At 37.8% G+C, this 144,179-nt stretch overlaps 2 protein-coding genes across 3 annotated transcripts; one reads left to right on the forward strand and one right to left on the reverse strand.

Moving 5' to 3' along the window:
- Positions 1 to 57,685: 57,685 nt before the first annotated feature.
- GALNT5 (polypeptide N-acetylgalactosaminyltransferase 5) lies at positions 57,686 to 94,531 on the forward strand. Of its 2 annotated transcripts, none has more exons than XM_004276793.1 (10): positions 57,686 to 59,624; positions 72,072 to 72,238; positions 73,822 to 73,941; positions 79,086 to 79,221; positions 79,840 to 79,959; positions 81,402 to 81,519; positions 82,521 to 82,844; positions 87,774 to 87,854; positions 90,639 to 90,800; positions 94,333 to 94,531. In XM_004276793.1, the coding sequence occupies exons 1-10, from the start codon at positions 58,174 to 58,176 to the stop codon at positions 94,471 to 94,473; spliced, it is 2,820 nt and encodes a 939-aa protein (XP_004276841.1). In that variant the 5' UTR covers positions 57,686 to 58,173; the 3' UTR covers positions 94,474 to 94,531. The 2 variants fall into 2 exon arrangements, with proteins under 2 accessions (XP_004276841.1, XP_033255904.1); XM_033400013.2 differs by lacking the exon at positions 57,686 to 59,624 and adding an exon at positions 66,397 to 66,439 and having other exon boundaries at positions 72,071 to 72,238.
- Positions 94,532 to 100,511: 5,980 nt separating this feature from the next.
- On the reverse strand, positions 100,512 to 107,682 carry ERMN (ermin). The gene is made up of 3 exons (XM_004276792.3): positions 107,209 to 107,682; positions 106,464 to 106,556; positions 100,512 to 103,592 (listed from the first exon to the last, which is right to left on the reverse strand). Exons 1-3 carry the CDS (start codon positions 107,447 to 107,449, stop codon positions 103,069 to 103,071), a joined length of 858 nt encoding a protein of 285 aa, XP_004276840.1. The 5' UTR covers positions 107,450 to 107,682; the 3' UTR covers positions 100,512 to 103,068.
- Positions 107,683 to 144,179: the final 36,497 nt, after the last annotated feature.

Raw genomic sequence — 144,179 nt, forward strand, 5'->3', positions numbered from 1 at the left:
CCACCAGAAATGTGTAAGCCTTACAGCCCAGGTTCCAATGATCAAATTCTGAAATCAACCCCATGGTTTGCAGAATTCTCTTGCCACTCACACTGACTCAGCCACCTTCAAAAGTTGAAACAGTCAATTGTAGTAGAAGACTGCACCATGTTTTTCTTCCCTCCTTACTGTTCCCTTAATCCTGTTTTTTAAGCTGCTACCTTGGAGGTACATCTACAATTTCAAGTTCATGGAAAAGAAGTAAATTTCACTTTATATATAACTTTATTAAAAATAACTTTCCTATGAAACGGGGGGTGTGAAAGAAGATTTTGTACTATAGTCATACTAGAACAAAGATCTTAACCTTTCGTAAGACCAAAGGCAAACAGGTACATTGTCCAGGGAAGAGAGCCTATAGTTTTCATAAAATTCTGAAGAGTATCCATCATATATTTTTTTAATGTTAAGAATTAATAATTAAAAAAAAAACATTTCCACATGCCAAAAAGAAAAGACCTATGAAATGATATTTGGACGTGGAAGGCAATGTATATCGGCCGAAGTTATAGGTAATGTTTAAAAAGAGATCATGTACAACATGGGGAATATAGCCAATATTTTATAATAACTATAAATGGGGTATAGCCTTTAAAAATTGTTAATCACTATATTGTACACCTGTAACTTACATAATATTGTAGAGCAACTATACTTCAATTAAAAAAAGAGAGATCGTCATTCAGCACTAACTTATATTTTAGTCAGTGATCTGTCTCAGTTAAAATATCTAAAAATACCAATTGGAGAAACAAGCATACATTTCCATTCTCGTTTTTTCTTCTTTTTTTTAGAGAAAGTATTTATTGGTTTATGACCAATTTATGCATTACTTGATTTATATATATTTATAAATATTTGTCAGTAAATTATACAATATTTATCCCTCACTAGGGGTTAAGTCATTCTCAACTAACCTAATTTTTTAAAAAATTTTAAATTTTATATTGGAGTATAGTTGATTAACAATGTTGTGTTAGTTTCAGGTGTACAGCAAAGTGATTCAGTTATACATAGGTATGTATCTATTCTTTTTCAAATTCTTTTCCCATTTTGGTTATTACAGAATATTGAGCAGAGTTCCCTGTGCTATACAGTAGGTCCTTGTTGGTTATCTATTTTAAATATAGCAATGCATACACTCTCACTCTTTTTTTTTTTTTTTTTTTTTTGCTGTACGTGGGCCTCTCACTGTTGTGGCCTCTCCCGTTGCGGAGCACAGGCTCCAGACGCGCAGGCTCAGCGGCCATGGCTCACGGGTCCAGCCACTCCGTGGCATGTGGGATCTTCCCAGACCGGGGCACGAACCCGTGTCCTCTGCATCGGCAGGCAGACTCTCAACCACTGTGCCACCAGGGAAGCCCACATTCCCAGTCTTGATTGTATATTTCTTTTTGAAAAGTTATCTAAAGGAGAAGAATTTTGGACATATGTGATTTACATAGAAGCTACAACTAATGGCTTTGACTGATCATCTTATTATATTATTTTTAAAATTCCTACATACATGAACAAGGATGTAAGTGTATCCTTTAGTTGTAGGAATTATAAAAATTAAAAGTTCCAAGGTAGTTGTTTCAGAACACTGAGGCTTGGGGAACTATTTTCTTTTTCTACTTTTGTCTTAAGCTCACTCATGAATCTTAGGAAAATGTTTTAGTCCTTTTAGCTCCATTTTTTCCCATAAAGTCACAATAAACCTTTTGTAAATTATTTACTTTTAAATCTATTCAGAGAAAAATTTTAATCTCTATTACTACTCAAGATATTCTATTTACCACCTTACAAGTACCCCATCAGGAAATGCAAATTACTTTCAATATTATCTTAAGGACTGCTAAGTTAAGTCAAAGAATAAATCAGCAAGTCACACAATATATGTCTTATAGGAAGATATAAAATAATTTTTAATTATATTTTTGTTGTAGTAACAAATCCATTAATGTTCTCTGTTAGAATAAGGTAACATTTGGCAAAAGTGATGCACAAACCCCAGGGTGGTGTTCAAGACAGTCAATTAAGTTTGGAAAGAAAACAACTAACCTTGTATTTATTTTTACATTTTCTTTCTTATCATGCTCTTTGTTACCTCTATTTTGTGTATATGATAGAATATAAGGAGAATTACACTGTTTTATAATGTACTAGATACTAATTTTTACTAGTACTAGTTTTTAATATATTATGTTAATATCACTACTACTACATAATTACTAAATTGTTAATATAATATACATTATATTTATACTATAATATCAAATTTATAGTATAGTTCTATATTCATATCTATTAAATATATATATATATATGCACAGTTTGTAAATGCATGCTCAGAAGGTCTATTACTGATGGGGTAAATGACTGAAATCAATTTGGAGACCACTGGTGCTGTAATGTGATGCCTAAGGATTCATTCAACACACAAGTAAAAGTCTACATGTAGAGAACCACATTGGGTGAGGATAATGGTTATTGCCATCACTGTTGACACCTGTGAAGTGGAATTTTAACAAAGCATATTGCAGGATGATTAACAGAGAGGATTATGCTGGTTAGCATATGGGGGTTGGGGGAGACGTTTCTTTGAAAAGAGCACGGAACACTTGATTGTGTCTGGCTGAGAAGCAAAATAGCAGGGCTGTGTGCACATCTCCCAGTACCTTGTTGGCCTGCCTCTCTGGGAAGTCTATGATTAAGAACCACAAGTTTCCAGTGAACAAGGTAAAATGGATTGGAACTGGGATTGGGAAGCAAGCATGAAGACACTATACATATTCAGTGCAGTGCCTATAGTTCCAGAATAAGAAGGCAACAAAAAACCCACTGTGACACACCAGTGAGATCTCCATGACACTTATTTGCTGCACGCTGACCTTGAAAATGGAGACTTGAAAGCCACTGCACCTTGTTCCCATCTCAGGTTTTTTTCAAAAAATAAATCAGAGAAATGACTAAAAAACAAACAAAATATTATGTTGATGAAACTACAATATGATATGTAAGTTATTTTTGAGATGAAATAGAATGAAAATTCTAAGTTCTGCCTTAGATGGCTAGGAAGTGACAAGTTTTAGCTGCAGAAGGTAAATCATCTTGTGAACACATCTGAGAAACAACTTAACAGCCAAATACTTTTAGAGTTGCCCTAGATTCTAACAGAACATAGCAGAGGAAGAAGGCATCTGCAAAGGACTTGGCGTTCCACGGCAGATAGGCACTGCTTGAATCCCGGTACTACCTGACCCATGTTTGTGTTATTGTAGTAATGTTCCAAAACTACGGCATTCCAAAAGGGGACAGAAATAATAATGCCCAAGAACAATCTGAAACATAAATATGGCTCAATTTTTAGAAAATATCAGATGTAGAAATTAAGAGTTCTTTAGCTTTCTTCAACTTCCTGGAATTTTTAAAACTCTGAATGTTTGTTGGTGAGTCAGTCCACACACTCCTCCTCATCTACCCACCCCCATGCTCCCTAGGATGCTTTGCGGCTCTCTCTGATGCACGGTGACACCCCAGTAGATGTTTCCTGCTTCCCTTCATGTTTTTTCTCTCTCTTTCAGCTGTCATTCCTTCTCAGTTTATCATTATCATCGATAAAGCCTAGAGGTAGCTTGTCTGCCATAAATACTTATCTGATAAAGAAGGGAAAAAGCCTTTTGGAACATGACTAGGTGGCCTGTCTTGTCCTTTATTTGCCTGGGGAAATGTGAGAATTTGTAATCCCTACTGCTAGAGATTTCTGGTCATTTTGAAGCACCATTAAAATGATTATCAAAGCTTTAAATTCAGCAATGAAACACATGATTCTCTTAATGACAAGGTCAACTTAATGGGTGTCTGTCCTAAGTGAAATATTGCTCGTAACTTGCATCCCCCAATGCAGTTTAACATAAAATAAGTTGCAGATTTAAAAAAGGCAGTGTATGGAAAATGAAGCTGAATTATACACCTCCAAATCTGAGTTTTCTAGCAGAGATTACAGGAAAACATAACTAATCAACAATCTCTATCAATTAAACATATTTTAATTAGTCCTGTGCTAGTAGGCAAATCTGCTTCATATCATTTCCAGCCCCGTCTTTTAGGGAAGACTTGTTTAAAATATGTTAACTTGATTTCTCATTTATTTCCATTATCAGTAAGGTGTTATGACCTTGTACTTCATTTACTTGTTCCCTATGTCCTTGCCTAGAAAGAATCACAGATAATTTTCAAGTCTTGTGATTATATTGACTGATAAAAATGTTAATCGGTTACCAAATTCTCAGTCCAATCAATGTATTTAGTGCCAACTTACAGATTTGCAATATATTTGTACCTAGTCTTAATTATTTTCCAATATTCACTGGGCTAGGAAGTTTTTAAATCGCCTAAGGTAAAACCACATTGCCACCTACTCTGTTTCTAAAAATTGTAAATACATGGCACAGTGGAAGCCCTCCCTCCATGACCTCAGGGAAACTGAATTAAACAGCACTTGGCACTGAGCATTCAACGAGTATAATCATTATGGTGGTCCCCGAGCCAATCCCAGTAATGCACAACCCTCAGTATGCAGTATTAAGGAACAGCAAGGATGGCAAGCATCCCATTGAAGAATTAATTAGCGGACCTCCTGGACTCATCAGATTGGTAAATAATTATCCTCTGACAAACTTCGTCAGATTTTAGAAGAAATTGCAGTTTGAATTGATGTCAGTGGTCCCAATTCATTATATAAAAGCTACCAGAGGCTATATTTTTACAGAGGACTTGAAGGATGCCCCAGTGGGTGGTTAACCATCAATGTCCTGCTCTCCTGCCTGTAGGCAACCCCAGCCATCCTGACTTCCCCATCTTACCCCCAAACTCTTGGGCCAGCTTTTTCTTTATTTCGACCTGAATCCTGGTACCACGCTTATGTGCCCAAGTGTTGGATTGATTCAAGATACTGACCTGTCTTTTCAGCATGATTTTAATCCTGTCTGCAGCTTCAAATGCAAGGACAGCTTCTTATCATCTCTCCCCATCCCTGACACAGGAAGAGGTTTCACAGATGTTGACTGTCATTTTCCTTTGGCACTATTAACGTTGGTCAGGTGATGATGCTTGAGAACTGGGTGACTGATAGTTGGTTAATCTACCTAAGTTAGAGCTGTGTGGGAAGGACTATCTGGACATGTTCCCTCCTCCATGCTTTAAATTGGAACAAGAAATGCAATTTAATACCTTCTGAGATAGTAGGCATCCTTAAGTCATACAAACCAGGAACTGGGCCATTTGAAGTAACTTAAGGGAGAAAAAAAAAAGGCAACTACAGTTATAACAGATTTTGATTTAAGAAAAAAAAACATTAAAAATGCAGTAAGGTTGGTTGCTTTTTTAGCTCACACTGGAACATGATGGATTTTAGACCTGTAGCAGTTGAGGCTCTGGGTGGTCCCATGCTTAGGATCACTCTCTCACCCTCAGATCAAAACACCTCATATGGTCTTGAGGAGAAGGTATGTTTGTACCTACCCATACAAATATAATGTTAATATATTTGACAGCATGCAGATCTTCCCTTCTCAATTTTGACAGGACAATGGGTGTAGAAGACTTGGAAGAAGAAAGTCATCTGAATTATTTTTCCCTCAGCAATGTGTGCCAAGTAATTCTTTTGTCCCCTCAAGGAGCTAGGCAAGGAAGCATCTGTCTCATTGACATGTTGACCTAAGTAATTCATGCACTTCAGGCATTACTAACCTGAGACGGAGGCAGATCACAAGTCAAGTTTCCTTTACTAACATCTGCCCCAAACACCCCCTTTTCACTGACAGGAGTGTTCTGATGGTTCAATCTTCTCTTAGGAGTAAGGTATTCAGGAAAGAATGTCACTCAAGATGGTGATAATCACCGGGAGGTAAGGTAATCCCTGAGTCGGGAACTGAAACTGTGTCTTCTCCTCCTTCACTTTTACGTTACTAAGGACTCTTTGCTACTACACAGGACCTACATGCTTCGATACAATTTTAATTGTATCTAATTAAAAACCCGTCTCAACCCTCCACCCTGGGGAACAGGTAAATCGGTTGCTTAGTAGAGGCTGTATTTAACCACAGGTCAAACGAAATTGTCCTGGAGACTTTGGGAGATTTTAAGTAGCTGCTTAAAACGAGGAGCCGGGCTTCCCTGGTGGCGCAGTGGTTGAGAGTCAGCCTGCCGATGCAGGAGACGCGGATTCGTGCCCCGGTTCGGGAAGATCCCACATGCCGCGGAGCGGCTGGGCCCGTGAGCCATGGCCGCTGAGCCTGCGCGTCCGGAGCCTGTGCTCCTCACTTGCCTGCCCTCTGCTTCCCTCTCCTTCAACCCAAACCCCACTCACACACAAAGGCTTGAAAGAAATTAGGTAGGTAAGAGGCTATCAATTTAGTGAAATTTTTATTTCAAAATATAAAATAATACTTCTCGAATGGAAAAAAAAGACTATGCTTCGCAGAGTTGGCATTCATTTTTCTGCACTGCCAGTGGGACCAGGCAAAAATCTGGTCAGGTGGAACCAGAACCTTTTAAATCTTTTGAAGTTGAAATTTGAAGTTAAGTTGCAAGCATGGTTCTGGGTAAAGACTCTGAATTGTTTTTACAATGATAACTTGTTTCCTGAAAGCTTCATGAAAAAATTGGGATGTAATATCTCCAAAAATCTTGCCAGGCAGGTAGATGATGATTCTTTTCTCCAAAATAACTTGCTATAGTGGCTTACATTTTAAATGGCAAGATATAGTAAAACTATGAGCTATTTGATCTTTATGAAAATCTCTTAAGGCAGGAAAGTCTAAAAGAGGGTTAGCAGATTAAAAAAACAAGCGAGCACAGTGTTTGACAAAAAGATAAATAAGTCATCACAGGAAGGTTTTTGTTGACGGGACAACGGTTAGATAATCAAGAGATGGTATACAAATAATGTCTTTTTTCTGCTAACAGGTTGAATAAAGGATATTTATGGGCTCTTCAACTCCCAGATCTTAAGATGCCCATGACTGTCATGGGTAAGAAATAAACTCAGTTTGGTACAAGCTAAGAAGTCCTTTTAGAATTAAAAAAGCCAAAGAAGAATGGAACAATGGAACTGTGGCATCCATACACACACACAAAAAAGGAAGCACCTTGGATATGAAGCACAACAAGTTTATACTTAGAGGACTCTCTCTTTTTACCTTCTGGCTTTAGAACCCAAACACATTAAGAGAACCACATAATAAGACTAGCATAGACTCCTGTTTCGGCATCTTAATAAATAGGTCTATGGTATGTTGGGGATTATATGATAATACAGAGATGTTGGGTACATGGAGGACTTTCCTCAGCTGTGAACAGAAGTGACAAACACACTCTGAGTACAACTCTGTTTAAAAACAGATAAAATGGATTGTCCCTATGGATTAAAAAAATTTTTTTTCATTTTCACCCTCATATTAACATTTCTTACCCAAGGCTGTAGTGAGGAGTGTTTTTTGGAAATAATAACAAGTGCTTTGAACTCTAATGATTCTTATAAAATTAAAGTCTTTTGTCAACCATTTTAAGGATGTTTTTGTGTTCTCAATGGAAATACAGAGTACAAAAGCACCATCTTGTGGCTAAAAGCAAAAAATACTTCAACACAAGCCAATTTGAGTCACAAATTTTTTTTCACACATATTTTTTATGAAATATTTGTCAAGTTTAATTTTAATCACTTGGTAACTTTCTCTAAAGCAGATGGCTAACTGAATACAATTTAGAATTGAATGTATCTTTAATACATTTGTATACAGATATGATTCAAGATTACAAATCCTCAGTATGTGATAACCATATGAGATTGAAATTCCTTAGTCAAATTTGAAACAAAAATAGAATTTAGTTTTAATAAACAGAAAATCTAGTCTTTGTGTTTTATTAATGAAACTTTTCCTATTGATCATTTTAACTTAGAAGTATAGTCAGTTGTTTGTCCAGTAGGAAGTAGCAATTGTTCTCACAGAATTACTATAAATAAAATTAATTTTTTAAAATGTTAGCATTTGTATATGGCAAATTTCATTCACAGGGAGAAGAAGAGTGATGAGGCAAGACTGATTCAAGTGGCAATAGATATGCTGACTGAATTTGACAGGATATGAGGTGCAAAACCAGAGGATAGTTTTCTCTTTTAGCAATACTAAATATCATGTCTTCTTATATATTGCAATTTCATTACTATTTTATCATTGCTCCCACTTTAGAACTGGAATAACCAAAGTACAGAGAGGTCAAGTAAACTGTCCAAGTTCACAGCACCAGGAAAAATCAGGAACAGAATTTGAAACAAGACCTCAGGATCCCCCTCCTTATTTTTCTAGTGGTTCCCAAACCCCAGTCCTCAGGTATAGCTTGACTGGATGCACCAGAATCACCAGGAATGTGTTTCCAATCCCTGGAAATTCTGATTTAATAGATTGGCTCTGAAGTCCAAGTCTAAAAAATTCCCTGTGATTCTAGTGAGAAAAAACAGCTTATTTAAGCTAAAAATAACAGGCAAGGTAATGAAGCAAAGAAGGACAAAATTGAACATCAGTGAATTCTCTTCATTTTAGCTATAAGTCTTAGACTATCTCAATTCATAATGCCACTTCAAAATCTACCAAAAAACACACCTATTTAAAAAACTTTTCTGGATAATTTCAACTATTCTTGTCAATTACTCCTTTACTACATAGACATGCCTTAAAGTAACATCAACAACTACCATCTATGTAGAAGATATTACGCTGGGTATTCTGGGTATTTTATCACCTTTAAATAATAATGAAATATACAATAATCTTTACTGTAAATCCCATATAGCCAACTGCTTCTCATAGAATGCTTTCGCTGATTTTTGTCCATCTCTTTATCTATAGCCAACCTATGGTTGCAAGCGAGAAACAAGTGTAGTCCATGAATGTAAGCTGATAATTTTGTTTAGATTACTGAGTAAGATAAAAGTGAAAACAAAAGAAGACTTCATTCATTCAGCAATGAGTGAGTGACTATTTCGCCGAATTGGATAACTGTTTTCAAATACTAGGAGACTATTTCCTCGGTTTTTTGTGCTATTCACAATGTAACAGTTACAAACATGACACACTTTTAGATTTAATCCATAATATAAAATTCACCATCACTTTCTTAAATCTAGAAATCAACAAAACAATAAATTAACCCCTGATTTATATGGTCAGCAGTTTGTGCACAGTATATACTATTATATATAATATTATTTCTACCCTATAAATATCATTGACAAAAATAACTTCAAAAGCATATGTAATACTAAGATGTAACAAAATAATTAGGAGGTCTTGAGTTTTGTATATATATTACCTTTGATTTTAACATAATTTATTTAATTGAAAATTTATACAATTTAATTTTTAATAATGACAATGTTTAATAATCAGATTTCCAAATTCCTGAAAATTTAGCAATTGGATCTTGCAAGCCAATGTGAGTAGGCTCCAGCACACCTCTAATTATTCACATTTTATAGATGAGGAAACTAAGTAATCCAAGTGTAATTTATCCTATGTCTTAAATTAAATAAGACACAGGTCATGATTCAAACTCAGATCTCTTCAATTCCAGGTTGCATTCTTGCCCAGTCTCTGAACTAACTACCTATCTACCCTGCCCATCTGTACAATAATTATCAGCTCTTGCTTATACTGATATATTGCTTTAAAATATTTTTCAAACATTTTTATGTGTGAAGTTTTATTCTTGTAATTTGAATTTTGTGTATTTTCTTCTAAAATCTCCCATAAAATCTGATATACTTTTTGGCATAAGTACATTCTCAAGATTTTGTTACCTGACAAAACAAAAGTAAATTAACTTAAAGCTAGCTGTTGTCGTATTTCAAGCCAGCCTTTAGAAATTAACTTAAAGTTAGCTTTCGGTCTAATACAGAATACCATTTTCTTTTGAGAAGCACTCTGATTCTAGAATTCTTTTTTTGAGTTATGTATTAACTGTTTTTCTTAAAGAGCAAGAAGCTTAAGGAATCTAGAACAGAAGTCACTTATCAAAAAAAAAAAAGTCCTATCATCACAAAATTCATCCCAACAATGAGAGACATAAATAGTAAGAAAGAGAATTTTTTAAAAACAGTGACGTAAAAGAGAATTCAATTTTTTCTCAGTTGAAGAGAACTTAATTTAAGTCAAATTTTCCTAAAGTCCATATAAATTTTAAATTTAGTAAAATTTTCAGTAAAGAGCATTTAATTAAGCCTTGCTCATATAACTTTACTTCTTCCTTTCTCACTTATATGAAATGGAAAATATAAACTTTCTGAATGGTAAATATAAAATTTTTTCTGCACTTTTAACTCATTGTGGAAAGTTATCTTAGTAAATATATTGTAAATTTGAATTTAAAAATTAATGTTAGCAGCTACTTTGAAGGAAACCAACCCAAAGTTATTCTTATCATTGTTTGATGGATAACAAAAGGAAATAAATAATTGCACACCAGTATAACCAGATGGATTATTTGAACTGTAATTTGATTATGTCTTCCCCTTAAGATTAGAAATAATAAATAATGGCTAAATATTGAAGTGAAGAATGATCCTAAATATTAGAAGATTAGGTTGTATATAATATTAGGTGAGGAACACTTAAAGTTTTCCCACCCACTGTTTAAAAATATCCCCAGTTATCACATCTACCATGGCTCCCTAAATTCCTATATTTCTCTTTCAGATATTTCAAAAAGACAACACATTCAAACCAAGTTGTTATCACTCATTAACATCTCAACAGAAATTACATTGTCACATTAGCTAGTCACTTTGAAGAAACTACTGAGGAAAATCAAGTTGTGAAGTAATTGGAGTAAAGAAAATGAAAGTCTATAAAGTTAGACATATGGAAAATTTCCATCACCTATGAAAGGCCACAGTGAGGGGAGATGGTGGCCTAGAAGAATGATAAGGCGTCCAAACAGAAAAAGGGCAACACTGAAACAGTGTTAAATTGCCAAGATACATAAGTTTGTAGAAATTTTGTTTCCTTGGGAAGAAAGAGATAATAAAAGGAAATAAAATTTTTGGTCTTTTATAGTTTTTAATTTATTCAAATAAGTAAAATTCCATTCATTCATAACCCAATTGCTTAAACTTTTATTATTCAGCTAGAGGTTATTTTTTATTTTTCTTAATTTTTGTTTTGTTAAACAAATCAAAGCAATTGTAATTATAAAGAAGTAGGTAAAACATTCCATCTGTTTTTTAAAGCAGTGGAATGGGAATCAGAAATTAATTTTAGTTTCAGCTTAGCCATTAGCTACACCTGATCGCAAGAGATAAGCTCCTTAGCCCCTCTGAGTTTATCCCAATAAAATAAAGATTTTAGACTAAATGAACTCCAAGATACATGCTTGTTCTTCTCTCCTACCCTTCTGGGTTATCATAAGTAAATCCCAGGCATAATTTCATTTCCTTCGCAAATACTTCATCATATGCTTCTAAAAAACAAAGGCTTTTTTTTTTTATACCTAATCACAATGTGATTGTCACAAAAAAGTTCTCAACATTGTCAAATAGCCAGTTAACATGTAAATCTCCCCTATTGTCAGATAATTTGCTTATAGTTGATTTTTTTCTGAATTGAAATTCAATCAAGGACCACTGATTGCAATAACTATTAAGTTTTTTAAAATCTATTTTCCCCTCTATCTTTTCTCTATTGCTTTTTCCCCCCATGTACTTAATAAAGAAGCAGAGTTTTTGTCAGTATAATTTTCCATACTCTGGCTTTTGTTAATGGCATCCTCTTGGTGTCACCTAGCACATTTCTCTATCTCTTCTTGTATGAGCTGGTAGTAAGAGCTTGAGACTTGATAAGAATAATGTTCAATATTTTGGCAAGACTACCTCACAGGTGTTGATGTGTACTTCCTATTGCACATACTGTTTTCTCTGTTAAGACTGATAAGGGTGTCAACCTGATTCATCCATTTAAATATTCCCATCAGCTTTCACCTGATCTAGCAAACTTCAATAATCATTCCCCAGGTAAATTATTTTATTAGGGATAGGAAAATGACGATATTCTGATTTTATTATTTTTCTATTTATTAATTAGAATCCTCCCTTCAAGAAGAACCTTCCAAATTTTGTTTTCTGATCCAGCTTCCAAGGAGCTTAGAAGTCACCACTGCATCCTATCAACAAGTTAAAAAAAAAAGCAAAACAGACTGAAAAAGTCAACAACTCTTCTTAGATCTATTAGAGAAGTGAGGTCACAGGGCAAACCTCTGTCCCTAAATGCAAAACTATAAAACTCCTGTTAGATAACATGAGAGAAAACCTAGATGACCTTGGGTATGACAATGAGGTTTTAGATACAACACCAAAGGCACAGTTCAAGAAAGAAAGAGTTGGTAAACTGGACTTCATTAAAATTAAACACTGCTGCTCTGTAAAAGACAACATCAAGAGAATGATTAAACAAACTACAGACTGGAAGGAAATATTTACAAAGCACATATCTGATGAAGGACTGTTATACAAAGAACTCTTAGAATTCAGTGATAAGAAAATGAACAACCCAATTAAAAATGGGCAAGAGACCTGAGAGATACTTCACCAGAGATATAAGTAAGTGTATGGAAATATATTCAACATCATATATTAGGTCATATATTTAATTAGCAAATTGAAATGACAGTGAGATACCATAACACATCTATTAGAATGACCAAAATCCAAAACAGTGACAACAGCAAATGCTGGAGAGAATATGGAGCAACAGGAACTCTCATTTATTGCTGTTGGGGATATAAAATGATACAGTCACTTTGAAAACAGTTTGGTGGTTTATTACAAAACTAAACATACTCACCATATAATTCATCAATTTTACTTCTTTATATTTACTCAGAGTAGTTAAAAACTTGTGTCCACACAAAAGTTTTTACAGCAGCTTTATTCATAGTTACCCAAAATTGGAAGCAGCCAAGATGGCCTTCAGTAGGTGAATGGATAAATAAACTATGGTACATCCAGACAATGAAATATTATTCAGCACTATAAGAAAATAAACTCTTAAGCAAAGAAAAGACATGGAGGAAACTTAAATGCATATTACTAAATGAAAGAAGCCAATCTGAAAAGACTACTTACTGTATGATTTCAACTATATGACATTCTGGAAAATGCAAACCTATGGAGACAGTAAAAGATCAGTGGTTGCCAGGGGCTAGAGGAGAAACAGGGATAAATAGGCAAAGAACAGAGGATTTTTTAGGGCAGCAAAATTATTCTGTATAATACTACAGTGCTGGTTATATGTCATTATGCATTTGTCAAAACCCATAGACAGTACCATACCAAGAGTGAACTCAAATGTAAACTGTGAACTTTGGATGATGATGTGTCAATGTAGGTTCATCAATTGAAATGAATGTACCCTGTGGTGCAGGATGCTGATAGTGGGGGAGGTTTGGGGGACAGACATGAGTAGGTTGTAATGGGAACTCCCTGTACTTTCTGCTCAATTTTGCTGTGAACCTAAAACTGCTCTAAAAATAAACTTATTATTTTAAAAAAAGGCATATACAGAAAAGGAAAAGCCTCCCTTCATCAGCTATTCAGTTACCCTGAGACAGAATTCATACAAAATTAAAGATAAACATGTTCTTTCCTGTTATTTTATCTGTTAGAATAATGAGATGTTCCCTTGCATTTTCCAAAGGGACACCGATTTTTAAATATTTTAAATAACTTGAAAGATAAGAGCAAGAATATATAACAGATATAGTCCATCTCTTTACTTTGCAACCAGGCACATAAAATGTTTTAAAAGTCGTAATTATCTTCCATTATTATATCTGTAGAACAATTATTATGGGTATACAAAGCAGCTAACACAGGATGTAGTGGGTAGAACACATTAGGAGTTGTAACACCTATATTCAAAATGCTTAATGCCACTACCTGGTCAGGTAACCTTGAGATTATATCTTAACCTCTCTTCACTTCACTTACCCCACATGTGAATGGACATAATAATACTTATTTATTATGAAGAGTAAACATAATATATCTAAAATGTTGGTGCTTGACCAAAAAAAATTATTATCAAATAATACTTCCACTTATGATAAAAAAAATCACAGTACAATTTACTTTATTCCCCTCCCTCCCTCCTTGAAATATGACTTTTGGAACAACCTAAAGAGGAAAGTATCTATCTAACCTTTACAGATTTTACAGATAGTCAGGAGGTTTAAATAACATTTTTTTGATAACCCTGGTCAAGTTAGATAGCTCTTAGTTGGTAGGGAATATTCTATTATTAAATAGACCATATCTTACATACTTATGCTTTAAAGACAAGAAAATTATCACAGACCATAGATAAAGGGTTTTTAAACTTGTCATTATTGGTATTTTGAGCCTGATAGTTCTTTGTCTGGGAAGGGGGCCTCTCCAGTGCATTGTAGGATGTTTAGCAACGTCCCTGTTCTCTACCTACTAGATGCCAGTAGCAAACCTCCTTACACATTTGTGACAACCAAAAAAGTCCTCTGGACATTGCCAAATGTCCCAAGGTGAGGGGAGAAGAGCTAAATCACTCTCGCTATAGAGTAATAGTGACCTTAAAAAATGTAAAAGATAAAATCATCTTGACCTTTTTTCTAGAAAAACTGCCTTCATACTTTAAACTTTTCCTGACAGGCTTTTTTGACCAGAACTGTCTTTGTGGTCTTTCTCTGAAACTTACACTAGTTTTCAATTATATGGAAAGACAAGTGATAAAAGGCTAGGTATTAAATTCTTTAGGACCTTTATATCCACATTTAGTTTCACCATTGTTCCACTATTAGCAATTTGTTATAGTAGTAGTGATACTAACTGTGCAGAGTAAATATGTTCAAACCTGATTCTCTTTCCACACATTGAATATAATAATTAAAAATAAGATTACGATGCAAAATCTTTCAAATCATCAGTTTAAATAGCAAATCATAAAATTTTCATTCTATGTTTTGACGTGTTTTCAATGGATAGTTTGAACATCACAAAAATTGATCAGTTTTACATTAGACATCAACAAACATGCAGTCTTCAAACAAGGACCTGCTAGGAGCCCAAAAAGTAAATACTCTCTTCTTTCAGTCTAGCCTCGCCTCAAGATCCCATGAAGACCTCTATCTTTTGCCATCTTATGTACCAAGAATGACAAGCTTAGTCAGAATAAAAACTTGTTTTGATTAAACTTACAGCAAGCTGTTCACCAGAATTTCTAACAAATAAGCCCTTCTGTTCACTTGTTAGAGTCATAAACAACAAGAAGCCAAAATAAAAGTGCTGTTCGTCCATTAGGTTCTTTAATCACTGAAGAAAAGAAAGATTGAGTCACTGATCCAACAAAGAGTTTATCACTGGTTTAAGAGGGGGCACAGGATATATGCCCAGTAGTGGGATTGCTGGGTCATATGGTAGTTCTATTTTTAGTTTTTTAAGGAACCTCCATACTGTTCTCCATAGTGGCTGCATCAATTTACATTCCCACCAACAGTGCAAAATTGTTCCCTTTTCTCCACACACTCTCCAGCATTTATTGTTTCTAGATATTTTGATGATGGCCATTCTGACCTGTGTGAGATGATAATTTCACTGTAGTTTTGATTTGCATTTCTCTAATGATTAATGATGTTGAGCATTCTTTCATGTGTTTGTTGGCAATCTGTATGTCTTCTTTGGAGAAATGTCTATTTAGGTCTCTGCCCATTTTTGGATTGGGTTGTTTGTTTTTTTGTTATTGAGCTGCATGTGCTGCTTGTAAATTTTGGAGATTAACTCTTTGTCAGTGGCTTCATTTGCTAATATTTTCTCCCATTCTGAGGGTTGTCTTTTGGTCTTGTTTATGGTTTCCTTTGCTGTGCAAAAGCTTTTGAGTTTCATTATGTCCCATTTGTTTATTTTTGTTTTTATTTCCATTTCTCTAGGAGGTGGGTCAAAAAGGATCTTGCTGTGATTTATGTCATAGAGTGTTCTGCCTATGTTTTCCTCTAAGAGTTTTATAGTGTCTGGCCTTACATTTAGCTCTTTAATCCATTTTGAGTTTATTCTTGTGTATGGTGTTAGGGAGTGTTCTAATTTCATACTTTTACATGTAGCTGTCCAGTTTTACCAGCTCCACTTATTGAAGAAGCTGTCTTTTCTCCACTGTATATTCTTGCCTCCTTTATCAAAGATAAGGTGACCATATGTGCGTGGGTTTATCTCTGGGCTTTCTATCCTGTTCCATTGATCTATCTTTCTGTTTTTGTGCCAGTACCATACTGTCTTGATTACTGTAGCTATGTAGTGTAGTCTGAAATCTGGGAGTCTGATTCCTCCAGCTCCATTTTTTTTTCTCAAGATTGTTTTGTCTATTCGGGGTCTTTTGTGTTTCCATACAAATTGTGAAAATTTTTGTTCTAGTTCTGTGAAAAATGCCAGTGGTAGTTTGATAGGGATTGCATTGAATCTGTAGTTTGCTTTGGGTAATATAGTCATTTTCACAATGTTGATTCTTCCAATCCAAGAACATGGTATATCTCTCCATCTATTTGTATCATCTTTAATTTCTTTCCTCAGTGTCTTATAATTTTCTGCATACAGGTCTTTTGTCTCCTTAGGTAGGTTTATACCTAGGTATTTTATTCTTTTTGTTGCAATGGTAAATGGGAATGTTTTCTTAATTTCACTTTCAGATTTTTCATCATTAGTGTATAGGAATACCAGAGATTTCTGTGCATTAATTTTGTATCCTGCTACTTTAGCAAATTCATTGATTAGCTCTAGTAGTTTTCTGGCAGCATCTTTAGGATTCTCTATGTATAGTATCATGTCATCTGCAAACAGTGACAGCTTTACTTCTTCTTTTCCGATTTGGATTCCTTTTATTTCTTTTTGTTCTCTGATTGCTGTGGCTAAAATTTCCAAAACTATGTTGAATAATAATGGTGAGAGTGGGCAACCTTGTCTTGTTCCTTATCTTAGTGGAAATGGTTTCAGCTTTTCACCATTGAGGACGATGTTGGCTGTGGGTTTGTCATATATGGCCTTTATTATGTTGAGGAAAGTTCCCTCTATGCCTACTTTCTGCAGGGTTTTTATCATAAATTGGTGTTGAAATTTGTCAAAAGCTTTCTCTGCATCTATTGAGATGATCATATGGTTTTTCTCCTTCAATTTGTTATTGCAGCTCTATTTACAATAGCCAGGACATGGAAGCAACCTAAGTGTCCATCAACAGATGAATGGATAAAGAAGATGTGGCACATATATACAATGGAATATTACTCAGCCATAAAAAGAAATGAAATTGAGTTATTTGTAGTGAGGTGGATGGACCTAGAGTCTGTTATACAGATTGAAGTAAGTCAAAAAGAGAAAAACAAATACTGTATGCTAACACATATATACGGAATCTAAGAAAAAAAAATAGGTCATGAAGAACCTTGGGGCAAGATGGGAATAAAGACACAGACCTACTAGAGAACGGACTTGAGGATATAGTGAGGGGAAAGGGTAGGCTGTGACAAAGTGAGAGAGTGGCATGGACATATATACACCACCAAACATAAAATAGATAGCTAGTGGGAAGCAGCCATGTAGCACACGGAGATCAGCTCGGTGGTTTGTGACCACCTAGAGGGGTGGGATAGGGAGGGTGAGAGGGAGGGAGACGTAAGAGGGAAGAGATATGGGAACATAAGTATATGTATAATTGATTCACTTTGTTATAAAGCAGAAACTAACACACCATTGTAAAGCAATTATACTCCAATAAAGATGTTAAAAAGCAAAAAAAAAAAAAAAGATGGGGCACATAACAAAAAACAAAAATATTTCTTCTTTAAGTCAATTTTTAATTTCATGCTATGTGGTTATATATTTCAATGTCCATGCCAAAGATAAACCTATAAGCAGTTGTTCAAGGCTTTGTCATAACAAGAGAATGACTTCTAGTAAGAAAAAGAAAAAACATATTTAAATTAGTATTCCCATAACTCTGTTTATGAAAATTACTATTAGTATCCACTCAATAAAAATTGGTCCTTGTTAACCAACTACAAGGCATCAAAGTAATATAAATCCATCCATTTGACATATTTGGGAAAAACAGTGAGAGGAAAGAAAAAACATGGAAAGAAATGAATTTAAAATTTACTTTGACTCATTTTCCAGTGGAATGCCCCCCAAAATGATTATAAGTAAAAAGGAATAAAAAGTTTAATACTAAGTTCTAGGATAAGTTTTCTTTCTAATCTTTGTGGGAAAAGTTTAGAAACTTGTAAGTATTCCCTATTGAAAAGAGAAGGCTTTACAAGTGAGAAAATCCTTGAAGAGAATCATCTTGTTTTAGATGTCACTGTTAATATTACTGCTAATAAAAGTAATCAGTACAGGGCTTCCCTGGTGGCACAGTGGTTGAGAGTCCGCCTGCCGATGCAGGGAACGTGGGTTTGTGCCCCGGTCCGGGAGGATCCCACATGCCGCGGAGCGGCTGGGCCCATGAGCCATGGCCGCTGAGCCTGCGTGTCTGAAGCCTGTGCTCCACAACAGGCGAGGCCACAGCAGTGAGAGGCCCGCGTACCGCAAAAAAAAAAAAAGAAAAAGTAATCAGTACAAATAGATACCACTAATTTAAGCAACTACTATATGCTTTACATATTTAATCTTCACTACAAACTCGTGAAGGCGGGATTATTATATGTTTATAGATAAGAAAAGTGAGTGCTATATTAAGCAAGAAACTTTTTCAAAGTCATATAGCCAGTATTATCAGTATGTTTTCCTTTCATAACTCACATTTTTATGTGTGTGTGTCCTTCCGAGACATCTCTGCCAAACATGTAGTAGAAAGATTTTTCCCATGTTTTATTATGGATATTAATTTAGTTTTAGATCTTACATTTAGGTCTATAATCTGTTTTGAGTCTGAGATGGGTGTTGAATTTCATTATTTTGCACCTAGATCCAAAATTTTCAAGCTCATATGTTTAAAAAGGCTATTCATTCTCCATTAAATTACCTTGGCACATCTATCAAAAACGAATTGACTCTATATGTGTGGGTCTGTTTCTAGAGTTAGCTCTGTTCCATTGTTCAATGCATCTATCCTTAAATCAATACTATACTATTTTGTTTAGGATAACTTTATAATAGGTTTTGAAATCAGGTAATGTGAGTTCTCTCCATTTTTGAATATTTTAAATTATTTTGTGTAATATAGGTTCCTTGGATTTCCCAATTTCTATTAAAAAAACACCACTGGAATTTTAATGAGAATTAACATTTTATGAATATTGAGTCTTCTGACCCATAAAAACAGTATGGCTCTCCAGTTATTTCTGTCTTCTTTAATTTCTGTCAATAATATTTCATTGTTTCCAGTATAATGGTCTTGCATATATATATTTAAAGTATTTGATGGAATTTTATGCTATTATAAATGGCAGTTTTTACTCCAGTTTCCAGTTTGTTGCTTATATATGGAAATATAATTGATTCTTATGTGTTGATTTTCGTATGCTTTTCCGTATCCATTAATATAATGTTATGATCATTTCTTTATTTAATTTTTTAATACAGAAAAGTATATAAATTACTATTTAAATAGTCAACCAAACTTGCATTCCTGGGATAAATCCAGGTTGGTAATTATGTACTATTATTTTTCTATATTGCTAGATATAATTTATTAACATTTTGTTAATCATTTTTGTCTCTACTTATGAGAAATATTGGTCTGTCATTTCTTTTTTTTTTTTTTTTTTTTTGCGTTACGCGGGCCTCTCACTGTTGTGGCCTCTCCCGTTGAGGAGCACAGGCTCCGGACGCTCAGGCTCAGCGGCCATGGCTCACGGGCCCAGCCACTCCGCGGCATGTGGGATCTTCCCGGACCGGGGCACGAACCCGTGTCCCCTGCATCGGCAGGTGGACTCTCCACCACTGCGCCATCAGGGAAGCCCTGTCTGTCATTTCTTATCTTGTAATATCTTTGTGTAGTTTTTCTATCAGGTATCAGCTTAATATTGACTTGATAAGATGGGTTTGGAAATCTGTCCTCTCTTGTTTTTCTGGAAGAATTTGTAAAAGCTTGATATTATTTCTTCCTTAAATGTTCAATAGAATTTACCAGTGAAGTCAAGTGGGATTGGAACTTTCTTTGTTGAAAGATTTTTAACTACAAATACTACAAATGTAATATCTTTATAGAATATAGGACTGTTCAGGTTATATATTTCTTCATCAGTGAAATTTGGCAGTTTCTAGCTTTTAATAATTTTTCCTTTTATCGAAGTTGTCAAATTTATGACCATAAAATTTTTCATAATCTTTTCTTATTATCTTTTTACGTCTACAGGGTCTGTAGTAATGTAAGCTTTTTCATTCCTGATATTGGTAATTTCCACCCCTTCTCCTTTTTCCTTAGTCTGGCTAAACACCTATTCATTTTATTAATCTTTTCAAAGAACCAGCTTTTAGTTTCATTAATTTTCTCTATTACCTTTTTTTCTGTTTTATTGATTTTGCTCCTATCTTTATTATTTCTTTTTGTTTATGTTAAATTTACTTTTGTTTTTATGGAGTCAAGTAGAAGCTTAGATCATTGGATTTAGCCCTTTATTAATCCAGCTTTACTGAGATTTAATAGAATATAACATTGTGTAAGTTTAAGGTATACAATGTGATGACTTGATACATGTATATATTACAATAAGGTTTGTTAACACATCTATTATCTCACACAATTAACATTTTGTTATTGTTCTTATGATGAGAAAGAACATTAAAGTTCTACTGTTATAACAACTTTGATATATACAACAGTATGATTAACTACACTCAGCATTCTGTATATTACATTCCCAGAAATTATTCATCTTATAACTGAAAGTTTGTATCCTTTGACTAACATTTCCCTATTTCCCCCACCTCTTAGTCTCTGTTTAACATTATACTCTCTGCTTCTATGAATTTGAACGTAACATTATATTCGGATTTTTCACTGTACAGGAGGTTGGCACCCCCACCCCCTGTGTTGTTTAAGGGTCAACTATATATATACATATATATATATACAGTTATATATATAAGCCCATTATCAAATATATATATGTGTGTATATATACATATATATATATAAAATCACTTTTACCTATGCATTTGCCAAAGGACACAGGCTATGTCTTGGCTATTGTGAATAATGCTGCAACAAACATAGCTATGGAAATATCTCTTCAAGATAGTGATTTCATCTTCTTCAGCTGTATACCCAGAAGTGGGATTGCTGTATCACATGGTAGTTTTTTTTTTTTTTAGTTTTTTGAGGAAACTACACTATTTTCCACACTAGCTGTACCAATTTACATTCCTACCAGCAGTGCACAAGTGTTCCCTTTCTCTACATCCTTACCAGCGTTCATTATGTCTTGGCTTTTTTTTTTAAAGAAGATGTTGGGGGTAGGAGTTTATTAATTAATTTATTTATTTTTGCTGTGTTGGGTCTTCGTTTCTGTGCGAGGGCTTTCTCTAGTTGTGGCAAGAGGGGGCCACTCTTCATCGCGGTGCGCGGGTCTCTCACTATCGCGGCCTCTCTTGCTGCGGAGCATGGGCTCCAGACGCGCAGGCTCACTAGTTGTGGCTCATGGGCCTAGTTGCTCTGTGGCATGTGGGATCCTCCCAGACCAGGGCTCGAACCCGTGTCCCCTGCATTAGCAGGCAGATTCCCAACCACTGCGCCACCAGGGAAGCCCTATCTTGGCTTTCTTATAATAACCATTCTAACAGATGTGAGAGATATCGCATTGTGGTTTTGATTTGCATTTTCCTGATGGTCAGTGATGTTGAGCACCTTTTCATGTACTAGTTGGTCATTTGGATGTATTCTTTGGAAAATGTTTATTCAGGTCCTCTGCCCGTTTTTAAATTAAATTTTATGGATTTTTTTCTATTTATTTATATGAATTCTTTATATATTTTCAGTATTTACTTCTTAACAAATATGTAGTTTGCAAATATTTTCTCCCATTCCATAGTTTGCCTTTTTATTTTGTTGATTGTTTCTTTTGCTGTGCAGAAGCGTTTTCATTTGATGTAGTCCCATTTGTTGCTTATACTTTTGATGTCATATGCAAAACAATCATTGTCTTTTTTTTCTTTTCTAATATAAGCATTTGACATTTGCAACTTAGCCACTCTTTGGCTGCATCTGCCCAAATTTAATATGTCATATTTTCATTTTTATTCAGTGCAAAGTATTTTCTATTTTCTCTGTGATTTATTTTTTGACCTATGGGATATTTAGATGTGTACTCTTTAATTTACAAATCTTTAGGGATTTTCCAAGTATCTTTCTGATATTAAACTCTGATTTTATTTTTGTCTGAACATCATAATTTGTATTATTTCAACTCTTTATCATTTGCAGCATTTTGAATGGTCCAGAAAATGCTCTTTCTTCATTAATGTTTCATGTACACTTAAAAAGATGTGTATTTTGCTATTATTTGTTGAAATAGTTTATAAATATCAGTGTGGTAAAAATGGTTAATAGTATTGTCCAAGTCTTCTTACTGAAGATTTTGTCTACATGAGCCATTTATAAAGACAGGAATGTTGAATTCTCCAACTATAATTGTGAATTTGCCTCTTTACCATTTCAGTTCTATTTTTTCTTCATATATTTTGAAGCTCTATCATTTGAAGAATTCATACTTAGGACTATAAAACTTCCTGGATGAGATGACCCCTTTATCATTATGTAATGTCCCTTTATATCTCTTATAATGTTTCTTGTTCTGAACTACTTTGTCTAATTTACTTTACATTTACATTAGATATAATGTAAATCTAATTTACATTATACCTAACCCAGCTTCAGTTGATTAGTGTTTACATGGTATATCTTTTAAATCTATCTATATCTTTATATTTAAAGTGAGTTTCTTGTAGACAAATATAGTTGGATATTACTTTTGTTAATACCATTTGACAATACCTAGCTTTTAACTGACATGTTTACACCATTTACACTTAATATAATACCAATATGATTGAACTTACATCTACCTTTTTACTATTTATTTTCTAAATGTGCCATATATTCTTCATTTACCCCCTTTTTTTTTGTCTTTTTTATGGTTTGAATGAGTAATTTTCTGATTCAATTTTGTCTCCACTACTGGCCTATTATAGTATTTTGTTTTACTTTTTAGTGTCTTCTCTAGGATTTATAATATACATCTTTAACTTCTCACAACCTATCTTCCAAAAATATACACATCATTATGTTGTAAAAACCACACAGTATCATTTCCTTCTACTAATTCCTTGCTATTGTTTTCATATATTTTACTCCTAATTATGTTATAAATCCCACAGTACAGTGTTACTATTTTTGCTTTAGATATTTGACTATCTTTTTAAAGTGTTTTAAAAAAATGTTTTGTATTCTCACTTTTTTCTATCATTCACAGCATTATTCAGTGTTGTAGGTCCAAATATTCATGTTGTATTATATTTCTTCTAACTGAAACATTTCCTTTAACATTTCTCATGGTGAAAATTCACTGCCAATAAATTTTCTCATCTTTTGTTTGCTGAACAAGTCCTCTATTTTACTTTTATTAAACAAAGCTATTTTGCTTGGTATAAAATTATGAGTTAACAGCTTTTTTTTTTTTCTTTCAACACTTTAAAGATATCCATTACTGGGCTTCCTTGGTGGCACAGTGGTTGAGAGTTTGCCTGCCAATGCAGGGGACATGGGTTCGATCCCTGATCCAGGAAGATCCCACATGCTGCAGAGCAACCGAGCCCCGTGTGCTACAACTACTGAGACTGCACTCTAGAGCCCCCCGGCCACAACAACTGAGCCTGGGTGCCTAGAGCCTGTGCTCCACAACAAGAGAAGCCACTGCAGTAAGAAGCCCACACACCTCAACAAAGAATAGCCCCAACTTGTGTCAACTAGAGAAACACCGTGTGCAGCAACAAAGACCCAACACACCCAACAAAAAATAAATTAAATAAATAAATTTATAAATAAATAAAGATATCTATTACTTTCTGCTTTGTTTAGTGTCTGATGAGAAACCTGCTGTCATTTTTATCTGTGGTCTTCTGTATGCAATGTTTTCTTTTCCTCTGGATGCCTTCAAGATTTTCTTCTCGTATTTGACTTTCAGAAATTTGGGTATGAAGTGCCTAAGTGTGTTTTTCTTTTAATGTATCATGCTTGAGAGTCTCTACCTTCTTTGATCTGTTGTTTGTGGTCTTTCATTCATTTTGGAAAAAAACTGGCCATTATTATCTCTTTGAATATTTATTCTGTGCTGTCTGTCTCTATCTTCTCATGAAAATGTAGTCATATATATGTTAAATCATTTTATATTATCCCACAGTTATTGGATACCCTATTCTGTTGTTTCTTCTTCTTTTTCTCTTTTGTTTCAGTTTGAATGCTTTCTATTGATCTAATGTACAGTTAACCAGTTCTTTCTACTGCTATATCCAGACTGCTGATAAGCCCATCTACTGAAATTTTCTTCTCTGTTAGCATGTTTTCCATTTCTAGCATTCTCATTGGATTCTTTTTTTATCTCCATATGCCTGCTGAAATTTCCCATCTGTTCGTGCATGTTTTTCTCTTTTCCACTACACCCTTTAACATATTTAACATAGTTATTTCAAAGTACTTCATCTAATGTTCCATAATCAGGGTCATATCTTGATTTGGTTCTGTTGATTGTTTATCTCTTGCTAATGGGTTATTGCTGTTGTTGCTGCTACTTTTTTGTTTATTATATAATATTTGATCAAATGCAAATATTGTGTATAAACAAATAGTGAGGTAAATTTCAAACTGAAAATGGACACATTTCTTTTTCTTTCAGTCCATTAGTGTGGAGGTTGGGTCAGTCTATACAGTAGTTGAACTCAGTTAGTTTTGGTTGTTGCTCTAATTACCTTTAGTTTACCATAGACTTCAAATTCCTCCAGTGGTAGATTGCTTCTATCTTGTGCTTAGTATGAGACCTAGAGTGTTGGGAGGATTTTTATCAGTATTTCTGTTCCATTCTCACCTTTCAGCAGAGTTTGCATGCTCATCACAAGGGGATCTTTTTCCAGAATTTTCCCCCTCTTCCAGAAATAGACCACCTGCTTTAGCTTGTTACTAAGTGCAAGGATTATGTGGGTGCCTGGGAATTTTCAGTCTCTTGTTTTAAACTTCTCAGTATTCCTTCTCCTCTCATCATGGCAGCCCCAAGCTACCTTGCATCAATGGAGTATCTTGTGCAAAGTTGAGTTTCATGGCCCTGTCCTCTAACAGAACTCTGCTTGTCATCAGCGCAAGATCTTGGGCTCAAGTAAGTCTCCTATTTCATTCACTAGTGGCAGACAACTTTTTTCTTCTACTCCTAACCCAATGGCAACCAAACTTTGCCTGGTATCAGGGGTGAGAGGCCAATCCTTTTTTTCATGTAAGAAAAGGATTCAGAAAAGGGCCAGACATTGCACCTTTCCATCGGTAGCAGCCAGTCACCATCGACATGCCTGCACCACAAGAGTTTCTCTCAGGTCTCCTTCCTTGCCTCCAATCCTATTTGTGAGCACCCAGTTAGGGCCCATGGACAAGCATTGGTGAGTGCTTGCAGAGTCTCCTTTGTGTGGGGCTTTCAAGGGTTCTAAATTGTTATGCTTGTCCATATTTGACCTTTAAAAATTTGTTAAAATTTTAGTTTGTATTAGTCAGGATTCTCCAGAGAAACAGAACCAACAGGGTGTGTGTGTGTGTATGTGTGTGTGTGTAAAGAAATTTATTATAAGGAATTGGTTCATATAATTATAGAAGCTGAGAAGTCCAGACCCAGGGGAGCTGACAGTATACTTCTAGTGTGAGTCCGAAGACCTGAGAAGCAGGAGAGCTAGTGATGTAAGTTCTATTCCAAATCTGAAGTCTGGAGAAGACCAATGTCCAAGCTTTAAGTCAGGCCTTTATTCTATTTAGGTCTACATGGATTGGATGAGGTCCACCCACATCAGGAAAGATGATCTGCTTTACTCAGTTTACCAATTCAAATATTAATCTCATCCAGAAACACCTCAGAGACACATCAAATAATAATGTTAATAATAATAAAATCCAATAATAATAAGCAATGTTTAATCAAATATTTGGGTATCACATGGCCCAGTCAAGTTGACACATAAAATTAACCATCACACTTGCTTTCTTCTTACCTGATTTTTCTTTTTACTGTACTCTATCAAAGGCAAATTTTGTGTGGCCCCTATCTCTTTGGAGGGGCTTGCCATCCTTTGGAATTCAGTGACCCTGGTTGTCTCGACTCTGATGAGTACAAACAAGTTATGATTTTATAGATTATCCCATATTTTTGTTGTTAGAGTAGAAACAATCTATATCCAAAATAGAAGCAGTTTTCCCGAGTATTCCTAACAGTCAGAGTAAAAAGCTTTTGAGTCAAGACACATTTATCAAACACCTGTCAGTTTTGTTTTTTACAGTGACTGGAAAGATAAGCAATAATGGAATGTCTCTACTTTTAATGCATTACTAACCTAGTGCATGGGAATGGTGAGTGTGTAACAACAAATAATGCTAATAGTTCAGTGAAAATCATTTAATAATAATATTCTTTATGCTAAGAACCTAGGTCACCAAGGTACTTTATAGTGTACAAAAATAGCTATGCTGACTCAAACTTTGCTTAGAGTCAGTTCTATATTGCTCAGTATTAAAAATAGTAGTACCACTGGCTTGATTCCTCAGTTTATGGTATACCTTTACCTAGATTTTTCACATGCAGGGTATTTATAACAGCATTCTTTAGCTTATACCTGTTACTATTTGTGAGAATAAAATGAAACTTCTTTATATTTTGAATGACCATTCCAGGCTACCTAAATTTCATCCCTAAATTCTAACAAGCTAGCATCATGCTTAACATCTTCTTGTCTTTCGTAAAGTGTATTAGAATTGAGAGCTGAAAAGCTACAGCCCTAAACAAGTGGTAAAGATACACCTTATTTTCTTTGCTGAGTAAAAGCATGGAAATGGGAAGGTAGTTTAACAGAGATCGACTACATTTTATATTAAAGTTTTCCTCATAACAACATACAAAAAATGGACCCACTTCTCACAATAAATATTACTTATATATTATTAAGAGTTTAGTAAAATAGCAATTTATTTTTTAATTACATGCTATAGATATGTGAAAACTTAACCTCAACTTTTCATTTTTTGGTTTCATACTATAAAAATAATTTTTTTGAAGTTCAGATGCAAACATTCTCCGGGACCTTGAAAAGTTCAAACGTTCTTGGCACAGTGCCTGTAAATATATTGTGAATAAAATGATCTTACTCTTACCTTCTTTCCTAAGTCCAAGGGTGATAATAAAGTCAGGAAACGTGATAAAGTCTAAACCACTAGCAGCAGCAGCTTTATAGTTCCTAAATCAAACAATTTATAAACTAACTTTATCAGAAAGAACCCCACTATGCAATCTAATAGGGAAAGGATAGCTGTGTCATTAATGGATCACACATGTTTATAGTTGTCATTCATATGAATTAACACATGATCATCCAAAAGCCACTGATAGGAAGAGAGACGCAGACATCGAGAATGGACTTGAGGACATGGGGAGGGGGAAGGGTAAGCTGGCATGAAGTGAGAGAGTGGCATGGACTTATATACACTACCAAATGTAAAATAGATAGCTAGTGGGAAGCAGCCGCATAGCACAGGGAGATCAGCTCGGTGCTTTGTGACCACCTAGAGGGGTGGGATAGGGAGGGTGGGAGGGAGACGCGAGAGGGAGGGGATATGGGGATATATGTATATGTATAGCTGATTCACTTTGTTATACAGCAGAAACTAACACACCATTGTAAAGCAATTATACTCCAATAAAGATGTTAAAAAGAAAGTCACCGATAGGGCTTCCCTGGTGGCTCAGTGGTTGGGAGTCCGCCTGCCGATGTAGGGGACACGGGTTCGTGCCCCGGTCCGGGAAGATCCCACATGCCGCAGAGCGGCTGGGCCCGTGAGCCATGGCCGCTGAGCCTGCGCGTCCGGAGCCTGTGCTCTGCAACGGGAGAGGCCACAACAGTGACAGGCCCGCGTACCGCAAAAAAAAAAAAAAAAAAAAAAGTCACTGATAATATGTTTGAATAAAAAGATAAAATAAAGACAATCATTGGAACCTGCTGTATACTGATAACCTAGTTCTCCACTTTTGCTGCAAATCAAAATGTGTCTTAAAGAGAAAAAAATGTGTCTTTAAAAAAATTCCTGTGGGAAGGGATAATAAATTATTTCAAACCTATATAAACCTCAGCAGATATAAACCATGTAATATTCACCCCAAATTTTGAGAATTCCATTAAACAATTCAGAATACCTTCATATTTTCTCCAATACATGAACCACATTTCCACCAAAATCTCCACCATCTTTGACTATTTGTTATTCACTATGGGTGCTGATACCAAATTCAAATCTATATGAAATAACCAAAAATGAGTACCTGAAAAATTGATTCCATCCCTTCCATTCCCAGTAGTATAGCCAAGAGTGGCCTGAGCATGAAAATTATTATAATTTGTTGCCTTTGAATTTTCTGGAATCTCACTGAAGATGAAACTGTTTCATAAAATTGTTATTTGAAAACTCTGTTTCAGCTCCTCTGAGAATTATTCCAGAATTATTCACTAAGAAGTAACAGCATCAAGGAAATTTTGTGGGCAGTGGCCAACTTCCACTTGCTTTTCTCCCCGTTTTCCCTGTTACAGGCCAGGGAAAGATGTCAGTGCAGTTGGTATTCCTTAATAGAAAATTTTCCCACTCGTTCTAACAGTTCAGCCCACTCAGTACAAAACAAACTGAGGGTCAGGGGTTAGTGCCAACAGTTCTTTGCTGTTTGTCTCGTTAGTTTTAAAATATGATGTATAACAATTGTCCCCTGGATTTCAGTTTCCTGACGACAATATGACAAATTTACTTCAACTATTCTGATGTAGGAAGCTAATTAAGTAAACTAGTTTAGCAACTGATCACGTTTCACTAATTTCAACCATCTGCCTCAACATTTGTTCCTATGTGTACCAGCTTTCATAGCTTCTTTCCTCTAATAGCAATTAATGAAACTGTTAATAAGCTACATATATCATACAATGTTGTAACAATTTACCAAAGGATAACATTATGAGACAAATTACATTTAACAATTGTAGAAAAATGACCCTGATTATCAAATGTTATACAACATCAACTAGTTTTCTTCTTAACTCATGCTTCTCAATTAATTCTCTAATTTAACACACATTTTATGTATAATTCATAATTTTAACTCTTGGTCATATTTGCCATCTATTTTTACATGCTGACTGCTTATATGAGACACATATTAATGAAACACAACCTCTGTGCAAATTACTGAGCCCTGATTTTATTTTCAATCACACTCTGAAGTTCACTGAGCTTTTCCATAAGAACTCTTTTCAGTGATTGTGGAATGCATAAAGAGGCAAGCTATACTATTACCCAGTTTTTGTGCTATATTCAAAGAATGGTCTATGTACAAACACACACTTATATCATGATTTTAATTTTTTAAATGAGATTAATTTATAAAGACCTTGAATGAAAACAAAAAGTAAGTGGCCTTGAAACATAAGTCCTATTGAACTACTTTAGTCTTCTAAAATAGCTTAACGCGTTCGGTAACACTCACACAAAAGAAAAATATAAAACATCATTAGAAAAAAAATATATATCATTAGACTTTGCTAAGAATTTGGGGTTTATTTTCATGGCAATTAAAAAAAATAAATATATTGACACCTCTTTAATATGTTTTCACGAAATACACAGTAAGTGCTAAAAGTTCACCTCACCAGTACTAAATATCCCTCTGTTTAGCCACTACTCTTGTCCAAATATACACCCATATACAGTTGATCCTTGCACAACACGAGTTTGAACTACTTGGGTCCACATACACCCGGATTTTTTTCAATAGTAAATACTATAGTACTACACGATCCATTGTTGGTTGGATCCACAGTTGCAGAGGAAAAGTGGATATGGAGGAACCACCAATACGAAAGGCAAACTATAAGTTATATGCGGATCCAACCACAGCAGGTTATACCCCTAACCTCCTGGGTTGTTCACAGGTCAACTGTGCATGCACTCACTAATACTCAAAACTGCTCCCTTCTCTCTGATGACCACCACCTTCTGTTTCCATAACCACAATCAAAATAATGTTATAGAGAAAAAAAAAACACCTGGATATTCTGAAATATCCAGGACATCTTTACAAAGCTGCAAACTTTGTTTATATTTGTATATAGATATGTATAGATGATCCTACACATTCCTCCTCCAATAAGTTGTTTGGATAACATAGACCTAAGTCAGGAATTTTTTAAATGATTTTACCAATTTACAGTGAATGATGTGAACAAGTAAATACATCTGAAATCATAATATATTAGTAAAAATATATAACAAGTTTCCAAATGAATTGAGTAAAAATGCAATTTGGAGTCTTAATGAATCATAAAATGGATACATTCATAGTATTATTCCCAACCTACACTAAGCTATGTTCATCCTATGACTCAGGTACATTAAGATTGGACATGACTGAAGGACTTCTTAAATAGACTTACTTACCAAAATCTGTTCATAATAAGGACATTACAGCAACTCATTCTAAAGGAGGAGAGAACACCAATTTGGTCAAGTACAGTAGCTCAGCACTGGTGAGGTCAAGCAAATGGGAAAATCCACTGCTCAGGGTATCTTTAGCTCAATTCCATGAATGTGTGTTTTATCTCCTTTAACCCCTGAAGAGACTGAAGTTTAAAGAATTTTGGCCAACATCATAAAAGTCAAAGTATGACCATTAAATTTACAGCAACTTGACTAGAGACGTAACTAGTATTGTCTGTACCCAGATCACCAATTGTTCATCAATCCTTCCCTGCTCCTCAGGCAATTTGCAGATTATGTTTGTCCTTCTCTGCCTGAAAAAATTAAAACCAAACTATTGGGAACACCTATACATACATCTCATGAGAAACTTCTTAGATTTTGCTTGATCATTATCATTTCTAGAGATAAGCAAGTATACAGTATATTGATATAGCTGAGTTTAGAATGAGGGTTGAAGAAATACAGTGTGCTGCTAAGCAGTCTTGGTTCTACTGTGTTTTAGATATTTTGTATAATTTAGCGATTCTTATTGAGACTGTTGCCATTTTACCATTGGTATATAGAGATAATTTAAATAACTCAGAGAAGAATAATAAAAATAATTCAAAAAGTAAGAACTACATTCTTAGAAGAATGATGGAAAGGAATTGGGAGCCACCCTAGAAAGATTATGCTCAAAATGCTAATATAAAGTAGTCTGGCTTCCTTTAAATATGCCACTTTTTATAATGTAAATAGCTTTCATTTTACAATGGATACTCCATGGCTTAATTAAAATAATCAGGTTGAAAAGCCCCTAAACCAAAGAGACAATAGAACAGAGAAACACTGTCTTCAAATAGTGTGAGAACAGTGGGGAGAATAATTCCACCCCAGCCTAGGATTCACAGAAATTACTTCATCAGTTGTGTCTATATCAGTTTCACCTCTTAAAATAAAAAGATTAAAGCCACCATTTATATCTTGCATTTCATCCTAAGCAACATCCAGTCTTAAATCTAGTGCCTACAATTCCAAAAGCAAGGCACACTAATCACAATTCTATAATTTCTCAATAACTCAGTGACAGAACTAAAATTCTATACTCGGCCCCGATGAAGAACCTTGCACATGGGCCATGAAAAAGAAAACTTCTCTTCCTTATATGAAAAGAAAAAATAGAAAGGAAGGAAGGGAAGGAGGGAGGAAAGAAAAAACTGTGTCATGATTATACAGTATGTAAATATAACACCCCAATTCATAAAATCCAATAAATCTGCATTTCACTGAGGACCAGGTCAATGATGAATGAGTGAGAAAACACGTGTGCCCAGTTCAGGGCAAGGTTACCATAGATAAGCCATGACTGACTGTTATGACCCAGAGAAATTTGTGTTTAAATGGGTACAGCTTGAGTGCATTTAGATATTTATTAAGCATGTATGAGAACTTCTAAGTTTCGTTTGTCAATCTCTAACATTGTTCACAATCACAATTCTTCCATTGTCTGAAATATTCCACCCTTTTCCTTTCTTTTGTATTTTAGAATTTTCTTACCTTTTTCCTTTCTATTCCAAGAAGCCTAAGGAGTGCTTCAAGTTACTTTTTCATCAGATTTTACTATAAAAGACAAGTATTAGAAGACAAAGAACTAGCTCATTAAGACCACAATAAAGAAAAAAAACATAAGCAATTTGTCACAACCTGACATAGTTATAATTGCAAAATGTGGCAAAAGGCAGCTGCAATATTTGAGCACCACATTTAATCTGTAAACTCTCTTGAAGCCAAGGCAAAAAGAAGATAAAAATGTTGGTGTCTACTGCTCTAGCTATTCAGTCCTGAGAATGGGATCTCCTGTGGTAAGAAACAGCATACAAGTAACACCAGCAACCATAGCAGAGGGCCCCCGAAATAGCTAGTCTTCTAGGCAGAACTGACTCTGCAGTAATACCATTCTGGCTCCATTCCTCTTTTCTAAAATAACCTCTTAATCTTGACCTCCAGAACCCGTGCAGTGGATGAAGATGGAGACACACACCACAAAATTGGACAGGTGCCACTCATTGGCTGGCAATGGGAAATCTGGTCCTAAAAGTTTCATAGATCAAGGATCTAACTCTGCAGGCTTCCAATGAGTAAGCACTGCAGACCCTGCCCCTTCCCTTGGCCGCCACTCCAAACACAGCCACTCAGCAGCCATATTCCATTGTGAGGGTGAGGCAGCGGAGTTCCAAATTAATGACTCTGCTCATTAGTAATATGCTAATCATTTTCCAACCAAGCTGTATTCATCTGGAATACAATCAGCAAAATCTAATATGTCTAGCGTTATCAGGAAAATCAACTGTTTAGCCTGGATTGTTTTAACCACGTAACTGAAGCAAACCCTTTTAACAATGCCACTTTTGAAAGCTATCTTTTTGAGAAAATCATTTAACCTTCTGTAAGGACAGCTTCAGGGTTATCATTTTGATTATTAGTTATTGAACTGGGTAAATTGAAATAATGCCCTGGGAACTCACAAGGATGTAGGGCTGCATAAATGGTCCCTAGTCACCTCTCTTTTGCATGAAGAGTCCTCTGTCCTTCCTTTGAAATCTGCTGTTATTTCTCATGGCTGCCAGTATGTTACCACTTTTCATCTGTTCCCTTACTCTGTGTACAGTTGTCTGGGTAAGGTTTGGAAAGTGTGCCCACCTCTCCTCTGGAGTAAGCTCTGGACTGTCAAGTATTGTTAGAGGGCTGTTTCACTTACTCCCTCGTTCACAATTTGGTTTCAGACCATGGGCTAAAATCTGCCTCTGGACCCATTGAGGTTCACCATATTGTGTATGTTATTGTTGTTTTCCCAGAGAACATGATATGTTTAAAAGAGATTGGCTTGTGTTACCATAAATAAGAAATAAGAACTTACCAAGAGTTTAATATATAGCCTAATAGCTTTAGAGAAGTGCAGGGCACCTTGAAGTTTCATTCTCATAAGCATCTTGGGTTTCCACCAAAAAGGACACTTAAATAAGAAAAATATATCTACTTCCTTCATGGCTAGCTCTGGCTATTTAAATCGGGCCAACTCAAGTATATACTTATACCACAGACCTTAAAGCAAACCTTAAGTATGCACCAAGGTTTATAGCTTTTCTCATGAGCTTCCTCTTACTCATTCCTAATCTAGTCCTTCATTTCATCTTTATGGAACCCCAGTCTTCTGAATCTGTGTCTCAACTTTATTTCTGCTTCTTGTATTTGAGCTTCAGCTTTTTCCAGTGAACCTGGCTTGGATGTTTTTCTGGATTTTGACTCCATGAACTACCCCTTTGGTAGAAATCCCTTGCTATAGCTCCAGGAAAGAAAGAAAGAAAGAGAGAGAGAGAGAGAGAGAGAGAGAGAGAGATGGGGAGGGGGGAGAGGGAGGGAGGGAGGGACGTGGAAGGAAGGAAGGAAGGAAGGGGCAGCAAATACACATCTAGTCACAGGAGCTCAGACATTCACCCTTTACACTCTATATAGAGTATTTAGACTCCCAATTTCAAGGTGATTGTGAATTAGAGCAAATTCAACTCCAACTGCTATTTTGTACCAATAGGAAACAAGTTACCTTATATCTTCTGACAAAGTGAAAGACACATGGAATGGGGAAATGGGAAAATTATTTCATGACTTTTTTTCTTTTTCACATGCATTTAACCACTCCACAGGATTAAGTGCACAGACACTTGATCAGAAGCATGAGAAGGTTTTGATTGTTTAATAAGAATGTTTAACTCTTTTCAAAACCTTGAAAATTGCCAGCCACAGTTTTCAACAGCCTGCTGACTACATAAGATAATGCAATGGGATTTTGAGGGGATGTTTCCTATTGTCTTGGAAATTCTTCTGAAGCTCCAAAAATGAAAACTGTAGGCAATAAGTACATTTACCTTCTGAAAAAAACAACAACAACAACAACAACTAAATATATCTATACTAGCCATAACTAAAAGATGGCAGAAACAATCTAATGATTTTATCAATCACAATGATGCACTTCCTGCCTCTATATAGAGTTTGTTATACTATGACCCTAAACTTCTGGCAAAATCATCATGTGTTCTGGACAAGGAGCTAGTGATCGTTTGCCAAAATAGCAATAGTTTGTGCTTAAAGTAGTACCAAAAAATCACATGTTAGAGCATTCTGGCACATCTTGTACTATCAGTATTCTACACCTGATATGGCTCTAAAGGCTATGTGGTGAAAAGAAAGAAATGTGAGAATAAAAGCCCTAAGTCATTTTTAAATTAATGAAATAGGATGTTGATTTAATGTTAACAAGTAGAGATATTTCAAGTAATAACTTGGTATTCTGTAAACAGATATTGAGGAGGGCTCCTAGAAAATATTATGGTAATACTCCCAAGTTGGTAGACTATGGCAACTAAAAGGCAAGGACCCAGCCGAAGGGGCTAATCTCACTCATCCGCTGACAGACTGTGAAAAGTGTTGGATTTACGCCAGGGTCAATCACAATTCTAAATGTGAATCTTTCTCTACTTTCTAAAGATAGAGCTTGAATATAGCAAACCTAATGAATGAATGAAAAGACAATCCAAATCCGATAATTTCAAACAAAAATTAAAGGCAATACTTCTGAAGTTGTATTCATATCCAAATCTGAAAACAGGAAGATAGAAATCAAAGTGTGTATTGTTTAGGAGAGAGGGGAAGATTTTGAATTTAAACAGGTGATTCAATCCTGTGGTGAAAACTTTCATTATGAACTACGCGATCTCCGATACTTTTAAAATCTACTGTTCCTTTCTAGACACAATTCTGCCAAGTTTAGATCCTCCTCAAATGTCACAATTTTGATTTCTAAAGTGATTTTGTTTTGTTATACCAAGTCACATTTTCTTGTTTTCAAAGTCTTTTAAGTTTATTTAAACTACTAGAAATGACCTTTTGAAAACAATACCTGGAATATCCAACAGAAAAAAATCTCTAATCTTGAAATTCACCTTAGGTTTAACAATTTGGAAAAATTAAGAGGGAATAATATAGATTACATACTTGGATTTTTTGTTTTTGTTTAACTCAGGATTTAACTGAACCCAGCATCTTTCCAAACCCCAAATGTATGGAGTTTCTTGCTCTTCTTCCTGGTAAGAGAAGAGATATTTTTTTAAAGAAATCTTTTATTATAATCATATTCTCATTTTTTCCCTCATATTTCTCATATGTATATTAAACCTATAGAGGATTGCTAGGTAATTAAGACATCCTTATATTTTCCGAGTCCTAGAAGTCAGTTTCAAAATATTTCAATGTTACAGGCAAATAATGCCAACCACATTGTAAATGAATATAAAAGGGGAAGCAAATGCTGTGTTAATAGGTCCAGATTTCAGTCGGGTATTTCTTGCCTTTCTGCCCTTTGTGCTAGTTAGTGTGTGTGGTAGGTAAGTGTGGCCCAGCGGTAGCAACATAACAGGGCGTGTGTGGACAAACATGAGCTGGGCTCCTATGGTTTCTTTCCACTCCCGAGACAAGGCAGGACACACCAGGCAGGACAGGGCTGGGAGATAGCTTCAACAGTGAACTCTCTCCCGGAATCCCTTGTAACTAAGGAATGATTGCTTTTCTAACATCTTGTCCAAATGACAAAGGCAAAATTCAACAAAATAAAAAGTTTGCATCTGTTAGGTACCACCTACATCTGCCTACATATCTTCATGACGCAGACTGAGAATGTGCGTGTCACTAGCAGAGGGGGTTGGAGTTCATAGCATGAATCCCATTGGCAAGGATGTATTTTAGTGGGTTGAATTACACCCATCTGAAAAACAACATTTGGGTTCACCACAGGAAGGGCTTGGAAAGAGAGAGGCTGCTCACGAGGAGATGCTGACACTGGGGAAGAAAGCAGGGAGGAAATGCAGCATAACAAAATCCCATTGAACTATTGATGATGGTGACTCTAGCATGAGAGTTTGCCGGTCACTGCTATCTTGGAAGAAGTTACACAGATATTGATATACCCAAATTAAAAAAAGAAAAAAAAGTTTCATTCTTCAAATAATTTCTTTTATATGAAGTTATTTTTCAAATAATTATACCTGTAGGATTTTTCTGGGAAAAAAAAGTCTATAAAACCCAAATATGAGAAAGTCTTAAAGACATTTGGATAAAATCCTCCCACAGATTCAATTGGATTAAAACTAATTCCACTTCTCTTGTAATAACCTATAATGGAAAAGAATCTAAAAACGAATATATATATATATATATATATATACACACATATATGTATGTACATAATTGAATCACTTTGTTGCACCCCTGAAACTAACACAACTTTGTAAATCAACTATATTTCAATTAAAAAAAAAAATTCCACCCCTGGGTCTGTCTAAAATTTTGCATTTGGCTAGGAGAGTTAGCGAACACTTATTTTTAAGGTTTATTTTAGCTGCTAAAGTATATATAGTGTGTAGTATATAAGAATGCAATCACTATTTTTTCAATTGACCTCTTACACAGCAATCTTGCTAAATTAGCTTAGAAATTCTAATAATTTCGTTATAGATGCCTCAGAATTTTGTATGTATGCAATCATATGACCTGAAATACAATGAGAATTGTATTTCTTTCTTTCCAGTTCTCATAGCTCCATTTTCTTGACTTACTGCACTGGCAGGGCCTTTCAAGAAAACATTGAAAAAAAGTTAATATTCAGCTACATTTTTCCATTCCTCAAATCAAAAGGAAATCATTCAGCATTCCTGGTTAAGGATGACATTTCTGGACTTTTTTCTTCTAGATACCCATTATCAAATCAATAGTCTCCTTCTATTTATAGTTTGCTAAGATTTTGATCATAAATAAGAATTGAATTCTATCATAAGCTTTATCTCCATCTATTGAGATGGCTACATGATTGTTCTCCTTTGTTAACTTGTGAAATGCACTGATTTTTTTTTAATGCAAAGCCAATTTTACATTCCTAGAATAAACATAACTTAATCACGATGTATCCTTTTTGGATATTGCTATATTGGGTTTACTGATACTTTGTTTAGGGTTTTTATATCTATGCTCATGAGTAAGATTGGCCTGTAACTTTTCTTATAATGTCCTTCTGAGGTTTCAGTGTCAAGGTTATACTTGCCACATAAAACAGGTTGAGGAATGTTCCTTCTTTATTCTCTGGCAGAATTGATCTAAACTGGTGTATTACTTATTAAACTGTTTAATAAAATTCATCAAAAATGACAAGTGGCTTGGGAGTACTTTTTGTGGCATATTGGAGTTTGTTAGTTTGAGTTTGTTTATCTTTTAAATTTAGGATTCAATGTCTTTAATAGTCAAATTATTGTTCTCTTTTTGCATTAATTTTGGTCAGTTTATATTTGGGGGAATTTATCAAAATTTATTTATTTATTTATTACTATATAGTTCATAATATCCTCTTTTAATAGTTTAAATCCTGAAAAATACATTATAATGTCATTTTTTCCATTTTTTATATTGATTATCTGTGTCTTTTTACTTTTTATTCTTCATCATTCTTACCAAATATTTATCTATCTTGGTCTTTGCAAAAAACTAACTTTTGTCTTTGTTGATCCCTATATTATGATTGGGTTTTATTACATTATTTTATACCTTTATTATTTACTGCCTTCTACTTTCATTGGAATAAACTTGTTCTATTTAACTAAGTTTTTGAGATTAATGCTTGCCTTGTTGATTTTCAGCCATTCTTCTTTTCTGATATATACTTATTTGTATATGTACATATATAAATCTCACAAGTTTTGGGGTGTAGTATTTTTGCAAGCATTTACTTATTCATTTTCTATTTTTCATTTTGATTTTTTCTTTGACCCATAGGCTACTTGGAAGTATGCTCCTTAAATTCCAAATCTGTGAGGATTTTACGGTTATCATTCTGGCTAATTTCCTAATTAAGAATGTTAAGGGAAAAATACATTAAGATGGGTAGGAGGGGCAGAGATGCAGCCTAGTCAGTATTCACACCCCACACAGGAGACCCACAGGTGGAAGGGATATCACAAACTCAGAGCACTTCTTAAGCAGCAAGGAGTTCTAGTCCCATACTGGACACCCCAGCCCTGGGGTCTGGCACCAGGAAGACGAGACCCCATAACTGGCTTTGAGAACCAACAGAGCTTACAACCCAGAGAGCCAGAGGGTTATAGGAAACCAAGACTCCCAACCTAAAGGGCTCACGCAAAAAATCAGTGACTGAGTAGTGGCACAGAAGTAGCAGATTGAAAAAGCACCTGACGCTCTAGCTGACCTCCCGAGACCACCCCAGCACGACCCCAGCCTTTACCCAGCTCCAGCCTCAGCCCTCCCAGCAAGACTACAGTCCTCAGAACACCCCCAAAAAAGGTCCCAGCCCATGATGGGCTCAGGCTCTAGCACTCCCCCCAAGGCGGTGGCCCCTGGAACACTGCAGGAAAAGCCTTGGTCTGTGCCCACACCAGTTCCAGCCATACCACCAAACCCACCAGGCACGTGCAGGCACATAGAGATGCTCCTGCACAAGGCCATGCCTCCAAGACCGGCAGAGGTAACTCTTTTGCCTTGTTCATAGACACTAACACAGAAAGTCAAGCAAAATGAGATGACAAAGGAATTGATTCCAAATGAAAGAACAAGATAAAACTCCAGAGAAAAACCCGAATGAAGTGAACATAAGTAATTTACCCAGAAAAGAGTTTAAAACAATAGTCATAAGGACGCTCACCAAACTCAGCAGAATACCAGAGAAACACAAGAACTTCAACTATAAAAAAGAATGAATCCGAGCCGAAGAATACAATAACTGAAATGAAAAATACACTAGAGGGAATCAACAGCAAATTAGATGATTCAGAAGAACACATAAGTAACCTGGAAGATAGACTAGTGGATATTACCCCTCTATTAGAGAACTTCTGGATAGCTGGGACAAAAACGTATTCAATTTTGATATCCCAAGCATTTAGCACCATACCAGGCAGATGGACATTGTGGATGAATAAATGGAAAAAGAGGAAAAGGAAGGAAGTTTCTCCAGATACCTGAGGATCATAAAACGTTCTCCTGCTGTAAAATTCTTCTCTTTTTGAGTGGTGCAATACACAAGGACTAGAGGCTTAAAACTCTGTGCAGTACAACCTCTGGAATATTCTGATAGTAAATAAAGTAGCTAGTTCTATAGTAAAATGAAATAAGAAGCTCTTTTTAAAAAGAAAAGAGAGGGAAAAATGCATATTTCTGCCAGTTATAAACAGATCTCTAAATTAAATTTCCAATAGCAACTAGTGATTATGTCACTGTTTTTTACTTTAAAAAGTTATCATTTTTGAAAGAGGTGGAAGAAGGTAGAGGGAGTTTTTTTGGAAAAAATGAAGTCTGTTATTTAACACAGCTCATTGGATAGCTGGTCATTCATAGTTTCTCACAAGGAGTCCCCAAGACAACACTCTATACTTTTAAACTTTGTGTTCTCAGCCTGAACCATGAAAATGATTTCTGTTAGCCTGACCAAACGTTCCCACTGTAAGCAGTGTAGGCTGAACTCCTCTACAAATACACACATATTCCTGACTATTTGAACAGCATGTCCTCCCTTGAGAAAATAGTCACCTCTATATGGATAAATTGATTAGTCAAGTCCATACTACTCCAACTTTAAAATAGCATGAATATTTTCAACACCCAAAGATAAGGAGTTTTTAATTTAAGTGTTGAGAAGCTCTTCAAAGTGTTGACAACAGCAGAATATGACAAATTATTCTGTATGACCAAGAAGCTCCTCCAGCTAATGATTGACAGGAAATCAAAATGGTGACCCAATATTTCAGGGAACCCAAAGAGGACAGGGGGAGACCAATTTTCTCATTTTGGAGGGCTTATGGTCTTTGGCTGTTATGCTGATAAACTGTCTGTATAAATGTCTGTGTATAACTTGTCTGAATGCAAGGAGGGTCACTGTCTTCAAAAGACTAAAAGTAATCCAGGTAACTTTTAATCAACATGTAAAATTTACTTTTGCTAAAAGTGAAAGCATGTAATCAGACAAAATTGTCAAAGCACAAATAGTCACAGCACTCTCCCCCCACCCAACTCAACCCCCTGGAACTCAGTGCTGAGACTGGCCTTAAGTCAAGAACAAGATCTCGTTTTATTCTAGTTAATATGGAGAAGGTTATTGTGGTTTGTCAGAGAGAACATTGAGCTGAATAGGGTGTATAAGGAGACAGTGAAAAGCACAGGTTAAGGAAGATAGAGTTAGAGTCAAGCCAAAGGCTTGATAAATATTGTACTTAGACACTGTGCAAAGCTGGAATATCATACGCCTTCAAGGGCACCATTCTCAAAGAATGAATTAGCGGTGCCTGACAGCATCATGCTATGTGTTGCCCCTAACTTTGCCTGGTGAGGATATATGTAATCATGGTCAAGATAGTAAATGCTACATCCGACAGGAAAAAGAGTTTGAACAGTGACAAAGTCAAGAGTTCAGTAATTATAGTTGCTGCTGTAGACATATTGGAACATTGGCAGACTGCAGTAAGGATTGCTGATTTGTCCAGTGCAATTGTGACTCATAATTCTTTTAAGTAGAGCACTAAAATTTATAGCAAGCTCTGAAACTGAAGAGTCAGACCATTAAATTTTAGTACGGAACTTCCTTGATGTAGCAAAATCTGTGACCTCCTTGGGCTGAGTGATTTAAGAAGAGGCCAAAGACCTTCTTCTCGAAATGTCACTGAGGTCAGCCTGCTATATGCCATTCCACTCATGGAGGCCTAAGTTAGGTTTTAACATTAAAGGATCCTTTGAAAGTAAAGGTATTGTTTTTTCCCCCATTCTTTATTTATTTCAATGGTCTTGTTTCAAAAAAATAAGCAAAAATTTGAAAATGACTTACATCCACAGGAAAACCTTCACACCGGTGATTAGAAAAGCTGTATTTATAATTGCCAAAACTTGGAAGCAACCAAGATGTACTTCAGTAGGTGAGTAGAAAAATCAACTGTTGTACATTCAGACAATGGAATATTATTCAGCACTAAAAAGAAAATGAGCTATCAGTCCATGAAAAGAGATGGAAGAACTTTAAATGCTTATTACTAAGTGAAAGAGGCCAATCTGAAAGGCTACGTAGTGTACTATTCCAGTTACATGACAGTCTGGAAAAGGCAAAACTATGGAGACACTAAAAAGATCAGTGGTTGCCAGCGGTTGGATGGGAAAAAGGATGAATAATCAGAGCACAGAAGATCTTTAGGGCAGTGAATATACCCTATATGATACCACAGTGGTGGATACGTATCATTATACATCTGTCCAAACTCATGAGATATACAACGCTAACAGTGAACTGTAATGTAAACTATGGGCTTTGAGCGGTTATGATGTGTCAATGTAGGTTCATCATTTGTAGTAAACATACCACTTGGATGGGAGGTGTTGATAATGGGGGAGGTCATGCATGTGTGGGGGAAGAGCCTATATAGGAAATCTTTGTACCTTCCTCTCAATTTTGCTGTGAACGTAAAACTGCTAAAAATAAGTTTTATTAAAAATGATTTACAAATATACGTAAAATATTGCCAAAGTACATAAACTGGATGTAGGGAAGAGAGGTGAGGCAGTGGCAGTATAAAGGTGAAGACATTAAACACGATAACACTCTTCTTGGGGAAGGCCAAACTATTGAGCCACGATAAGCCATTAATTGGTCAGATGATCGAATTAGGTACTAAGGTATACAGGACAATTTTGGTTGGGAGTTGTCAGAGGTTGACAGATGGGAGAAATCCAGCATGTAGGACCCAATCCCTCAAGAACTGTTTTAAATGAGAAATCATAGGGGGAAAGTCTTAAGACATAGGAAGACATCATTAAGGGCTCTTAATTCTGAAATGAATGAAGCAGATGGGAAAAGCAAGCTAGCTAGCAAAGCAGGAACACAGTTCAGCAGGTGGGGAGGCACTAGAATGATTTTGCAGAAAAGGCTGTGGTTCTTGTAACAGATTCCTTTTTTTTTTTTTTACCACGTTACACGATTTTATTACAATCTCCTCTTTCCTTCTACGAAAAACGTCACTTCTAAGAAGTTTGTGCTCCACATGAGGCACAAAAATGCTCTGTAGCATCAGTGTGACCACCGTGTGCGGGGTTCCCTGGGGAAGCAGAGCCAGGACAGGGAAAAAAGAACCTGCAAAAGAGAACTTGTGATAAAAACCCAAGTGGTGCAGGGCCCTCAAGAGTTCAGCTCACTAAGCTACAGGGGCAACTGAGAAATTTCTCCCTGCTACTTTTGATTGTTCGGTCTTTTCTTACACTTTTTGGTATTCATAAACAATGTCATGATCTGGTCCCTGCTTACCTCTCTAGGCTTATTTCCTGAATTTTTCCTAACCTACTACATATGCCACATGCTCTCAAGTCTCTGTGCCTTTGTACACACTGTTCCTTCAGACTGGAATTACCTAATCCCCTTGACATTCTTGATAGCTGTTATTCAATCTTTATTACTTATCCTTAAAGTTATTTCTGCTGATATTTCCAAACTAACCAGATTCTTCTGTGGATATCTATTAGCTGCAGCATTTATCATTTATCTGTGTTAAAAATGCTGGGGTTTTGGCCTAAGAAACTTGATTTTAAGGACAGTGTCTTAGAAGTTTCCCAATCCTCACTCCTAGCACATAACACACTACCTATAACATAACATTTGTAGAATGAATAGTTGATAAATTCATCATGTCCTGTTTTATCATTTATTTTTGTTACAGTTTCATCTGGCTTCTACTGATTATACATTAAGATGCATGTATATATACACATATGCACACACCTAAAGCTCATTGGTTGCCCATATCCAAATTACAGTCTAATATGGATTACCTCTTAGAAACTTTAAAGTACATGCTAATTTCATGCACACTAAGGAGTTTTGGGTACATTTCAGTCATGTGGGATAGTATTCTTGTATCTTGTCCTTAATGTCTGTGGCCAACATTGTCTGGGGACTATAGGCTACTGCCTACTTACTATATAGCAAATTATTGGGCCTACTCTCCAATCATTTTTGTTGCTGTTGTTGTTACTGCTGCAGGCACTACTTTATAGTGTCATGATTGAAAACAAATGACAATACTTTAGCAAGACTTATTTATTAAAAATTTCAACAAAAAACATTAACTGCCATTACTTGCTACCTTAGCATTTAATAAGTAACTACTATGTGCCAGACACAGAGCTAGGTATTTTTTACCCTCCTCGTATCCAGTTCTCACAACAGCACTAACAAATGAGCATTAAAACCCACAGCTTGCACATGAGGAAACTGAAGTTCACTGAGGATACTGGGGTGCCTCAGTCACATCACAAGGAATGGTGGAGCTGAGACTCTGTCTGCTCTTTACTATGCCAGCCCGTCTCCCTATAAAGAACTTCTTTTTGTACTCATGGTTCTCTATTCAATGATTTTCTTTACTAAAAAATGAATGATGGGTGAGTATGCATATTTTAATGTAATTAAACCTTTGATACACAAAAGCACAAGCAAACAGAACAGTAAAGACAAAAGAAAGTAGTGCAGATGATACCCAGATTATGGCCGTATAAACCAGTGAACCAGAAGCACTTCAGACAAACCAGCAATACCCCGAGTATCCCAGTCATCCAGCCGTGAATTCGACTGCTCGTTGGCTTTTCTTTCCAGGCTGTGCTTCCTCAGAGGCAGAAAGATACAATTCAGTGAATGAAATTCCTCATAAAATCAAATTCTAGTAACTGCCCCTACCCCCAGTGGAGCTGGGGGTTGAGGTATACACGAGAGAAAAGAAATAATTTTAAATTTTGGTTTTATGGACCCTGAATTACTCAAACATTATTATTATTATTTTAGATCCCAATCTTAATCCCAATAGTATTTCTTAAGCACTTAACAGATTTTCCTTTTTTTTTTTTTTTTTTTTTGCGGTACGGTAGGCGGGCCTTTCACTGTTGCGGCCTCTCCCGTTGCGGAGCACAGGCTCCGGACGCGCAGGCTCAGCGGCCATGGCTCACGGGCCCAGCCGCTCTGCGGCATGTGGGATCTTCCCGGACCGGGGCACGAACCCGCGTCCCCTGCATTGGCAGGCGGACTCTCAACCACTGCGCCACCAGGGAAGCCCTAGACTTTACTTTTTAGGGCAGTTTCATTTCTACAAAAAAAAAAAAAAAAAAAAAAAAAAGAAAAAGAAAGAAAAATGAGGGGAAGTACAGAGAGTTCCCATATACTCTCTGCCGCACACGTGCACAGCCTCCTGCACTATCAAGATCTTGCACCAGAGTGGTATGTGATGTTCTCCTATTTTAATAAATTATATCTCCGTCTCCATGGAATTTATTGAGTATGGATTCATCATGTACTAATTCCCTAAAAACTGGTTGAATCATACCGAAATTCTCATATACTCAACATCTAAGGTGAATCCAAATAGCTCATTCCCAGCCTTTTCAGAAAAATCGAAATCGTAGCTGACACTAGCTGAAGGCGTTTTATTTGTGCTTTTCTGAGCACTTGACTTGTATGAAGTTATTTAATCCTTCTAACAAATAGTGAAAAATGGGTGAGTATACATGTTTTAGCAAACTATAAAGTGTCTTCATCTTCTCCATGGAATTTGTGGCACCCAGCACATGCGGTTTCCATGTGTCAGAGGTTGATCAACAAATGCATCCATGAAAGGCAGGAAAAGGTTGAACACTTCTCAATATATATTCATTGAAAAATACACTAGTCATATCATGGGGGAATCATATTGTTCGGTCCATATACTGTCATACATACTTGTGTTTCCTTGCAAATGAGCCAAAGTGGGAAAGGGATGGGACAAAATCATTGTAAACAGACGGGACAAACTAAATTGAAAATATTGTTCATCGTACCAAAGGACACACTACTATAAAGACTCTGACTCTGTCTTCATAATATAAATTAAAAATGAAAATTAATCAAATTAACCTCTGGGACTTGTTTCTAAAACAATTTTTATGGCATTACAATGTTTTAACAGATTCCGCTTAATCAAATGGAACTTCTAAAACTGGCTTTTCACAGAATTATCATTAAAGTCCATGATTATAACCTTGGGATTAGTCAAATCTTGAAACACCTTCTGAGTCAGTCTTTCAAAATATAAAATAACTTTCAGGGGCTTCCCTGGTGGTGCAGTGGTTGAGAGTCCGCCTTCCAATGCAGGGGACACGGGTTCGTGCCCTGGTCCGGGAAGATCCCACATGCCGCGGAGTGGCTGGGCCCATGAGCCATGGCCGCTGAGCCTGTGTGTCCGGAGCCTGTGCTTCACAACGGGAGAGGCCACGGCAGTGAGAGGCCCGTGTACTGCAAAAAAATAAATAAATAAATTAAAAAAATAAATAAATAACCTTCAGTATTGGTGCAAGATTAAGAATGGTCTGTTGTATGAATCACAACCTTTTCAAGCATAGGAATTAAAGAAAAAAAATTTCCAAAATTCCATAGTCCCTGCATACTGTAAATGTATTTTTTGTATCCACTTATTGAGCAAATACATAGGGACAAGACCCCTAGAACTTTTCTTTGTGTGTGTGTGTGTTTTCCTTTGCTGTGCAGAAGCTTTTAGGTTTCATTAGGTCCCATTTGTTTATTTTTGTTTTTATTTCCACTTCTCTAGGAGGTGGGTCAAAAAGGATCTGTGATTTATGTCAGAGAGTGTTCTGCCTATGTTTTCCTCTAAGAGCTTTATAGTGTCTGGCCTTACATTTAGGTCTTTAATCCATTTTTAGTTTATTTTTGTATACGGTGTTAGGGATTGTTCTAATTTCATTCTTTTACATGTAGCTGTCCAGTTTTCCCAGCACTACTTATTGAAGAGGCTCTTTTCTCCACTGTATATTCTTGCCTCCTTTATCAAAGATAAGGTGACCATATGTGCGTGGGTTTATCTCTGGGCTTTCTATCCTGTACGATTGATCTATATTTCTATTTTTGTGCCAGTACCATTCTGTCTTGATTACTGTAGCTGTGTAGTACAGTCTGAAGTCAGGGAGCCTGATTCCTCCAGCTCCGTTTTTCTTTCTCAAGATTGCTTTGGCTATTCGGAGTCTTTGCGTTTCCATACAAATTGTGAAATTTTTTGTTCTAGTTCTCTGAAAAATGCCATTGGTAGCTCGATAGGGATTGCATTCAATCTGTAGATCGCTTTGGGTAGTATAGTCATTTTCACAATGCTGATTCTTCCATTCCAAGAACATGGTATATCTCTCCATCTGTTTGTGTCATCTTTAATTTCTTTCATCAGTGTCTTATAGTTTTCTGCATACAGGTCTTTTGTCTCCTTAGGTAGGTTCATTCCTAGGTATTTTATTCTTTTTGTTGCGGTGGTAAATGGGAGTGTTTCCTTAATTTCTCTTTCAGATTTTTCATCATTAGTGTATAGGAATGCAAGAGATTTCTGTGCATTAATTTTGTATCCTGCTACTTTACCAAATTCATTGATTAGCTCTAGTAGTTTTCTGGTAGCATCTTTAGGATTCTCTATGTATAGTATCATGTCATCTGCAAACAGTGACAGTTTTACTTCTTCTTTTCTCATTTGGATTCCTTTTATTTCTTTTTCTTCTCAGATTGCTGTGGCTAAAACTTCCAAAACTATATTGAATAATAGCGGTGAGAGTGGGCAACCTTGTCTTGTTCCTGATCTTAGAGGAAATGGTTTCAGTTTTTCACCATTGCGAATGATGTTGGCTGTGGGTTTGTCATACATGGCCTTTATTATGTTGAAGTAGGTTCCCTCTATGCCTACTTTCTGGAGAGTGTTTATCATAAATGGGTGTTGAATTTTGTCAAAGACTCCTAGAACTTTAAATGAATTTTTATATTTTATTAAATATAACGCTGTGTGTGTGTATTAGGGAAATGGTTGGGGACATATTTGCATATGTGCAAGGTGGAGAAAGAAAAGCAGACTGATGTTATCTTGTCAAGGCTCACTTCACATATGTCCATGGTGATGTCACAGCAGCTTCACAACTTCAAAGGGTCCATAGGTCACACTTTTGTAAGTATTGGTTCATTATGTTTTAGTTCCCTAAAGCCTGGTGAAAGCATATAGAAACTCTCATACACTCAACATGTAAGATGAATCCAAATAGCCGATTCCTACCCATTTCAGAAAAATCAAAATCATAGCTGACACTTGTTGAGTGTGTTTTAGCGTCTGTTCTCTTCTAAGCACTTGACTCCTTAATTCTTTTGATTTCACAACAACACTGTGAGGTGGTACTCTTATTACCCTCCATACTGCAGATGAGGAGACAAAAATCCAGAGAGATTAAAGTACCTGTCCAGGATCACAGAGCTAAAGAGGGCAACCTAGATAGTCTGTCTCCAAAGTCATCACTTCGTATACCTCAGTGGGGCTCTATTGTCATCTGGGATGGCATAATCCTTGATTGGATGGGAGTGTCCCACACAGTGTAGGATATTCTGCATTCTTTCCCTCCTCCCATTCAGTGTCAGTAACAGCCCCCAGGTATTGTGACAATCAAAAGTGGTTCCCAATCCCCAGCTCTCCCAAACATCCACTTGGGAGAGGAATCCTCTATGTTAAAAATACTATAAGCCTTTTCTCCAGGCAATACCACATTTCACTGAAGGTCTACACACACACAGACACACACAGACACTCTAGTATACATACACATATTCACATAATCACACAGCCAGGATTTTCCCTTCAGAGAAAAAAAAAATGTTAACCGAGTTAAACACTTTCTTCTTCATATTACTGTCTCAATGAACATTGCCTTCCCTCCATCTCTTACATCTAGAGGGCGCAGGCAGGATGAAGAAAAGACAAGGAAAAGAGAATAGAAAATGCAAAAATTAAAGGTGAGGAAAAGAAGTAGGGGAAAACAGAAATCAAACAGAAGACAGAAGAAATTGTTATGTCTAGTACTTATTGAGATAGGAGTGAGCTGCTCATAAGTCACTGAATAAAATAAAAGCAGTCAGAAAACCAAAACCGTATATGACTTGACTTCCCTTAAAATGTCTTTATGCATTTTAGAACCACTGAATTTCAGAATGGAGATGGCCCAGCACATAACGATAGTGCAAACCCTCACCATAATGGAAGAATGCCCCCTACAACTTCTGTGACAGATGGCCACGCAGCCTCTGCCACATGTCATTTCCAAGAGTAGGCAGATCATTATCTACTTTTAGAAGGAAGACATGTCTCTTTTGTGTAGTACTAATTGTTAGAAAGTCGTTCTCATTTAAAACAGAAATCTGCTACGCCTCGGCCTCATTTCTACCCTCTGGAACCATATGGAATGGTTAAATCCTTCTTCCACGTGACATCTCTCCAAAATTATGAAGCAGTTATTATGTTGTCCTGAGTCTCCTCTAACCCAAAATAAACATATGCAAAACACAGAATATGTCCTCCAAATATCAGTACACCTGGTAGGATGACCAATGTCCTCAAAAGCCCTGTTTCATTTGCTTCTCCATAGTAATCTTTTCCTTGGAGAGCTCAGAATCAGCACATCTGGTGTGTATTTGTTTGGGAGTGCTCTGTGAACTCTGTACATACATATGTGTATAAATATGAATATGTACACACAAGCATAAACCGCACATGGAGTTTGTGTGTTTGCATATAAATATGTAGACACATATGTGTACACACATGTAAAATATACACATTGCTCATCTTTCCTTTTCTCTCAAGTGTTTCTTTTCGCATGGCTCCCATCCAGTCCAAGTTCATGAGGAGAGTTCATCTTATTTCCCAGCTTATTTCATCCCTCTGGAAATAAGGTGGGGACTTTGGGGTTATATTTACTTTCCTTAGTTCAATCATGAGTGGATGCCTGCATGCTCCTGTCTCCTACGTGCCCAGGCTTGAATAGTTAGTTAACCCTCAGCTTCTAAGGGTAAGGAAACCACTTAGAATCGTACATCAGAGGAGCTGAGTAGCTCTGAAGATATTTGATCATGTAAACAAAATTCATATCCTGTGATAACTGTAAGCATGACATTAATCTAAACCCATTTGTCTTTTCCTCTCTTAATTTCATTTCCAATTAAGTATTTCTTCCACCGTTTCTGATTAGTTCATCACTTGTCCATTTTCTACCTTATCTTCAGAAAGCAGGAAAAAAATCCTTCTTTGATATCCAGGAAAATGTCCAAAGGGCCCTGAGTTCAAATCGCTTTCATATGTCACATTGTGATTTGAGTTTCACGGTTCAGTACTTTAGCAGACCTCAAATGCAAGGGTTGTTTCCAGGTTATGATAACGTAATTGGATCTAAAGTCATTGTCATCCTTTCATCCCACAGAAGGTTATTTTGATCTTGCTCCTGGGGGCAGTAATTGAGTTGGAGGTGGTGGTGGAGTGGGGAGATATGAAGCAGCATTTAGCCCTTCTTCAAGGCTTTCATTTCATCCTACTTCTTCACAGCACATGAAAATGCCCTCAAGGGCCCTCCATTGTGCCTACCGTCTGCCCCTCCCACGACTCTTCTTTCTCTACCCCTTCTCTCCTCGCCCTTCTCTCCTCTTTGTTAAAATGGAGGTCACAGAGAAAGCAGAATGGTTCCAGGGTGGGACAGATAAGAAGAAGACGAAGAGGCAGGACATGTTCCGAGGGCATCACTGGTGTGGCACCAGGAATGTGGCAGAGGTGGCCTCAGCGGAGTACGTAGGGCTCCTGGGGGCTCAGGGCTCAAAGCTCTCTGACAGTTCCTTGCTCCTGTTCTGAGTTGGCAGCTCTTCCTTCTCTTCATAGCAACTGATTCCAACCTTTAGCACGTGCCTCGACCGCCTACCCACCCACTCCCAACTCTTCACTGTCTGCCTCGTGCTTATGGAAAATAATCAGAAGCCATCGAGCACAAACTCCCTGAACTTTCTTTCCTTCCATCTCCACTCATCCTTACCTGCCCTGGAACAGGTACAATTTCAAAATGAAACATGCCCCTAGTTGTTTCTAAAATGAATTAAATAATCCACCTGTGTTCTTAAGCTTATTTCCTGTCTCCTCTGGGACGTCACTTTAATCTGATAAGGCTTTATCCACTCTTTATCTTCAATCTTACCTCCCCTATGCCTGAGTTTTCTAAAGCCTTCAGGTCTAATCCATCTGCAAGTAACAGGCAGTCTCATCAAGCTACCGAATTATCCCTTTTATTTCCCTGTTTGTAAGAAACTTATACAATAAAAGCATTTATTTATAAGAGAGATATAATTTATTTATAAAAATATTCATTTATTTATAAGAAAATTTTATTACAAAATTATGTTTTTATGAGAGATATTATAGTGTAGTATATACATTTTTCTCAATGAAGTGATGTCACCCTCAAGGGGGCAAAAATGGATTCTTAGGGGGCAAAAACATTCTAAAATATTACAATGGTTTCTGGCCCTCCAAAGCTTAACTCTACTTGACAAAGTATTATTTCTCAGTATTTAAATTCTCTCACTTTAGGGAGAGTTTTAATTTAATTTTTCTCTCAGGGAGTAAGATCTGATAATGAGAAAGAGATTGAGAAACACTGATGTATAGGATCCAGCCGGCCTGGGTTTATATCCTGAACCCACCACTGCTTGGCTGGCTGTGTGACCTTTGACAGGCTACTTAACTTCACTGTGCCTCAGTTTTCTTACCTGTAGAATGGAGATCTTAGCACCTAATTCACGAAGTTGATTTTAAGTAAAGATTACTTGAGTTAATATAGGTAATGCTATGAGTGTTAGCCCACTCTTTCAACTAATTGAATCATATATACAATAAATGAGCTACGAATTCTGGAGCCTGCCTACCTCTTCATCTCTTCCCACTCTCCTTCTCACTCATTCTACTCCAGCTACACTCACATTCTTACCCATCTCCAAAATTCCAGGCTTGTTCCCAATGTCACATCTTGATTTTTCTGTTCTTACCATCTGGAATCTCTTCCCCCAGATTTTCTCATGGCTTACTCCCTTACTCTATTCAAGTTTCTTCTCAGATGTTACCTCTTTAAAGAGGTTTCCCTGATTTATATTCCCACTTTTCTTTCCCTATTTCCTCTCATTCTCTTTCTAGCACACATGACTACCTAAAGTTACACATTTTTGTCTCTTTATTTCGTTATGTATGAACTACAAGACGATGGAACTTCTCTGGTTTAGTCACTGTTGTATTCTTGGTGCCCAGAACATTGGGAAAAGTAGTATTGATTGAGTACTAGGCTCTAAGGATATAGTGGTGAATAAAAGAAACGCAGGGCTTCCCTGGTGGCGCAGTGGTTGAGAGTCCGCCTGCCGATGCAGGGGACACGGGTTCGTGCCCCGGTCCGGGAAGATCCCACGTGCCGCGGAGCGGCTGGGCCCGTGAGCCATGGCCACTGAGCCTGCGCGTCCGGAGCCTGTGCTCCGCAACGGGAGAGGCCACAACCCGCGTACTGCAAAAAAAAAAAAGAAAAGAAAAGAAAAGAAATGCAGTCTTTGCTTTCCTGGAACTTAAAATCTAGTGACAGTCAGACTTTAAACAAGAAAACATGCAATTAATGTATAAGTGGTAATCAAAATTACAAAAGTCTGCTCTCCCAGACAGCCTGAAGCAACACAACACAAATCATAAATTCCACATTGCCCTGCTGAGACCCACTGACAGGACTGCAGGTCCTTCTTAGGACCAGAGAGCTAGGGACCTGATTTCTTAGAAAATTGCAGGCTAGACTAATGGCTACTCCCATCCTTCTCCAACCTGGAAGGGCAAGAGACTGAAACACTAAACTTGTCTTCTTGTCAGGACTTATTTTTCTTCCTTCTTAGGTTAGTTGCTTGTTTCACTCACTTTTCCCATTTTTATATTAATATTTTGCCTCTGCCACTGAACCAATGAACCTCAAAGTGTGGGTCTTGGTCCACCTATATCAGAATCATCTGATATTCTAGTTAAAAATCTAGATTCCCAGATCCTGTATCCAACCTCAGAATTACTGAGGGAAGAACATGAGAATCTATATTTTAACAGTCCCTCCCCTTAAGATTTTTGATGCACAAAAAGTTGAAAACAACTACATTAAACTGTGAGCTTCAGCTTCTTTGTTTTCCCAGAGGCTAGTACACGGTTGGTACTCAAATATTTGCTCAATATATACATGTTTATGTATTCCACATATATTTCGAACACAACATGTTTAAATCTGAACTTCTCTTTTCTTCCAAACTGTCATTGTTCTTCCTACCTTTTCTTTCTGAATTAGTAAAGCCTTAATCAGAGTCACCCTGAGCTATTTTACCTTTTTCTCCAAATTTATAATTAACCAATACCAATGGCTCTGTTAATTTAGTATTTGAGTTAAAAGTCTCGGGCTCATTGACAACCTGTCCCTTAAGGCATATTTTTCCTTCTGATAACTAGCTCAGTTCTTTTCCCAAGGTGGATGCTCAGTTAGTGTTTTATTTTATTTTTAATTTTTAAATAATTTTAAAATATTTATTTATTTATTTACTTATTTATTTGACTGTGTCGGTTCTTAGTTGTGGCACGTGGGATCTTTGTTGCAGTGCGTTGGTTTCTCTCTAGTTGCAGTGCGTTGAGTATGAAGCCTCTCTAGTTGTGGTGCATGGGCTCTAGAGTGTGCAGGCTCAGTAGTTGTGGCACACGGGCTTAGTTGCCCTGCGGCATGTGGGATCTTAGTTCCCCAACCAGAGATCGAACCCACATCCCCTACATTGGAAGGCGGACGCTTAACCACTGGACCACCAGGGAAGTCCCTGTTTTATTTTAAATTTATTAAATTTTTCTTAATCAAAATAAAATATTAAAACAATTAAATTGTCCAGGGACCTAAAAAGCACAGATGCTGGCTTGGCTCCACTCTTCACAAAACAGAAATAGAGACACAAATGTAGAGAACAGATGTATGGACACCGAGGGGGGGAGAAGTGGGGGTGGGGTGAAATTGGGAGATTGGGATTCACATATACACAGTACTGATATTATGTATAAGATAGATAACTAATGAGAACCTACTGCATAGCTCAGGGAAATCTACTCAGTGCTCTGTGGTGACCTAAATGGGAAGGAAATCCAAAAAAGAGGGGATATATCTATACATATAGCTGATTCACTTTGCTGCACAGTAGAAATGAAGACAATGTTGTAAAGCAACTATACTCCAGTAAAAATTAATTTTTAAAAAATCAGTGAAACCTGAGGTGTAAGCACAGTGTATTATCTTTCAGTGGTAGAGGTCTTGCTTTCTTCAAACTCAGGCTTAATGGATTATGATTTACCACCACTAATATGGGAAAAATTTTCAAGGACAAATGTCGGAGGGAAGATCACAGCAGTCCTCATTCTCTGGGCGTTAGTGAGGCTGTTTCTTAACCAGCTTCTAAATCTTATAAAAAAGGATACATACACCAAAACTGCCAGAAATTGTATTCATCCATCTTCACTGGAAGAACCAGTTAAACTGGAGTAAAATTATCATTTTTATATTTATGGTACCTATGGACTTTATAAAAACTCCAGCCTTTAAATTATGATTTTCAACTTTCTCTCTTTTTTTGTGAATTGTGTTCACAAGACAGTGTTATCTTCTTGCATACGATTTCTCTTTTTCTCAAAAACAAACAAAAAAAGAATTTTGAAGGAAAAAATGATCATATTAAAATACAAAAGCAAAATGATATTTAATATTTACTTGATTTTCCCATTCAAATTTCCTAAGTGAATAATATCCTCATCCCATATTGTCTTTAATTGGAATCTCCAAATTTAAATCTACATTCAAATTCAGTGATGCATCTGTAGATCCTCATTATTCTCTAAAGAATATATGTTTAAATATATTTTCCTTTTATATCTTTTATAATTAAGGGTAAGCAACTGAGTACATGTTATAAAAGAAAATAGGTATTAGTTACTCAGAATATACTTACATAGTCAAAAAAAAAAACAGTCAAATATTCTGAGAGAGTTACTTTAGACACAAAGCCAGGGACCTGGAACCAGTACTTCTAATATTCTGCATTCTGGCTGGGGAAATTGGAGAACAGAAATTTTAAAAAATGTTTATTGAACTCCTACTGATTATCAATGAGCATGATTCAGAGATAGTCACCTTGGAAGCAGAACAAAGGAACACAGATTTCACTCTAACTATATACAAAGCTGTCCTGCTAAACAGTTCATGATTTAATCTAGGAGAATCCAGTGTCAGGCACTCAGTAAATTCTCAATAAATGGTAGCTATTAACATGATAATCCTGACATCAACCATGTAGAGTTTAAGGACAGGTCCTCCTACTAATATACCTCTTTTACAGAAGAAGAAACTAAAAATATATTTTTAATTTTTTACTACGCAAGTGTCAAGATGAAGTCAGAATGAATTAGAAAAACCCCTCCAAAAGCCTCCCAAGGACCACTTCATAGCCCTAGTTCTTTAGAATGATACCCACTCCAACTAAGTATGTGCAGATTCTTGAGGAATTTGACCAGCTAAGTCTACCATTTGGGATGACAGCCAGAAGTACCTTAAACAGCCAACCCACCTATATATTTAGTTTTCTGCTAGTAATATGGAAACTAAACCAAAAAGCAGCATCAGGTATCTATACGAAAGGTCATCTGTTGAATAATGTGTGTATTGACTGCTATTAAAGGTGAAATTTCTTAATCTCTTTGTTTTCTATTCTTTTTTTATCCATACTTTTTCATTGCTCTGAACATCATGGAAACCCAGCTAAGAGGGAAAAAAAGAGGAGAAATACAGAGCTGGTGGGGACCACCAGTAGAGATCGTTACTGATTTTCTGAAGATCCATAGTATTGAGTCTGTAGAGCTGCTTATAACAACTTTTGTCATCCTTACAGATTCTCATAGACTAACCGGGAAAAAGATGTGGAAAAGGCTGGGAAGAGGCCTTTAGAGGTGCTTCTTCACCATGCGTTTGTCACCATTGGATTGTTGTCAAGATCGAATGAGATACTCAATGGAAAGAGCTTAGCAAACAGTTTGGGGCATATGGGGTACACACACACACACACACACACACACACACACACACATGCCTGAGTTTCCAATCATGCTGGTTCTCAGAAATGTGTGCTTCCCATAGTACTATACTCTCTCTTCACTTCTATGTTCTTGCTAATTTATCTGCCTTTCACCATCCAACTAATACTTCCCTTCTCTGACCACAGTATGAGCAGAGATAATTATGCTCTTGTTCATCCCTCAAGTCTAAAGATAGCTTCTCCAAAAATCATTCCCAAAGAATCCAGGATATGGTTCTCTCATATTACTTACTGTGTATTGTATATGTGCCTACCTGTCTGTGTCCACCAATAGACTGTGAGATCTCAAAGACAAGAACTATGTCCTTTTTACTCAATATCTTTCAACACCCAACACAGGGCCTGAGCAATGGGACAGACTCAGCAAATATTGGAAGGATGGACAAATGGAGGGCAGGGGTGCATGGAGGAAACAGCTGAGCCACCAGTGTTGCCATCCATGTGGATATTCCAAACTGGAGTGAGCAGGCATGGAATAAAAAGGAGAATCAGAGATTTAAGAAACATGTTACTATAGCTGCACTTATCTGGGTTCCCTCCCATGGGGTAAAGTACAAACTTAAAGTTAAAATGTTGTGGAAGGCAATGCATAAGTATAAACTATTCAGAATCTTCCCTTCTTCCCTTCCCAAGTCTTTGGGAGCCTACGTTTATCTCAAAGCAGGGATGCTATACCCTTCCTAACACTGGAGAAATAAGTGGCATCACTGTCTGCAGATCACTCAGAGCTCCTCGGAGAACAGTGCTCCTGGGCTGTGCTTCTCAAACTTTAGGGACGATGTTTATAGCAGGTGAGGTTAAAATGCAGATCCTTGAAAAAGAATGGATACATGTGTGTGTATAACTGAATCACTTTGCTGTAACACCTGAAACTAACACAACATTGTAAATCAACTGTACTCCAATATAAAATAAAAATTAAATTTATAAAAATGCAGATTCTGATTCAGTTGTTCTAGGAATGTATAGTTTTTATTAGGTTTTACTCTGTCTGGGGGAAAATTTCACAAAAATTGTGCGCAGTGGTCCAAAACCCAAAAAATAATGGGGAGGCATTTTATTCTAGACCGGTGTTTCTCAACTTTGGCTGTACATTAGAAAGACCTGGGAAGCTTCTAAAAACACAGTGCAGACCAATGGTCATCTTTGCCCCTTTCCCCCTCCATCAATTAATCAGAATTTGGGAGGATTTCTTCAGTGTGATTCTACCATCACAAAGCTGTCGGAACCAGTGTCCTACCAGTCTACCAGTGCCACTCAGAGTCTGGTCCAAGTTCTGGTTCACCCTGCAAGTTGTTGTTACATCTGGGACAAGTATCCAAACCAAGAGTAAGGGTTTAGAAACTTTTACAGCAATATGACAAATTAAGTTTATGGCCACCGAATCTAATAATAGAAATAGAGGGACTCATTTAAAACAAAAAGTTGACTTACAAACAAAGATTTTGATACCCACCGCCCCCACCCAAGAAGGCTTCTGAATAATCAAACACCCACCTTTGGTATTGAGGTTATGCTCAGCCCCTTCTATAAGCTATTACCTCTCCAAGTTGGAACATTAAGTTCACTGATGAATTGCTGGGGCACATCACTTGGAGACCTGGGTACAACAGGGTTAATAAGCAGGAATGGGGTAGGTGGGGTTACAAACCAGGAACACATGCCCTCCAAGTTAGACAGTTTTCTTTAATTGCCCTGAAAACACACACACTCTCACATAACACGGAAGGTGAGAGCTGAATGAAGTTTTCTGGGTAATGGCTTGAAATGTTTTCCTTCTGAGAAGTGGTGTTGAGTTACAGCGTGCAGACGGAGAACTGCGAGGAGAGAAGGCGCAGCCCAGACCCCACCTTTTCTTGGGTTTGTAGGAAGGTGGACATGGGCTCATGGAGACGAGGCGAGTGATCTGTTGACCTGTCTGGCGGCTGGAATCGACCGCTCCCAGGGTGACCAAAGGGCAATGTTTAGCAGGGCTTAGCCAGGGGCCGGCCAAGCAGGCACGGATGCTCTGCTGTGAAATGCCACGCAGGCAGAGACTGACAAGCGGTAGGAGCTGAGCTCTCCCTTTGGACTGCTGCTTCCTGCTCTGTTCAGGGGAGGGGGCCGCTTTCTGGCAACTTTGCTGCTGCTGCTGCTGCTGCTATTGCTACTACGTCAGCTCCCTCTCCCCTCAAGGTAAGCAGGCTCAGAGGGAGGGCAGGCTGCGAGGGAAGGCTTTGTACCATGAACAAGATCCGAAAGTTTTTCCGAGGAAGCGGGCGAGTCCTGGCATTTATATTTGTAGCTTCTGTCATCTGGCTGCTCTTTGACATGGCAGCTCTCCGCCTCTCATTCAGTGAGATCAACACTCGAGTCCTGAAGGAAGACATCATCCGGAGGGAGAGGATAGGGTTCAGAGTTCAGCCATACCTGGGGAAGAGCCTTGACAGCAGCGTGAAAGAGATGAAGCTCCTCTCGAAGGGACACGGGAAGGGCGTATGGGGCAAAGAGAACTTTAGAAAGACGGAAAAGAGTAAGCTCAAGGTTGAGGATGATTTGGACCAAGCCCAGAAGGAAAGAAAAGTGCAGAATGCCCCCGGAAGGGGCAAGGTTGCACCTTTGTGGCGTCCTGCATATCTGCTGACCCCCCCAGTGACTTTTACCAAGCGGAAGACAGAGGGGCGAGACGTCAGACCTGAAGTTTCCTCGCACGTGACGCCAAAGCAAAAGACAGCCCAGGGGGCTGAGAAAACGCCGTTCACAGCAGCAAGGGGAACTCCACGGGACAAAATATCTGTACACACAGGACCTGTTGGTATAAACCAGGAGGGCCTGAAGAGTCTTAGTCTCAGCAGTGAAACATCAAAACAAGCAGCTGAGAGGAACCCAAATGTGACCATCCATCTTAATATTGACAGATCAAAGCAGCAATTCCAGGCAGTAGCAAATGAAAGGACCTACCCTGCCAGCCCACCAGTGCCAAAACCCAGGGAAGCCATAGCCTTAAATAAAACTGAGACTCAGAGCAAAGAACTAAATGCAAATAAACACAAAGCCAATAAGAACCTTCCCTTTTCCAGGTTCATTGCCAATTCAAGTCGCTTAAAGAAGCAATCTATTAATGAGACACAGTTGGGAGGCTTGCCAAAGGTTGATGGAGCCAAAGTGGCTGATGGGAAGAAACTCAATTTGTCTGAAAGCCATGTTGTGATTATAACCAAGGAGGAGGGGCTAAAGACAGACACCAAAGAGGTCCCCAATTCCAAAACCAAAACTATATTTCCTACGGTACTGCGCAAACGCCAAGAGGAACACGTTGCCAGGAAGAGCAGGGAGGCATCTTTCTCTTCTCTTGCTCTCCAGGGAGCAGCAGTGTCTCAAACCAATCAAGCCTTAGCTGGTGGGCTGGGGCCAGCAAGAATCAACTTAACTGCCAAAACCCAGCCTGAACAACTCAACCAAAGTCACAGAAAAGCTCGTTCGCCTGAAGATGGTGGAATGCACCGTGTGTTAAGAATTGATGTGACACTTTCTCCAAGGGACCCCAAAGCTCCCGGTCAGTTTGGACGTCCGGTAGTTGTTCCCCATGGAAAGGAGAAGGAGGTAGAAAGAAGATGGAAGGAAGGAAATTTCAATGTCTACCTCAGTGATTTGATCCCAGTGGACAGAGCCATTGAAGACACAAGACCTTCTGGGTAAGATCCATTTTTCTTCTCTTTCCTCAGCCCCAAGTATTTTGGGTCTTACATAGAGAAGACTTATTTCTAGATAATTCTTTGTGATTTTTGGTCACCTAGAGAATTAGAGCAACAATAATCATTAGGCACAGTTCAAATAGTCTACCATCCACACAGAGAAAAAGTCCGATATCAGCATACCCATTGCACTCTCTTTATACATTTATTTCTCTGGGACTTTGGCCCTCATCCCTATTAGCTCATGTTCTGTTCCCTTTTCTGTACTGAAAACCTATCAAAATGATTAGGGGAGCTCAGTTCCTAATAAGGTGTATATGAATGGTAGAGCTTAAAATGTAATTCCGTTAAAACAGTGACAATGAAGTGAATTCTCAATTTCAGAATTTTTTATTATTAGCAAGTTTGTCAGGAGTATATTTGGGAAAGGAGCACAGAGAAGGAGCCTTCTCGGCCTCTCTGGAATCATGTCTTAGCCAGCAGAATTCTGCCTAATCATGAGTCATGATCACCATAAGTGAAGAAGTGACTTACTCCTTAGAATTTAATATCCTTTACAGATGAGAATGGTAGATAGTTCAGGAGTTCAGTGATACAGGAATAATAATTTTGGAAAAAGTCAATCAGCCAATAAGTAGCAAACACCCACAGGACATACAAGAATATAATATTTTATATTTCTAGAGTTTCGCCATTTATGAAGCAACTGCACACAAGTCACATGAATTTCACAAGAGCTCTGCAAAGGAGGCAGCAGGTATTATGCGTTCAAATCAACAAGTAAGGGCACTCAGGAATTACTTCAGTCTTCCAAGACAGCACAGCTCTGAAGGTGCCCAGTGAGCCTTCATAAACCAGTTTTTAAAAAATTATATTCCTTTAACTAGAAAGTAGATCACAAATATTTAATCTGATTCAAATATATTCGGTTTCTGGCTCTTTTTGGCCCACTCATAAGTGAGGGTACCTCATAGCCATATGTTCACTACCCATTCATTGATAATGCAACTCCATGTGTGCCTTGATATGCAATTCCTGAGCCAAACAATGTTTGCCGAGAAGGTGGAATTAGGGAATATCAAGATTCAGATTTAGCACATGTGGTCTGTAAAGAATGCCCTCGTTTGGCTTCTGTAAAAAAAAAAAAAAAAAAGGGAAACAACCCTTCTCTGTGATCTAGGTATTCAGTGTTACTAAGAGGAAGGAAGATATAGATGTGCCTGTATTCATATTGGTGAGAGGGGCCTCTTCATTGGGATGTTAGCCATTTTCAGCTCTTAGCCATTGGCAGATGGCTATTGGCCATGCGCTAATCACCTGCTGAGGCCAAGCACTCTGCCATTCATGTTCCTCACCCTGGTGAAACTCACAACCTTGAGGAGAACACAAATATGCCCAAAGTAAAGATGAAGAAACTGAGGCCCTGGGAAGTTATATTGTCTGTGGTCATAGAGCTAGCAATTATAGAGAAATTATTAAAATCCATGCTCAAAATTATGTTGTGCTGTTGATCGCCCATATCTTACTAATTACTACCAAAATGATCCCCAAAATTATGCTGCACCAGCTCTGATCTGAAATCCTGTATATCATATATCACATACATTTATGATATATCACTATATTACTAGACATATACACTATGTATGGTACATCCAAATATGCCAGTATAGGGCATATACTATATATACCACACTATGTACAACATATTACTATACATATCCTATATAGTATACACTATATGGCCATATACTATACATGCCAACTTTGAACACAAAGCACCAGAGAATGAAGTAGGAGAGTAGCTTTATTTTAACATCCCTTCTGTGGCCTGGCAGACTGCTATGGAGCTTGGAGAGAAATAAGACACTGCACAGAAGCCCAGGCTGCACTTCCAAACCAGAGAAAGGACAATTGTATGAGGGCCAAAAGCAAGTAATAATGATGTTAGCGTCCATGTGATTTATTGAAGGCTCAGTAGCTCCCAGTGCTTGTTCGTTTCTGAAATTTGGTCTGTGGAAATTAAGTGTTGCTGCCCAGGGAAGTCATGGTCAGGCTTTGTCTTCTGAAGGAGGCTGTCCCAACAGTAGGAGAAAGTGAGTGACACGTGTGCTTGAGAGGATGAGTCAGACAGCATGTGACCAGGCCCCTCCCTCTTATCACACAACCCACCTTGGCTAAATATAGGTGCTCTTGGCAAGGTGCCTACCTGATGCTCTACTCTTCCGACAGGATGGAGGTGACAGTCTTAAGCCAGAAGGGATCCTGTGTACAGAACCCCTTTTGGGCCATTCTTACAGGAAAGAGAATAAATTATTTTTCTTTTCTTTTACCCAAACACTCTAAGTATGTGCAAATTATGTATTCATATGGATGAAGTTTGGAAGAAAATACAAATGAAAAACATTTGATTCATCAGGTTGGCATGATTTAAAGTTCTCTTACTTTGATTTTATTTTTTTCAGCTTTGCTCAAAAGGTATATGAGATGCTTGTAAGAAAACACACAATAAGATTTTTTGAGATAATAAATTTTAAAAGTCAGCATGGGGGAAATTGTTATAGAATATAATAAGAATGTGTGTGTGTGTTTGTGTGTGTGTGTGTGCAAACACATGAGAGAGAGAGAGGCAAAAAGAAAGAGAAAGAAAGAAAGAGAAAGAAAGAAAGAAAAAAGAAAGAAAGAAAGAAAAAAAGAAAGAAAGGAAGGAAGGAAGAAAGGGAGAGAGAAAGAATCTATTAGAATGCCGAAGGACTGGCCTTAAAATTAGCTATGGTAGCAACCCACTGGAACCTTTAAATTTTAAGAGTTCTGGGAAATATCTCCCTTACTGCTTCTTTCATTCCCCCCAAATCCATGTTATGGATTGATTAACACAGTATAACTGACGTGTCATAACTGGCTATTGAATATACATTGAACCAAAACAAGGATAAAAACCATAGATTTGCTAGTATGTTTGTTTAAATTTAGGTCCCCTCAGTAAAGATAATAAGTAGTTAATAGTTCTTAAGGATGATGATTTAACTGATATGCTAGGATGAGGTTGACATTGAGAAGGAGAAGAGAGAAGCAGCATTCCCAGGACAACTTCACTTGCTCTTGTTCTAAAATCAGACTCTCTTTTCCAAAACTGCTCTTCTCTCCTTTTCTCCTGAGTCCCAAAGAACCATTTCTGAGATGTTGAGATATAGTCCTGGCCTTTTCCAAAAGCACAAAAACTCCTTTCTGTCATTAGCATTATTCTCACTGTCCTTTTCAGTGCCACCCTGATTTCTGACCCTTGCTGTGTGGCTATCGCTTGCTGCATGTGACATGCTCTCTAATGTGGGCCTTCAGCATAAGGATAGTCTTATTATCTTTCTCTACTCATCATGTTTGTTACCATCCACTGATATTTTTCTTAACTTGTCCCTTCCCACGGCTTCCCCCCATCCTCACCTTTCACAGTCGTCACCATTTCTCCTAGAACATCTTAACCTGACGTTGCTCAAAATCTAATCGTATCTTACCTCCATCTAGACCATGATTTGGCTGTGACCTCTAAATTCCCATGACCATTAATGCACTCTCCTGGTTACTGAAACACTCCTTGCTGTGTGCCCTTCACTAACCGTGGCCTTGAGAATCTGTTTCAACTTCTCAGTGAAATTCTAAGCTTAGGAAGGAAACTCTGTCTTTTACTTTATTTTGTATCCATTTAGCACTGAGCACAGTGCTGTGGACTCAAAAGATACAAGTTTACACAATATGGTTTTAAAGATAAGATTCTCTGAAATGATTTTTGAATACTGATACTATTTTTTAAAAAATAAATGATAGATAACTATTCAAATTAGGCTTGCAAGAAGTCATTTTACAAATTAATAATGACTTCCTAATTTTTCATTTTGAATATATGGAATATGTTGGTGTCTCGTTTAAGGTAAATACATCCTATTCTAACACTATTGTCTATTCATTAATTCATGTTCATTCATTAATTCATATTTTTGTTGTTGTTTGGTTTGTCATTTTAATGTTTTGACTTTCAATGGTTGAAAATCTCCTTATCTTATTTATGAGAACGTTTTATGCCAGTAAATAAAATACAATTTCATTTTGCTTAGAATTTTTGCCTATAAAATATGCTTCAGATAAAATACTGTTTTGACGGTTATTTCAAGTTTCCATATTTAACCCTTTCTTTATAAAAAGCTAATCCTTGCAGTGCTTACTATTAATTATTGAAGTTTGTTTTAGCCAGCAATAATCAATACGTACACACAGGCTTTGGTAAAACATGGTCCTATCTACTGGAAATGCAGAGCAATTCTACTTAGAGAAGTCTGTCCTGTGGCCTGCAGCTAGAGTGAAGATGTAATTCCAAAAATGAACTTATTTTAAGAGTGCACTTCCTGAATCTGCATTTAGAGAAAAATGACTCAAAGACATGTTTGCTGCCAATATTTAGTTTTTTAGAGGACAGTAAGAATTATAGCATGCTCTTCTAGCACTGCTGTGTCATCACGATGTTAGCCAATTGTTTATTTTAATGCTTTGCTTTTCCTACAGTACTCTGGCAAGCCCCTCAATAAAGCAACTAGAATGGGCCTGTTCTCTTAGCCCAGAGCTGGGACTGTCAACCAATGATTTGATTCCTTCCTACACAGCTAAAGAGAGTTTTCTTTTGGCACATATGAAAAGCAAAAGATAGCACCGTGCATTTGCCACAAACCAGTCCAATTTACTGAGGGGAAAGAAAAACCTTTATAGAACCTAAATTTCCACCTCTCCCCTACTCTCCCAATCCTAGTGAGGTCAAAAACCACAACTAATGAATTACTGAAAGTAAACTGACCACATAGCCTTCCAAACTTCATGCTTCTAGATGTGTGTATCAGGCTGAGAGAAAAGAGAAACTTTACTGTTATATGAAGTTCAATGTCCTTAGTTTTACATAAGATTAGTATTTTAATTGGTGAAATGAGATAGCTTTTGTGACTAATAGTGATAGAAAAACATTATCTAAAATTGACTGGAAAAGCTCTGAGACCTCCCTGAGAAACCGAACAAGGGCAGGGGAAAAAATAAATCTCACAAGATGGATTTAAAAGGGTTATTTCCTGCCTGCTCTTCCATGAGTGTACACAAAGCAATGTTGCTTTTGAATTGGGTGTGTGTATGTGTATATGCACATTAGTGTGTTCGTGTGTGTTAGAGCACAGTGTGCTGTTTCACTAAAAAGTTGTATCAGGAAGCTGGAAATATAAAGCAAACTTTGTTTAAAGGGTGCAGGCTAGACCATAACAAGACAAAGGTTAAATGTGGCCAAAAGATGACTATAGAGCTTTTGACATTTTTACTTATCACACTCTCCCCACAACTAGGGGAATGATAAGGAGAGAGATGACCAGAGGATATAAAACACACTTCTGCTACTGATTCGAAGAGAAGAAAACAGTTCCTAATTAATGTAAAACTGAGACATGTTAAAGCAAATCCGTGACTTTGTCATCTAAATACCGCCAGAGACCTAGAAGTATTTATGCGAGAGAGGAATTAGTGAATGTAGAAATTCGAACCTGTGTACACTTCTTTTTTACACACCTCATCCAGGGCCCAGTTTAACCATCATAAAATTATTTATCAAATTCTTATGGTGATACAGCCTCGAGTACTCTTGTCCCAGAAAATAACTCCCTGTTGGGCTGTCCTGGGTGACCCATTCAGAGAAGAGCCTCTCAAGAAGGGAACATTTTTTTGCTCAAGGTTCAGAAAATGGGGGAAAAAGAGCAATGTTTGTTTAGAAGCTCTGTTTTGTTGTTTGCTTTCAGAATAAAGGGAGCTTTTTAGAGTCTCCTCTATGTTTAAAACAAATCTATATTATTCGAAACTAAAACATCTTCTAAACTGGCCCCACTTCTAAAACGTTGGTGTACAGGTATGTGTGAGAAGGGTCAGTGCAAAGAAACTTGAGTACAGTATTTTAAAAGGCCTTTATGACCTGCCTTCTCATTTGTTCCTTAAAATTATTCTTCAAGGCAGGTACTGTCGCTGTCCCAGCTTCACCTGTAGAGAAGCTGAGACTTAGAGAGGAAGCTGAGGTTTCAGATTGCGGCAGGCAATGCAGTTGGTGGCCGTTCATTTCATTCCACGCCTGTTTGCTCACTGCCTGTCACGAGCCTGGCAGCTGGGACCTTCCATTCTCCATGTACGTCATCGTGTTTGATCCTCACAACAGCCATGCCAGATTGATAAAGTGCTACAGATGAGGGAAAAAGCACAGGGAAAGGTAACTTGCCCAGGGACTCACAGCTCATGAATGGTAGGGTTGGGATCCAACCCTCAGTCTTCTGATTTTTCTTCACTCGGCAATGATTCAACCACACCAGGTTGGCTCTCTCCCCACCCCACCTGCTCTGCCCTTATAGTGACCATCCACACCTCTACCTCTCCTGGGTTTGCCAAGCCTCTCTGAATAAAGGGGATCTGCCCCTTGCTGAGCCTCACCAAAAAGGTTCTTATTTATGTTGCAGGCAGTGATTGTGTGTGTGTGTGTGTGTGTGTGTGTAGATTTTATCTGTGTGTGGAGGTTTTTTATTCTAAACAATCCTCACAACAATACTATGAAAGACATACTACCTCTCATATGATTTACAGATGAGAAAAGTGAGGTTCTAAAAGATTAACTGATAGGTCTGCTGTCCCAGCAAGAAAATTTTCTGACTTCTAATTCTAGTGCTCTTTCCATAGGATACAGCTCCTCTTTCTTTTGTTTCCTTATAATCATATGACTTTAGCAGAAAGTAAAACATCTCTCTTCCTTATACTTGGGGTGGGTAGCTGCAGGGAGGGGGATAGGGTCAGAGGTATACGAGGGGAATTATTTGTGCACGTCAGGTACCTTGTCAGGGAGAAAATTTACAGGAAATCATTTTCTATACAGCACTAAGCAAAGGTGACTCTATAAAACTGCCCAACAACCACAGCTCAGCAGTGGACAAATATCTCTGAGTGCCTGCCTACTCTGCAATCTAACATCTGAGCGTGGGTCCTGCCTTCAAGGCAAACACATGAAAACGTTCTTCGGAAGCAGAGTAAACTACTGGGACAAGGAAGAGAAAGGCTGAGCCTGGCCTGAGAGAGGGCAGAAGTGTTTCATCTGAAACCTGAAGGGGGAGGGAGTTAGAGACACGGGAAAGGGGGTAAAAAGAATAATCCATTGAGAAACTGAAGGAAATCTGACATAGGGTTGGGGAGAGCAGGGAGGGTAGAAATGAGACCATAGAAGTAAGCAGAGTCCAGATCACGCAGGACCTTGTTAAGGTGCTTCTAAGGACCAGAGAGAAAATGTTCAAAGATTTAAAGCCCAAAACAACACTTTAATTTACCTTTGCTCTGGCTCTCATGACCCAGAGGGAAGCACTTATGAGGCTAAAATTACATAGAGCCTCACCGAAAGTTCATACTAGATGAAGCTTCAGGAGAACTCTAATCCTGTCCCCTGCGTTACAGAGAAGTCTGAGGAAGGAAGTGACTTGTCCAAGGTCACAGACCCCAGGAGAGACAGAACTACCTGAAAGGTGCCCTAACCTCCACCCAGAACTATCTCTGCCACATCATACCACCTCCTGCTCTTTTTCTTTTTTTTAATTTCATTTATTATTTTTATTTGTTTATTTTTGGCTGCGTTGGGTCTTCATTGCTGCTCGTGGGCTTTCTCTAGTTGCGGTGAGTGGGGGCTGCTCTTCATTGTGGTGCACGGGCTTATTGCCGTGGCTTCTCTAGTTGCGGAGCACGGGCTCTAGGCACGTGGGCTCAGTAGTTGTGGCTCACGGGCTCTAGAGCACAGGCTCAGTAGTTGTGGCACACTGGCTTCGTTGCTCCATGGCATGTGGAGTTTTCCCGGACCAGGGCTCGAACCTGTGTCCCCTGCATTGGCAGGCGAATTCTTAACCACTGCGCCACCAGGGAAGCCCCCACCTCCTGCTCTTCTCCCTCCCATCCCTACCTCACTCTAACAGCTGCCTGCTCAAAACAGACTATTGTTGAACTGGTGAATATTGATGCTGGTGGCTTATATTTCTAAGCCCGAGTCCAGTAGCTTTGATGGGTAGGCAGTTACCTCAGGAAACACAGCTTCAGCCTTTGGAGTATGGGTGCTGAGTGTGACTGAAAACTTCTAACTTAGTAGTCAGGCAATTCTGACTAAATGTCAGGGCTAGTCTACCCTAGAAAGAACAAAACATAAAAGTAAAAATTTTATATCACTATACCCTCTTATCAGTGAGAGGAAAAGAAGCTTCAGTAATTCTAAGGTCTTGCAGAAAAGAATATAATTCTGGACAGAGCTCCTCATCTAGATGCTCTATTCTCTTTCTGATCCTCCCAAAGATACCAGAGCTTGGAGAGGAAAGGCCCCTGAAGGCTCACACTGAGGCAGTAGTTGAATTGCAAATAGAAGCTGAGAAAATATTCTCCTCGACCTTCTGTTCAAACCTGTGAACACTGAGACTTGACCCACATAGTCCATTTTGACTGTTTTGGAATAAAAATGAAAAATTCATAGACATGAGGGAATATTATCATTTCCTCAGTCGTCTGATTTAAAACCTTCTTTATTCGATAGGCTACATACAAATCAGGTTAGTGGCTGAGCCTTCAGCACGTACAAGCCAAGAAGGCAAAACGCATCACTTTCTGAGTCTCTTGGTAAATGATGAGCCCTTGATAGATTTGGGTTAAAGGACGGCCTGGGAAAAGGGCAGTGCGTGCAGTCAAAATGGGTGCATGTGCTTTTGCATAATCATAGGACCTGGCACGGGTTTTTTACCATGGAACTTACAGAAATATTTTTATCTCCATCATCTCATCAAATCTTTACAGACATTCGGTGATGAAGGCGTTGCAATCTTCATCCTAACAGCGAGGAAACTGAGGTTCTGAAAAGTTACGTGACTTGCCCATAGGCATGCAGCCAATAAGTATCAGAAAGGTCTCGGTATTTAGTCATCTTCCTCAAGTCCAGAGTGTTTCTCTCCCACACAGTAGTGGACCCACTTTGTGCAGGACAGTGGAGCCCCCCACGTTAGAATCCCCCTTTAATTTTAGTACCTGGACAGACTACAGTAATCTCAGTCTAGACTTCCCCCAAACATACAGGTTACAGGTTGGGTTAATTTTAAAGTATAGCACAAGGCCTGTAGACTCTAAATACCTCACTTGTGTGATGACTGGGCATATACAATACAAATATGAATTCTTAACCTCAAAAAAGATTACACACTCAGAAATAGCTTGCATTTAACTTAGACTTGACTTGAGCTGCAACTCCTCCCTCCAATATGGCAGAAAGGTTTCCAGTGGGCAAACTGGAGGAAAGGAAATTTGCTTCAGTTGGGTCAATGTAGGATAACTTGAAACAGTTTCACCACCTATGGGGAGTAGATGACAGTCCATGTGTAAGAATGATGCAAGAGTTAATAAGGCTGAAAGTCTTTCCTCTCTGACCCACTGTGCCTTTGAACAAAACAAGCATGCTGGGTTTTCTATACACCTGGAAACATGTTTAACCTGTTTAGTAATGCAGGAAACCAGGTACCTATAAATGATAGAGTAGCCTGGCATCTCAGCCACCCAAACCAAGACACACTACGAAACTTTGTATTTGAAACCTCTCACATATCCTTCTGTGCCCCTCTTCCCCATCTTTTAATGCCACCCCCTTTTCCAGGCACCAGTATGATCTGTATAGCATAATCTTCCACAGGGTCATCTTCAATGTGATTCCTCAAATGCATCTAAAATATATATTTGTCCATAACTGGCAGAGGTACTATTTCCTGGGATAGAAATCCACATTGGATCTAGTGGAATCCTTCCTGATCTACCTATATAGACTCCTGATGGGGAAATTAAGGCATCACAACAGATAATGGAGAGGAAAGGAGGAAAGAAGGAGCAGGTATTTGGTGAAGGGAGGTGCCTTCCCCAAACCTCTCAAATCCCTGAGCATTCTTTCAACCTCCAATTTCAGACTGGCTCACATTACCACTTAGAACTTTCTTCTAAAAGAGGCCAAAAAAATCGACTGTTTTATAAGATGAGAAGATTCATCTTCCTTGTTATATAACATGAGTTAGCCTGCTTAGTTCACTCTCCCCAATGTATTTTCATTTGTAACTAGATGTTTCTAAAGTCGACCTAATTTTAATAATAAGCAGCTCTAGGACTTCACAGCTAAGGCCTGCTGATTCAGATGGCTCAGGCAGAATTTGTGCAGCTGACCCTTCCTTTCTATTTTATTTTTTTAACATCTTTATTGGAGTATAATTGCTTTACAATGGTGCGTTAGTTTCTGCTTTATAACAAAGTGAATCAGCTATACATATATATATATCCCCATAGCCCCTCTTGCGTCTCCCTCCCACCCTCCCTATTCCACCCCTCTAGGTGGTCACAAAGCACCGAGCTGATCTCCGTGTGCTATGCGGCTGCTTCCCACTAGCTAGCTATTTTACATTTAGTAGCGAGAGTGGCATGGACTTATATATACTTCCTTTTTAGAATTGATTTATTTTTTTCAGGACCAAATGTTGTAAAGAATATTTATGTGTGAAATGTGCATTTCCCATTCATTTACACTATAAAATTAGAGATGAGAGAGTCACAGGAGGTCACTGATGTTTTCTATACTCTTCCTTTCACTCAGGCCAATAAACTCCTCTTAGCTTTACTTCCTCTTTCCCAACTTAGAGCCCAAGATGGAATATTTAACCCTACTTCCCCAGTACCTTCAAAATCCTCTACCACTTTCCTTTTTACCTCATTTTCTCTGATGACCTAGATCTGGATTAAACTATTTGTTCACATTCTCATATACATTCTTTCCAGTGAAGGATGTTACATTTGGTAGTTCATTTGACTTCTTAAGCTTCAGTCTGCTCTATTTGAAGAAGAGTATAATAGTATATATTTCAAGTAGTTGTTATAAAGATTGAAGTTAACTATGTACATAATAGTATTTTACCAACTGCAAAGTGCCATTCTAATGTGTTTTTTTCTATGGCTTTTACTCTCATCTATTTCTTATTTTCAGACTAAGCACAGTGTAGTTATGTTGTCTGGCAGAAGTACCTGCTCCCACAAAATGCCACATCTACAGCCAGCCGCTTTTATTCTTGTGGACCTAATATTTCCTGAATAGTTATTTCTGGAGCCAAACTGGACCAGAGCTGGAGTCCCAACTCTGCCATTTACTAACAGTATAATCATGGACTAGACTCCCCATGATTTCAATTATTCTTCTATAAAAAGGGAAAGAGATGCTGTTAGTCTGAGGTTTAAAATGAAATAATGCAGAAGGCTGATAATATTTATTTATTATCATTGTAATTTAATGATCACATTACTAAGAGTAGCTGCGTTAGAAATATGGCAAACACTCTTTGTGAGGTTCCCCTGGGTTCCATCCTGTGAAGAGTTACTCAGGTGGGAGATGGGAGAATGTCAGCAGTGAGGCACGATGCACTTCAGGGCATGGAGAAGTCCCAAGACCAATTACAACCCACCTGAATACCAACTCCCACTGTAGCCATTGTCTCACTTCCATGCCAGCAAAATTATTTCAACTGTGGCTACCCTGTAGCAGAGAGGGTCTCAGCAAAGACCCCTTAAATAGATAGAGAAGCTAGCTATTTAAGAGTTTAATTAGTATAGAATACATATCATCTATATCCATAAATACATTCACATGCAGTGGGAAAGAATATTTTCTTTGGCATTTGGCTGAAGGCCAACTGGGAGGGCAATCATAAGCTACTTGGTAGCATTAGCTGAATTAACGTTAATTAAGTAACATTAAATAAGAGAATAGGCATGTTCTCTTGTGGTATATAACCTAATTAGGATAGCAATAGCTACCATTTGGTGAATTCCTGTGCCCAGAAACTGTGCTAGTGTGCATTCTCACTAAACTGTAAACCTCTCTTCAGTAAGAACCATTACCTCACTTTACATATGAGGAAACTGAGGCACAGAGAGATTAAGTAAAGTATCAATAGACAAATATCTGAGAAATATTGGCTGTGGGCTTCAAAGTAGTGTCTTAACTACCTGCAAAGCCTATGTCCTTTCCACTGCAGGGTAATGCCTCCACAGGCCATTCTCATGTCTGGCATGTCTAGGCCTCTTATAGCAACAATTGTCATTTGGTATCCTTCCTCTGCTCTATTATTTTGTTTATAACTCTCCCCAACAAAAGCACATGAGAAAATCATCTTATGGATAGATAGATATAAAGATAAAGATATAAATAGATGATGGAAGGATGGATGGATAGATAGATAGAGGGATAGATGGTGTGAGTGTGTGTGTATTTACACACAATTGCACTCTGTGACTTTTAAAACCACCTTGTGGATCTTGTTGGCACATCTTTTGTGCTCTGCTTGTGTTATGGCCCAGGTGTGCAGAGCAACTTGTACACAATAACCTCCCAACCACCAGTGTCATCATGTGCTTTGTGGATGAGGTGTGGTCCACTCTCCTGAGGTCTGTTCATAGTGTCCTCAACCGCTCTCCTCCGCACCTCATCAAGGAGATTCTACTGGTGGATGACTTCAGCACCAAAGGTAAGAAAACTACCCCCTGGAAAATCAAACTTTGATATGAGGCAATAGCAGCTTGGATGGAAATTACAAAAATTACAGGATAATTTGATAAAGCATAAACATTTTACAAATGTCAAATCATTTTCTCATGTTGTGCCTTAGAGGCCAAAGTCCAAACGTCTATGGGTAACAGAAATTCAGCTCAACTATCCAGGGCCTTGTTCAACTAGCCACCGCAGACTTCCCTTTAGCTATGACTTCTCTGCCATGTAGAAGTGATTTTCTAACTACAGCTCCTTGAAGTTCCAGAGACCATAAGATGTTCTCTACAATTGCATAAATAACTTTTTATGGAATCTAACAAGCAAAAACTCCATAATTAACGGGATGCCTTTCCTATTGATAATAGCTAGAGTTATAGTAAACAATGAAATGGAAGGCCTATGTTCTCTTCTTCAAGAGCCAAGCCTATTATATGTTCAGCTAAGTGTTGAGAAGACAAATTGCCAAAGGGACAAGAAAAATGAGGTTCCAACAGAGTTCAAAGGCAGAATCCACCACTGTCTTTACTTTTGTGTTTATTACAGTGAAGAATCTCTCCCTTTGGACTGTCAAAACAATTGTGTATGTAAATGGTCCCATGACTGCCAGAGGTCCTAGACCACATTACAAATTCCCAAAATGCAACCCACTTCAGAAAATTTTAGAAAGCAGCAAAGAGACAACAATCTTAATAGAGCAGCTTAGCCTGGTCATGACCCCAAGGACAGGAGCCATTTCCCTCAGCCTCAGAGTACCTACCAGGGTCACACTGAGCTCCAGGAGCAGGGAGATACCTAAGGAAAACTGGTTGAAAATTTTAAGAAGTGGCCTCGATAGCATAAACAAATAGCATCGAGTTACCAAGCAGAGAATAGTTCCTTTAGGAATGGCCTATTCGGATTTCGTGGGACCCAAAACTTCTATGGGGTCCTCTTTAAGAAAAAGAATTCACAATTAGTTGAAAAGTGACCAGCAGAAGTATTCCTAGAAGACATTCCTACCTGGGATATGTCAATAACTTAATTGCATATAGAAGTAACTGCAAGCTACATAAATATACCCCACAAAACCCCCAAAAAGAGCAAGAGAGCAGAGGTGTGATAGAGGGGGTGTCATAGTAGGAAGTGACAGTGGTCTTAGCCAATTGCAGTCACAATATATTCCTTTTGCAAGTTTTCCAGTTTGCATACAATGCTTAGACTCTCCCCTAGGTCTTAGAAGGGGCCTTAGCAAGGGGAAAAGGTTGTGCAGAAACCTGAGCTTTATTTATTTCAAGGTAAATTTGTACCTGTCCTGACAAGTCCTCAGAAAAGGTGAGCCCTCCTCTCGGTAACTTGGCTACACTGAAAAGACGGATTCGGGTTTTGGGAAAACGGAGAGCTTAGAGTATTGAACCCAGAGAAAAATCCATCCAAGAAAATGACAGCGTGGTTCAAAGAATAAAGTTTAGTAACTATAGTAAATGTCATAGTTTTGGGAATTTGATATTGAAGAGGCACTTCTAGTATTGTCCAGATCTCATTAATTAAAGTGTTTCCTTGTCTATCCTTTCCCTGATATAGACTACCTGAAAGATAACTTGGATAAATACATGTCTCAGTTTCCAAAAGTTCGGATTCTTCACCTCAAAGAGAGACATGGCTTAATAAGAGCCAGGCTGGCAGGGGCACAGAACGCAACAGGTAAGAAGCTGCTAATTTTTTGTTTTGGTTACATTTTTATTTTAGTTTTTTTCCCAAATATACAGAAAATTTGAAATAATAATACAGTGAACACTCATATATCCATCATTTCGTGCCACAAAGTTTTACGTGCTTCATCACACACATACACAGACACATACATACATACACTCTTTTTCTGAACTTTGACATCATGACACCATATCTCTAAGTACCTCAGTAGACATCTCTGAAGAATAGAGACATTCTCTTACATTAGCATGACTTTCATCATCTAAATATCACCTAATAAATGATCTTTTCAAATTTCCTCATTGCTCCCCCATTTTTTAATAACTGTTTCTCACTTTTGAAATTAGAAATCTAATTCAGTGTCATGCACTGCATTTGGTTGCTTGGTCTTCCTAGTCTCTCAGTCTAAAATAGACAAGTCCACATACATTACTTACTTACCCTTGAGTTGTTTTTTTTTTGAAGAGTACAGGCCATTTACTTCGTGCAATTGACCATGTTCGGAAATGTTCTCACTGTTATCTCACAGGATGTTTTTCATGAATACCATATAGAATTCTATTACATAGGTGATGGGAATTGTGAACTTCTTATCGCTTCAAATCAAGAGACACGATGCCAGGTCGTCCCAGTGTTGGTGATAATAATTTTAAGCACTTGGCTAAGATGTTGACAGCTAGAGTTTTCCTCAGAGTAGGAAGTAATTTGTGGGTGATACTTTGATCCATGTGAGTATTCTGTTTCCTCACAACATTTTTTTTTCACTGCTAGCATTCTTTCTTATATTTTAAAATTTCTTATGGAAAGGCGTTTTATTTTAAGTTTAACAATGTGTACATGTCAATTCCAAACTCCAGTCTATCCCTCCCCCCCCACCCTTCCCCCTCTGGTAACTATAAGTTCATTCTCTAAGTCTGCCCTCACAACATTTTATCCAATAATCTAGCAGCCATTGATGATCATTGCTTGAAACAATTATTACACTGAGGACTGCAAAACTGTTTTTCTAAATCTCTCATTCCTTCTTCTTTTAGAGCTGGCATTCAACTTGTAAAGAAGACATCTCTCTTTTACTTTTTCTCTTTGCCTCTCTCTCCCCTTTCTCCCTCTTTCTCTTCCTCCTTTCTAACCCCCTGTTATGCCCACTTCACTATGGATTTATGCCGTGAAAAAGTCAATGTGTATATTATCAGCATTAGTATTAGTATTCATATTTGTGTGTGTGTGCTCAAATCATCCCAAATTTGACCACTAGGCACCCCTTTAAGCCTGTGACTTTTTGACCTGACCCCATCGGTTTTGAGAACTTCAGAATTAATTATCTCTCCCCTGACTTTTGTCTGCTCTTCCAATTGCCCTCTCTTCCCAAAGAGTAACATGCCTTCTTTTCCTCACCTCTTTTTAGTGTGTGGGTATTAGTGGGTGAATGGGGGAGAAGGTATATTTTTTCTCTCCATAAGTATTCTAAAAATAGCATCAAACATTTTGGTTCATTTTCACATCCTCTCTGGATGCACTTGTACCCCATAATAATAGTTGACCTTATGTACTAGGTACCATTCTACACACTTTCTATATTAATTGATTTAATCCTTACAATAACTCTATGAAGTAGATACAATCATTTCCCTCATTTTATAGATGAGAATAAGGAGGCACACTGAAGTTATAACAAGTTCTCCCAGCTAGTAAGTGGTAGAGCCAGGATTAGAACCCAGAAACCTTGGCTTTAGAACCTACACTTGTTTCTACTACATTTTGTTGCTTCTAGACATTTAGCCACCACTCTGCCCCTATAAGTCATAGCATTGCAGACCTCCACCAGCTTGGATTCAAGCATTGTCTGAAGCCGGATTATCTGCTTACCAGAGTTTCACTGTCTTGCAACTAGACCCCAGATTTGGAACTTTTCTTATCCCATTGGTTTGCTAACAAATTTCTTCTCTCTGTAATGGAAGTTTTAAATTGACAACGAGCACATCACACCAAAACGGGCATTGTGGTGACAGCTAAGATTCTTAATTATGGACTGCATTTGGAAAAATTTAATGAAATTCTCCATTTGATTTCCTTTGGAAAGTCATTATCCACAAATGATACAAAAATAAAATAGTCAAGAAATAGTCCAAGTGGATAACTTTTGAGCTGAGATCTGTGTGATGAACATTCCCAGGCAAAAGGAACAAGAAATGCAAATGTCTCAATGCAGAAACAAGCTCTGCATATTCAAATTAAAGAAAGAAGTTTATTATGGCTGACGGGTGCTGACCATGGAGGGAGTGGTAAGAGATGCATTGGGGGAGAAAGGCAAAGGCTGTCTTCTGTAAAGTTTTCTGAGTCACTCAAGAAATGCAGGCGATATTCTTGGTATAATGTGAAGTCAATGAAGGACATTAAAAAGGAGAATAAAATTGTCTGACTTACATTTTAAAAGCTCATTCTGGCCATTTTGTAGAGAATAGACATTAGGGAAGTCAGAGAGGACGTAGGGAGACCAGTTAGGAGGCTACTGTAGTCGTCCAGGTACCAGAAATGTACCAGGGCAGATAGAGGAAGTGGTCAGATTTAGAATTACTGTGGACACAGAGCCTGCAGGACTTGCCATCAGGTAAGATGTGAAGAGAGTGTTAATATGAGGAGTCAAAAAAACCCCTAGGATTGGAATCTGAACAAGTTGGTGGATGGTGGGGCTATGACCAGAGGCACAGGTTTGGGATTGCAACTGAGCTCTGATTTTGTCCATCTCAGTTTGAGATGAAAATTTACACATCCATATAGAGAAAGCTGATGAATACAGGACCAAAACTGTGCTGCTTATAAAAACTGTCTCTCTGCCTGCCTGGAGCACAAGGCCTGCTGGTAATGATCTCCAGAACAGCCCAAATTGTTAGACAGTATGAGAGGCCACCTTCAGAAGGGGTGCAATGAACTTGATCAAAGTTATTGCCATTGGCCTTCTCAATAACTTATAGTTACCCATAAAATGATTTCTTTGAATTTAGTAAATGCAAATGTAAAATTGTAAATTTGTTTCTCAGCCATTCATTAACACCCTTGAACACATTAGCTCAGCCTTAGTTTAGAAACTTTCAAACTCTTTTGACCGTGACCCATGTTAAGAAATGCATGACGATTCTAATATCTGCTTTTCTGTTTTATTTATTTTTTTTAGATTCTGGCCAATCTCAATAAATTGTTTTAATGACTCACTAAGGGGGCACAACTCTGAAAAACTTCAGCGAGGTGCATCTTAACTGCTTGCCACTGTGCGGCAGAGACTGACTTCCCAAACTATCACAGAAGGACTTCTCTTCATTTCCATTTTTTGTGGACACCTTTATAAATGATAATAAAAATGAATTACCTAAAAAAGAAATGGGAAAAAAATAGCTATATACACAATTATATATACATACGCACATATAGATATATACATAATTATATATATGTGTGTGTGTATATATATAACACACAGGTATATGAAATAGACAATAAATTAACCAATTACTCTGGCAAACTGCTATAAAGTTTCAAAACATTTGTTCTCAATTTCTGTCCCTATCTCCCTATAGATGGCAGTGTCTATGGCCCATACTTTGAGCAGCATTAGTAGAGGGCTGATGTCTGAGTTTGGAAAGAAGCAGAAATGTCTGTTTGATGGGGTTAATAACAGCCTCATCTAAAGATAAATCCAACTGCCCTGAAATGCACCTGAACCCTGTGGAGAGTTTAAGGGAACTCAGGAGGTCCTGTACCAGATTTAGTCAAGGATGTAATTCAGGGACCATTCAAGGATGGCACTGAGCAGGGCTGGCCAGCCTAGTGAGTCCTCCCAAACTCTCCCAGGCATTCCCTTGACCTCACAAGTAGAGCATAGGCAGCAGCCTGCGGTGGATTTGAAGAGTCTCTATAATCAGAGATCAGCAAAGATACCAGTGTAGAAATCTTCTCTAGAATGCCTGACCAAACAAAGAGATCAAAGGTAAGCCTCTGAATCCAGAATCTGACAGGCCTTGACAGCTACTGCTTCCTAAAGACTTACCCCTTAGGATTCAGAGAGGAGGGAAGAGAAGCCACAGGCAAGGTTGAGATCAGATATCCAAGGACATGCAGAAACAGAAGTCGAGTTAGCCACATTTGGTCTCAGAGTAATGTCAGGCTCTCTGAGAGTCTGAAAGAGTCTTCTACAAAACAATAAGGCAAAAGTGTAACTCTCTGGCTAACTTTTAGTGTGTGGAGAACAAGTGACATCTAACTTCTGGCCAACTCTCAGGTCTCCTGAAGAGCAACAATCTTTCTGTAAATTTCTACAACTTGTTCCTGCTGCAGGGAAGACACGTGATTTCCTCACCATCACTTATAAATCATTCTGTAAAATTAAATGGGCAGCAGGTCCACATTCATCAAGGAACTCTAAGCACAATCTCCGTCACTAATTGGTGCTAGCAGCAGTATCCTAAGTTGGTCACCTAAGTATAAGTGGGGGTCTGTGCTCAACAAGGACAGACAATTTTTCAAATGTACAGTTCACTGTGAAGTACATTCACACTGTTGGGCACCCAATCTCCAGCACTCTTTTCATCTCATGAAACTAAAACTCTGTACCCATTAAACAACTCCCCATTCCCCCCTCCATAAGCCTTTTAAAACTACCTCCTAGTCTTACTAGTTCCCCCACTTTAATTCCTTTTCACTCCTATAATGTGGAGCGATTTGTCCTCTTCATCATTCCTAAGGCCAAACTTGGAATCTCAAACTCTTCCTTGTCTTCTGCAAAACAAAGTCCCAGTCCTCTACCCCAGAGTTAATGGGACCCACCCTCCTTAGAAGGGACAAAAGCAACTAACTTTAATACTAAATATTCCCTTCAGAGCCTTGGCTCCGCATTCTAAGTGGCTGATCAATTTTTTCCAAACATAAATAATGCTTGCTCCAAGGGACTGCTAGAAACAAAATTTCTTTTATGTCATTATGGAATGAAATTAGAGAGACAAGGAAGAAATTCAGTGAGAAGAAAAGACTACTGCCTTTACAACCACATTTCTGGATCAGTCCCCAGGACCTTTGAACGTGACGTACACACATTCAGTGTATTGCATTTTCAAATAATTGTTCTTTTTCTGGCTCTGTAGGTGACGTGTTGACATTCTTAGATTCTCACGTGGAATGTAACGTTGGTTGGTTGGAACCTCTTCTGGAAAGAGTTTATTTAAGTAGAAAGAAAGTAGCCTGTCCAGTAATTGAAGTCATCAATGATAAGGATATGAGGTAATATTGTCATATTCCACAAGATACTTAAGTGAGTTTTAACCAGCAGCAGAAAGTACTGGTCATACTCCTAATATGTACATTTTTGCAAATCTAAGTAATACACAATTTATCTGTTTAAATAAATGGAAATACATGATAGATATCTTGAGATGAAAGCTGATCAATCCAATTGTTTATTTGATTATCACAAATTCTTAACCCTTAATGCTAATAAATACTAATACTCATCATCCAGGTCTTTCCTCTTTCTATTCAGCTGAACCCCCAAATATTTATTTTCCTTAAGATTAGTTTTTCTTTTTGTGGTATCTGTATGTATACATATATATATGTACACATACACATATATATTCCTAAGTGGGTTTTTTTTCCTCAAAAATGGCCGGAACATTATTAAAAGAGAAGTGTAAGTTAAAAGTGAGCAATCCAGCCAGTTAGTCACCGATGCAAATTATACTCATACATTTTGTTGAAATGTTGTTAAAAAGTTCATGATGATCTAAAATCATCTGCGTAGGCACTTGTTTCATTTACTTGCACAAGACATGATGTCGGGTTGGTTAAGTGTATGTGTATGATCTCAGGTAGCACTTTGGTTTTTTTTTCCTGGACTAGTTACATGACAGTGGACAACTTTCAAAGAGGCATCTTTGTGTGGCCAATGAACTTTGGTTGGAGAACAATTCCTCCAGACGTTGTTGCAAAACACAAAATTAAAGAAACTGATATAATAAGGTAAGTGTGTGAAACTTAAGATTAGGAAGGAGTCATATATCTTTTTTATAAAGGCATAGGAAGCAATTCCACAAAACAAGTATACGCTGTCAGTCTATAGAACACCAAGAATTACAGTTCTAGCCAATAAATGACCAAAAGCAAACAATGTTTTCCTGAGAAGTTAGTTTCCCACAACCAAAACTCACCTTTTCAGTGGGCTATTGCACCCTATCCAGCCCTGAACCAGGGAAATTCACAAACACTACTCTTGTTCTCTGGGATTTGCAAACTAAGAAATATAAGCCACTTAAATGTGCTGCATAAATGCTATATAAACACACATAATATTAAAGTCAACATGAGTAAAAATTAAGAGTAAATAATAGTAATAGAGATATCATTCTAATTCTTTTTGAATCTAATCCTGTACTTTCTATGGGAAGGGTGCAAAATTCTGTGAATAAATTGAGAAATAGACACAGAAGCTGGATGCGAATTATAATTGGGGCTTTATTGCTGGAGAAACTGGATTGAAGAACACAGCTTAGACCTGAAGCCAAAGTGGTGGGAGCTTCCTAACACTTCCCCCAAAGTCTAGACCTGCAGGATGAGCACTCAGCCAGCCTCAGGCAGAGAAGGGGGAGCCCTTGGTGACCACCATGGGAAGTGATGACTGCCTTGTCTAACTGCTGACTCAAATGTAGTTTCTGTTCCCCATGACCAATAACAGCAGTGAAGGCTCTGGAGTCAGACCCTTTGGGTTTAAATCTGAACTCTACTAGGTACTAGTGGTGATTTTTAAAAAGTTTCTTAACCTCTTTGAGTCTCTGTTTCCTCATTTTTACTTTAAGACTAACGGAAGTATCTACCTCGGATTGTTTTGAGAATTAAATCAGATAATACTATATATAAAGTGCTTTAAAAAGTGTTTGCCACATAACAAGCTGCTGTCAGTATAGTTTGTGTACAGTTGAGGCAGTATAGCGGGGGAGAAATCATAGAGTCAAGCCAGACCACCCAAATGTGAACCCCAGATGTACAGCCTACCAGTCTGTGACCTTAGGAAACTTTGTTACCTTTTCTGGGTTGTAGTTTCTTAGTGTTACATACAGGATTTTTGTGAGGCCTGAGTTAATACATATATAACACTTACAGCAGTGCCTGCCGGGTCTTCCCTAAACAGCACTAAATAACTGTTATTAAAAATAACATCTCTGGAGAATTTGTGTCAGGGCATAAAGGACAAGTAAGAATCCTAGTTCCAGGCCCCATCTTTGCTGACCCTAATCAAGTTCTGTCACATAAACCAGGGAATTTGTCACTTAGATGCTATGTGTGACTTCTTTCAAGACCTCCCCATACTTGGTAAATATTCTAAAATGCCTCCTAGTAGAGAACCCACTCTAAAAGTTGAGCTCCCATGACATGTGAGATTAAAAAACCAACTTTTCTTTTTGTAGATGCCCCGTCATGGCAGGTGGATTATTTTCTATTGATAAAAATTACTTTTTTGAACTTGGAACATACGATCCTGGGCTCGACGTTTGGGGTGGAGAAAATATGGAGCTCTCTTTCAAGGTATCACCAAGTGTTTCTCAAATTCTCTTTACAATTAAGAGTTTATCATTTTTAAACAGTTTCATTTTACTAATACAATCAGTTATGTTACTATCTCTGGGAGGAAATTTCACAGAAATATTAAGGTCTCTGGATTAATGTCTTCATATTCCAGATTGAATTTGGAAGAATCAATAACTCTCATGAAATTTATTGGAGTTCCCTCATATTTCACAACATGGTTTCTGCATCTGAATGTGGGGGAAATAACTGTCTGCCATTCAATGTAAATGCTGTGGGATGCATACTTGACACAAAATTACTCTCATAGGTTTTTCTAATATATTAGAAATAATGGAATTATTTAGTAACGGGCCATCTTGGAGAGCACAAGTGACAGAAGGATAAAAAGAGCCACTAGGGAAGGCCACCAACAGGCGATAGTACAGCATCTTAGGACGTCTCAGATAACTGGATATTTATATAACCATTGATTCATACCTGAGAAAGCGGTGGCAGCAGCCACAGTGGAGAGCATCCAAAGCACCTGCTTTCCTATGGAGAGGGGTGTATATAGTAACAGGGGTATTACTTTGAGCTCTTGATCAGGAAGAATTGTCTTCAGTTGTGTCCACAAGTCATACAGATCATTCCAAGATGTGAGAAGGGGACAGTGAAAAAAAAAGGAAATATATATTCCTTTCCTTGATCTGACTAAAGCAGGAACTCATGGTACATATTTCATACATTGGGATTCTGTTAGGATTTTTTTAGAAAAAAAACAAGATTTGCACAGGATAGGAAAAGAGAAAATATATATTTTAATAACCCTAAAATGGTCCACAGCAATATACAAAACTAAATAAACCTGTTGAGTTTAATTTTCTGTTGAAAAGGATTTCAGAAGTGAAGAGTAGTACTTCAACAGGGGGAAAAAGTTGCCGGGTGGCTTCTTGTCATTAATTGCCCATGATTTGTGGGCAATCACTGGATAATTGGTGTGTGTCATCAAATTGTTCCAGGTGTGGATGTGTGGTGGCGAAATTGAGATCATTCCCTGTTCCCGAGTGGGCCACATATTCCGAAATGACAATCCGTATTCCTTCCCCAAAGACCGGATGAAGACAGTGGAGAGGAACTTGGTGAGGGTGGCTGAGGTCTGGCTTGATGAGTACAAGGAGCTCTTCTACGGCCATGGGGATCACCTCACAGACCAAGGGTTAGATGTCGGAAACCTCACCCAGCAACGGGAACTTCGAAAGAAACTAAAATGCAAAAGCTTCAAGTGGTACTTGGAGAATGTTTTTCCAGACTTGAAGGCTCCCATAGTGAGGGCAAGTGGTGTGGTAAGTTCAAGCAGCAATTTAAAATCTGACTTCGTCAAAAGACAATGCAAAAACCCTTTTGAAAATGCATGGGGAAGAATGAATTATTACATTATAAGTAAGCAGCAAATATGAGTGCAGAGGAGACCAAGCGTGGTTGAGGACTATATACATTGGGTAAACTTGAGGAAGGCTTCCAGGCGGCCATGCTCATTGATTAATTCAGCGAACACGTACCGAGTGTCAAGAAACCAGGCAGTATTTCAGAACTGGATTGTAGGGTGATGAATGAAGTAGACTTGATCCCTTCTCTGTGGAGCTTGAAGTTGGGTAGGATAGAAAGATAATAAACAAATAAGCAAGTAAACTGTAAATAAAAAATATAGTAGCTTTTATTTAGGGAACTGGCCACAAGTCAGGAATTATTCTTAGAGTAGTCAACTCTGTGGAGACATTGAAGGCCAGGCCTGAAAGACCAAGCGCTGGCCAAGCTGTAAAGAAGAGAGCCGTGGGCAGAGGATGCCCTTTGTGCAAAAACTCTAAGACGGGTGAAAGTTTGAGGATTTCAAGAACTGGAAAGAAGATGGATGTTGTTATCAGGGTGCGAAGGCGGGAAGGATGGCACCAGATGAAGGTGAAGAGAGAGGAAGGAGATGCATACACAGGTCCTTGCGGGCAGAGTAAGGATTCTCTCTCTCTCTCTCTCTCTCTCTCTCTCTTCAGAATGTAATTGGAAGTTGCTGAGTAGGGTTAAGCAATGGCATGACGTGATTTAATTAGAATTTTAGAGATTTCAAAGAGGGATTGAAAATAACAGAAATTGTCAGACAATAGCTGGGAAAATTCCATGGCACAAGGTAACATACCAAAAGGAAAGAAGCCAAACTTGATAGGTTGGATAGAGTACAAAGCTAAGAAAAGTCAAGGAAGGAGAGAAACTCTAAAAAAAATAAGAGAGAAAACAAACAAAAAGCCATTTCAGGGCTTCCCTGGTGGCGCAGTGGTTGAGAGTCCGCCTGCCGATGCAGGGGACGCGGGTTCGTGCCCCAGTCCGGGAAGATCCGGAGCGGCTGGGCCCGTGAGCCATGGCCGCTGAGCCTGTGCGTCCAGAGCCTGTGCTCCACAACGGGAGAGGCCACAACAGTGAGAGGCCCGCGTAATGCAAAAAAAAAAAAAAAAAAAAAAAAAAAAAAAAAAAAAGCCATTTCAAAACCATTCTAGGAGCGAGGCTTAATTTGAAGAAGATGACAAGATATGAGAACACTTACCATAGACTGGGTTTAGAGATGGTTAGTCAAGCCTTGACCTAGAGGTCTTCTCCTGTAATGCAAATTTTTAATCTTTTTTTAGGTCATATTTTTTCAGTTCTCCCTAGAAAGTGGATTGTACAAACCCAGTTTTTCTCTGCCTAGGAAATCTCCTGATGACAAGGACACTTAGTAAAGCCATTCGCCTTGATGATATAAAGGAGATCCCAGAAAAGTGAGAAAGAGAGGAAACTAGTCTGAGAATTTGTTCTGCTTTAATAAAATTCAACTGACAAATAAGTATATGTAATCTGTTTGTGTATGACATAATTGCCACCTTTGTAGGTCAAAATGCAATAGTCGCTACTTCAGATGGTTCAACCTGATATTTTATCTTAGGTAACTCATTAGCAAGAATAACCTGGGTTAATACACTGTTCAAATAATATGCTTGTAAAATAAATTTACATTTTTAAGAATCTATTTCCTGAGCAGGATAAAATAAAAAGAAATTATCACCGTAGTAATTTTTTCCTGTCCTAACAACACAGAATCTCAGCAAGAGCATTACTGAACTTTAACCACCAGAGGGAACTAAAAAACTATCTTTTGCTCCTCTTTGAGGCTAGCTTGTATAATAGTTCCCGTGAAATTTTTGAAGAGCTCTCCTAATGAAACAGCCTTCTGCTGATGCCTGAGTTTTAATACAACAAAATGTGGAAAATATTTTTTAAATGATTTTAACAAATTCTTTCTATTTTCCTCCCTATTTGCTGCCTTCCTTAGACAAATTTTAATAAAATGACATTTGCTCCCTTCTGAAGCAACCAGTAGGGAGTATTATTACTATTAAAACAAACAAACAAACAAACAGAAAACCTTTCTCCAGGCAATTCAGAGTAAGATTAACTAGACCATTATTTTGGATAGATAATCATGTAAAGTTCCAAGAAAATAAAATCCACAGCTTTTTTTTACTTGCTCCATATTTTTCCCTTCTTTAAACCTACACACTGAGGAAAGTTTGACTTTTTAAAAATAAGAACTAATCTTTTCTCACTGAACCAAAAATATTTGAAAATAATAAAGTAAAAGAACCTCACCAATAATTCGTATTTATATTGGATAAAACTCAGCAAACAGCTTCTAGCCTAGTGTTTAACAACTCTGAGATAAACCATAGGGAACTCCCACCTCCTAATTGGAAATGAAATAATTCAAAATGGATAATTTAAAATTTGTGTACTTCCTAATTTAAAAAAAAAGATTGACATGGTTTACAATAAAAGCATGGATATAATTTTTAAAAAATCAAAAGTTAAAAACCAGTTTTCAAAACTATTCATAATGAGATAAAGAATAACAATTCCTTAGCACTTCATAGACCATTCCTATATGAAGGAAAGCAGTTTCTCCAGTAATTTCCAAAAGAAGGGAAGGGAAACCGATCTTCATATGAAGTGGGAGAGGGGAGGCAAGGGATAGAAAAGTTTTCTCTCTTTCTAAGCCTTTCAGTGCTTGGAAGAAGGGATTGTGAGAAATAAATACAAAGAAATCAATTAAACCAGGCGATCCCAAACACTGTTCTGAGCAAAGTTATTAGTTGTGCAGTCAGAAATAGGATTCCGTGGTCAAATGTATTTGGCAAACTCTCGTACCACATCGCCTTTCAGAGCCGCGAGCTAAACATTAACCTGCACTCAGTACCGAAGGTTCTGAGAAGTTCTGGAGTAAGGCAACCTGTTCAACTGTACTGAAGCCAGAGTTTTCCAAATTCATTTGAAGATAAGATATTTTCTGCATAATCTACAAGTACAGGAGTTTATATTTATTTCTGTTAAGATCCAGAGAGCAATTGGGACAGCATTTCCTTCTTTCAACTCCAGGAGTATTCTACCTCTGTGCACTTCTATTTATTAACCCTTTCTCTGAAGTTCAGGGTGGTGGATTCCTTCTGTAGGTTCTGACTGCTCCCACTTACTAATGATGGGTTGTCTCCTCCCAAACTTGTCATTGTCTAGTCACAATTTAAATTGTGAATAGAGCTTCCTTTGAGGATTTCTGATGGAGATTCTGTTCTTCTAGAAATGTTTTGCTTGCCAGTCACCCCAGAGGTAACAAAACTGGTAGATTTTTATGTTTATTTTTGTGCTTTGAGGGTTCTATCAGTGTTCCTAGCCAATGCTAGTGGTGTAAGTGGGCATCTCAAACCAAAATGAAGGTTGATGTAAGGTTTCAGATTCCCATGGGAGAACCTAGCTTCCCATTTGTCCCCCTGTGCTAATGGGTAAATTGTTTTTTCCCAGTACACCATTCCACTGAGGGTCTAACTTTTTAGCTTCCCATCATGTGCGGACGACCTCAATTCCAGCTCTGGCTTATCCATGCTCACTATTGGTCCCCTGCTTGCCAGCATTTGCAATTTTCCCTCTTGTTTTTACATTTTATTCTGCACTTTCTGGACCCTAAAGATGCCCCTTAACTTTCTCACAAGAAAAGTTATGCATGTAAAAGTGAGAACCAACCCACTGAGCACTGCGTTATGATGTCTGTCAACTCTGTGAGCTACATAGCCTGCGTCCTACAGCGCTCCAGGGTTAGAGCCCTTTGTTAGGCGCCCTGGAACAAAAAGGACACAAATAGAGTCCCTGGCAACAAAGACTTCCCCACTTCCCAGCACAGGGGGCTTCCCTGTGTAGACACTTAGCTCTCCACAGCTCTTCTAGATATCTAAGTCCAAATTGTGCTTTTTTTCTTTCTTTTTTTTTTTTTTTTTTGCGGTATGCGGGCCTCTCACTGTTGTGGCTTCTCCCGTTGCGGAGCACAGGCTCCGGACGCGCAGGCTCAGCGGCCATGGTTCACGGGCCCAGCCGCTCCACGGCATGTGGGATCTTCCCGGACCGGGGCACGAACCCGTGTCCCCTGCATCGGCAGGCGTACTCCCAACCACTACGCCACCAGGGAAGCCCCCAAATTGTGCTATTAACCCACCATCTCGTTAGACCTGCCCAGAATGTCAAAGGGAGCGAGGGAATCAATATTTTTCCACATTAAATGGTGACTTATAGAAAGCTGCCTCCATACTGGACCTTAGAAATCCATTAAAAACCTGGGGGCCTGCCAGAAAATGCCTTTAAGCTTTGCCCTGTATTAACCTGCGTGACTTTCCTGTAATGAATTGTAGCTTGCCTGAGTCATTAGGAAGATTCCGACCAGGAGTCAGCTGGAATCTGCTGTTTTTGAAGGACTCAATTTATCTATGATTCAGTGCCTAAGCAGTCGAATAGCTTGGAGGGGTCAGCCAGGGAACAGAGCCCATAACCGCTGGTTTGATTAAATTGCAAGTATGTGCACTGACTTTTAATATATGCATCAGACAAACTTGAGACAAGAAAATAACTACTTTTCATGCCACCTTTTTCTCCTTTCCTATTCAGCATTCCAGGCAAGGGTTAATTAAGAGCCTCTGTTGGCTCTGTGACTGAATCACAGGCCTAAATTGACAGATTGAAGCTGTACTTTAGCAAGATTACATTATGTCTCTGTTAGAGACAGCAACCAATAAAATTGTATAGTGCTAAGTAATGCTATTAACTTAACTATCTTTTAACCCTATTATAGTTTTATGTTCTGTGTTTTCTGAATGTCTTGTTGTACTTTAAAATATCTTTTCTTAACGCATGTTTTATATTTTGCTTCCTAGCTTATTAATGAGGCCTTGGGTAAATGCATTTCCATCAAAAACACCACAGCCATTCTGGAAGACTGTGATGGGAGCAGCAAGGTATGCTGAGCTGGGTTTTTTCTCTCATGGTAGGTACAGTTGATAGTAGGTGCAGGTGTAGTTGATAGGTGCAGGGTATGACATTCATCATTCACTTGGGAAATTCATTTTCGCCTACAGAAACAGTAATTAGTTTCTACATTTCTGTGTAATGATAGGGTTGGTGACAACAGGGTCCACTTCTAAATGTAGAAGACAGTGACTGAGGGAATAAAGGTCAACTGTAGTTGATACTGTAGTCAACCCACCGGGGACCCAGTTCTGGTTCCATCACTTGTAAAAAACGTGTCAACTGCAAATTTCTTAACCCTTAGGTAAATGACAGTGATAATAGTGCCTATTCCAGAGCTGGTGTGAGGATAGAATTAGATAACACATGTGAAGCCTGTAAAAGAATATCTAACATTTGCTGCTCCACAAATTTTCACTGCTATAGTAATAAAGACAAAAATGAGAAAAGTAACTCATTACGTATAAAGACAAAATGATAAAGAAAATAAAGATGGTACATATTTTTAAATAATTAATCTACGGGAGCAATTTTACTCTCTGATTCCACCCCACACACACACACACACATTATCCTACATCTTAAGGGAGTAATACAAATTGCGCAATTCATGATCCATGGTGGAAAACTCTAAGCAAAATTTCAACAAACTCAGAGCACAATATTTAGGGGAGGGAGTAGGGCCAGGGAGAACAGAGCAAGGACTCTGCAGGGCTGGAGGTGAGCTCTGAGTGATGGCACCTCCCTCTCCAACATATGTTTCCCAACAACTCATTCTGTGGGGACAGTTATCAGTTTGGGTACCAAATAGGACTCACAGGAACATACATTCTGGAGTTGAACTCACCCCCTAAAATTACAGGTAAATTCTTTGACAGAGAAATTTTTTGTGATGAGAATCTAGGCTTGCCAAGACTTACTCCTTTGCTTTGACTTAGAGGTATTGCTTGTATTTTCAAGCACATCCCATCTCTACCTCTTAATTCAAAGCTGCTATAATTCAGCTATGGATTGTAAACTTGAAGCTAATGGAATTCGTTCTTAATTAGGAAAGAGGAGACAGAGGAAAGAGAAAAGTGTCAAAAATCAATTGAAACAAGTAATTTTCACGTATTAACAATTCAAAGAGGAAATAAAGTAGTAAATTGTAAAACAAAACCATAAGCAGTCCAAATTATATGAAAGTAAAATATTAACTAATGCAATCCTTCAAGACTCATCATTATAGTGACTTTCTGTGTCTGATTAACCAGTATTTTATCTGAAAACCCAAGTTCTCAATAACCACTACGTCTCTCGAAGGGATGCTAGGAGACAAAAAGTATGAATCATGGAGCCCCTGCTTTTCACAAACGCCCATCTTCCTTTTTGTCTTGTTACTCATTTTTAGCTTCTGCTTCTTTTGGTTGGTTTGAGTAATAAAAAGTAAAGGAACATGGAGGAAGTTAACTTATTTTTAGCAGAATTAATGAGGCTTAATATTAAGCCAGTGACTGTAGCATTCATCCAAAAAAGCTCAAAAGGAATAAAACCCTAGGATTGAACCATCAAGCTCTATCCGTCACCTTACTTAAAATGTCTCCTTAGTTATTAACTTTTCTACCAGTTGAAATGTCCCTTTTCAAGGTAAGAGTTAGCTTCTCCTAGTAGCCACATAAATCCTTGTATTATGACATGTTCATGCTTCTCAGATTTAATGTGCACTCAGATCACCTGGGGAGTTTGTTACAATGCAGATTCTGATTTAATAAGTCCATAGTGGGGAGTGAGATTCAGCGTTTCTAAGTAGCTCCCAGGAGATGCTAATTTTGGTCCAGGTACTACCCTTTGAATGGAGAGCTCTAACACAATAACATACTTGATAATATAAGTTAAATCTCAATTACATTACAAATGATTCACTAGATAAAAGTATTTAGATAGATTTTACCAGCAGTCTATTTTCTTAAAATATGTTTACATTGGTGCAAAACAACAAATTTCCCACATACCTAGACATTTAGAGTATATTGACCAGGCAGACAGTACTAGGTTGTAAGAAAACTGGAGAGAAATATTTATAAAAATTAAAAACATCCTTCCATTACCTAAAACAGTATTTATTTTAGACATACAGTTGGCGACTCCCCAAAACTGGACATCTCCAAGAGCCATTCCTGTGAACTGGGGGATGCTGACGCAGTAGCAAACTGGTGATTCCTTATGCTACCAGCAAAGAAAGATTTTTAACCTTTCCTATAATAGAACAAAGCCTCTAGGAGTCCAAATGTCTAGTCTTAAAAAAAAGAAACATAATAATTCCCATCAAAGTAATTTAGGACTGTGACTTGGATCTCCCTGTAGCCCCAATGGCCAGGGGCCTAAATTATGTGGTGGTTTGAATGTTCCAATACTTCAAGCACCAAGGTAGTCTGGCATTCAGAACACCTAAAATGACATCCATTCGCAGATACATACTAATTGTACTAAATACTTTTTATTATTGCAACTAACACTTATTGAGGCCTTACTGTGTGCTCAACACTTGAGAGTAATTACCCCAAGGTTTTGAGATAGACACTATAGCTATCCAACTTAAAAATGATAAAAATGAGATTAGACAGGGTAAATAATATGCCCACATGGTCAGAATTGAAAATGACAACACCAGGATTTGAACACAGAACATCTGACTAGAGTGCCTATATTCTTAAGCATTGCTAACAAAAACGTTTGACAAAGCTGCTACTTGTGTGTGCCATTGGAAGTCACCTTCTTATTCATTTCACCTACAGCTTCAACAATTTAATTACACCTGGTTAAGACTTATTAAACAAGGAGAATGGTGCTTAGCTCCCTTCCCTGATAACGGAGCCCTGAGGCTGCACCCTTGTGATAACAGAAACAAAGGGCTAAAATGGCTGCATAAATCAACATCCGTCTTTCATCCAGAACTGGTAAGAGAATATTTGCACCTGTTGCTTACCACAAATCCAGCTTTCAATTAAATGGGACATAAAACCCTCATTGTCAGCTTTCTCAATCAGAAGCCTTAAATGTGTTTGGGACAATAGAGACAGTGTGAAAGTTCATACAGAGAGATAAACAGATATTTTCTATAAATTGTCGAGTCTTTTTTTATTCTTTTCACAAAATTTATTTCAAATCAGTTATTTTAAATAGAACAGTCACCAGGTTCTTTTGGTTAAATTGCTATTGTCATCTTTGTTTCTAAAAGTCATTTGCTTCAGTCAACTAATAATGCCAGAAGAAAGGTGTATAGACTAGAATTGGTTCTCACTGGTTACCAGGAAAGTTTACAGGGACAGTATATGGGAAAAGTGAGAAGCAGTGTGCTTCCCACAAGCCCTGCACTTAGTGTGAACCTGGTTCCGCATCCTGCCTCCTTTCCGTGTAGAGAGACTTTCTCATGCCCTCTGGTTCCCAGGGGCCTAGGCTCTGAGCGGGTGCTGGAGCCAACTCCAACCAGCCTGGGGGAGCTGGCTGTGCACAGCTCTTGCCAATTTCACATTCAGCAATGTCACATGGGTAACTTGAAACCAGCCGTGATGCAAGTATTTATACCCATGCTACTGCTGACAAAAAATTAACCAGTCGATCTAAGAAAGAATTGGAAAATTTTATTTGAGCCAAATTTGAGGATTATAACCCGGAAAGAGCATCTCAGAAAGCTCTGAGAACTGTTCTGCCTGTTAGAAGTCAAGACACAGTTTATATAAATTTTTTGAGACACAGGGCTGCACATTAAATAACGAATTATTGACAATTTACACAATCCAGATTTAAGTGCCGTCGTGGTGGGTCACGTGACCCTTCACAAGATCAGGAAGGACTGTTCTCTTTTAAGGAGTTGTTGATGCTAGAAGAATGTTGTTGTTTATGGTTGAGCAGGTATTCCTGCTGATGGGGGAGGTTCGGTCAATGCATAATGCGGAGACACAATGCATAGATGGGGGAGAGGGGAGGCCAAAGGGCAGAGAAGAATTCTTATGTTTAAATTTTTCTTGTCTTGCCATAAATATGAATTTTATTTCACACTACAAATCGGGGATGTTTTACCAGAGGTCCAGTTGTGAATATTTACCAGAACATCTGTGCTCTATCCTATTCACTCTCAAAGTCTTCTGTTTTCCCCAATTATATTTTAATAGGACACAAAGTCATAAGCTTTGGTGTAGGATCTTGGAGTGGCAGGAATAATTTCAAGCCTGCCTTCTCAAATTTTCTGCTATCTCACTAGCAGGTAGCCACCAAATCCACTGAATGCATTGAGTATGCGAGACCATCATTTTGCTCAGGGATGAACCCCGAAGTAAGCACACTTTTTTCTTTGGAGCGCCTCCATTCTTTTTGATGTCACAGCCAGTGACTGTTCTCTTCATGACATTTTTCTTCCTGCTCAGGATCAAAATTAGGACCTAAGCAACACCTCCTCCAATCTTTCTTTCTATAGATCATCCCTGTTATATTTCAGTTCCTTCTGGACGATATTTTTTTCTTTTTAGTGATGATGGTTATTATCGAGTTATTCAGAAAAATTAGGAATTACCAGTGTGTGAGCTGCTAATTTCACGTTGCATAGTGTTAAGAAAATCTATAAACACATATTGAATAAATTACATTTTACCTTCTGCTTTCTTAACCCTGTGGCAAAGAGGAGCGATAGAGAGAGAGAGAGGGAGAGAGAGATAGGTAGATGGATAGATAGATAGATTAGATAGATAGATAGATAGATACGGAGGGAGGGAGGGAGGGAGGGAGAGAGGGAGAGAGAGAGCAGGAAAGATTGAGATTGCGAATGAGAAAAAGAATACATTTCTCATCTTCAGAAGTGAATCTGTTATCAGAAAAGATATTAGGCTGGTGAGAAAATATTTAGGAGCTGACAGTCCTTAAATTACATAGGGCTTACTTATAAACTGGATTGGGCCCACTGAGAACTTAAGCCTTTATTCGCTGATTTTTGTATAGGCCCAACACTGCTCTCCTTAATGGTAAGCCAATTTGTAAATAAGGTAATTTAATTAAGCTGGCAAAAATTAGAAAACTGTTCCCCTACGTTGTTTGTGCCTATGACTTTGTAACATGTTACATAGCTGCCTTCTGCCTTGGGTTCCCCTTTTCACGATGCTAGATGTCATGGAGATGAGTATCTTGACAATTATCTTTCTTCTTTTTTCAGTATTTTAGTAGTTTTCATACTAAACCTCCTAGGTCCCCCAAGATGTATAAGTCTTAAAAAACAAAAGAAATGGAGAATAAGACTATGAATAACATAGTCTCTTCTTTTAGAAAGCATTAGGCATTGAGAGCTTCATGGAAGGCGGAAGGGTGACAGTGAGTTTGACCCCGGATACCAGTGAGCTATTAAAATTATACATTTCTGAATCTGCATTTAAAAGGTGTTCTCTAGGTCAGCCCTCCTCAAATGCTGTGAACTGTGACCACCTAAAAGGAAAAGTCTCACAGGTGGCGTCTAGTATTTGGATATAGAATGCCCCTCCAATACCGGTTTCCACATTGTGTTTTTTGTTGGGGACAAGTTATTTAGTTGCCTCTTTACAACCCACGAGCAGAACATTGTAGAAAATCCAGAATGATCTTCTCAATGTTATCTCTTTTACAAAACCTTGAGCATACTCAAGCATCATATTCCCAAAATCCTACAAGGATGACATTGTTTTTGTAAGAGCATCTCTAAAATAAATTATTATGAAGTCACCCCTGTTTGATAAATTTTTAAAGCATTTCAAAACAACATATATATATATTATATATATAATTAAATATATATATAATTAGAATGATCTTTGTCACAGTCATGGGTAATTGAGAGGATTGGTAAGTGAAAAAATTATAAACCCATGAGCAAGTTCTAAGTAGGTTATCGACCATTTCTAGGACATTCAATAAATATTAAGCAATAATAGAACCTCTGAAATACCTATGACTTTCTCTGATCACCTCTGGACTTTCTGGACATCAGACATTATGTACTCTCAGAGATCATGATAGGAAACTCTTAAATAAAATACATTATTTCTAGCACTTTTTATTCCAGATTTGCATTCTAAGTCACAGACTTAAGAAATTAACTAACACACTTTTTATAATGGTGTGTATTTTTTCTTACTACCAGCAGTGAGGCAGCCAGCGATCAAATATAGTAAATGCCATCTGGAATTATTTCCTTTAAATAATATAGTTATCAGCCATATCATCAGAAAATTCATCTCTTGTCTCATGAAGAATTAACAGTCTTGTAGCTAGGAGAATGTGAGAACTTAGTTTGAGATAAAGACAAACTTAATACTGCCTAAAACCTGTGTTTATGTTATTAATTTTGTTCAGGAGAATTCCTGAAAAATCAAAAATGTAATTACCTAATTTTTTATTGGTTTTCATTTTCTTACATCACGATTGTCAAATTCAGTCTGTGGCTCATTCTCAGATCATGTTTCTCTCCAGGTGAATCACATTGTTTTTGGAAACTATCACCAGTTGTTATGCTTAGAAGGAAATTTCTCTCAGAAGACCCTGAAAGTTGCTGTTTGTGACCCAGTGAAGCCATATCAAAAGTGGAAATTTGAAAAATATTATGAAGACTGAGGAGGAACTGATGTCTTTATCTAGTAAATCTATTAGACACTGTGACTATGACAATGAACTTGGTGACTATTTCTCCATGCTAGTTCAAAATTTTCAAAATTAATAACATTTGAATGGAAGATTTTTTAAAAATCACAATATTTGAGATACCAAAAGTTAACTCAGGGAAACAGTCCAACATTAGATTGGAGTCCTTCTTCAGCACTAGATGGGCTTTTGAATTGCCTGCTTTCCACCCTGTGCTGGAACAAAGCCTTCAAGTTTCCACATGCCATGTAACAGGTAACTGGAAAAGAAGACGGAAGTACTTGGAGAAGCACAATGATACTCATGGAGGCTGAGTTTGATCATAACCAGCTCTTTTGGTCCACAAGTAGGTATAATCAGTGAGAAGCTGATCCTTTATTTGCTATTTTTTCATCAAAAAAAAAAAAAGAAAGAAAGAAAATTACTTGAGTTCCTAGGCTAAAAGACCTCAGAAACACACAGCTTTCACCTTGGTGAAATCCCTCCCCACTGCATGCATGTTTACCTAACAGTTTGAAATAGTATTGATACAATACTCCTTGATGGCAGGGTTTTGATCTAGATGATTGTATAATGTTTTTCCCAATCTGAGTCAGTGGAAAAACTTTAAGTGAGGAAGTCACATGCTTATTCGATTCTAGACATGGATGTTGTTTCCATTCATTCTGTGCTTTTAAATTGCACTTTAAAAAATGGTCATACTAGTAACTTCTAGACTCATGTGGATATTAAAAAAGAAAGAAAAAAATGCAGAGAAATAGAGGCTGGGTCACGGCACACCGCAGTAACCCAAAATACATTTAATCATTGAACCTACTCTAATGTGGGACCAAATAAGAGGAGTTGAAATGAGTAAAGCAGAAGTAGAGCACGGAAAAATATTAAAGTTCTTTTATGTGAAAATACTACTATTCAGCAGCATTCACGGGGATGAAGAATGCTAAAAATGGGCTCTGAAAGATTTCAAGGTAGAAATAAAGTGAGGGAAACATAAAGAAAGGGGAAGAGAATGAGTTTAAAACAGTTAGGAAGAGAGTTAAGAAAAAATTGTCCGAGACTTGTCCAAAAACGGGAGGGGATCCGGCACCTCTATGGGGCGGGGGGTGGGGGGAGAAAAGAATAAAGTCCTAGATGTGGACCTCAAGATAACACTGGTAAATTTGGGGAAAATTCCAATATTTCTTTGATCCAAATTGAGCACATAATCTTAGGTATGACAATACTTAGGCACACCGGAAGATATCTTAGAAATCCTAATATCCTTTGCATTCATTTTGGTAAGGAAGATGGCCTGTCCAGAAATCCCAGGCCAGTTAGTGAGAGAATCAGGATTAGAATTTGGATCTCTAGAGACAGGGCCACGAGCCTAACCAAATCTCCTCCACAACATTCTTAAGAAAGATATACATAAATTTTTTTGTTAGGGTTGGGTCTCTGGAGGTCAATCATGCTATATTCCTGTTAATATTAAAATAAACAAACAAACAAACAAACCTGTGCTGTTGAGCTGATGGTAAAACTGGGCATCTTTAGTTCTGATTTCCTGTTTAAATTTTAACTCCCAATTAATTACACAAAAGCAAAACAATAACTAAGAGTTGGAAGGGGAAATAGTTTTACATATTTGCAACATATTTAAGATGTTTTATGTAAATAATTGACATTGCAGATGAGATAAGAAAATGAGTAGAAAATGAGATAATTATTTTCAAAACAGAGCCATGTGAGGGATAAAACACAAGTCAGTTGCTAAAGGACTGAGTTGCTGACCAAACTAAATATGCTAGATGCCTCATGCAATGCTTTGTGTAAATGAAAAATGTTGAAAGGTTTTCTGCCAGTCTAAAGAATCTCTTTTTATTCAAAAAGAGTTTCCACCAAAAATGTCAACTCTGTTCACAAAAAGATGAATTATGTTTTCGATACACTTACCTTTGGGTATACCAGCTGAAGAAATTTGAATGTTTTTGCTCAAAAGAACCTTCTGTGGTCTGTTCAGTGTATACTCTTCCTGGCTTTACCTTGACATACTTAATATGTGAAGCTATATTTGGATCCATATTGTCAATATAACAAAGAACTGTTTCCATACATCACATATTTGTTCGTGGGTAGAATTTTTTTTTTTTTTTTTTTTTTGCGGTACGCAGGCCTCTCACTGCTGTGGCCTCTCCCGTTGTGGAGCACAGGCTGCGGACGCGCAGGCCCAGCGGCCATGGCTCACGGGCCCAGCCGCTCCGCGGCATGTGGGATCTTCCCGGACCGGGGCACGAACCCGCGTCCCCTGCATCGGCAGGCGGACTCTCAACCACTGTGCCACCAGGGAAGCCCTGGGTAGAATTTTTAAAACAGCTTTTACCATGTTTTTGCTCAATTACTCTTAGAAGCAAGGAACTAAGCAGTAGTTAGGAATCTTATGGACCTAACTGTAAGAGTATTGACTAGTTGTGAAATCTACTACCAACATTCTTTTAAACATTGCCCTCTAATTTTTGTTTTCAGAAGACCTTCATAAAAGTATAAATGCCTCTAGGTTTTCTGGTACTTCTAAAGATAAACCCTTGGCTGGGACACATTAGGGTCTTAATTAGCCCAAGTTCCTCAATAGGGGGCTCTGTTCTTGGGGACTTCAGAGTTTTCCCTGGATTAGCTTAAGTTATTGCCTTTTCTTGAAAAAATGTCTCTGTATCTTGTTACCTTGAACACAAACATAGTTGATAATATTTTACAGGACTTATTTGATCAAAAACTAATTTACCAAACCGTCTGAGTTCTTCTGAGCCTTCCAGCTTGCACAGTTCTTTTCTTGTTTTCAACAGTTACCTAGAGATTCTACCCTACTCTCTTGAAGGATTACACAGCTGTTGTTGATACAACTGTTTTTTATCACCAGCCTCAAATTTGCTCAATTCTTCTTGCCAACATTTAATCAACTGTCATTCACAAGGGCAAAAACCACCATGTGCTCTGATCACAATGTATCATTAGCTTTGAACTCTAATTTGGAAATACTTTCTTATATATTAGCACCTTGCCTCTAGAATTGCCTTAGGAACTGTAGAGGAGCAAAGATACTAGTTACGGTATATAGGAATTCCATTTTTCCAGTCAACCTTCATTTCATGAATGGCTTAGAATGATTTTCAAGGGTCTCTCATGCAAGAGAATGGAGTTGAGGTGCACCAGATGGTACCATCTTGATTTGCTGTAACATCTTTAACTTTCACATTCAAACGCAGAAAAGAAATTCTGTCTCAAGAGAAAGCCCCAAAAACTTGGATAAAAACAAGAAAATTACAAGGAGTAAAGAGAAAAGAAGTGGGACTAAGTACCTTTGAGTACCTACTATGTGCTAGGCACTGTTTTTGCCCCATCTCACTATTGTGCGCAACTCAGTGAGGGGAGTTTCATTCTCCTCATTATGCAGATGAGGATAGCTGAGAGGGATTGTCTAACGTCGTCCCACTAGTAAGAGTTAAAACCCAGATTCCATTCTATTGGGCTCAAAAAAAAAAAAAGATGAGCCTCTTTCACTAAACCATGCTGTTGTGATTCTCTGATTCTTCTCCTCTTCCTTCTCTTCTTCTTCTCCTCCCCCTCCTTCTTCTCCTCTTTCTATTTCTTCTGTAAGTAGGACAGACAACTCAGGTGGGCTCAGTTAAAATCCCTTGGTATAGAGTCACACCTCTTTGGTCTCTCTCTTGCATGTTGTACAGACAGGAAATAGAGGCTGCGCCCCTCTCTGTTAAACAACTGAAGTGTAGGCTTAAGGATAGTTATCCTCATACACTTCGCAGTGGTCTATCTCCTTGACTTCATGCAGGACATATTCCTTTCCATTTCCTAGAACAAGTATGAGAGGGAGAAGTGGACATAGAGAGATTGCTTCTCTGTGAATGATATTACCAACACTTTGTTCCCCCAACCATTAATCAAAGCTGACAAATTGCTCAATTTGAACAGAGGTGGAAAGTGAAAAACTGGAGTCCTTTAATTTAAAACAAAAACCAAGTCATGTAGCTTTCATTCCAATGTGTAGATTGTCACCATAATGCTTTTACAACAACCTTTGCATAAGTTTACTCAACAATTGCTACGAGCCAAGATGCCTTGAAATGAGAAAAGGAACACTAACCACAGTTAATGTACAAAAATATTCATTTTTGGCAAATAGCCATTCCATGGTCAGGTTTGAATAAGCCATGTAAAGTATTATCTACTCCTGATGAGGTTTAATGGGTGGAATTTCAGGTGTTGGTGGTGTCCGTGCCTAAAAGAAAGGAAAAAAATACCATCGCACTAAAATTTAATGCCTCTGTTTTCAACCTAATGGGTCAACTAATAGTTATCACTACAGTTAGGGTCTCTTTTCAAGTTTATGTGAATCTTTGCTTTGCAAAAACACAAAAATCTCATTTTCCAGCAAATAGAGCAACTTCTAATATGCTGAGTTTCTAATGACGACAGTAGCCATCAAATAAGTAACAAATAATTTCTTTGAGAGTTTCTATTTTGTTATTGACTGATAGGTTTTCCCAGTTCAAGGATATTGGTTATAAATATCTATACAAAGTCTTTATATTAGCTGTTGATATATGGCTATATATATGGCTATGGGTATGTTTCTATATTTTATGCTTTGAACTGAGAGAAAGTAAAACCAAGAGTTTTAACTAACAAAGAAAAATTCAGAACTGTTTTGGGATTTTTTTAAAGTCTCTCTTAAGTGCATAGCTTCATCTGCATCTGGCCTTCTGGACAAAAGTATCTCACACAGACTTTCACTCTGGGTATTTTTTTTCCAGACCTGAAAGGAGTCACCAAACTCTAAATTATCAGGATGCTTGTGATTCAGTTTAGGTATATGCACATGTGTTAATTCTTCTCCTTCAAACAACTGCCCAAATGTTGCTAGTTTTATACGTATTAGCTATAAGAGCTGGGCATAAAAACAAGGGAAGGCAAAGGTTAAATTTGTGAATTTGTGATTGATTACCTAAAAATATTTGTTAGTGGAAAAACTAGATTGAAACTATGGAGTAGAAAGGAATTTGGAATAAATTTGAACATTTTTAGGTACCCAGTTTTTCTGCCTCTTACCAACCAAGTTTACTATAAAGAATAAATCAAATATGTAATTTTAAGTTTCTAAGTAAAAATTCAATTACTTTCCAAATTCATAACCAAAACTCATCCAAGCTGGTGGTTAATTACAAAACGCTTTGATTTTGTAGTTTGCCACGTATCCGGGTGACTTCCACTGCTCATTACTACCCGTGTCATTGTGTTTATGTCAGTTGTATGTTCTACTTACCTTGTGTTCTTCATGAGCTGTGTACACGTTTTGGTATTCATATTTATTATGTTACTGTCTGATATTTTAATATGGACAAATGTTTGCTGTAACTTTTGACATTACTTTTTATAGCCCTCTTGCTTTTATAGAGAAATGAAAGTTTAGGCTTTAAAAGAAACAGTGCCTTTCTCATATGGCCAGACATATTTCTTCATGATACGCTGGTGTTTCATCTTTTTCCATAATTCTCTATTAGTACTTATTTTAAATGTTTTTCCTATCATTTTGAAAAACTCAAATGTCTGTTCTCCATTTGAAAGTGTGCCAAAAGTACTCCACCATGTAAATATGTAGAAACAATTACTATAAAAGTGTCAGCATAGTTCACAGCAATGTATTACCTTAATGAATACAAAGATATATATATTTTTCAAGTTGTTGGAATTAAGATGTATCTAAAACAATAGTTCAGTTCCTGTAAAAATAATAGAAATGTCTCATGAACATTACATATCTATCCATCAGAAATTCTTTTTACAATTTCATATACAAGCATTTTAAGACCTTTTTGAAATAAATAATGCAAATGAATTAAAATGAGGTGTTCTCTTGATTTCTGAAATGGTATTTATTGATGGTCTCAATAGCTGCTAATATGCAAGGGTTCTTTTAAATTGTAAAAGGCAGATTAAAAAAATAAAATCTAGGCACCAAAAACAAGGACACAAACTTTTATTGAGAGCAAGTCAAACACAGTTCTTTATTTAAACTGTTAATAGGTAGATAGATAGAGTCTGATATATTCTGTGTCTTCAAAGGTAGCATTATATGAAGGGTTAAGTTTTATATTGACAGAGAAATAGAGCTGTTATTACTTCCTGTTCACCCAGCATCTAAGGAAAATAAAAAGTCATGTAAGAAATACCAGCATTCTCACAATAAGTCAATTCTCCCTCCTACCAGGTACCAGAGTCCTTCTTCCATTCCTGAACCTTGAAGTACAAAAGCAGTAAACCTTCATGTGTAGCTAACAATCTGTGTTCTTAATGTGTCCCATATGCTTTTCAAATATGTTAAGTATCCCCCCATGAGATTTGAACCAGACCCTTGTCTTTCTTAGGCTACAAGAATCAAACAGCCACCCATCACCATTATGTACTTACAGTCACTAAGCTCTGTGGCCTTAATGTAAGATGGTGGAATAGGGCAATGGGCACGAATGCCAAATAATAGTTTCAGTGCTCTTCTGCAACTACATTGCCTCATTCATGAGCATTTAGCATTTACTCATTGAACATACCCTGAAATAGTCTTGTTGATAAAATCCTTCATAGTTGGTTAATCATCTGGTAAGAGCACAAAACTAAAAGGGCCAGGGTTACTATATTTTGAGTCCAATTAGAGCTAGTTGCTTGACCACATCAAATGACCACAGACCTCCCACCTCACTCAAGTTCCACAGGAATTGGCTGCCTCTGCTGGAATAATTCAAAATACAGGCTCTGTTGATGGTAGGTTAAGAATATGGTCCTGTTCCATGATGGATAACACAATACTGTGCTTTGAAATTAAGTAGAAAATAGTAGGGTTCACCAGTAATCCAAAAAGAAAATAGCTTGTCCAAGTGAAAAGATTTAGAGGCTCTAAGTAAACAGGTAATTGTCCTAGTGCATCAATCTTCTACCGAAATTTGTCAATAAAAAACTGATTTCCCTGTCTTTATTCTGAAAACTTGCATTGTCGAGAATGAAATGTATTGATTCTATAGATTAAGCGTGACAGACTTTTATATGGTCAGGTTGTGAAGTATCTGTTTGAAAGAATAAAAGGAAAAAATTCAAAATTGAGTCTCATAAACACTAATAGTATATGATACCATGGAAACATATTACATGATAATAAAGAATTAAAGAAAGTGCCTTTAGAATGTGTGGGATTTGTTACACAGAAATAAGCCAAAATCTGAGAAGGGCTAACCCAGGGTTTTTCACAAAATGAAAAATAAATAAACAAAGGGTTGAATAGTACAATGAAGACTGTATTACATTCAGACAATAAGGAATTGTCTTTTTATTTCTAGGGCCAAAAGAAGTGTCTTTATCTGTGGTGACAGAAAGCTCAGGATAATATATATAGAAGCATGAAATGAAAAATTATGGAACTATCTAAGAATATAAATATAGACTCTCCCTTTTCATAAATATTCAATACATTATTTGACACATTGGTTTGAGTGAAGCTTCACAAGCACAATTTTAAGCATCCTGATTTGGGCTGAGGTCCAGTAAATTATATATTCCCAACAACCATCAGAGCTTTCTCACTAAAAATACATGCTCACACTCTACTTTGAAAATATTCTAAGATAATTATTTCCATTTTCATAGTAACTAGTACAGTTATGACTAGAGTTGTCTCAGGTTTCTAAGGAAAGAAAATTATTCTGAGATACTCTTAATAGGAGAAAGTGTAGTAATAGAGAGGGGTATTTTCTTAAAATTGTGCTAAAGCTGTCATTTTCATGTTTAATGACATTAACTGTGCTAGACAAGATTTTATTTTCAGTCTCAGAAATAATCTATCTGATATAACTCTAGTCAATTGCCCACCAATCTTCCAGCCCCTCCCCGTGGCAATCTCACAATGGATTTAATTCATCTTGAGAACATAAAGCCAACATTTAGTAAACAGAATTTTCCTGACTGACAATTGCTCAGCCCCTCTAGTGAGAAAATTCAGTGAATGGTAACACCTAGGAAGGCAGCCTATACAGAATTTCACTCTGTACATGCCAAGAAAAACAACTTAAAATCTGAAGATAATAGGAAAGGCAAAGTATTTTGGAAAGTTTATTGCCAGAGTCTATAAAACCACGTTTTAAAGAAAGAGAGATTTGATACCAGACTTTCTATCACCCTCAGGAAGAAAGACACCAAAAGAAATACATTTCATTTCAAATAGTCCTCTTTCATTTGATGACTACATTTCCCCGCATTGCTACTTTTAAAGTCAAACTGTTTAGTGCTTAGCACACAGGCTATATTAGTGAGGATTTAAAAAGCAAATATCCAAGAATGAATCTAAAGCTTTTTGATTTGAGGTTACCAGACTGAGTTTTGCCTAGGGTTATTTCCACATTATTCTGCAGTGAAACAGAGATTAAGCTTCCACTTCTTTATAGGGGATGACTCAAGGCATACAAAGATGCATCTCAGGAGAAGAGAATTAGCTTTTGCTTTAGTGGGCATGAGAACTTCTCAGTTCCAGTTAGTTTATAAATGCATCATAGACTCGAATTCATCAATTCTTTGCTTGGTGTTCCCCTTTCTGATTTTCCGATAGGATATCGTATTGTATCTTGAATAAGCATTTCTGGAAATATCACCCTTCTTCCCGAAGGTTGGCTGCTCATCCGGTGTGACAGGTTGGGAACTGGGGCTGCTCAGTGGGGAGTCCTCACTTGCATCGCCTTCCTCTTTTAACTGAGAACCCTCTTCATTTTTTTTCTTAAGTTCTATCACTCGAACTTCATCTTCATCATCTTTGCAATCATCATCATCATCATTATTAATTTCTTCATCCCAAACCTCTTGCTCCTCATCATGCTTAGAACGTAACACATCAGCTTGGCTTGGTTTCCGAAATCCTAGCCATTCAATTTCCATTGCCTGATGTTGAGTTTTGTTCTTCAGATCCTCATCTTCTCTCTCTCCTAAAGGTTGTTCAGCAATCCTTTCCTTTCGTCTACTTGGTTCTTGGTAACTGCTGCTCAAAGGAATCTTCTCCCACTGACGTCCTGTAGCAAAATCAATTGGCAATTGATATGTGTAGAGATTTCAAAATACCACAGATTCTCCAGATTATATTTCTGGACAATCGTTTTCCACCAAACATTTTATGGGATATTGTTTTATGGGTTATTAATATGTTTTACACAATAAAACAGGCTACACCATCAAATTAGCTTGGAAGACACTGCATTAAGCACAATGAAGTAAGCCTCTTCAGAATTTATCCAAGCCTTTAAAATACTAATGGATATTAGCATCCAGCAACCCAACCTCATTTGACTGCGGAACATTTTTGGTGTGGACTACTGTATCTAGTGATACTGGTATTCCCTGAGACACACTTTTAAAAATCCTGTCTAGCCTGTCACGAGTGGATATGTGAATATATTAAAAAAATTTGGACCTAGCTCCTACACACACACACACACACACACACACACACACACACACACACACACACACACTCCTCAAGGAAAGTTAGAAAAAAGGCTTTCTTCCAACAGTAAAAATAATGAAATAATGACTGCCAGTGACTGGTCACACTCAGAGTAGCAAATTCAGTGTTTACCACCATGCTTCTCAGAGTTCTCATGTCCTAAAGTACCAGCTGCGGAGGAGGAGTACAGATGGCCAAGAGTCATGTGCTGGGCTAATGGACGCATCAAGTCCACGAAAGGACACGCTCTATAGCCTAAGATCTGCCACTGATTTCTAGTGAGTTAAGATTTAGAAATCATGTTGAGGTCATATCTACAGAGTGTTAGGTTAGCCTATTATTTTCGACATGTCCTTAACCGACAACTAATTAACTTAAGTTGTTTGGTACCATGCAGTGACTTTTAAGAGGCTCATTTAATTCATTGCAAATTTCACTTTTCAAACACATCCTATCAGCATATCCTCAATAATATTTATTGAGCATGAAAAAAATGAATTAATAATAGGAGAGTGGGGGTTGTTCTCAGAGCTTTCAGCCCTGAAGGACTTCTGTGGGAAGCTTCAGCCTGCAGTGCACATGACTCAGGGTTGCGTTCACTATTCCCTTTCAACACCATAACAGTCTTTATATAAAGCGAGAGACACTGTTCCTCTTTGCCCTTCTCCTCCACAATTTCCTATTTTCACTGAAAGATGTTGACAAGTCCATTTCCATCAGAGATTTTTCATTCTCTTTTCGTTTTGTTTTCCCAACTATAGGAATCAGATTGTAAACTTACACAAAGAGATAGAAGTGGAGGTGGTTCATCTCTCCTCATTAGCTGTGCACAACTCCTATCAGGCCACTGGCATCCAGTCAGTGTTTTTTACATCATAAATAAATATGTATTCGAATGTTTGCTATAATTTTAAGCTTTGTTTTGTTTTCTTCTTTTCCATAAGAACCAAAGAAACTGATCTTTTTACTCATATTCGTGACTTGGGCATGGAGTTGTCATGCATGAAATTACTTCTTGACTTTAAATTATAATTCTTTCTAAGTATTTTTAACATCTTCCTATTTTTCAACTCAGGAGTATTCTCTTTGGGGACTTTATAGCTGTTTGCCATTGTGAAAATAAAAAACACCATAATGTGTCCTTCTAACCCTACAGGAGGAACATGTTCCACCAAACACAAAAGGATTCATGCAGGGAAAAACTCACCCTGAGATCATCCACTTTAAAAATCCAGACTGCTTTTATTCTTTATTTGAAGGAAATGAAAGATCATAGAAAACTATTGTCTCCAGTGACTTTCTGATCACAAATTTGAAAGGGGCTCTAGTTGAAAGGTTGAGATCCCTGCCTCTCAGAATTCGCTTGCTCATTGGCAGTAGAAGGGTTAGGGTGAGAGGTTATTTAGTCCATTTCATGCGGTTTAGGTCTTATAAATTATCTGTGATAATGTAAGTGCTTGACAGTGACTGTTGCTTACTACATTCTTCTTTGAGTGACTACACAGTGGACCACCGTATGTAGTCAGCAGACAGTCTGAGAGGTGTCCAGGCAAAGGGGACAAACCCAGGAAACTGCCAACAACCTTATCCTCCTAGGCATCTACTATTTTGTGTGATGTTCTAATATTTCAACCAATAATCTCTTCAATGTTTTACTTGTTAAGGTCCTAACTAAGCTAAATCACTTAGGTCTACCAAGCTGACTTCAATTTTGAGATAAGATGTGTATGGCTGCAAGAGAGGATATGAATGATTAACTGGTAGATTTTTATCTTCCACTTTATTTTGAAATTGTTTGAATGTAGGTGTCTCCTTAGAAGTCTAAAAGATTTTGTGTCTCTTAGACTCTTGAGTTTATTTGAAAAATAATACAGTCATTTAAAAATCAATGTTCTTTTTCTTCTCCCATTTTTCTGAAAGAACACAGGTAAAATTAACTTCATCACCTGGAAGATTTCTTTGACAAGAATTAGGTAACCATTTTGTGCTTACAGCAGAGGCCTAGAATTTTCCTATAGATAAATAAATTTATAAGATTATTTTAAACAGTATGCCAATGGTAAACTTTTAAGATAAACCCATTTTTGAAATGTTTACATCTTGCAAGGCACCTGACATAGATTTGAAGACACTTAATCAAAAGGCAAGGTTTATTTAGTAGACTAACTTATTAAGACGCAGATATCATATCATCAGGTCAAAGCGTGCCAATCAGTTTTACCGATCCATGCAGTCTCAGTCTTGAAGAGTGTGTAATGCTTTCCCAGGTGGAACCCACAGATAAATCCAGACTCCCTTATCTGCCTATAGCAGCTTTGAGTTTTTGAAAGCATTACCTGGATTGCTTTTTCAATACCACACTCACGTAACATCCCATGCAAAAACTGTCTTCCACATTCCATCAAACAATTTCTGTGTACAAAATGGAAGTTCCTCTTACCTTCTCTGAATGTCATTTCGTCAACACTCGTTTCTTGGAGAGAAAGATCTGTGATAGCCTTATGAGCAATATAGAGATTCTCTTCTGGTTTTTCTGGGAAGAAAAACCCCCACAAGATTAATATTTTAACATTTAAGTAGTCTAAGATAAATAAATTACCAATGAAGACTCTAACAAGGTAGAGGTCTTTGATTTTTGTGGTCACTAAAAATAACTATTTCATTCTTCCAACTCATTTCTTCACTGATTCCTTTTATGTATAAGCATAACGGTAACCTCTCCTTTAATGTCTATGTAAGTTTATAGTACCACGAATTCAGACACTTCCAGGTAGATTTAGAAAGAAAAGTTGAATTTATGAATTTCTTCTGACTGAATAATAATGGTGCTGTCCATATAATAATAAATAACAGTAGTTAACATTTAACCAACAGGAATTTTCACAACAACTGTACAAATATCAGAACTATTATTCTGCCTTCTTCTAATGAGAAAACCAAGGCTTCGGGAGGCCAAGAAAGTTGTCTAGGGTCACAGAGCTATCAAATAAATGAGCCTGGATTTGACCCAGGGCAGAGGTTTAGTCCTTATACTCTGCAGCCCCTGTAGGATAAGGGACTGCATTTGGGCAGGGGCAAGGGTGGGAGGATGTGCAGCTTATTCCTGTCATAACAGTTCACCCAAAGATTCCTGAGTGAGTTTACAAATCAAATCAAGCAAATTATAGAAGAGGAAAATGCTTTACCTTTTAGAATCTTCTCATCCATGGACGAGTGGAGCAGTATGTTCTCTTGTAATTTTTCACTTTTCTCCTGACTTCCTTTCGTGGGTTCATCTTCAAGACTAGATTCTACCCTGCAGTATGGTGGGGTGCCATCCATGTCACTGGCTTTTTCCGTGATTTTAGTGATTTTTTGTTGACCGTTTTCAGGGGGTGTATCCCCATTACACTCAACCTGACTGAATGTCACTGGAACGTCTGTCATGATGTACAGTTGAGTCTGACTTGGAGAGAGCTTTGGGGAAGATCCTTGAGAAGTTCTCTTGCCTTCAAATCCAGCTCTTACTCTAAGGACACAGATGATTCCCTTTAGTGCATAATAACAAGCTTCTTTTCCTGAAGGTGTGCAGATAGAGCATAGCACAAAAGTAATAGAATTTGTCAGATTTGCCACCAACCCATGAGCGAGAATCTGGCCAATCACCACCTTCTTTGTTGCTCAGCAGTCCCACTTGCAGAATTAATGGCAGCCTTTTGATTTACATAAACAAACAATCCGAGGCAATCAGCCTTTTGTGTTGGCATGTACAGGGGGACTTTCAGCTTGTCAGTCCCCCTCTGGGAACAGAGATTTTTGTCCCTTTTCATAATGGCCCTTTGTCATTTTCCTTGTAACAGGAGCCACAATTGTTCCACAGCTTTAATCCAGAGAGAATGACCACCTTGAGGCATATTAGTTCTGTGTAACCAGCTTAACATTTCCAAACAGATTTTGTTCAAGTACAACCTCAGCTATTTTGTAAAGGACAATGGTCTCTTTTCTTATTTATTAAAGAATAAAAACAGCTTATCAAAAACCTGTAAACAGGACAACTTTATTGTAAGTGGTCTGGCAGCGGATTCCACGGTATGCTTTCGGGAGCCCAGAGAAGTAGATCTAACAAAATACAAGCATAAATTCTGCCGTCTTGCTAATACCAAACATTTTACATTTCAGTGATTTATTTGGTCTATAGCTTCTATTCATGTCTATTGTAGCTCAACCCATCCTGTAAAACCCTAGTATAATTGCCTCCATGAAATCTTCCCTTCCCTCAATCAGAATTATTTTCAATATTCCCTACTGTTGTTTCATGGTGCTGGTAAAATTATAAGGCACCCACACTGTCTGCCTTTGGGGGAAACAGGTGATTATATAAAACATCTGCCACCTACCATTCCTTCCTTCTTAAAGTAAGACATTAATTCTTTTCTTTGTTGAATCTCATCTAGTGCAAAATGATTCCAGAGCCTTTGCCCATGTTGCTCCCTCAGCTTGGAACGCCCTTCTCTTCCTCAAGGCCAAACACCCGGCCTAACCAGCTCCTCTGAAATACCATTTCTTTAAAGACACTTTCCCTGACCCACAGGATTAGGATGGGACTCCTGTTACACATTATCTTTCTCCTTCAGAGTGCTCTTCACAGTTGTGATTAAATAAGTAATTGCATAGTTATCTGCATAATGTCTCTCACCAACTAGAATCTAAGCCTTATCTGGGCAGAGACCATGGTTAACTTACTTATGTGTGTCCCCAGTATGTAGCATCTGCCTTGAAATAAGTAGGTACTGAATAGAGAAAAAAAGATTACTGTTGAATAAATGAATAAATGTTACTCCCTAGAGAATACATTTAAGATCTTTTCTAAAGGGAAGAAGAATAGAGGTTTGAGAGTAATTGCACATTTATCATCTTTAAACCTGTGTCTAGGGCTGAATGCATTAGGGTCTATAGCAGGGACGACAAATACAAGGCACTCTGGTCTCATCCCCTCTATGATCTTAGAATTCATCTCTATGATCTTAGAATTCTCTCCCTTGTCATCACTAACTCTTCTCTACCCAACACACTGCTTATTTGTTTGTTTGCTTCTGCACAGGAGGAAAATTAACTTTCCCTCTACCTTCTTCTGAGTTCTTGTCTGAGATCCCTGTAATAAAAGATAGATTAACAAGAGAAAAGGGAACAGACGTTTATTAATATGTTGTTAAAAGGTAAATTGAGGTATATTAAAAATTTTAAGAGTTTTTTTTGAGCAAAATCAATTCTAACTGGGTAATGTTAAACCAGAAGTGGCTAGGAGCACTGTATGGGACAGGAAATGGGGAGACTTTTATAGAGAAAAGGCAGAAGCAGAGTAAGGAAATTATTGATTGACTACAGCTTAAAACCTAGCTGGCTGTTTGTGACTGGTTGTCCTTAGCATTTTGATCTAGGAAGCGTGAGGAATATATAAAATATATATTTTATTTTGGTTTGCTTATGTAGGCCACCAGGCACTAGAGCCACATTAGTCCAATGGCCTCCTTGTCTAATTAATTTAACAAATATGCCTCATGTATACATGGGAGAGACCCAGGGAAACCTAGTAACTCCTTAAGATGGCCTAAGCCACTCCCGTAAATATCATCTCCAGCTAAAGACAAAAGAGAAAGGTGTGTGCTGGGGGTGGAAGAGAGGAGGCCAGTTAGAGGTTTCCAGGAAAACCACAGTAAACAAGGGTATGGTATGTTATGCAGATTTACGTGGCTGCCTTCTCCATTGACAAGATTCTGTTATGTTTTAGAGTTATCCTTCTCTTCTTGGTACCGAGAGGGAGACACCCTTACAAAGGGAGATCTCCTTTATAAGTGCCAATTTCCCTTACAAAAGATAACTTTCTATTTTCTGAGCTTCTCCAGTGTCTGCAGTTTCTCAAAAAAAATTAGCTCAAAATAATCCTTATGCCAAAGAGACATATTTTGGAGTGGCATATCCTAATGCTCTTCTTTTGTTTGTTTTTATTTTTTTTAACAAACTTTCATATAGGATTTATTATATTTTAGGCACTGTTCAAATGCTTCACAAATAGTAACACATTTGATCTTCAAAACAGCAGTGTAAGGAAGGTGCTATTCTTAGCCTCATTTTGCAGAATAGAAAAATTAAACACAGAGAGATTAAGAAACTTGCTGAAGGTCACACAGCTGGTAAACCTACTGTTGAGAGTTTGCAGCTTAGATGAAGCCAAGAGCCATCTGGTCGGGGTGCTAGTGTTTCCTTGGGCCAGAGAACCCACTGGGCTCCAGCCTGATGAATTAACCGCCTCGGCAGCAGAAGTAGCTCTAGCCAGGAAAGGGCAACAGAAGGCCTGAGGTGTCATCAAGGCCTTCCCAAGACAGACACCCCAGCTGCTGAGGACAGGGTTGGGAGGGTCAGGGAGTTTCCTTCCCATCAGAAATAACAGAGCTATTCTCTTAATTCAAAAATCAGAACCTGGAGCTTCAGGGCCAGGTCGATCCACCCCCACTAGCTTAGAGGTAGAACAGCCCAGGATCTAGGGCAAGAAGAAAATATAGGGGGAATCAGATGGGAGGATGCAGAGACTAACACCAAAGCTAGGAAAGTATGGGGACATACTAGATTGTGAGATGCAGAAGGGCAGGAAATAGTACTAATTCAACCGAATGCCCAGCAATAAACATAAAAATGTAGAAGCGCTCACATTAGCTTTGAAATCCTGTCTCCAACATCTGTCAGTTCCCTCGAGACTGCCAAGTACTTCAGGGACACAGCAAAGTTTTGTTTCTCTCTCATACTCTTAGATTGCTATGACCATATAGCAACTTGCAACTTGTACCTATAGCTTAGTTTTTATGGGGATTAAAATTTGGGGGTGGGGGGAGGATCATCTTTTTTCTAATGCCTTGCTTTGACATTTTTGGGGGGCATTAGAATTATTTCAGATTTAGAAACATAGAAAAGTGATCCAGACTTCTATCAGCCTCGGCTAACCAGTGTGTTCACTTCTATAAAAAGCCAGGTAAAATGTTTTGTAACGTGTATAAGTTTTCCTACAAGTAGATGGCAACACAAAAACCATTTAGCTCCAAAATGAGTCTAACAACCAAATAAAACACAGGGTATTTTATCTATTAAAAGGTTTGTTGTCACCCATTGACTGTAACAACCTACGATTTGTAAAGTGTGTTTGAATTTGCATTAAGGATCCTCATTTCAAAATACCATTGCATATGGGCTTCCCTGGTGGCTCAGTGGTTGAGAGTCAGCCTGCCAATGCAGGGGACACGGGTTTGTGCCCCGGTCCAGGAAGATCCCACATGCCGCAGAGCGGCTGGGCCCGTGAGCCATGGCCGCTGAGCCTGCGGGTCCAGAGCCTGCACTCCGCAACGGGAGAGGCCACAACAGTGAGAGGCCCACGTACCGCAGGAAAAAAAAAAAAAAAACCATTGCATAATTTTCACTGCATGAAATATGACTTTTTTAAAAGAGAATTTACTGGAGTATTTATGTTTTTTCCCTAGTTATTATTCTAAATGGTAAAGGATATTATATAAATATAACCATTCTGAAATCTATAACAAAATATGATAATGAAAGAATTTTCACATGGGAACTTAAAAAGTATCAAAATTACATTATGCAGATACCCACATTTCACTTGTCAAATGCCAAATGATGAATCTTAAGGCTATATTAGGTCCAGCTAAGGAGCCAGGATAACCTGATTTGGTTCACTTAAGGGACTAACATTCCAAATTGACGGGACAGCCCAGCTAAAGTGAACTGTTACAGAAATACAAAATATTATAACATCATAAAATCAATCAGTAATCATATATCTCACTTCGAAAAACAATAATTGCCTACCACCTTGCATAAATTAGATTAAGTTGATTATCTTATGCCATCTTCGTACCTTGTGTTTATATTTAAGCCTAGCTTGAAGCAATAGCTATCATTTGGGCAATATAAGGTCTTGAAGCAAAGGATGGTGTCTTCCAGGCAGCCAGTAGTGAAGTCTGTGGGTAACACTTGAGGTTTAAGAATTTAATGTAACAAAATTTAAAAATTCAACTGTTTTTTACTAAAAGCATGCTTTCCAGTCTTGGAGATGGGATCGGTTGGAAGGGGATAGTTAGTTATCTCTCTAAAGACAAAGTCTTTCTTATACCCCAGGAAAGATACATGTCTTTGCAGCCCTAGAATCTGGGGCCTAGCTTCTCAGTGAGTTACTGTTTACCATATTTTTAAAAGTACTGGAAGAAACAGGCTAGGAATTTGGTGAGGATTAGAAGAGAGTGTAGCCCTGAACAAGAAGCCACAACGTAAATCCCTGTGGCCAAGGCAGGCAGGTGGGAGTGAGAGGACGAACCAAGAATTAAGAGGCCCCCCCCTCAAATAAAGGGCTAATGAGCATTATCATCAGCGACCCCTATAATGATCAAGAGGTTGGACTCGGTCATCAGATGACCTGGCATGAAATCTTGCTCTGCTGTTCGTTTTTTTGTTTTTTTTTTTTTGCGGTACGCGGGCCTCTCACTGTTGTGGCCTCTCCCGTTGTGGAGCACAGGCTCCGGACACACAGGCCCAGCGGCCATGGCTCACGGGCCCAGCCGCTCCACGGCATGTGGGATCTTCCCGGACCGGGGCACGAACCCATGTCCCCTGCATCGGCAGGCGGACTCTCAACCACTGCGCTACCAGGGAAGCCCTTGCTCTGCTGTTTTGTGACCCTGAGCCAGTGTACAAATCAGGCATGTTTGGGTCGCAGATTACAGAAACTCAATTCAAAAAATCTTAAACTCTGGATTTAATAGATCATTTCACTAGAAAGTCCAGAATTGGCTTTGCACTTGTTTGGATCCTAGGATTTAAACAGTGTCACAGGTAACCTTTCTCTCTTTCTTCCAAGGAAGGTGACGATTAGGAGGTATTTGGGTGAAACTTTTTTCTAGGTCCCATAAGATTTCCAGCTGAGTGTGATAGGCCGGAAGATGACCACCCCGCAAAGGTGTCCAAGCCCCTAATTCCCATACCCTGTGAATCATTACCTTACAGGGTAAATGGGACTTTGCAGACATGATTAAATTAAGGATTTTGAGATAAGGAGATTATCCTGGATTATCAGATTGAATCCAATGTAATAATCACAAGGGCCCTGAAAAAAAAGAGGTAAGAAGGTGAAATGTGATGTCACAGGAGATGTCACAGGAAAGCAAGAGGTTGGAGTCATACAAGGAAGGGATCGTGAGGTAAGAAACATGAATCATCTCTAAAAGCTGAAAAGGGCAAGGAAATGGAATACAAAGACTCTGAACGGAGTACAACCCTGCCAGCACCTTGATTTTAGACTTCCAACATCCAGAACTGAAAGAGAATAAATTAGTGCTGCTTTAAGCTATTAAATGTGTGACTATTTGTTGCAGCAGTAATAAGAAACTAATACACTGAGTTTCTTGTTTCTCTGCTTTCATTTTCATTGACTGCCTTGGGGCAGAAAATTCAGCTTTTCCAACTATTTGTGGGATATATATTTTTGAATCTTAATCATCTTGGATTGCTTCCTACTGGCCAAGAAGACCTCTCATACTCTCATAATAAGGTTGTATTTTCTTCTCACTCATCTGTCCATCAGTACAGGTTTGACTTTATCTGTAGCAGTTTGCTAAAAACTATAAGAAAATTATAAACTCTCAAGGCATCCTGATATTTTTCTATCAAGTCTTCTAAAATTCAATCTTTAGTAGGAAATGGTCCTAATCAAGATTTGAGGGGACGGTTTAGAGCAATGATGGTCAGTTTCACAATCAGGAATGAGAGAATTCTCATTTCTTCTCATCACTCCTAGTTATCCAATCCCACATTTTAAGGTCTATAATCTACCTTTCACTCTTGGTGTCCATTTCTTTGATATATAATGTTTCACTGGTTGAAAATGAAAGAGAGTCAATTCAAAACAAATTCCACAGAAAGGAGAATTATTCTGGCTTCCGGAAAGTTTCATTTCTCTCCCTCTCTCTCTTTCACACTCTCTCTCTCTCTCTCTCTCTCTCTCTCTCTCTCTTATTGTTCTACTTTGCTCTATACTGGCTTGTTTCTCAGGTAAATTCTCCCAAGGTCATAGCAAATACTTCTCCGGCAACCCTAAGTTTACATTATCAAGATAATTATTAATATGAAACAGGAGAATTTCTTTCCCATTAATTCCAGCCCAAGTCCCTGGGATGGCCTTCATTGGGCCACTTTGGGTCATGGGTTAACTCCCGAGCCAGTTGTTGTGACTTGGGGGATAGAATCCTCCAGTTGCCAGGCCTGGGACAGGTGTCCACTCCTGAGCAGAAAAATGGGCAAAGACAATGAGAGGGACTATAGGACAAACAAACAAACAAAAACCAGACATTAGCAGATGCCTACCTTTTGAAGAGATTCAGGTCTCCCATCAGTAAAAGATAGATCCTAATATAATATTCCTCCTAGAATTGTAAAAGCTGAATGTGTTAATCCAGGGAAACTGTTTAGCACCGTGTGGCATAATAGATATTCATTCATACTTGTTTCTTTTTTGTTTATTGTTTTATCGTTACTTAGTTATGTTACTATTATTATGACTGCTAGCCATGTAGCTTTGGAAAAGTCACTTAACCTACCTGAGCCCATTCCTTCATATTAATAAGAATGGTAACACATCCCTTGTCGTGTAACAGTAAAAAGCAAGTTAATATGTACAAGGTGCCAGGCACAAGGTTGGCACATAGGAGAGAACCATGAAGAGGAGATATTATTTTTATTGTTATCTGAGAGAGAAGGAACAGGACCACCCCATCTTATCTACATATGCATAGATTTTTTTTTACAAACCAAACGCTGAAATTTGACTTCTGAGATAGGTATCATTAGATCACTGAAAGCTCTTTTTCACTCAGTAGGAGGCAGTGTGTGGGCTGCTCCCGAGACTGACACACATACCTGGAATTTAGATCTAATGTAGCTTCAGTCCTATCCCTTCCTGTAGTCCCTGGGAAAACTTCAGTCATTGACACACTTTAGAATGATTTGTTGTAGAGAGTCGTTGCAAACAATGGTGGCATCTGTTCCATCTAATAACACACACCTGGGTGAGTACCATGGCTTCATCCCTCCTATCTTGAATTGGGATTAGTGTGTGAGCACCAGCCTGTGGCCACTACAAATACCCCAGTGCATTGGCTTGGTGGAAACTGATCCTAAAAATGTACAGAAACTGATCCTAAAAATGTATGAAATAACAGGTGACTATGAAAACCTTGAACCCTAGATCTCTCTTACACATCAATCCTTGCAGTAGAGAATGAATTATGTTTGAGACCCTTGCAGAGCAATCGCACAGGTAAGGAAGGGGAAGCCCCATGGAATGAAATCATTTCACTCTGTTGGCCATAATTTTAAGAGTATACTCTCCTAGATGCACGAAGGAGTGTCCCCGATGAGCTGGGCTTTTAGCCAGGCAATTATAATAATCCTGTCTTACTTACAGTGGGATTTTTCTTGATGCACTTTAATGGAAAGAATGGTTTCTTTATTCATGGACACACCATATATGTTAGTTAATAAAAGGAATTTGTGCAGGTGTTTATAAAACCACAGAAAGAAAGTTTTTAACTGCATACACACTCTTTGGTAGTTTGAAAGCATTTTATCATCCTCCAGGGGAAGCAGAGCTGTATGAAAGTCATATCACTGCCAGCAGCAGCCCTCCTGAACTATTTTGAATGTCACTAGGAGTTTAAGGCAACATATTGTTTTTCAGAGGAGAAAGGCAACAAAATAATTAAACACATTTTTCCTTCAGGAAAAAAAAAAGAAAAAACAAGTCATCTCTGCTTTTGTACAAAGGTGATGTGATGTGACCATGAACAAATATAATCTCCTCAGAGATGCCTCTGGTAACTTAGCTCAGAAGACTGTTTCAGGGTAAGCAGGAAAAATTCACACACTCTCAATGAGTGAAACACATCTGCAGAGAGATTAGAATTTCTTGTAAATCCTTTGTGTTGAATCCAAATGAGGAACACTGGACAGCTGTGCAGATTCTTCTGACGTTTAGATGAGGAGAGCAGTGATTTGAAAGCTCTATTTATTGATTAGCTTATTCACCCCCCTGCATCCCGAAACTTGAAGCCAAACAGGAAATGTACTTCAGAAACCATCTGGGGACTTCCCTGGTGGCACAGTGGTTAAGAATCCGCCTGCCAATGCAGGTGACACGGGTTCGAGCCCTGTTCCAGGAAGATTGCACATGCCATGGAGCAACAAAGCCCATGCGCCATAACTACTGCAGCCTGAGCTCCTAGAGCCCACGAGCCACAACTACTGAGCCTGTGCTCTAGAGCCCGTGAGCCACAACTAATGAGCCCGTGTGCCACAACTACTGAAGCCCGTGTGCCTAGAGGCCGTGCTCCGCAACAAGAGAAGCCACCGCAATGAGAAGGCCGCGCACCACAACGAAGAGTAGCCCCCGCTGGCCACAACTAGAGAAAGCCCACGTGCAGCAACAAAGACCAGACAACGAAGACCCAACACAGCCAAAAATAAATAAATTAATTAATTAATTAAAATAAAATAAAATAAAAAGAAGTCATCTGACTCAGAGAAATGTAGAACAGCACACTCGCTCTGTGGGGTCTGCACAGCAAGGTAAATGTAGGTTCTGGGAATTGTTGATGTGGAAACCAGTCTTCTACCTGGTTGCCCACCTCCTGTCTTCAATTCTCTGTCTCCCAACTCCAAATGATAATATTGCAAATTCCAAGTACATTATGTGCTTCACAGCAAATGTTCATTCACACACAGAGAAACTCAGTTTTTGCCCATTGCTCCACTGCTTGCCATATTCAGTACCAGTTCCTTGTAACACAATACAGCTACTTTCCAGGTTGATCACCCCAAATTGCCCTGTTCTTGTTTCTACTCTTGCCACAGAGAAGTATTCTGTGTTACCACACGTGACTCCCGTTTCCATGTCTTGGAGTATTCTTTCCCCCATATCTGGAACTTTCAGAACTTCAGAACATCTGGAGAATGCCTACCTCATGGAGTTTTTGAGATTAAATTATGTGACAAAATATATGTGGATCACTCGGTACAGTGCTTGATACGTAGTGAGAGCCGAATAATAACAACAATGCTATTTATTAATATACTGTTGGATACTTGCAGGCTTTGCGTGATTTGTTTTTGTACTTCTGCAGTGGCAAGCACACCACCTAGTTCACAGTCTATGTTATATACACAAGATTTGAGTTGGCAGTAGAGGTTTCTGGCATTAGAATGTGACAATAAAATTCATTTGAATATATCTCGGATCCCTTTCTTGTCCTTCTTTTACAAATCTGCTTTTATCTATTTAAATTAAGTATTAGGGATTCAGGATCTAAGAGTTGGGTTTTCCACGGTGTAGGATTGTGGTATGGCTTTCGAAGACGCCACCTACTGGCAAACAGGCAGAGTTTGTTAGAAAGTGAAATAAAAGCAGCTCTGTGGGGCTTCCCTGGTGGCGCAGTGGTTGGGAGTGCGCCTGTCGGTGCAGGGCACGTGGGTTCATGCCCCGGTCCGGGAGGGTCCCGCGTGCCGCGGAGCGACTGGGCCCGTGGGCCGTGGCCGCTGGACCTGCGCGTCTGGAGCCTGTGGCCCGCAACGGGAGAGGTCACAGCAGTGAGAGGCCCGCGTACCGCAAAAAACAAAACAAAGCAAAACCAAAGAAAACAGCTCTGTGGTGCCACAGAAGACTGTGCTCAGTGTTCTCATCGTCACCCTCCTGGTTGCTCACTGGACAGAACCTCTCAGTAAAATACACATTGGCTAATACGTCTTCATGTAGAGAGTTTTAAAAGTCAGCTGACACTGATTTGGAGCTGAATATTCTGGCTCGGATTTCCCAGAGCAGAAAGCCTCCACGGAGGAGGAGCACGTGATCAGACAGGATGTGATGCGCTTGGCATGTTTAGGAGCCCTAGATTCTGGCCGGGTAGACCCCACCCTATCCCTCAATGTGCCCCCTCACCAGTAGCTCTTGGGCAAATCCTTTCATCAGAGGCCTCTTATGAGGGTTTAATGAGATCCTATCCAGAGATCTCAGTGGCTGGTGTCTAATATACGCTCTAGAAACGGACCTGTTGCTGTGATTAAGCAAAAGAGGCTATGCCTGCGTTACTCAGTCATCTTCAACATTCAGTTTGCCTCAGAATATTCTGGGCACCTCCTTTAAAATCTAGGTTTCTAGACTGTACTCCCAGATATTCTAACCTGGTTGAAGTCCAGAAGATGCACTATAAACAAACACCTGGGTGATTCTGGTAGACATTCTAATAAGTAATACTACACTTTCTAACCTCTAACACACACCTAAACAAGGAAAAATAAAAGGCAGTAACTCTTGGAGGACAATGTTTTCTTCATTATTCATATTACTTAAGAACTTAAAGGCTGTGAATAAATAAATTTCTGGAAAAACAGTAATAATTTAAAAATAAAAGTAGTAATAATAATAACCAACACGCGCTAGCACTTACTATGTACCAAGGTTGGTCAATGAGCTCTGAAAGCAATAGCCCTTTAGTCTTCACAACAATCTTTGAGATAGGTATTCTGGTTGTCACCATTTTACAGAAGAGGAAACCTAGGCACCATCTAGTCATCTATCTAGTAAGGGACAGAGCCAGGAGCCAGCATCTAAACCAAGAAAGTCTGGGTCAGAGCCTATGTTCTTAAACACGATCCACCCCTTATAAAAATATAGCACTATTCACGACCGAACCAAATCACAGGGACTAAACAGCTATTAGTCAAATAAGGGACCAAATTTCCTGTAGAGCTTTTCTATTTAATAGAAATCCCAGGGGAACAGGTAACTAATAGTATAGTCACAGGCCACCTTTTAATGCATTCCACCTTCCCATGTTTGATTTAAAAAAATTTTTTTCTAATAGGTTGGTCTTCACTTCTTATACTTTACAATATCCCAATGTTGAATTCCCATGGTTAATAACATTCTTTAGTCTGGTGTTCATGGATAGACTTGCAACGTTATACTTGTTTGCAGTTTTAATTTTAAAAAATGAGCTGCCTAATAAAACCAATACATCCTCAATAAAAGGCAAGGTTCAGAAAGACTAAAGGGATAGAGAAGTCCTAGCAACCTCTGTGAAAGGCTGGTTTTGAGGGAAAGAGCTAATGTGTACCTAAAAGCCTAAAGGTTATACTTAGTTTTTACTATCTACAGTAAGAAACATAATTTAAAGGGTAACGTCTCCCAGGCTATGTTCTCAAGAGATTCTATGGCTGACAATAAAATTCATGCCTGAGGCTCACTTTTGCAACAAATTTTAAGCAACAAATTGCCACTTCTTCCACCCAAAATCCTGAGGGAGGAGAAAAAAGTGCGTAAGAGAATGACAGGGCTCAGAACTCATAGTCATCCTTAAGGGGAAATTCGTGGAAATGAAACAGTGATTTGTTTCCTTTCTCATTTCTAATCCCTCGCACTCTGTGCATAGGCTTTTGGATAATAAGAATATGTGTATAGATGGAGCATTCCTGTGTTCACAGTCTTTCATAGTCATTCATTTGATATGAGCGAAGCAAATCATTTCAGGCTGAGTCCAGTGAGGAGCTTTTTAAAGACAATGTTGGCAGCCCAGGATCATAGCCGTCTTGTCACTGACTTGACGTGAACTCAGAGCACCTAAGGGCAAGCCAGGACGTGTGTCTCTGCATCACAGAGAACTAGTGCAATGCCTGCCACCACGGACGCACTTCATAAATGTTTAATTAAATGAATAAACAAAGTATCTTACCCAACCCACTCCATTTATAGATGAAAAACTCAAACCTCATAGGAGTGGAAAGTTTCATGAAGCAGAAGTTATGACATAAAGAGAGGCAAAAGAGCCAGGCATAAAAAAGAGAACATCCTTCTGCCAATTACCTTCCTTTTTCCCAGCTCTACCTCTTCTCTCTGGTTCCTTGTTCACTAAATTAATTGACATTAATATGTAACTAAAATATATGGTTAATGTATTGAATTAAGAAAACTTGAAATATTTAAACAGGCTTCTTAAAAATGAGCTGACCTCAGATAGGTTTGGGTTGCTGTGTACATCTCTGTGATACGTACACGCTGCATTTATTTGTCTCTCTTTGGGTTAGTAGCCCTCAGGCGTAAAGAGGTTTATCGTACCAGCAGCTTATGTTTCTAGTTAACTCATGTAGTTTCATGCTCTCATTTTATTTTCAAGGCTAAAGAGGGGAATAAACTTGACATAATGTATATAAGTAACTCACAGAAATAACAGAATTACCACTGAGACTCCTGCCTCTTGGTCATAGAATCAAAGATGCTCAGGGATGAAGGGATCTTTGAGCTGAATCTATGACTCCAACTGTTCAATAGTTGAATCCCTTCCACAACACCCATTCCAGGCACTTGACTATTCTCTTTTCGAATATCGTTAAATAATGGAGAATTCAGCCGTGCTTGAACTGCTCTGAGTTCTGAAAACTTATCCCTGTATGGAGGTGAACTTTCATGCCCTAAAGCTTTCACACATGAGTTGTGCTTGATTGAACCCTCTGGAACCACCCAGAACAAGTCTAGTCTCTCTTCTACCTGACACTCTTCAGATATTTGAAGACAGCTTTCATGCCCACCCCCATCACCCAAGTCTTCCCTTTTCTGGAATAAACTTCTCTGGTTCATCATATAACATTGTATTGAGTAGCTTTACACTATCAAACGTTCTTACCTGAACATACTGTCATATGCTGTGTACAGGGCTGACAGGGGTCAGATATATACTAACATAGATACACTGTGTATTAAAATAGTTTCCCTATAATTGATAAAAAGTCATGGTTCTAAATCTCTCCCTGAGTGTCCACCACTGCCTTTGCCCATCACCTGGCACCCTCCTGACATCGGCATGACCAATAATCAAGGGTTGTTCCTAGACCAATGTGTTGATTAGTAAATGACTAAATCATATTAGTTGCTAGATGTTCTAAATATGACCTATTCCTAACTATCTTTTTCAAGGTAATGGCCGGAAATTTAAAAAAAAAAAACAACTTGAAGGAAACTTTCAACATTTACTCAGAGCTTCTTATGTGCCCAGCAATATGACAAGCGTTTTCAAACATTATTCTCATCTAACTGTCATAAAAAGACTGTGAAATAATCATTATTATTCCTGTTCTAGAAAAGAGAACACTAAGATCCTTGGAGGTCACATATCTTACCCAGTGTTTCACAACTATTAAATGTCAGAGCCAGAATTCAAAAACAGATCAATGGTCAAATAAATATGGCAAATGCTACAGGTTCTTTATCCTCATGGAAAATCCTGATGAACTTGAGCACATTAAAGACTCTAAAAAGTTCTTTAATAAAGAAAGTAGTTTAACCCAATGCCTTTGAGGTTTTACTCTTATTTGATACCCATAAGCACTTAGCCGAACCAATGCTTTAATTACTTTGGAAGCTGATCCCCACTGTTGATTCATGGCAGTCTAAATGATGACTGAAGCCCCAGATCTTTTTCATGGATGTCATTGTTAAAGATCAGCTATCCTTTCCTATCCCTGAAAAATGTGTTTTGAACTCAAGGGCAGAAACTTAAGTCTATCTCTTTTATATTACCTTTGGTTAAATTCATGCTTTTTCTAGCTTGTCAATGTCACAACTCTGCCATCTTATGTAGTCACTGTTCCTTTTGTTTTCATTCATCCTCACACTGACCACATTCTCTACATCTTCACTTAGACTGGGAATTATAAATGTTAAACATAGAAGAATTGAGGACTTTCAGTTTCAGATCTAACATGTAATGAGGTCGGAAGTCATCACCTCCATCCTTATAATTAAAAATCTGGATAAACTAAAAATCACTGACTTTTCTTGGACCTATCAGAGAATTGAGGTTTCAGGGCAAAACATTACCTCCAAATCTGAAGGGTTCATCCAGACAGACGCAGTTGATACCTGCTTACTTAGAGCAGAAGGTACTGGAGCCATAAACTGTTAGAAACACTCACACAATAACTTTGACAATTTGCTATAAGCTGAGGGAGGACTAGTGTGAGAGGAGAAATTCCTGGGGGCCACACTTCTCAGGGGTTCCCTCACATATTTATGGGCTTTATGTCCAGAAACCCAACCAGGTTCTCATGATGAAGATCTGAGAAAGATCTTCTACTGGCTCTGGCAGAAAAAAAGGAAGAATAATAATTGTGAAATATACCCAAGAGTCTTGTTCATAACAAAGGTCTAATCTCCCTGGGGAAAGACTTTCCGTGAGCATTAGTCCAGCTGGAGGAGGGCATTCCTCCCTCTCCAGCCCCGTCTAGTCTCCCTGTCTCACCTAAGGGAGAAATTAAAAAGCTATGCTAGTGCAGAAATACTTGTGAAGGTGACAGCTCAGAGACACTGCCCGAAAAAGGACTGAGATTTAATCATAAAATTATTGAATGTTTCTGCTCCCCCTACCTTTCCACCACAGCAATGGGGCTCCAGTATAATAGTGGGTTGCCAATGAAGGAGCTTCAAGACATAGATTCTTTCTGAGGAAAAGTAAACAGGGAAGCCCAAAGGCAAGAGGAGAGACAAAATTCAGGAAGAATTTGAAATCTCTGATGCCTAACACTATAGTGAACACTAAACACAGCTCAACTACTAGCCAGATTAACATAAATCCTCACGCTGAAATCCTATTACCTATTTACCTGTCTCACCTTCAACCAAGAATTACTAGGCATGCCAAAAGGAAAAACAAAAAAACACACTCTAAAGAGAAAATCAGTCATCAGAACTCAGATATGCCAGATCAGTCTGGTAATTTATAATATAATAACTATGATTAGTGTGTTAAGAGCTTTAATAAATAAAGTAGGCAACATGCAAGAACAGATAAGTGATGCAAGCAGAGAGATGAAAACTCTAAAAAAGAATCAAAAGAAAATATTCCAAATAAAAAACACTCATTTATGGAGAACTATATGGAGGTAACTTTAAAAAACTAAAAATAGAGCTACCATATGATCCTGCAATCCTATTCCTGGGCATATATCTGGAGAAAACAATAATTCAAAAATTTACATGCACCCCAATGTTCATTGCAGCACTATTTACAATAGCCAAGACATGGAAGAAACCTAAATGTCCGCTGACAGATGAACAGATAAAGAAGATGTGGTATATATATACAATGGAATATTACTCAGCCATAAAAAAGAAGGAAATAATGCCATGTGCAGCAAAATGGATGGACCTACAGATTATCGTAATAAGTGAAGTAAGCCAGACAGAGAAAGAAAAATGTCATATGATATCGTTTATATATAGAATCTAAAAAAAAAAAAAGACACAAATGAACTTATATACAAAACAAAAATAGGCCCACAGACATAGAAAACAAACTTATGGTTACCAAAAGGGAAAGAAGGGGGAGGGATAAATTAAGTGTTTGAGATTAACATTTACATACTACTATACATAAAATAGATAACCAACAGGGTCCTACTGTGTAGCATAGGGAGCTATAGTCAATATTTTGTAATAACCTAAAAGGGAAAAGGTTGTCTTTTTCAGATTGAAAAAAACACAGATATATATATATATATATATATATATATATATATATACACACACACACACACATACACATATATATATATAAAACTGAATCACTTTGCTGTACACCTGAAATTAACACAAAATTGTAAATCAACTATACTTCAGTTAAAAATCAATAGGTCAATAGCGACTTCCAAAAACTGAAATGCAAAGAGAAAAATAATGAGAAAAAAATAAACAGAACATCTAAGACCCATGGGGCAATTTCAAAAGATATGACATATAATTGGAATACCAGGATAAAAAAGAGAGAATGAAATAGAAGAAATATTTGAAGTATAAAGGCCAAGAACTTTACAAAATTAATGTCAGACACCAAACCACAGATCCGGGAAGATCAGAGAATACCAAGCAGGTTAAGTAAGAAACACAAAACAAAAAACTAACCATATCATATTCCAACTGCAGAAAACCAAACGCAAAAAAGAAAAATCATGAAAGAAGCCAGAAGGAAAAAATCATTTTACCTATAGAGGACCAAGAATAAGAATCACCACAGACTTCTCATCAGAAACCATGCAAGCAAGAAGAGAGTAGAGTGAAATAGAGTGTTAAAAGAAAAAAGTCCACTCACCTAGAATTCTATATCCTGTGAAATTATCCTTCAAAAATGAAAGAGAAATACTTTTCTCAGACAAAAACTGAGGGAATTCATCACCAACAGACCTATCCTTCAAGAAATGTTAAACGTGGAAGAATCCTGGGAAGCAGCATTTAGAACTTCCTCTTTGGATAACATCATTCTGTTAAGCAGCCCTTGTTCAGATGCATGTGAACCATTTTCCAACAGGATATTTATAATTGCATTAAATCTATTCTTCATCCTTTCTCCAGAAACTTTATGAAGGAACTTCCAATATGCCTGCGGAAGATCAAATACACTCATACAACAGGCAATATTTCTTGCTAAAAGATGAAATGAAGTTATTCTGTCAGGAAGTGATCTTAGTGAACTCTTGCTGGATTTTCTTCTCGGTTTTTCTGAATCCTCTCTTTAATAATTCATTCTGGAACCTTGCCCAATATTAATTTAAATCTCACTAATCTGGAATGTCAGAATATACTCTTTTTTGTTCCTCTTTTTAAAATGTGAATCTAAATTTGCATTATCCTATCTTCAACTTTTCCTTCTAATTTCTTTACACGTCACTGTCCTCATTTGCACCCTGGGAAACTGTACTCCTGATTTGCCACAGCAGGAAACTTGAACACATTTTTAGTAGCAGGATTATCTCTTAGACTATTTTATTCCATCTTTATCTTCCATTCTGCCTAACCAATGTTTATTCTGTACAATTTAATATAGAAGTCAGTCTATCTCAGTATGCTAACACATATATATGGAATCCAAAAATAAATGGTTGTGATGAACCTAGGGGAAGGACAGGAATAAAGACACAGAAGTAGAGAATGGACTTGAAGACAGGGAGGGGGAAGGGAAAGCTGAAACGAAGTGAGAGAGTGGCATGGACATATATACACTACCAAATGTAAAATAGATAGCTAGTGGGAAGCAGCTGCACAGCACAGGGAGATGAGCTCGGTGCTTTGTGACCACCTAGAGGGGTGGGATAGGGAGGGTGGGAGGGAGACGCGAGAGGGAGGGGATATGGGGATATATGTATATGTATAGCTGATTCACTTTGCTATACAGCAGAAACTAACACAACATTGTAATTATACTCCAATAAAGACGTTAAAAAAAAAAGAATGTATCAGTGTAAAATATGAACTACTTGCTTTTTTCTTTAAAAAAAGAATAAAATATTAATATGTTTCTGGAAAAAGAAAAGAGTTCTACTCTCTGGTATCAGCAAGCAACTTTATATCCTAATTGTGATATACCCCCTGTCCCTGAGCCTATTCTCTTGATGATCTTATTCTTGTCCTAAATGTAACTAAGATCATTTGGTCATCCTTGACTTTCTCATAAGTTACAAACCACTTTGGATCTTAGCCTTTCTAAAGCTGATCTTCAGATCTTTGCTTCCCCCCTCTGCTGTGACTTAAAATTTTTCAGTATCAGGAGCCCTTATTTTTACTTCTCTAAACCTAAGGTCATTGAAGAGTCTAGTACATTTCCTATACTGCCACTCAGGCCAAAGCTCTTCCTTCTCCATACATCTATTACACTATATATGAAAGCAGATGAATGAAATTTCCTAACCAACCTAGATCCGTCTTGAAATAAATCGCAAGCAGAGGCTGAATGTCAGTTAATAAAATGTCTACCCTCAGGGTATTGAAATAAGAAAAATCAGTTTCCTGTATCTTAATAAATTTTTTTGATAATTTTTATTGTTACTTACTTGAGATATTTAATAATAAAAGAGCTTAGTGAAATAAGTCAGACAGAGACAACAAACACTGTATGACCTTTCTTATATGCAGAGCTTTAAAAAATCGAACTCAGAAACAGAGACTAGAATGGTGGTTACAAGGGGCTGGGGTACGGAAGAGTAGAGGAGATGTTGGTCAAAGGATACAAATTCCAGATGTAAGATGAGCAAATTCTGGAGATACAGAATAATAATTATAATCACCATACAACATGGTGATTATCATTAATAATATTGTATTATATACCTGAAGGTTGTTAAGAGACTACCTCCTAAATGCTTTTATCACAAAAACAAAATGGTACTTTATGTGATGTGATGTGATGCAGGTGTTAGCTAACACTATGGTGGTAATCATTTTGTAATGTATGTGTATCAAATCAATATATTGTATACCTTAAACTTATACAGTGTTATATGTCAATTATATCTCAATAAAGCTGGGGAGAAAAAAGGAATAAAAAGAGCTTGAAATAGTCGTTGTATAACATATAACACAATAATAGTGTGAAACATAATAATATAATACAATGATTGTATAATTGGAAAGTGCTTTGTTTCTCAAAAATCTGGGCTCCTGTCTGTATCTAACACTAAACACGGGGGAGCAGTGGTCTTTTAACCTCCTTAGTCTTTGTTTCCTCATCTCTAAAATTGGTCTAATAAATGAACAAGCTGTTAATGCCAACCTCATAAAGTTCTTGTAAGGGTAAATGAAATAAAATATATGATCTTGACCTTGATAGCCTCAAGGCAGTGAATTCAAAGTATGGGACATGATGTTTTGTTTTGTTTTGTCTTGTTTTGTTTTGTTTTATGGCTGTTGGACATGTATCAATACTAAGTAACATTAAATCACATAGTAAGAAAATGATTTCAATATTTTTAATTATGTAAAGAAGAAAGTCTCTTTTTGGTGCTGGTATGGTTTCACACCTTTCTAGCCCTAGTTAATCTCCTTTTTAAACAAAGGGAATGTAGGTCACAGGCCTCCCTTCAGCAGGCAACAGCATTTATCTAGAATTTAATTACATTATTTTGTTTTAATTGTACTTATTTTTTTAGAACTATACTTACTTTAATTTTTTTTTTAATTTTTATTTATTTATTTATGGCTGCATGGGTCTTCGTTGTTGCGCGCAGGCTTCCTCTAGTTGCGGCGAGCGGGGGCTACTCTTCATTGCGGTGTGCAGGCTTCTCATTGCAGTGGCTTCTCTTGTTGGGGAGCACGGGCGCTAGGTGCACGGGCCTCAGCAGTTGCAGCACGCAGGCCCTAGAGCGCAAGCTCAGTAGTTGTGGCGCACTGGCTTAGTTGCTCCGTGGCATGTGGGATCTTCCCGGACCAGGGCTCAAACCTGTGTCCCCTGCATTGGCAGGCAGATTCGTAACCACTGCATCACCAGGGTGGTCCCAATTGTACTTATTTCTATAATTACTTTCTATTTAAACTATATTTGTTTCTGAATTTCCATTTCTTTTTCAAATAAGCAAATTGAAATAAAAAGAAAATTGACTTTAAAAAAAAAAGGAAATTGACTTTTTAAATGAGTAAAAACTAGTACAGATGGTTTAAGGTTTGGCATAAATCATGAAGTTAATATAAAAAGGACTGAGGAAATATCCTATACTGAAATGTACTCATTTTACTGTATTATACTGGTATTATCAATGAAATTATATTCTTATTATTTGTTGCTAAAAACAAATCATTATTTGAAAAATTGATGTTTGGTACAATTTCCTACACCTGATTCCCAACGCTTCTTACACAGAATTTTAAAAGAATTCATCCATAAAAAATAAAAATGCAACTTGCATTTGATGTCTGACTTTTATCTCCTTTAAGTTAGGGATAATATCCTACCTCCTTTGTTTGTCCTACGGTTAACTCTCAGAGTGCTGAGTGCATAAGTGTTGCTAAGTAAATATTCAAATGTGTTAAACTGACATTTAGGAATATCAAGAAAGTTTATGTTTAAGATATCAGTGCCTCCCCAACTCTTCTCAAAGTATCACTGGATGTTAACTAGCAGGACAATTTCCTCACCTAACTCCCATTCTCAACTATGAAGTTATAGCTAGATAACGTAGAGACCAGTCTGGCTCATAGAATCTTCAGCTGTTTAGCATAATGTCTGCCAGTACCCTTAAGCAGGCTGAGTCTAGGTCAAGGAAGTGTACTTTTCTCCATAGTTTATATATGCTATAATTATAATTACATGTCATTAAGTGTAATTATATATGTCTTCTCTAATCCTTTCCCAATTCAGTCCCTGTTCCCCATCACCATGACAATGCATATCTTACAAAGAGAGCCTTTATCAACAGTCAAAAGGTGAGACCTTTGACTTTTCTCTTCAGGGATCTCATCCATATCTATATTCTCTGCTTGTGGGCTCCTAACATTTTAATGTCTGAAATAACTAAATCCTTTATAACCAATAGGAAAAAACAGAATGAAACAAACAAACAAAAAAACACAATGTCTCTACATTCTAATCACAAAAATGGTTGTTCAAAGTCTTAAGCCAAAAAGGAATAAAAAACATTTCCAGGAACCTCATCTTGGAAGATATTTCAATATTCATGAGAAGCATTATTTACCATTAAAATATCTGAAAAGGAAAACCAAAGCCTGCAGAGGAAAGCCAGCTAAAGGCAGATTTTAAATTCTCTGCCCTTGAAGCTGGGTTAGTAGAGCTCATACCAATTGCATTTGATTAGGTTCTGCTTTAAGCCTGTGGAATCCTCTCAACTAGTACTATGCTTTTCCTTTCTCACTGTTGTGGCCTCTCCCGTTGCGAAGCACAGGCTCCGGACGCGCAGGCTCAGCGGCCATGGCTCACGGGCGCAGCCGCTCCGCAGCATGTGGGATCTTCCCGGACCGGGTCACGAACCCGTGTCCCCTGCATTGGAAGGCGGACTCTCAACCACTGCACCACCAGGGAAGCCCTCTGACTCTTACTCTTAAGGTCTTTAATCAAAAAAGTGACTTGGCTGACTGCCCAAATAACACAGTTGGCTAAAATCCCAAGCTCTGACATTTGTCTGGCATGCTAGCTTGTTCATCAGAACCTAGATTTCTGAACCTTCTGAACGCTGGGCAGGCTGACTGCTGGCTGATAACAAGCGTCTGCCCAGTCTTCCGCCTGCCCTCAAGAAGGACTCTAGTGTAACTACTTTGTGAAAGACCAAGCTCTATCTTGCCCTTTATATGTGATATTTCCTGTCTTCCTCCCAACAACTCAATGAGAAAGTCTTGCTATGTGCATTATAGGGAGAAGGAATCCTGAGCTTAGAAAGTTGTTACTCAAGGTTATGGAACTTGTGAAGGGCAGGGCAAGTTAAAATCCAGGTCTGTCTGACTACAAAAGCCATTCTCTTTCTATTACACCAGCGAACTCCAAAACAGTGTTATAATGGTAATCTTAAGTGTGTTTTAGTATTAAAAGAAGTATTTCAATTGATTTGCATCCAATATTAGCTTATCACTTGCCTTAAGAAGCAACTATTTCTCCCATCTGTTCAATCAGAAAATCAAATCTCAACAGATATTTAGTACCCTCTCTGGCAACTTGTGATGGTAAAACAGCTCCTCTGTTCAAATGCTGTTACACTTGCTTCACGTATATGTGACCATAGTCATCCTTTCTGCAGAAAATACAGAAAATAAATGGACTACCACATCTTGCTAATGCTTATAATTAGTCTGTTGTTCAAACTCCTAAGATTCTGTTTCAATTCTGGTTTTTTATTTACATTCTTGCTTTTTTTTTTTTTTTTTACCATTAATAATTTCTACTGTTGCTGTTTTATCAAATTCAGGAAAGTCAGGCCTTCTGCACCTCATTAATAGCATTTCCTGCAGACCAACAGCACTTGTGAATCTAATAAGCCTGAGCAATCTGCAAACAATACTCCTCCCATGTATGTATAACCAAACCTTGGGGAAATAGTCTACGACCCTTTCAGCTTTCTCGAAGAAGACATGCTTTCATCTAGAGAAAAACAAAGCTCGGGACAATTGGCTGCCTGATGAATGCTTCCATATGGAAGTCTGTGATTCCCAAATTTTCTGACTAGTAAAGCATGTTGGCATCTGCTTATTGCATCTGGAGGCAGCCTGGGGCATATGAATTTTATATCCATATATATTTCTTCATGTTCCTAAACAGTGTTTTCACTATATCTTTTGGTTAAAACTCTTCCTGTTTACTCTTTCCAAAATATGCCCTGCTTCTACATTTCATCCACCCCTCCCTGAATTATTCCAATAAACCAATTTTTAGAAGAGACCCCAACAGGATTCCTACACTAAGAATGCTTCTATGAAGTTTTAGAAGCCCTTGGATCGCAGTTTTCTGAAATACAAACAAAATCATAATGAGAAGAAATACTCCTCTTATCATCTAGTGGAACAGCTTATCACCACCACTCTTCAGTTCCATAGAGAACAGACTTCCACATCTCTCTGAAGAGTAAGCAGTGAGTTCTAAGTTGTAGGCAGCCCATTATGTCGCCCACAGTGGTTTCTATTTTCCCAATTGAGCTCTGACTGAGACAATCACATAAATTAATAAGAAATGAGATTGAGAACATAGTCTATCTTGCTGTGAGCCCCATGCTCTTTCTACAAAGAAATAAATAGCACACTTGTGGAGGTAAGGGAATTTCCACCACCTTGGATACCTATACCACCCAGCTAACTGAAGTTTAGCTTAGTACTGAGTGGCACCGTAGAAGCCATCCTAGTCCAGTGCCCTCATTTTACAGAAGAGAAAACTGAAGTCCAGAATTATTGAGACTTGCCAGAATCACCCAGATAGAATGTGGCAGAGTGATAACATGAACACAAATCTTTTGAGTCACATACAAAAAACTTTTTTTGATTAACCCATTAACTTTCACGTTACTACAAAGGAAGAAAGAATCTGGGAACTAGATACAAGAGAGGAACAAGTTTGGTCTTGCTAAGAAAGGGAGGACAAATCTGAATGATTCTGCCCTTTATGAAGGAAATTAAGAGTGGAAGGGGGTGTTAAAGATTAATGCCGTCTCTTCCAAATTGTGCCAACATAATTCACACACACACACACACACACACACACACTCACACATCAGTTATTTATCAAAACCATGTCTATTTGTGGGAATGAAATTATGGGTCTAACACAGCTTCCTTCTTTAGGATTGAGGAAACAAGTCTGCTTTGAAATGGTAAAGGAAACTGTGAGGCTTGAAAAGGTGGGGATGCTGATTTCCCATCTGTGCCTGAGTAGGACCCGGATCACCTGCATCCACTACCTGGCAGGTGAAGGACTGGCAGGTGACATGCACACACAAATTCTCCAGAGCAGTGCTATCTAGGCTGGGGACTACAGGTTCCCAAAGGAGAGGAAAGGGTGGACTTAGAGTGATTTCAAGAGTTCTGTCAATACACATAATTGCCTTTCATAGAATTTTCTGTGGACTAATATTTTTCTGGGCTCCCTGCTTTGGAAGCATGGAGTCTGAACCACTGGACCGCCGGGGAAGTCCCTGTGGACTAATTATTATCCGAAAGCACTCAGAAAACAAATGGTTTCTAATATTCCCAAATGATTAGGAGTTGTTATTTTAAAGCAAATGTGCTGGCTCAGCCACATCTTTTCTTCCCACTGGCTCCCTTCCCTTCACTACCTTGCCCTTTTCTGGGTCGCTGCACATCACAGCTGAAAGAGGCAGCCAGGGCATTCTCTGCGACAGCCCCAGACACCTGGGTGGGGAGACACGGGGGACGTGCTGCTATTTCTGCATGAAGAGAAGATCCACCAAAACAGAGAAGTTGCAAGTATGGACCTATTCCCTGTCTCATTTTTGTGTGTTTCTTTAATTCTTTCCATTTTTGCCACAGGTAAAATTTTAAAAGATGAAAATCAACCAAAAAAAACTGAAAAGTCTTTGCAGGTATCAGCCAAGATCACTTTGAGATTGAGTTCTCAATTAAAATAATTACTTTATTGCAAACAGCTATTCATCTCAGTAGACAAGAGCTGAATGTCTGATTTAGAGGTTAGGTTGAGACAGTCAAAGAAAGTTTGAAAAGCCCTAAACTCAATGTGATTGCACCCTAAGAGGTGGGAAAAGGGATGGAGAGGAGGAATGAGGACTTATGATGCATGGCTAAGAAGGCCAGGGTCAACATGCTTGGCAAGAAAGCTCAGGAAACAGCGTTGAATTGAACTTAATTGAAACTAGCCAACAAAGTGGAATTTCAATGTGAATTTGAATAGAAGACTAAAATAATTCTAGAATAGAAGCATAGAGAAAGAATATAGAGGAGTCTGGTAATTCCATTGAAAAATTAAAGACAAATATAACCATTTTGGTAGACTTAGATGACTAAATATAGTAATATGTCAGGAAAAATCATAAACAGTGAACTAAAAATCTTAACAAAAGAGAACAAAAAAAGAGAAACATTGGGCTCTTTCTCCAGGTCAAATATATCACTTCCTTTAATATTCATAATAACCTTATAAGACAAATATTATTTCTACTTTATGGATTAGGAAGCCATGATTCTGGAAAGTATGTAATGTGCTTGAAGTCATAAAGATACTTTCGTTTCTGCAAGTGTTGGTAGGTATTCTACAAAAAAGAATTTCACAGTAAATAATTTTTGTAAAACAACAGCTAATGCCATTTCTCTCTTCTAGAGATTAGGCTCTGAGAGGTTGTACAGAGATAATTTTTTTTTTTTTTTTTTTTTTTTGCGGTACGCGGGCCTCTCACTGTTGTGGCCTCTCCTGTTGCGGAGCACAGGCTCTGGACGCACAGGCTCAGCGGCCATGGTTCAGGGGCCCAGCCGCTCCGCGGCATGTGGGACCTTCCCGGACTGGGGCACAAACCCGTGTCCCCTGCATCGGCAGACGGACTCTCAACCACTGCTCCACCAGGGAAGCCCGAGATAAATATTTTTAACCTCTCTTTAACCCAGAACTTCTCAAACTTATAACATGATGGGAAATGTGTGTGTGTACATTTGTACTCTCTTACTACCTTTGTGAGCACATGAATGTTCTGCAGGAAGTATGTTGCAAGAGACAGAAAAAAGCTATAATAGAGCTAACCAATAGGACTAAATTTAATAGAGAGCAATTTTAATCTGGCATTGGATATTTTTAAAGTCTGATTGTGCAAGAACAAATTCCAGGCGAAAAATGTCATTTAAAATGCCCAGAAGCAGAGCTACCATGAGTCAAAAGATGATGACAAAGCTAAAAGTTAATGAAATCTTAGGCTATGCTAATAGAAGTATACTGCCAATATTAAAGGAGGTTAGGGTGTATGTCTGGCCCCGGATGAAACCTTGAAATAGAATGTTTACAAATTAAAGAAGACATTGAGGGGCTTCCCTGGTAGCGCAGTGGTTGAGAGTCTGCCTGCCGATGCAGGGGACGTGGGTTCGTGCCCCGGTCCGGGAAGATCCCACATGCCGCGGAGCGGCTAGGCCCGTGAGCCATGGCTGCTGAGCCTGCACGTCCGGAGCCTGTGCTCTGCAACGGGAGAGGCCACAACAGTGAGAGGCCCGCGTACCACAAAAAACAAACAAACAAAATAAATAAATAAATAAAAGAAGCCATTGACATTAAAGTTGAAAGTTCTGGGAATTATGTCACATGACATTACTGGTTAACTTGAGAATATTTTAACTGATATAAATATTTGGTTGGAGGCTTGGGGTCGCTAAGGAGAGGTAGTTATCTTGCCATAGTTAACAGATTGTCATAAGGATAATGGTGTAGACTTGGTGGTTTTCTAGAATGCTGAACTAGGACTAACAAATTATGGTTATAAGGGATTAAGTTTAGGTGTAACATAATAAAATGATTCAATAAGGTATCTAAGAAGAAAACAGGCTGATGAAAGATTAGACTTGTTAGATAGTCTGTTAGAAGTTACCAAGGAACAGAGGCATTTTCTGGTTACTTCACTTAATAAAGTTTCACTCCTAAAATTCATTAGTGAAAATGGCAGTCTCAGAAATCTCATAGCTGTGTTTAAAGAAGAAATAGAATATTATGTACTGATGTCCAGAATTCAGACATCTTTAGTTGTCAAAGAACTGTTCTGTTGACCCAACACAGCAACTCCAGTTATTGGCTATGCTTGTGACTGAGCTTCTCCTCTTTGCTGCTCCAACTGCTTTGACCTGTCCCACAATTGACTAACTTCTTTCCATCTCATGGCTTCTCCTATTCATGACTTCTTATGCTTCAGGGCAGGAGAACCTGCCGGATGGTTTGTACTCACTAGTTTCTTTCTCTGTTGTTTGGCTTCTGACAGCTCTGTTATCTGATGATTTTCTCCATGACTTACTTTAAAACTTTGTAGGAGATCATCTTATTGTATTGGCCTGTCAACATCCAGTTTAGTGCATCATTATTAGATTTCTCTCATGAGGCTGTCTTTCTTACTACTTTCTCCAGATAGCTGCCTTGGGGAGAGCTATCCAGCATAATCCACTCAGCGGTGACCAGGATGTTGCTGCCACATGATAGCAAACATTTTGCAACCTATATGAAGGAAATTCTTAAGTGGGGATATGAATGGCAGACACTTTCAATGACCTATCCAATACCACCATCTCTTAGGAATGTTCCAGAAGGAGCTTTCACTCTTTATGAAGGTTAAATAAGATCTCCTCCATAGTCTTTTCCAACAATAATATTCTATTACATTAAAGAATAACTATGAACTTATTTTATCATATTGATAAACTAGATTTTAGGTCTTCTGGAAATATTAGACTTACTGGCATCATATTTACTACAAAGCATTAATTGAACATAATATTACTTCTTCCAACACAAGCCTCTAATCCAGACCATTAGTTAACAAGTGAGACAAGAGAGAGAAATGAGAATAAGTTATAAGTATACAGACACAGCCTATATTTTACATGTTCCATCCTGCCTTTTACTTGCTGAATTTAAGCAAATCTCTTAATCTCTCTGAGACTCTGTTTCCTCATTTGAAACATGTGGAGACTATCACCTGGCTTCCAGGATGTAGGAATCAAATGATATAATTCTTTATAAATAACAAAAATTTCTATAATACCCTTGATCAATAATCCAGAAATGATTAAAATCACAGGATTTTGTTTCCCTCCGTATCTCCAGTTATCAAAGTACATTCTTTCAAGCAACTGTAGAGCACCTGTTTGGCGCTCAGAAGAAAACTGAGCATTTGGAATTTCAGGCACCTTTCTAGATGACAAACTCACGGCTAGCCAATTGTTCTGCCTTGATTTTCACCATTCCCTTCTCCATATTTTTCCCATTTGATCGCCCTTAATGATTCTTATGTATACAACCACTGATTATTCTATATTTCTTATTAGTCTTTGCAAATCACAGGGAGTTACAACTTAGACAATAAATCTTAGGGGAAAAACCCAAGAGTCTGTTATGACACATTTCTTGTTCTCTGGAATAAGCAGGGATAATTAAGAATCACATGAAGTATCGCTAAAAATAGATTTCCTCTGTTTTTTTGTCATACACACATCTAAAATTTTTTTAATGTTTATTTTAATGCAATACATATTTAGTGTCTGAGAATCATTTCACTGAGTAGCCAGGAAGCTGCAGTAAGTTCTTAGTTACTAAAATGACAAGCAGATGAATTATTTAAATATCCTTATTTGCATAACAATAGCGTGTTTGAGACCAATAGTCCTGTTGTGGCTCACTCATAAAGAACTCATAATCTAAATAGGAGGTATCATGCATCTTTTTTTTCTCAATGCATGAATCTCTTTCGATAGTCATTCCTTCAACATTTATTGAGTATCCCAAGGCTAAGAATACTGCAGTCAACAAGACAGATGAGTATACTTCTCTCATAAATTCACAATTCTATTTTAGGAAGGCAGACATTGAACAATGAAATAAATAAATAAATATATAATTCCACATGGAGATAAGTGTTATAAAAAAAGAAACTGGGTAACAGAATCAGGAAAAGCTACAGAGATGGGGACAAAGAGCTTATTTCTACTGGATTCTTACGGAAGACCCTGAGAAGAACTGAGTGATGAGAAACCTGTCCCTTGAACACTGGGAGGAAGGATGGTTAAAGTAGAGGGAACCACAATGGTAAGCATGACATATTAGGGAAGGGAGGCCACTGTGGCAGAAGCACGGAAATCAGAATGTGTTTGGAGATGTGGTCAGTGTGACAAATGAGAGCCAGATTCTGCAAGGACGTGGGAACCTTGATGATGAGTTTATATTTAATCTAAGTTCCATGGGAAGGAGCAATTGGAGAGTTTTTAGCAACAGACCAATAGGACCTAATTTACATTTTCAAGAGCTTACTCTGGTTATTTGGCAGATAGGAATGGAAGTAGGGAAGTCATTTAGGATTTTGAAACACTCAGTAATACAGACAAAAAAAGTGATGGCTTGGACTGCCATTGAAGGTGGGTGCAGAGAAGAAATGGTGACTTTGAGAGGTGGTCAGATTCAGGATGTATTTTGGAAGTAAAGCCAATGGGTTTTATGATTGATGTGACATGTGAAATTAAAATGAGGAAATGAGGCAGCAATTTATGTACTTTATTCTTCAGTCCATTTTTTACCAACCTCTGTGTTGCATGGTAGGAGTTCATAGTTGATAATAAAAATAAAGAGTATCTACATAACAGAAGGGTTTTTTTTTGTTTTTTTGGTGGTACGTGGGCCTCTCACTGCCGTGGCCACTCCCATCGCGGAGCACCGGCTCCGGACACGCAGGCCCAGCGGCCACGGCCCACGGGCCCAGCCGCTCCGCGGCACGCGGGATCCTGCCGGACCGGGGCACGAACCCGCGCCCCCCGCATCGGCAGGAGGACCCCCAAACACTGCGCCACCAGGGAAGCCCCAGAAGGTTTGAGAATGAGGAAGGGTCTACTAGATATTAAAGAATTGCAGAACAATGCATTGTGAGACCCCCGTAGAAACAAAAGTAAGTAAATGCTGTCTCTAATTCTGTGATCATTGTAGGAAGACCAGGGCTTCTGGATTTGTGGAATTTCCTATGTCCTTCCTTTATTATAACACATTATTCTACTTCTGTCTTTATGTTTCACATTAGACTATAAATGTTTCACAATGTTTAATGAAGTGCCACAACCCTATTACACAATTTCAATAAAATTTGGCCAACATAGATATGGACAAAGAAAAGAAAAAAACAAAATGAAAGTGAAAAAAAACTAGGTAAAGACAAAGAGGATGAAAAAAACAGAGGGGAAAAGCCTGAAACATGCCTGGAAAATACAAAGCAAATTCATTTCTAAACATCAGCTCCTGTGTGCTTTTGAACTGAGGAAGTTTTGAACTGAGTGAGTTCAAAAGGTGGCCAAGACTGATAACGTGTCTTTGTTAATAGAAAAATTTAAAACAAGTCTACTTGAGGGAGGCATACTTAGAAATCCTCTAATGAATTTCTCAGTGGGGAAAAAAAAAATCTGAACCTAACCTTTGGTTTAGTAAGTTAGTTCCCTTAGTGAAAGAGAAGTCTAGTGAAACAAATTTGATGAAATGCTGAAAGAAAAACTCTGCAGAGAATTGGGGCTCCAAACTACTGCATTTCAGGCCTCTCTTCTCTATTTTTTTTTTCCATCCTCTTTGTTGGCTACTCTAGAAACCATGTATCAGGCTTCCAGGCAAGGCAAAAGTCTGAATGCTTTGTGACAGGCATTTGAAAAAAATCACATTATGTCTATCCAAACTTTGTATTTGTGGAGGTGAACAGTAAAAACCAAGAGAACAAGTCTGCAATCTGTATTACTATTACAAGGATAATGCCCAGAACCCTTTATACTTAGAGGAAGAATAGCATAGGATCTCAGGCTATGTCCTTGAAGTACAAATATTATTATACAAGGAAAGATCTGCCTTGAACTGCATGGCCCTTGGTATTTTGGTAAACCTAGTTTCATAACCTTATAAATGATGCAAGGAAATTTCAATAAGAATCTCATGAAAGTAGACTTGGGTTGTAGAAAACATTATAAAGCTTTACTTCTGTAAGTCTCGAGGTAATTGCAAGCATCCAGTTTTACCAGCTCATTACATAATGGTCAGCTCCTTTTAGCCATGGATAAAGAGTAGAAGAACTTTAAAGATTCAAAGCTCTAAACTGTTTTAACTAACTTCTTTTGTGTGTGTGTGATACGCGGGCCTCTCACTGTTGTGGCCTCTCCCGTTGCGGAGCACAGGCTCCGGACGCGCAGGCTCAGTGGCCATGGCTCACGGGCCCAGCCGCTCCGCGGCATGTGGGATCTTCCCGGACCGGGGCACGAACCCGTGTCCCCGGCATTGGCAGGCGGACTCTCAACCACTGTGCCACCAGGGAAGCCCTTAACTAACTTTTATAACAGTTACAGAAGACATTTTGTCAACATGAGTAAATAAAACAAAGTGGTACTTGAGTTAAAATTGGAGTATTTCTATAGAACTTTTCATGGTAAAATGGCCAAGGTGAATTGGATAATGGGGCTGGAGGGAGGGGCACATTATTTTTATATAAAATATAAAAGTAGTGGTACAAAAGTAGAGAACAAGTTTTCCTTTTTATTGGTAATCAGCAAGTACAAGTGTGCCCCTCTAGAAACAATATTTTCCATCAATGGAAAAAAAATAACTAGTATATATAGATGGTTAAGGTAAACCTGGGAAAAAATGTCAAAAGGAAGATTATGCATTACAGCTTAATTCACATGTTTAAGCTACTTTATTGGAAAGCCATGTGGTATTGCAAAAAGAGCACAAAGTATCTAGTAAGAAAGACATGTTTGCATTCATGCTCCATCACTCACCAGCCAGGTCGTCTCAGGCTAATTACTTTACCTTTCTGAGCCTCAATGTCCTTAACTGTAAAATTTAGATTCAAAAATTAATCTCACGGAGTTGCTCAAAGACATAAATGAGAGATTACCTTGGAAATATTTGACCCATGGTATGTAATACCTAAAACACCTTCACATCTAATTCACAGTGTTATCACTAGCATAGGTGGCAAAACTATATCAATTTGTATTTAAAGGAAAACAGCATCTATTCAAGAAATAAGAAAATTCAATGAGTTCTATAATTCCATTTTTCTTTAAAATACTGCATCCTCCTCTGTAATTACACTGAGACATTTTATTATTGGCAATGGGTTAAGCATCTCTTTACACAAATACACTTCTTGTTAACTTAGAAGCTCAGGACAAAGGATAATGAGAAACACCTTTTTTACAGGCTTAGGGATAAAGGGAATAAGTGAAAGTAAGAGGCTAACAAGATAGGCAATTTCTTCTCTCTCAAAGGCGTTTTAAGAGAAAGGATCAGAGTATCTGGAGAAGAACACCGAGTGTGGATTTATTTAAGGTGAACTGAGTTGGAACGGAATGGTCTAAGTTATAAGAACTCAAGCAGGATTATCTATAAGTAAAGAGGAATTCTAGAACCAATGGAAGAATTTCCCAACTTTCACCCTTCTAAAAGAGTTGCAGAGATAAATGCCAAAGTGTGGCAGTTTTTAAACCTAATTAACATTTGTCGAATCTTTATTATGGACCAGGCACTGTACTGAGAGCTTACATTAACTATCTCATTTCATCACCCAACAACTTTATGAGGTATAAAATATTTTGATCTCCATTTTAAAGATTAAAAAAATAGGGCAAGATCATATAATTAGTAGACAGAAACACCAACATCTGATTCCAAAGTCCAAGCTCTCAACCCTTTCACTGTACTCTTTAACAGCACCGGTAGATCTCGTAAGCTTCTGCTCAAACATTTCCACTTACCAATAGCAGCCTCCTGGTGTTTAACCATAACTTATGGGATCAAATTCTTCAAAACAAGCAGCCTGATATCGGGCACAGTCTGACAATTTGTGGTCATTTTCTTATGGAGCCTATGAAAATCTCCATATTGGGTTTCTTTTTTTTTTCCAAGTAAACTTATTAAAAGAACTATTCCATTTTCTTTTCCTCTTGCAAGTATCACTAGGTATGAATTTCAGAAAACTCTGATTATCAGATTGATTTACAGGAATTCCCTCCTCTTCTGTAACCTCTTGCTTTCAATGAAGATATGAATTATTTATTTTTTTATAGCTAGCATTTATTGAGCCTTAGTATGTGCCAGGCTTGGTCCTAAGCTCTATGCATAACATATTCTATTTGATCCTCACAAATCTCTATAGGTAGATGCTGCTATTATCTCCATGTTATGTCTGAGGAAACCGAGGCTCAGAGAAGTTGTGTCTTGTCCAACATTACAAAGCTTGCAAAAAGCAGGGACAGGATTTGATTCCAGAGCTATGCGGCTACAAACTCAAACTCTTAGGCATTATAAAACTGGATTAGTGTCACTTTTTGTTAGCTATGGGTACCTTGGGTAAGACATAAAACCTTAATGACCCACAATCTCCTCATATGAAAAATGGGAATAATAATATAACTGGCTCTCAGATTATGATCAGTAAATATGAGATAATGTATGTGTAGAATTTAAAGAGTGCTATAGCATACATAGTAAGCATTAAATAAATACTAAAATTTTAATTTTACCCAACAGTATTTTTGAATAGAAATGATAAACTCTATGCAAATATGCTTGGGTGTATCTCAGGTCCTATGAACACCAAGTTGCAATAATAGCAGGACAGAGAAGCTTCCTGGAAAGACTTCTACCTGATTATGTGCTGTTAAAATGCTACAGTTGGTGATGGTTAATTTTGCTTGGATTTGTCCTTTGGCTCAAACCCCAGTCTCCATGTGAGCTACTGTCCAAGTTCTAAGGAGAGCAGAGGCTATAAGTAAAAGCTCCCACAGTATTTTTGTGACCCAAAATATCTGTAAGACTCTGGTGGATAGAAACAGAAATGCAAGGTGTCACTCTTTATAATCGAAGTAACATGGGGGAAAGAGAGTCTCCTAAAAATGTTTTCTGGGAAGAAGTTCATAGTGTTTAAACCTTTCTCTTGCTTTGCTGTTCGGGTTGGCCTCCTTAGATGGTATTTCATATCAAACCACATCAAAGGACCATCCTGCAGGCTTGTATTGAAAAAGAAGCAGGTCTTGCATTTAGCCCCATTCTTCTAAAATTGTTTAGTTTGGAATTTCAGGAAAATATGTCAAATTAAAGGTATATCTATTCTATACTTTTCCTTGAAATCTACCAAAAGTACCAAAAAATTTTATATGGAGAGGAACATTACATTCATAAGTTCAGAAAAGCGCTACCATACAACCAAACAAACAAACATAATAAAAAAAAAATCAAGGGGAATGATCATGCAAAATCTACTGAGTTCAGTAAAATATGGGCCAAAATGAAGGAGGCAGCTATAAACTTAAGCATCTTAAAGTAAGCCAGAGAATCACTCAAAGACTCTTCTGATGGCATTTTGTATAACATAAGGAGGATTAAGGGCACGGCTTCTGCAGAAGACTCATGGTAGAGCCCTAAGAATGTCAAAGCCAGCATCATGCAAATAGCACAGGAGAAACTACCACTGAGGCTGGGATATTTGACCTCAAACCACCATCTGGAGGTAACCTGAGGAGGAGGAGAATAAAAGGGAAACAAAAACCAGACTTGCAATTAAGTATGAATGTAACTGAGCAGAAGTAAATCCAGAATGATCACTTTCAAGACCATGGTAAGCCAAGATGCTCTACTGAAACCCAATATGACCTCTGACTAGTTCACCTGCTCACCCTGAAGGGAAAAGTGCTACAAGGTCAGAAAACTCTGTTGAATTGATGAGGACTTGTGAGGCAACATTCCTGAACTGAAGCTGTCCATGGCTCCAGCTCAGACCAGGGGTGCTTGGTCCATACTGCTCTTAATCAAAGTGCAGGTACACATTAACTTCCTCATTCAGGAACAGGAATAATAAAAATAAAGATTTCAACATGGGAACCTCAAACGAAAGCTACAAAATTTAAAAAAATGAATAAAAGGATAAGACCAAGCAAAAAAATCTAATAGTACCCTAAGAATAGAAGAAAATTAAGCACTACAACCCTACACTCTTGAAAGTTAAAAGGATTATGAACTCTGAAAAGGTATTCAATGAAGAGCTATAATGACCAAGAACACACCAAGGAAACAAGTCACCCTGGGTAAGAGTCACTGGAAACAATAGATTGTATCATCAAAGTCTTCAGATATTGGAACTATCAGATACAGAATATAAAATAGCTATGTACTAGGTATTTTTAAAAATGAAAAATTGATTTTTTTAAATGAGCAAGGGACAAAAGAGTACTAAGTAATGATGAAAATTTGAAAAAAAACCAAGTAGAACATTTATGGAATATAAGCATTGAAATTAAACTTTCAGTGAATGAATTAAATAGGAGATTTGATGCAGATAAAAGAACAATCTGAAGAAATTATCCAGAATTAGTTAAATGTAAAGAAATCAAGAGGGAAACACAGTGAAACTAGGAGAGGCAAAATGCAAAATAGAGGTTAAAACACAGAAGCATAGAATGGAATTATCCAACATACATCTAATTAAATAAAAGAAGGAGAAAAAATAGAGAGAATGAAGGCAAGGTGATATTCAAGAGATATAGCTGAAAAATTCCCAGAACTGATAAAAAATAAGAAGTCCTAGATACGGAAAGCAAAATATATGCCAAACATATTGCAGTGAAAAAGGTAGATTATTATATATAAAATGAAGATATAAAAATTATCCACTTAAAAAAACAACCTAGGAAGGACAATAAACTGATAGCAGACTTCTCAAGGGCAAAAAATTAATAAAGTCATAAAATAAAATCTTCAAGGTGTTGAGAAAAATTGTTACATGCCTATAATTATGAATCCATAAAATATTTATTTCATAAAATATGAAATAAAGTTTTTTTGTATTCAAAAAAGAGTATTCACCACTAGATTTTCACTAAAGGATTTTCTAATGGATCAATATTTGGAAGGAAGAAAATGATCTCAGGACTGTCTGAGAAACAAGAAGGAATAGTAAGAATTAATCACGATAAGGGGCATAAATATTGTCTTTATAAAATAATATTTATTATATTTAATTTGTATAGTTAGAATTCAAATACTGGAAAATAATAGCATGCAAGTGAAAAGAAGGATGATCAGAGTTAATGGATAATATTCTTGCTTTCTTCAAAAGAGAGGTTAACTGTTTTTATTAACTTCAGGCCTTGCTAGGTTATTAAGTGCACAAGGTACAAGTTCAAGGGTGCCCATTAAGAGTATAGAAATAGGAGGTATAATCTCAAACCCAACCCAATAGAGGGAAAAACAAAAACAAAATCCACTCATTTTAAAAAAAGAGCATTTTAGGAAGCACAGAAAAAGCAAATCAATAGCACAATATAAAATACTAGGACAAAAAATTCATTTATCAAAATAAATAAAACGAAACTAAATATTCCAACTAAAAATTAGACTTTTTAAGGACAAGCTTTTTAAAACTGAGCTATATTCTGTTCAAAAGAGACATTTAAAACATAAAGATCTAAGCCCTTTGGAACTCAGGGAAGGTCTAGGAAGCTGAATGAAGCCTATTTCCTACAAATGAGAAATGAGGGACACAGGAAGGATTTGTACTTGAGAGGGCCCCACAGGGTCCTGCTAGGTTTCATGACTGCTTGAGCTAATATGACTAAGCAAAAGCAAACAAATACAAAGGTTAAACTAAAAGTAAAAGAAACTGACCCAGTATGGAGTCAGATTTGTTCTTCCCGATTACACATTGAGTTTCTGTGATGGACCAGGCATTGTAATAGGCACTAGAGAAACAAGGATATTCCCTGTCCAGAAGGATTTTCCCTTCCAGATTGTAAGGAAATGTATAAACTCCATGAAGCCAGACATTTTTGACTGCTTTTTACTACTGAAATCCACAGACCTGGATTAGTTCCTGGTTCATACTGTGTGGCTGACAGGGTCTTTGTGCTCCAGCTCGGTGTCAGTCCTGTGCTTCTGAGGTGGGAGAGCCTAGTTCAGGACATTGGTCCACCAGAAACCTCCTAGCTCCATGTAATATCAAACAGCGAAAGCTCTCCCAGAGATCTCCATCTGAACACTAAGACCCAGCTCCATGCAACAACCAGCAGGCTACAGTACTGGACACCATATACCAA

This window comes from Orcinus orca, chromosome 7 (assembly GCF_937001465.1).
Source record: "Orcinus orca chromosome 7, mOrcOrc1.1, whole genome shotgun sequence".
NCBI lineage: Eukaryota > Metazoa > Chordata > Mammalia > Artiodactyla > Delphinidae > Orcinus > Orcinus orca.

Excerpts from the sequence above, each read along its gene's own strand:
- ERMN (XM_004276792.3), bottom strand. The coding sequence starts at position 107,449 with ATGACAGACGTTCCAGTGACATTCAGTCAGGTTGAGTGTAATGGGGAT. Across the intron at positions 106,557-107,208 it reads GGATGAGAAGATTCTAAAAG|AAAAACCAGAAGAGAATCTC; the intron begins GTAAAGCATTTT and ends TTTTCTTCCCAG. Across the intron at positions 103,593-106,463 it reads CGAAATGACATTCAGAGAAG|GACGTCAGTGGGAGAAGATT; the intron begins GTAAGAGGAACT and ends ATTTTGCTACAG.
- GALNT5 (XM_004276793.1), top strand. The coding sequence starts at position 58,174 with ATGAACAAGATCCGAAAGTTTTTCCGAGGAAGCGGGCGAGTCCTGGCA. Across the intron at positions 79,960-81,401 it reads AAAGAAACTGATATAATAAG|ATGCCCCGTCATGGCAGGTG; the intron begins GTAAGTGTGTGA and ends TTCTTTTTGTAG. Across the intron at positions 82,845-87,773 it reads TAGTGAGGGCAAGTGGTGTG|CTTATTAATGAGGCCTTGGG; the intron begins GTAAGTTCAAGC and ends TTTGCTTCCTAG.